Genomic DNA, 140,897 nt, shown 5'->3' with positions numbered 1-140,897 from the left:
AATCGTTTCCCACAGGTTTCCGGTCTCGCAAAGATCGCTAGAAAGGAAGCAGTTTTTTCTGTGCTTTGCCCCGCCCCTGGCCGTCAATCAAATGAATAGCCAATGGGCAGCTATTATCATGCTCCCGAAAAGCCCCTTTCCCTTTAAGAACAGGGTTTTTTAAAAATAAGAAAAACACACGTTGCAACGAATATGCCTTGATTCCTCCTAATGTAGAGACCCATCTAGCTGGCGTGTGAGCTGGCGAATCCTCGTTACCACGCTCCCCCAAGTGAAAAAAAAATCCCCCCCCCTGCACGGGCGTGATTTTCGGCCAAAAATAAAGGGAACTTGTTGTGCTTGGGGACTTGAGGCGAGCTTTAAAGCAGGTCTGTGGAGGGACTGTAGCCGGAGAAGCCTCGCTGGGTGAATGAAGCCTCGCTGATTCATTGCTTTCTGCTCGCTCCGAGAAAAAAAAATGGCGATCGCTTCGCCAGAAGTTCGGAGGAGAGAGCCAGGGGGAGGGACTTGGCTGGAACCGCAACAATGGGAACACACAGGTCTTTTTCGCTAGTGTTGCAGATTGTTTGCAAGAGTGTAGCGCTTTTCGGAGGGTGAATCCACTTTTCTGGATTTCCCTTTAAGCGCTACAACATATCGCTTTTTGCGGGACTGTTTCAGAAGTGTGGCAGATTGTGTGCGACGTCTTGCGGAACTGCAAATTAGTAGCATTTACAATTTGCAATCCTTTGGCAACATTGAAGTCGTGCGGAATAGAGACACAGTCAGAGCAGTTCAGCAGTGGAATGGGCTGCCTCAGGAGGTAGGGAGCTCCCCTCACTGGCCATCTGGATAGATCCTTATCCTGGATGCTTATCATTATTCTGGATGCTTGAGGCTGATCCTGCTCTGAGTAGGGGGTGGGACTGGATGGCCTGCATAGCCCCTTCCCACTCTAGGATTCTAGGAGTCTAGTTCAGCAGTGGAAGGGGCTGCCTAAGGAGGTGGGGAGCTCCCCCTCACTGGCCGTCTTCAAGCAGCGTCTGGACAGATCCTTCTCCTGGATGCTGGAGGCTGATCCTGCACTGAGCAGGGGGTGGAACTAGATGGCCTGCATGGCCCCTTCCCACTCTAGGATTCTAGGAGTCTAGTTCAGCAGTGGAAGGGGCTGCCTAAGGAGTTGGGGAGCTCCCCCTCACTGGCTGTCTTCAAGCAGCGGCTGGAGAGATCCTTCTCCTGGATGCTGGAGGCTGATCCTGCACTGAGCAGGGGGTGGAACTAGATGGCCTGCATGGCCCCTTCCCACTCTAGGATTCTAGGAGTCTAGTTCAGCAGTGGAAGGGGCTGCCTAAGGAGGTGGGGAGCTCCCCCTCACTGGCCGTCTTCAAGCACCTGCTTTGCCTCCCAAAGGCCCAGCCACACGGAGGCCATGCTCCCCAGGGGGCTTTTTCCATCTCCCTGAAAATCTGTCTCTGTTCTCTGGGGAGTTTCAGCAGATGTTCCCATTTGCCTAGAATTTCCCTGGCAACAAAACTTGTTGGCACTTCAGAGATATGTCTCAGACTGTCCACTCTGCTCTTCTCTTCCATTTTGCCAGAGTAATGAGGATGATTTTCCTTTCCGCGGTGTTCCCAGGGGAGGCCCAAATGGGTGTCTCTGTCTCCTTCCATGGTGGGCAGTTCTATGGGCTCCCTCCCTGGGGCCAAAAGAAGAAGAAGAAAAAGAGTTGGTTCTTATATGCCGCTTTTCTCTACCTGAAGGAATCTCAAAGTGGCTTCCAATTGTCTTCCCTTTCCTCTCCCCACAGCAGACACCCTGTGGGGTGGGTGAGGCTGAGAGAGCTCTGATATCACTCCTCGGTCAGAACAGTTTTATCAGTGCCGTGGCAAGCCCAAGGTCACCCAGCTGGCTGCATGTGGGGGAGAGGGGAATCATACCTGGCTTGCTTGATTAGAGGCCACCCCTCTTAACCATGACAACACACTCTGACACTCCTCTGTAGCTGCCTGTTTTCCATCTGGGTGTTGCTGAATTCCTGGCCCAGAATTCCACCCCGGGCGCCACCAAAATTCTGCAGGAACCAGCAGACGATAGCAATCTGTGAGATGGTGTGAAGGAGCCAGTGTGCCTTCACTGCTATGCTCAGAGGCAACTGGATGAAGCCAGAGCGGGACACAGAGAGTCTCTCCTGGGTTTGATCTCCAGCATCTCCAGCAAGAAGGACCAGGCAGCAAGTGGTGGGAAAGACCTGGAGGATGCCTGAGAACCTGGGGAGCTGCTGCTGCCGGACTGAGCAGACAATAGCGACCTGGATGGACGGATGGACGGACGGACGGACGGATGGACGGATGGATGGATGGGTGTGTGGGTGTGTGGGTGGGTGGATGGATGGATGGATTGGGTGGGTGTGTGGACGGATGGACAGATGGACAGATGGACAGATGGACGGATGGTGTGGTTCAGTAGAATATGCCTTCGTGGATGTTGCTGTGTGCCCTTCCCAGGTGGGTGGGGGAGGACGTGCCACGCCCACTGTGGGAGTCCAGCAGGGAAGCCGCATGGGCCAGGCGGAGGAGAGAAGACCTTACACGCCCCGTTCCACCAAACCTCTTAAACTGATGTTGTTGTTGTTTTCAAATAAGAGGAGGGGGCACGCGTGCTCCAAGGGGCGTGTGTTCCTGCTTCCGATGGGTGTGCCTCCACTGGGCGTGTCTCCGGGGCTCAAGAATCCTGCCCCCGGTTTGAGGCCCAAGCTGCCCCCCGGAGAGCAGGAAGAGGCTGAACAAACAGCCCCCGTTTCAATGCTCGCCATGTTTCCTTTTAGAGGAGGAAGGTTTCTCTTCTTGGGCTTTGTTTCTGTCCAAAGCTTTGAAAATAATTGGGTGGCGGGAGGAGACGAGGGAGAAATATTTCACCCGGGGGCAGAGCCAGCCGTTGCTAAGTGAGTTATGGCACCTGGCAACAGGCAGCAGCGGGGACTCCGGAGGCTGGGCCAATAAATACTGGTGCCGGCGAGGCCCTGCCTGCCTGCCTGCGCTCTCCACACAAGGGCCGGCCTGGAGACAGATGTGGGCTGCTCCGCCAGGCCCGCTGCAACGTCCGCCTGGCAAAGCTGAGACACCCTTTGGGGGCGCTTTTGAGGGGGGCATTCCTGGGAGCTCCCCCAGGTCCTATTGCTCTTCTGACCTTTCTGCCGCGTCCAGCCCAGGCTGCTGGCAAGTCCCACAGAAATGGAGGACGGGGCTGAGTGGCCTTCCTCCCCCTCCCCTGTTTTACTTCTGCCCACAGGTGGAGAATGCGCAACAGAGAGGGATCAGGCCCGGCGTGGCAGGCAGACCGGTCGGGTGACCGATGGAGCACTGATGCCCACTCACAAGATGATCTCGGCCCCTCTTGGCCAAAGACATTCCGACCGCTGACCCCTTGTTCTCAGCCCCAGCTGCAGGGTGGGGGGGGGTCCTGTCCTGGTGCCTCTGGAGGGGGGCTGTGTGTGTGTGTTGGGGGGGGGGGTCTGCACCTGTTTCCCTGTGCCGTGGAAGCGCTGCTGCCTGCACCGCCCCTCGTGGTTCCCTGCCGCAAAAGAGCCCTCTGAGGGTTTTTATAAAGCCACTGGAGGAGCATCAACAATGTTTACTGGACTATGAAACATTCCTTGGCAAAGAGAGGAAGAGTCAGGCCGGGCAGCCACCCCGACGCCTTTTCTTTATGGCCGGCATTCTTTGAAACAACACCCATAAAACCAGCAGCAGAATGGCCGATAAATCCAAGCGGCTGCAGCAGAAGAACACACCCGAGCTGGGCTCATTTTCAGAGGAAGGAAGGAAGGAAGGAAGGAAGGAAGGAAGGAAGGAAGGAAGGAAGGAAGGGAGGGAGGGAGGGAGGGAGGGAGGGAGGGAGGAGAATTTGAATTCTGGAAGGAAGGAAGGAAGGAAGGAAGGAAGGGAGGGAGGGAGGAAGGAAGGAAGGAAGGAAGGAAGGAAGGAAGGAAGGAAGGAAGGAAGGAAGGAAGGAAGGAAGGAAGGAAGGAAGGAGGAAGGAAGGAAGGAAGGAAGGAAGGAAGGAGAATTTGAATTCTGGAAGGAAGGAAGGAAGGAAGGAAGGAAGGAAGGAGGGAGGGAGGGAGGGAGGGAGGGAGGGAGGGAGGGAGGGAAGGAAGGAAGGAAGGAAAACCAGACGGACTTGAAAAGCCCAGTAGTCCTGGAGGATGCTGCATCAGGCTCAGGGGGAGGAGAAGGGCTGTTTGTGGCAGAAGGTCCCCATTTTGTTGCCTGGGATGCTGGAGAGCTGCTTCAAGGCTGGCAGGACCCACCCCTGGCTCTGTCTGGGGCACCTTCGTAGGAGCCCTCTCGTGGGTTGTAGCACTGGAGGGCAGGCCCAAGGCCTCTCCAGCAGACCCTCCCAGTGCTGGTGGGGACCAAGCCAGCGTTACCGGGAAGCTTGCAATGAAGGGTGATGAGAGGATGAGCGTAAACAGTATTTTTGTGGTCCAGTTCAGTCCATGGTTTGAGGCTGAACAAAGAACGTACACAAACAGAGAGCTGGGGCGGGGGGAGCATCACTCAGCTGATTGCTTTAAGTGGCTCCGAGCCATTGAAACCCTCCAGCTTTGATCCCTGCCCCTTTGATGCCCTTGCTTTCTGCTTTTCTTGAATCATCATGAGCCACCATGAATTGCAACAAAAATCACAGTCATTCATCCCAGTTCTTTGGTTCATGAAAAGGCCAAAATTTGTGGTGACCTTTAGTTTGCCTGCAGTTCTGACCTGAGCATTTGTTCTTCAGATGCAGCCCCTAAACCTTAAGGATTCTTAGCTGGCTGAATGGGCAGGGGGGGAGGAGGTGGGGGGGAGATTACTGATATTGTGGGTGCTGGTTTGACTGTGTATAATACCCGCCCAGTTAAAGGTGCCACCTGCTATTGCGCATATGCGCACACATGCACACTCGCATGAGCCCGAGGAGGGCCGGGAGTGCCTCCAGGATGAGAGCTGGGCTCCAGAGGAGGCGGGCCCCGTAGGGTCTCCTTCCCACTCAGCTCCCCCTCCAGCCCCCCCCTCCAAATGCTGAGAGATTTCCCAAGCTTGATGGACAGCCCTCAGTTGCTTGTGAGCCCCTGCCCTGAGCAAGGGGTTGGTCTAGGTGGCCTGCATGGCCCTATAATTTCAAGATTCTATGAAATTAAAAATGTAAAAAGGATTAAAGTGCTTTTAATAAATCAAGTGCATCTGCAGTCTGGGCCCCCCGTATCTGAGGGTCTACCTATGAAGGCCTTGCAAGGGTCTGCCAGACAGGTCTCTTCCGCCAGGTCTTTGGGGGGGGGGGTTGGTGCCCCTCCTCATCCGGTCCACTTAGATCTAAATATCCCTGAGGCTCAAGATGGGGGACTGCAGAGCGGGGGAGGGGGGAGGTTTTAATGTTCACCGCCATGAGGGTTAATGGGTTTTTAAGGTGGAAACTGTTCTATATTTTATTGCGGGTTTTTTATTGTTGTAACCTGCCCCAAGCCAGCTTGCTGGGAGCAGAGGGTAAGAAATCAGTCAGTCAATCAATTATCCCATATAACGGTCTCCATCCATGGTGGGTGGAGGGTTTTCAGATGGAGCCTGGAGCTACTTGGACAAGCTGATTCCCTGTCCTTCACACAAGCAGGGCCACCGGGATGGGCCTTCTTCTCACCATCTTTTTCCTCTTCCAGCAAATGTTTCACTCCCAGAAGCCCTTGTGGGCAGGACAGAGGAGCCAAAACAACCCCACAGAAAAGGCAGGAAACTGGACAGGGTTTGAACAGCGCTTCATAAGCAGGAAAAGGGGGAAATTAGCAAAAACCAAGCATTTTTAATAAAAACAAGTTCATGTTTATAGTAATATACCACAGAAGGAGGAGGAGGAGGAGTTTCTTATATGCTGCTTTTCTCTTCCCGAAGGAGTCTCAATAGAGCTTACAGTCGCCTTCCTTTCCTCTCCCCACAACAGACACCCTGTGAGGGAGGGGAGGCTGAGAGAGCGCTGATGTGACTTCTGCATGAGAACACCTCTATCAGGGCTGTTATGAGCCCAAGGTCACCAAGTTGGCCACCTGGGAGGAGTGGGGAATAAAATCCAGCTTGCCACATTTGAAGCCCCCACTATTAACCATGACACCCCACTGGTCAATGCACTGCTCACACACCCACACAGGAAGCACCACATCACACACAATGATTTAAAAGAGTGACCAGGAGCTTAGAGACTAAAAAAGGAGAAGTGGAGCCTTTTCGCTGTTGTTGTTGTTAGGTGCGAAGTCATGTCCAACCCATTGCGACCCCATGGACAATGATCCTCCAGGCCTTCCTGTCCTCTACCATTCCCCGGAGTCCATTCAAGTTTGCACCGACTGCTTCAGGGACTCCATCCAGCCACCTCATTCTCTGTCGTCCCCTTCTTCTTTTGCCCTCGATCGCTCCCAGCATTAGGCTCTTCTCCAGGGAGTCCTTCCTTCTGAAGAGGTGGCCAAAGTATTTCACTGTAGTATGTGTGAAATGGATCTAGGAGTCTTAGAAAACCGTACATTGAACGTGAGTCAGCAGTGTTCTCTCTTGCCCCAGAGGGACGGACCAGAACAAATGGGATGAAATTAATTAAAAGAAATTCCATCTAAACATCCAAAAGAAGTTCCTGACAATTAGAGCATTTTCTTAGTGGAACAGGCTTCCTTGGGAGGTGGTGGGCTCTCCATCTTTGGAAATGTTTAAGCAGATGCTGGAGAGCCATCTGATGGAAGGCTGATTCTGTGAAGGGGGTGGCAGGAGACAGTGAGTGAGCAAGAGGGTTGTGAGTGTCCTTCATAGTGCAGGGGGTTGGACTAGATGACCCAGGATGTCCCTTCCAACTCTGTTATTCTATGATTCTACAGAATATACTCCAGAATGTGGACTGTGGCTTGGAATTCTGGAACTGGAATGCAAAATATACCCTGGAACCAAGAAGCAAAGGTTCTAGTGAGTGGGAAACCAACAGAAGCACTTTCAGATGAAGAAGGAAGAGGCCCGTGTTGTCCCCTGGCCACCTGTGCTATTTATCTTGGCAACAGAAACTTCAGTACAAAGATTAGACAAGACACAAGGATTAAAGAAATAAAAGCAGATGACACAGAATTTAAAATCAAAAGTTATGCAAATGACGTAGTTCAACATTTTGGGAGGCACAGAGATCATGGCTGTGCGTAAGGGAACATATGGAAGAATCTGGATCCCGTTCGGGATATGAAATTAACAGGAAGAAGACAAACATGATAATGAAATTCTTAACGCAACAAGAAGGAGATGTTATAAGGAGGACAGAATGCACAGTTGCTACCGATCCTATTAAGTAGGACTGGACAAAATTGTAATCTTTCCAGAAATAATTATCAGAAGACCTTGAAACTGATGCAAGCAGACTTACTGAGGAAGAAGAAAAATACAAATCTTGTGCCTGTGTAGAATTTCAGCTATCAAAATGAATTTATTGCCTCCACATATATAGACATATATTCTAAATACTATCTATACAGATAGAAGAATGTTGAAAGAATGGTAGAGACAGAAAAATAAATGTATTTGGAATGGCAAGAATCCAAGAAAAAGTTTTAAATTAGTTCAAGATGAGGAAAAGAGAGGAGGGTTAGCAGTTCCAAAGATAAAGTTATATTATCAAGTGTCAGGTCTACTCTGGATGGCAGATAGAATTAAACTTGAATCAGCAGGCTAAGAGGGAGGTTTACAGAATTATTTATGGGTAAAGCAATCAACCAAAATGATCATTAAAAAAGGAGTCAAATAATTTGAGATGGACTTTTAAAACTATGGTTCACACACCAGAATATTTTAAGTCCTTCAGATTTTCTACTTATGTCCCCAATAGGAGTTTGTTAAGATAGGAAATTGGGGTCACTGTGGGTGGGCAGGTAGTTGTGAGTCCCTACATTGTGCAGGGGGTTGGACTAGATGACCCTGGAGGTCACTTACAGCTCTATGATTCTATGTTTCAAAGAATCTGAAAGTGGTTTCTTACATACAGCAGTACAGTAAATACTCAGGGGGAAATCATAGAATCATAGAATCATAGAGTTGGAAGGGGCCACACAGGCCATCTAGTCCAACCCCCTGCTCAACGCAGGATTAGCCCTAAGCATCCTAAAGCATCCAAGAAAAGTGTGTATCCAACCTTTGCTTGAAGACTGCCAGTGAGGGGGAGCTCACCACCTCCTTAGGCAGCCTATTCCACTGCTGAACTACTCTGACTGTGAAAAAAATCAAGTCCTGTCACCATATTGGAGATGAAGGAGTCAACATCCTGTATCACCAATCAGTTTTAAGATTAAAGAAGATTATCAACATGGAGGGTGGGCCTCCTAGAAAGATGGCTGATGTAAAACAGCTGACTGGAAAACAAAAAATTCACTGAGTGGGATGAAAATGCAAGTGATGACTTCAGTTTGAAACAGAAGAACAAGTGAAAAAAAGGCAGAATGTCAGAGAGCAGATACCTATGCACCAGTAGTAACAATTATGGTGGAAAGAAATTAAGTTCACAGCCAGTCAGATGGTAAGAGAAAATGGATATGAAATGTTGTTTCAGATGGTATATGATGCCAAAAGTTATTGAGAAAATAGATAAGAACCATGAAAGAAAATGCTGGAAATGTCAAGCTATAGATGGAACCTTTTACCATATGTAAAAAAAAGCAAAAAATCTTGGAAGGAAATACGTGGGCAAATGCAGAATATATTAAAATTTAAATTCCCTATGGAAGCAAAGGACATGCTATTAGAGATGTTGCCTAAATATCGGAAAAGAGCATTGGAATCCACGAGGGCAGCGGCTAGAATAATTTCTGCAGCAAAATGAAAATCCAGGCATAGAAGAATGGGATGACAAACTTGCCAGTTATGCAGTAATGGTGAAATTAGCCACCAATTTGAGAAATCTGAAGAGAGATGGAGCCTTTATTATGCAAGAAGGAGACAAACTTAGACTGTGAAAAAGTTTAAAAACTGTAGACAAATATATTGCAACACGTATTGCTCCCCCCCCCTTGTGTGTGTGTGTGTGGGGGGGCTGGCTCATGTTCATGGGGCAGGATTGGAGCAAGGTGGGGCCAGGTCTGCCACGCAAGCCTCCCCCTTCCTGCCCCTGCCTTCCCTGCCATCCCAGTCTGACAGCCGTGACTCCGGCGACCAGCAAAATGAAGCCAGCGTCCAGGGGAGCACCTGAAAGACTAGCGGCATTTCTTTGTGTGTGAATTTCCAGGCGTCACTGCCCGCTTTGTCAGCTTGACGTGAAGAAGTGGGCTGTGAGTCACAAAACCTCCCATGGAAATGAACCTTGCCAGTCTTCCAGGTGCTTCATTTTGTGGCAGCCCCCTAATGCAGCTACCCCTTGGCGATGGCCCCGCTAGGCCACCACGTCCGGCCGTGGAGGAGAGGTGTGGCTTCGCTTTCAGCCGCGGCCAGTTGGCCTCCATGCTTGCCTCTCTGCAGCCTCTTTCCGTCGTCCCCCTTTCTGACCTCCCTCCGGCTTATTCATAAAAGGCGAGAAAACCGTGTGGCTTTGTTCATTTTCAGCACAATTGAGCCATTCCGGGCTTTGTCAGGAAGGCTTTTGATAGCAGCCAACTCAGGTCACCTTTCAAGAATTACTCCCAAAACGAGTGAGAAGACCCCTCCCTCCATTCCCAAGGCGAGTGAGGCGGATCTGATGGGGGCCTGTCAGACTGGCCAGGGGATCTCGGGGTTCCCTGGGGGATCCCTCATGATCTAGGGCCCCCATAGAATCATAGAGTGGGAAGTGGCCATACAGGCCATTTAGTCCAACCGCCTGCTCAACGCAGGATCAGCCCTAAGCATCCTGCCCTCCTCCAAGTGACAACCTTTCAAATACTTAAAGAGGGCTATCATGTCCCCTCTCAGCCTCCTTTTCTCCAGGCTGAACATTCCCAAGTCCCTCAACCTATCTTCATAGGGCTTGGTCCCTTGGCTCCAGATCATCTTCGTCGCTCTCCTCTGTATCCTTTCAATTTTATCGACGTCCTTCTTGAAGTGAGGCCTCCAGAACTGCACACAGTACTCCAAGTGTGCCGTATACAATGGGACTATGACATCTTGTGACTGTGTTACCTAGAAGCATATCCCCCATCCAGTAGGCATGCTTTTCATTTTTCTGACCCAGATGCAGAACTTTACACTTATCTTTATTAAATTGCATCTTGTTCTCATTTGCCCATTTTCCCATTGTGTTCAGATCTCGTTGAACTCTGTCTCTATCTTCCGGAGTATTTGCCAGTCCTCCCAATTTGGTGTCATCTGCAAACTTGATGAGTAGTCCCTCCACCCCCTCATCTAGATCATTAATAAATATGTTAAAAAGTACCGGGCCAAGCACCGAGCCCTGAGGTACCCCGCTACTCACCTCTCTCCAGTCTGATGAAACACCATTGACAACAACTCTTTGAGTGCGGTTCTCTCTAGCCAAATATAGGGTTTGGGCTCCACTCAGAAAGAGGAGAGAAGAAGAGCTGGGGCCTTGGGACCCTTCTTTTCACTACCCAAAGGCGTCTCAGAGTGACTCAAAGTGCCTGCCTTCCTCTCCCCACAGCAGACCTCCTGGGAGGCAGGCGGGGGGGGGGGGGCTGAGGGGGCTCTGAGAGAACTGCTCCTGGCCCAAGGTCACCCGGCTGGCTGCATGTGGAGGAGCAGTGGGGAATCGAACCCATCTCTCTGCATTAGAGGCCCCCCTCTTACCCAGAGCACCACGCTGGCCCTCAAGAAAGAGCTTGGCCTGAGTTCTTGAAGCTCCTCCGGTCCTCCGTTGTGGGCAGAGGCCCCAGAGGGGGTCTCCTTAATGCTGCTGATGTGGGGGGAGCAGCTGACCCATACAGGCCCATACAGCAGCCCCATACAGCAGGCCCATACTGCCGGGCCAAGGTCAGGCATCGCAGATTAGAGCTGACGCGATTCCAGGGTTTGAATTGGCTCCATATTTCAAGATGGCAAAACTGGGATGGGGCTTATTAAAGCAATCATTTGTGTATTAATCATGTCTTCTAGGCAAGCACAAGCAGGGAGAGCCCGGGCAGCCCATCAGCTCTCCTGCCCAAGGAGGGAGACGGGCAGCTCAAAGAGGCTGGTGGACGCATTTCTGGATGCTGCAGTCAGAGACTGAAAGCAGGTGGCCCGTAAGGATTCAGGATGGGGAACGTCTCCCTGCTGTGACTCTGAAGGGACGTTGTTTCTTTCAGTGTACGGCACACTCTGACCCCTGGGACCTGCCACGTCCAAGGCCACCCTCCGCTCTCCCACTCCACGTGCCGATATCCAGGATGCACCATCTCCCATCAACTGTCCCCAGCTTTCCCCTCATGCCCTCCCTGAGAACAGCCGCTCTCTTTCTGCTGTCCCCTCTGATCCTTTCTGGATGAGTGGGGTTGATCCCGAGGGCCTTCATGACCCCCCCACCCCCGGCCTTTAGGCATGAGCACTTCAACTCTCTAGGAACCTCTTTCTGTGGGCCTCATTTCCCCCCTGGGGTGCTTCAGAAGGCTCCCCGGGTGCCTCCTCATCACCCTGTGTAAGGCGACAGAAGAGGGGTCCTGTAGAGCTGGATGCCCCTCCATGTTTTCTGCCATCCCTCAGAGGGAGAGGGAAAACGAGGGGTCTCAGGGGGAGTTAGGCCCTTTCGGGGTGAGTAGCGAGGAGGTTGGCCGGAAGCCAAATATGTTTGTTTGCAGGGCAAGGAAGCGGCGAGATTGGTTGCTTTGGGGCCAGACTGGGGCCCACCAGTTGCTTTCCGTGGTTTCCACAACTACAGTCACTGCCACAACAAGCGGACACCTCCTTGACAGACGCCTCCTTGTCAGACATGAGCTTGTGTTGGGAGGCTAAGCCAAGTTTGCTATCCAGAGTAAACCCAACAAAGATATCCATCAACATCCCCTGTACAAATGAAACATCCAAGATAATCTCTGATGTAATGCAAACATGGCCAATGACAAGCATTTAATTACTTTTTCATTCATTTTCTTGTCTCAATTAGCTTGACTACATGTATCGCCTTCCGTCGGGATGTTCTTTATGAAAGAGTCTTGAGCAGTAAATGTAAAAGAGAGGAGGGAGATACAGGTGGCTTCATCAGATGAGAAAAGCAGAAGGGAGATCTTGAATCAAAAGTTCCTCAAGATCCCAAAAACTGTTAAATGATGGCTATTAAAGGCCATGCAGGCCATTCAGTCCCACCCCCTGAGCAATGCAGGATCCACCTCGAGCACCCAGGAGAAGGATCTGTCCAGCCACTGCTTGAAGACGGCCAGTGAGGGGGAGCTCCCCACCTCCTTAGGCAGCCCCTTCCACTGCTGAACTAAACTCCTAGAATCCTAGAGTGGGAAGGGGCCATGCAGGCCATCTAGTCCCACCCCCTGCTCAGTGCAGGTTAAGCCTCCAGCATCCAGGAGAAGGATCTGTCCAGACACTGCTTGAAGACGGCCAGTGAGGGGGAGCTCCCCACCTCCTTAGGCAGCCCCTTCCACTGCTGAACTAGACTCCTAGAATCCTAGAGTGGGAAGGGGCCATGCAGGCCATCTAGTCCCACCCCCTTCTCAATGCAGGATCAGCCTCAAGCATCCAGGAGAAGGATCTGTCCAGCCGCTGCTTGAAGACGGCCAGTGGGGGGGAGCTCCCCACCTCCTTAGGCAGCCCCTTCCACTGCTGAACTAGACTCCTAGAATCCTAGAGTGGGAAGGGGCCATGCAGGCCATCTAGTCCCACCCCCTGCTCAATGCAGGATCAGCCTCAAGCATCCAGGAGAAGGATCTGTCCAGACACTGCTTGAAGACGGCCAGTGAGGGGGAGCTCCCCACCTCCTTAGGCAGCCCCTTCCCCTGCTGAACTAGACTCCTAGAATCCTAGAGTGGGAAGGGGCCATGCAGGCCATCTAGTCCCACCCCCTGCTCAGTGCAGGATCAGCCTCAAGCATCCAGGAGAAGGATCTGTCCAGCCCCTGCTTGAAGACGGACATTGAGGGGGAGCTCCCCACCTCCTTAGGCAGCCCCTTCCACGGCTGAACTAGACTCCTAGAATCCTAGAGTGGGAAGGGACCACAAAGGCCATCTAGTTGGTCAGGCAGTCAGTAGCAGAGACCAACCACCACACTGTTTGTTTTCCCCTCGCTTATTTTCACCCGGATGCTTTCCACTGTAGATATGCTCTCCTTCACTAGAATTTCCTGACAGGTAAGCCCTTTCCTCACATACAGTGCCACTCCTCCACCTCTTCGATCTATTCTGTTTTTTCTGAACAGTTCATATCCATCCACCATTACATTCCAGTCATGAGAATCATTCCACCAAGTTTCTGTGATGCCTACTAGATCATACCTTTCCATCAGCATGAGAAGTTCCAGCTCTTCCTTTTTATTGCCCATGCTTCGGGCATTAGTATAAAGACATCTGAATCCTTTTACTTTTGGTTCCCTATGAGCTGGCCTTGCCGGTTGGGCTGTCTCCGATCGTTTTCCTTCCATACACTCCCTATGTTGATCGTCTCCTTCCCCTAGTGGCTTCAGTTTAAAGCTCTCCTGATGAATCTCCCCAGGTTCCTGCCAAACACATTCTTCCCCAGTTTCGATAAGTGCAGTCCATCAGGTGCTAGTAGGCCTTCCTCAAGAAAGCCTATCCCATGGTCCCAGAAACCAAATCTCTCCTGCCGGCACCAACTACGCAGCCAGTGATTCACCTCCATTATCTTCCTCTCCCGACGCATTCCTCTTCCCTTGATAGGCAAGATTGAAGAGAATACCACTTGTGCCCCCATTTGCTTGAGCTTTCTTCCTAGATCTTGATAGTCTTTTTTAATAGGAGCGATGGTATTCAGGGACATGTCATTCGTTCCCACATGGGCCATCACAAATGGGTAGCGATCCGTAGATTTGAGGAGTTTGGGCAGCTGTTCTGAAGCGTCTTTAATTTTCGCCCCCTGGCAAGCAACACACCTCTCGGGTTAGGGGGTCAGGCCCAGCCACATGGTGATCCATTCCTCTTAGCAGGGAGTCTCCAATTACCAGTACTCTCCTTTTTTTTTCTTCTCAACTCCATTTCCTTCTGTCCCCGTGGCCTCTTCCCTTTGTCTTAGAGTTTGTTTTGGGACGTCTTCCCTTGTTGACCCTTGCACCTCCTCTGCAAGGGCCTGAAATCTATTCTGGAGCTCCAAAGGCCCCGAGAACCGTCTCGCTCTATGCCATTGAGTCTTTTTCCAAACTGTCTGCAGAGGCTCCATAGTGAGGTCAATCTCCTTATCCTCTTCAGGACTGGTTGTAGCCTCTTTATTCTGAGTTGCAGGGCTCTGGCCTATGAACTCCTCCCCTTTCTTACCTTGGGTCAGAGTAATAATGCTGTCTTCTAATCCCCTAATCCTTTCCTCCAAAAGTCTTACCAGACTCATAGAATCCTAGAGTGGGAAGGGGCCATGCAGGCCATCTATCCACCCCCTGCTCAGGGCAGGATCATCCAGGAGAAGGATCTGTCCAGCCACTGCTTGAAGACGGCCATTGAGGGGGAGCTCCCCACCTCCTTAGGCAGCCCCTTCCACTGCTGAACTAGACTCCTAGAATCCTAGAGTGGGAAGGGGCTATGCAGGCCATCCAGTCCCACCCCCTGCTCAGTGCAGGATCAGCTTCAAGCATCCAGGAGAAGGATCTGTCCAGCCGCTGCTTGAAGACCCCCCAGTGAGGGGGAGCTCCCCACCTCCTTAGGCAGCCCCTTCCACTGCTGAACTAGACTCCTAGAATCCTAGAGTGGGAAGGGGCCATGCAGGCCATCCAGTCCCACCCCCTGCTCAGTGCAGGATCAGCCTCAAGCATCCAGGAGAAGGATCTGTCCAGCCGCTGCTTGAAGATGGCCAGTGAGGGGGAGCTCCCCACCTCCTCAGGCAGCCCCTTCCACTGCTGAACTAGACTCCTAGAGTGGGAAGGGGCCATACAGGCCATCTAGTCCCACCCCCTGCTCTACGCAGGATCAGCCCAAAGCATCCTAAAGCATTCTTTCCTGCTCAGTAAATGAAACCTTTTGCTTCATGTCAAGACTTTGCTTTTCTGGGCAGTTGAAGATCCTCACTGTGGTGAAACCAAGTTACAGGGATGGCTGCTTGGGAAACAACATGTCAAAAGAAGTTCTCCGTGGCTAAATGATGTATCCTGGAATAAAAGAACCCACCACTATATGGAATCATAGAGTTGGAAGGGACCTCCAGGGTCCCCTAGTTTAATTCCCTGCACAATGCAGGAAATTCACAACTACCTGCTGGTGCCTCCTCTCTCACCAAAATTTGCCACAAATTTGGATGGTCTTTGAGGTGCTCCTGGACTCTGTCTCTTTCCTCCTGCTGTAGACAGGCTAATGCAGACGCCCATCCTGGTTAGACGGCCCTCACATCTGCTTTCTCTGTGGTGGCCTCCAGCTGGTGAGATGGCTGCCTGAGGAGGACACTTTGCACTCTTGTGCACAGTGGAGTTGTTCAGGAGGGCTTTCTTTCAGGGCAATACAGCTATACTGCCACAGAGTAGTTCAAGGAGGGGCTTCAGGAAGGGAAACAGCCTGTGGGTCGCATCGCCATGTCTCAGGTGCATTATGGAGATGCTGTGTGTGTTTTTTGCCTCTCAATGAGAATGGTGGACCACAAATATGGTAAATAAAGCGGAGGATCCAGCACAAGAGCAGCTGCATAATAATTGAAACAGGAAAACCAGCAACAGTGAAGCAAATGCAACATCAACAGCACAATCTGCTGAGCACAAAAACCTTCTGCAAACAGGCATCATGTTAGTGCTGCAAACCCAGGAAATGGAAATCAAAACTACTTGTTAGTCAATAGAGCACGTCTGCAAGATGGTCGGAACCCTCACAGAACTCTGAGTAATTTACCTCCACCTGAATTCGATATATCAACACCAAAACCCGGCCGTTCTGCAGCGCTTGCAAGACAGAGGAGTTTGTTCTGCCAGGCCTGCAGCTGAGGCCAGGTGTTTGGCACCAGAGCCCCCAGGCCTCTCCGCCTGCACCTGCCCAACTAGGCGCCCTGGAGAAATCAGACCACACCCCTCGCCCCAATCCCAGGACAGGGCCCTTAAGGGCAATATTGGGGCTGGGGGGTTAATGTTGGGAATTTTAATCTAAACCAGATTTTATTTGTATTTAGGAATTGTATTTATGTGATTTGAAATAGATGGTGATCCACCCTGAGTCTTCTGACCAAGTTAAATAACAAGTAAAGCTAGAAGGCCAGCTGAGGAGATAACGAGGTCTTTCTCCATGTCCCAGAGGGGTAATGGCCTGGGAGGAGGATGGGCCATGAAGAAAGCCCCCCCCCTTGCCCCTCCAGTCCTTGGCAAACTGGGATTTTCAAAGTGAGAACCAGCAGTTCTAATAAAACCCAGAAACACATCGGCCGCCCATGTAGTGTTTTTAAAAACTGGTGTGTTATGATCTCTGCAACTCAGAATGGCCGATAAACCTGACCGTTTTGAACTCTCTTCGAATCTTGCCCCGTAGGCCGAGAGTTACAGGAATCCAACCTGGATGCAGCCAGAAAGGGAACCGAGGACAAGACTCGGCCCCCTGGAAAGGCAGGGTGGACACATCCATTCCCAAGGGGGTCTCTGCCGCTCCATCCGGAGACAAGAGCTTCTCCCCAATTCAGAGCTGCTCCATCAAAGAAGGCCGCTTTATTATTAATCTTGGCAAGCAGAATTCAAAGGGTCAGTGTCAGGCCTGGGGTCAGGGTCTCTAGAGGGGGGTCTTCTTGCCGTTGTCCACCCCCTTCCCTGAGACCCTATTCAGGGATCCTCTCCCAAGTGGGGGCCACCCTGGCTGGCAATTAATGCTGGACAGAGACGTTGTGTTGGACGGAGCTGATTGGCTGGGTCATGCTGCTGGGGCCCCAGATCTCCATTCATCCAGATGCCACTCCCTGGTCTTGCTCTGTTTGGTTCTTTTCTTCTGCCATTTGATATTACGTTTGACTGAGTCGCTGTTCTCCAGACTGCTTTTGACTGAGGCCAGCCTTGAACTATAAGGAAATGTCAAAATGCAAAACACTTTAATAAAACGGAAGGCAAATGGTGATAGCTCTTCTTGCAGAGCTGAAGGCAGTGTGTGATTTGGAGGCTGGGGGGGGGGGGGTGGCCTGCAGAGGAGCACAAAGGCAGGGCTTTCCTGTCTCAGGGCTGGGCCGAGTGCTGGATGGATCCGGAGGTTGTTGCCAAACCTATGAAGCCAGAGATCAGAAAAGCAGGCAAATGAGAACAAGGTGCCGTCCAAGAAGGAGGAGTGCAGATTTCTACATCTGGGCCACACAAATGAGCAGTGTGCATACTGGGTGGGAGAGACACTTCTGGGTAGCAGTGTGTGTGTGAACATGATCTTGGGGTACTTGAGGATTGTAAGCTAATTATGTGCAGGCAGAGTGATGCGGCGGTAAAGGCAAATGCAGTCTTGGGCCGCATCCACAGAGGCATCAGATCAAGATGACAAGATGTCAGAGTCCCAATGTGGGCCACACTGGTCAGACACCAGGACTGGCATGGCTGCCCCTCTGGCCCGGCTGGCAGGCCGTCGCTTCCTCGCTGAACGGAGGAGCCAAGAGCAGTGAGGAGCCAGCCAACTGCCGGTGGACAAAAAGTGAAAAATGCACATGGTAAATGAGATGCCGCTTGTTAACGGTGAGAATAATTAACCGCTGGAACAGCTTGCCCCAGGGAAGCGGCGGATTTTTCTGCTTTCAAGGAAGCCGAGGAGATGCCACTTGGAGGAGGGAGTCTCGCTTGAGGACTAGCGCTGCTGGGGCTTCCCTGGCCAGGCAGAATTATGCAGAGTGGCTGGGGGGGGGGAAGGGGGGTCAGCTACTCAGAGGAGAGGGCAACATGGGGGAGGGGCAGGCACCGTTCAGTGGGAAGAGCACCTGCCCTGGGTGCAGAAGGCCCTGGGGGGGCATCCCTAGCGCTTCCCCTTCCAAGAAGGGGTCTGAGGGAATCTCTGCTGCAAAGATCTTCCTCTCTCTGCCTGCCCAGGGCCCTGGAGAGCCCCTGTTAGCTCACGCGGGGCCACCACGCAGCCAGGCAGACTCCGCAAGCAGAGAGACCGAGGCTGGAAACACAACAGCCATGCCCAGTTTCTGCTCTGCTGCGGCCATCGCGTGGCATTTCGTAGCCTCTGACACCAGGGTCACAAAGAGATTTGCTCTCAATAGGAACCCAGCCAAGAAGTCCAAACAAAGGGAAGAGGAACCCCAAGTGACCCCCAGCACGTGCCTCGGGGGGGGGCTGCCCCCATCCCCTGCACCGGCCGGCAAGGGCAGCAGCTGCCACACTTCTTGCTGGCACCCCCACATGCTCCTAAGTCCCGTCCCACCCCCTGGCTGCGCACTGCAGTGCTGGCCACAGGTTGCTTGGGAATCCTGGGAGAGGGGGAGGGGTGCATTGAGCAGGGAGGGGCCAGGAGAGATCAATCCCAGCGCAGGCGAAAAATCACTTGGTGCATCATGGCAAGAGAGCTTTCACGGACATGGAAGTGCATAAGGAACCTCACGCTCAGCAGTTCTGCACTCTGTGGTCTTTGCGCACACACACACATACACACACACACACAAGCGATAGATCTTGGGCAGCTCCACTCCCGCCTTCCCCTCTTCCTGCAGGTAGCTGGCTTGGGAGCTTTATTAGGAGCTACTTTGAGGTAAGTGCCTTGACTGCTTTGCACATTTGCTGCTGGTAATGAATCGGCACCTCCTATATTTCACTCATTTGCTGGTAGCACATCGATGCTCACAGCCCATTCAAGGCAGACTCCGTAGCAGTCCTGCAGCCCCTGCTGGCAGATTTCATTGCCATCCATCCCCTGATCAGGGCACCACGAAGCTGCCAGTGGAAGCCCCTGGGGGGGACGGATTCCCTTTCCCAGAACCACGGCCTCTGCATTCAGGGCTTCCTGTTCAGCCACCAGCAGTCTGAATGCCTGTCGGCAGGAACAGCCGGAGAAGGTTCTTCACGGACTGAGGCCGACTTTCTCAACCGGGGCTGCAGGAAAGCCTGGCCTTTCTTGATGCCCCTGGAAGGGTTTCCCAAATGGGTGGGGGGGGAGCTAATTTGTACATATATTTATGACCAGCTTGGGGTCGTGGTTAGGAGTCCGGACATCTAACCAGGCGAGCCGGGTTCGATTCTGCACTCCCCCACAGGAAGCCAGCTGGGTGACCTTGGGCTCGCCACGGCACTGATAAAACTGTTCAGACCGAGCAGGAATATTGGGTCTCTCTCAGCCCCCCTCCCTCCCTCACAAGGTGCCCATTGGGGGGCGAGGAAAGGGAAGGCAATGGGAAGCCCATGATGCCCTGGAGGGGGTGGGAAGGGGAGGGTCCCTGGGCAGGCGTGTCCACAGCTGTGCTTCCCAGCCTCAGTCTGCATGGTCCTGCCACTTCTAGGGTTTCTCAAAGCCTGAAGGATGTTTCAGGGGTTTCTCAACAGTGAAATAACTGAGAAGGGCTGTCCTCAGGCCTGAATGCACAAACCTATGCGCACTCCGTGCTGCCCCTTTTGTATCGAAGAAAGGGTTCATTTTAGTGCAGGCAGCATTAACCTTCAGTCATTAATCATCTTCCCAAACCTCTCCAGCCAGACTGTCTTCCCCGGCAGCCCAAGGGACCCCCTTCAGTCCCTGCACTAAAGTCCTGGCGGATTTCCCTGCCTCTGCCTCCTCTGCTCCTGCTGGACGTTTGGCTCCTCAAATGAGGCCCTGACCAAACACAGGCAGACACTGAACGGACTTCTGCATTCGTATTTTCTTGCAACATGTGTCGAAAGACTTCCTCCAGAGAACAGGGTGCTTTTTTAAAAGAGGAAACTATAGGAAAAGTCAGAAGCACAATGCTAATAAATGTTTTAAAAGTACAAAAGATCTACATAAAATACAGGGAGCCTCCTCTGATCCTTAGAGGCCTGGAGGTGTTTTGCCCATGAAAGGACTCCATTTCCCCATTTCAGAGCCACCAAAGTGAAGGTCTGGCCCCAAGGAGAGAGAGAGAGATGACTGAAACCTCAACAGGCAGACAGACAGACTGATAGGCAGGCAGGCAGACAGATGGTTGCAGGGATGAATGAATAGAAGGAAGGAAGGAAGGAAGGAAGGAAGGAAGGAAGGAAGGAAGGAAGGAAGGAAGGAAGGAAGGAAGGAAGGAAGGAAGGAACCCCATGGACAATGAGCCTCCAGGTTTTCCTGTCCTCTACCATTCCCCGGAGAGCCTCTTGTGGCGCAGAGTGGTAAGGCAGCCGTCTGAAAGCTTTGCCCATGAGGCTGGGAGTTCAATCCCAGCAGTTGGCTCAAGGTTGACTCAGCCTTCCATCCTTCCGAGGTTGGTAAAATGAGTACCCAGCTTGCTGGGGGGTAAACGGTCATGACTGGGGAAGGCACTGGCAAACCACCCCGTATTGAGTCTGCCATGAAAACGCTAGAGGGCGTCACCCCAAGGGTCAGACATGACTCGGTGCTTGCACAGGGGATACCTTTACCTTTACCTTACCATTCCCCGGAGTCCATTTAAGTGAGGAAAGGCTCTAGCAGCTACACGGCAAATTTGGTGCCTCTATCTCAAACCTTCCCCCACTAGACCACTGAACACATTTAGGCTACTTGTTAGGTGTGAAGTCGTGTCCTTCCCATCGCGACCCCATGGACAATGATCCTCCAGGCCTTCCTGTCCTCTACCATTCCCCGGAGCCCATTTAAGCCCTCAATCGCTCCCAGCATTAGGCTCTTCTCCAGGGAGTCCTTCCTTCTCATGAGGTGGCCAAAGTATTTGAGTTTCATCTTCAGGATCTAGCCTTCTAAGGAGCAGTCAGGGCTGATCTCCTCTAGGACTGACCGGTTTGTTCGCCTTGCAGTCCAAGGGACTCGCAAGAGTCTTCTCCAGCACCAGAGTTCAAAAGCCTGAATTCTTTGACGCTCGGCCTTCCTTATGGTCCAACTTTCGCAGCCATACATTGCAACTGGGTAGACCATAGCCTTGACTAAAAGCACTTTTGTTGGCAGGGTGATGTCTCTGCTTTATAGGATGCTGTCTAGATTTGCCTTAGCTTTCCTCCCCAGGAGAAACGTCTTTTAATTTCCTCAAGGCATGTTTTGTTGTTGTTAGGTGCAAAGTCGTGTCCGACCCATCGCGACCCCATGGACAATGATCCTCCAGGCCTTCCTGTCCTCTACCATTCCCCGGAGTCCATTTAAGTTTGCACCGACTGCTTCAGGGACTCCATCCAGCCACCTCATTCTCTGTCGTCCCCTTCTTCTTTTGCCCTCAATCGCTCCCAAAGGACTCGCAAGAGTCTTCTCCAGCACCAGAGTTCAAAAGCCTCAATTCTTTGAGGCTCGGCCTTCCTTATGGTCCAGCGTTCACAGCCATACATATGCATCACATTATTATTACCCAACTGCAATATTTGACTCTCCTCCCTATGAATATCTCTTTTGTTGGTTATGGCCCAACTTCTGAATCTTGTCCTTTCCTCCGGAGGATCAGCTTCCCCCTCCCCCCGTTTAGTGTCACTGCAAACGTGATCAATGTCCTCTCTATTGCCCCGTCCACATCCTTAATGAAAATGTGAAGCAGTAGCAGCCTCTGCACAGAGCCCTGCCGGACCCCACTGACCGCCTCCCTCCAAGGTGAAGCAGAACGTGGGAAGATGGACAGAGCAGCTGCCTGTGCTGCTGGATCACCAGGAGAAGAGACACCCTCAGAGAGTTAAAGGTCTTTAAAGTTCACAGGCAGCACTTTAAATGGAACAAACCGAAAGCCAGGGCAGAGGCACCCCATAAGCTTCTGCACCAGCCTCCAAGGGCAGCTCCAGGCAGACGAGGTGGCCATCTCTGAACCCATCCCTCTTTGAACTGCTGCCAAGATCCAGGGATATTCTGCAGCTGCCCGGTTGGTGGTTCCCGGCCCCCGGGAGATGCATCTGGCCTCAACCAGGGCCAGGGCCCTTTCGGCTCTGGCCCCGACCTGGTGGAATGAGATCCCAGAAGAGCTGCGGGCCCTGCGGGATTTACCAGCTTTCCACAGGGCCTGCAAATGGAGCTCTTCCACCAGGCTCATGGCTGAGGCCGGCGCCACCTGGTGAGATCGGGTCCCCCTCTTTTGCAGTCCGTCAAGCCATCCCTGGTCTCCTCCTTGGATAATGTTGCCGTGTTGGGTTGGTTGATGTGTTTATGTATTAGCATGGTTTTTATGTGTTAGGGGGGGGTTATATGCTCTTACCCACCACGAGCCTTAGGGGAGTGGCAGGCTATAAATCCAAATTATTGTAGTAGTTGTTGTTGTTGTTATTGTTATTGTTGTTGTTGTTGTTGTTATTGTTATTGTTTCTGCACCTGAAGCCTCTATTGAAGGGGCAGGACTTTTTCTCCTCCTGGCAAGTTGGCACCTTTATTCCTTGAGCTATTTGCCCAACAATTTCTCCGGCAAAGATTGTTCAAGACGGAAGAGGCAGCCTCAACAATGAAGCACTGCCCTGTGCTGTTGTCAGGCCCCTGTGGGCTGTGCATCAGTGGGGAACTCCACCATGCTGCAGACGTGGCTGGGGTCAGGAAATGGTCAATGTTAACTGAAAGGGTGCGGAGTGGGAACCGCATTTCCAGAAAGGACCGAACAGGGCGGGCGAGGAATTTGGCCTGCGGAATTCCCCTGAGCAGCTACAGGATGGTGGAGGGAGGATGTCTGCAGGGTGAAACGGGAGACATTTACTGGGTGAAGTGGGGTTTTCAAACTCCCTTTCCCGGGTTATGTCCTCCTGCCCCCTGAGCCTGTAGAAATGGCAATGCAAGGGCGGCCTCTCACAAGCAGATGGGATGCTGGGACCGAGGAGGGCTGCATGTCGTTCTTGGAGAGCTTGAAGTGCACACCATTTATAATTCAGGCTGCTCTCGCAGTTTGTTCTTCCTCTCCTGCAGGAGAAAGAGGCCTTTCCATTCCCCGAGAGCTGCCCGCGGGTCCGTGTTTCCGTCAGCCGCTAATGGGCAGGCGCAGGCCCCTCTCCGGGCCAGACCTGAGGCTGCAAGACTGAGGGAGAGTAAATCACAGGTGAATGGGGCCTCCATAATTGATGACTGTTTCTTGCTGGCTCAGGCTCCCAGTTCCTCTCTTGCCTTGATTGTCAGGCAGAATGGAGGGAAGCACCATTAATCCCGAAAACTGCCCGCCTTCCTGGAAAATACGGCAAAGGTATGTGCGGGTGAAGGAGGAGGACAATTAACAAATGCAATTAATTTGGAAGGACTTGTCAGGCGAAGAGTGGCGTTGATTTATGCAGCAACCGCTCATTAGAATATAAAATGGGCACAGCACAAATAAATACGGTGGGGCACTGAAAGATGCATAAAGATGATGCCTGTAAAACTGCTTATGTCAGCCACATCCGACCCTGCCAGGAAAAATCCACTGAGGTTGGAGAATATTGGTCAATTATTGGTTCATTTTATCAGAGAGTGGATTAGTCGTCAAAAGGGGTTTGTGATTCCACCAGCTTTCACCTTTATTACAATATACGTGAGTATAATTCAAATCATTGTCCTTTACTGCTTTTCTTGTATTGATGGACACATACGTTTATCAGACTCTGGCAAAAACTCGAGCAAACTCTCTCTCAAAGCAAAAAACTCTGTAGGCCGTCTGCCCGCTCTCCATGGGCTTGAAGGAGGCTTGTAGGAGTCTTCTGTGACACCACTGGCGAGAAATGCAGGTTGACTATTTAAATTGTACACCAGGGTCTGTCAGAATTCTTGTGAGGTCTTTTCCACTGAAGAAAACACTTTGAAAGCGGCTGTTACCGGACAGAGCTTTGGTGAAGACGACAAATGAAGTAGAACTAAGAAAAAAACAGACAAACAGCATCCATCTTCACTCGTCCGGTGATTGCTTTACTTTTACTGAACTCTGTTCAGCCCCTCTTCAGGATTATTTGGGATTTCTCTATCTTTATTGAACAATCTGCTTGAGTGTTTTTTGCAGTGGCCGGGGGGGGGGGCAGGGGGCATGTTTCCTGGGTTCTCACCGTCTGCCTCAGTTCTGGCAAGGAATTGTGTAGGTTAACTTGATTGCTTTCAATAAACTCAACCTTTTGCACCAAGTCAGAGATTCGTGTATTGGGCAATCTGCAAAAACCGCACATCAGGACCCAGAGCGTGTAAAGCCTTAAAGGTTAAGGACGCTCCCGTAAACCTGATCCAGAACTCAGCCAGGAGCCAGTGCAGCTGCTGGAGAAGAGGTCTAATGAACACTCTCCATTGGATCCTTGTAAGGACCAGGTTGCAACTTAGAGGAGGGCAGGGAAAGGTTCCTGTGGGCAGCAGAGGAGAGAATCCACAGGAATGGCCTTAAACTCTTTGGAGAACTGTACCAGCTAGATATCAGTGTGGGAAGGGGCTGCCTGAGGAGATGGGGAGCTCCCCCTCACTGGTGGTCTTCAAGCAGCAGCTGGACAGAGACTTCTCCTGGATGCTGGAGGCTGATCCTGCACTGAGCAGGGGGTGGGACTAGATGGCCCGCATGGCCCCTTCCCACTCTAGGATTCTAGGAGTCTAGTTCAGCAGTGGAATAGGCTGCCTAAGGAGGTGGGGAGCTCCCCCTCACTGGCCGTCTTCAAGCAGCGGCTGGACAGATCCTTCTCCTGGATGCTGGAGGCTGGTCCTGTCTTGATCATGGGGAAGGGCTAGATGGCCTCTCTGGCCCCTTCCCACTCTAGGATGCTAGGAGTCTAGTTCAGCCGTGGAATGAACCTATAAGGCCCCTCCCTCCCTGTCCTTTTCTCCCTCACCCAGCCTGTATTTGCAGGAAGTGTTGCCCAGACCTCCCCCCAAGTGGGAGCTCTCAGGGCTTCCTTTCTGCCCCAGGGGACCTGCTGCTGGTGGAGGAGGCAGCAAGATGCCCTTTCTTAGTCAACTGAGGTCAGTAGCCTGTTGGGGAAGAGATGTTCTGAGTCCCTATGTCGGCAGAGATCTTGGAGAAGAGGCATTTTGGAAAGTCACTCAGCTTGGCAGTTCTGAATCAGTGCAGGAGATGCTTGTTTGATATTCAGGAGCATGCCTACAATTAATGTAATACAGGGAATCGATTCATCTCTTTGTAATCTTTCCGAGATGTGAATGTTAATTACTTTTGAAAACAAATAAGAAGAGCTTTCTAGCAGAAACAAGTTTCCTTCTGGAGTAAAGCTCTGGCATAAATCTTCATTTTTCCTGTCATTTTACCTTTGGAATTTTTATAAGATCTCACCAGCTGATTCAAAGTGAAAGGCATCTACCCCCCACCCCCTGCACAGAGACACCCATTCAAAGTCTGAAGCTTAAATTGAAAGATGTTCTCGCCATGAATATTTAAACGTGTCTTAAGTACAACACCATCAACAAAAGAAAAACACTATTTTCTCCCTGATGTTACTGGGGAATTTGCACCACATGGGGCTAATCCGCCTGTTTCAAAGTTAACCGAAAGAGTGGCACAACTGGCAGATGGATGAAGGCCTACTCCCGAGGAGACTAACTGCCTGGTAATGGCAAAGCAAGCAAGAAGGCCGGGCATCTGGTGTGCCCCAGTTTTACACAGAGATCAGAAACCACAACGCAAACAGCCCCCTCTCTGAGCCTTGGCTCTCGGCTGCTACACTGAGAGGGCCTTAGCTGGGAGGGGGGGGGGGACTTCCAGAAGACCCAATCAAAGCGGCAGCTGGGGGGGGGGCACCTCAGCAGAACATACCTGACACACCGCCACTGATATACGTGGGCAGGGGAGGGGGGGTCACTGTCATTCAAGGTGGGAGGAGGAAACCGCTGATGCCTCAATCTCAGAAAAGGAAAGTGAGCCTCTACAGAGATGGAGAAATCCACCAACAACCAAGTGGAGATGCCAGGTTAGAGAATTCCAGAAGATTTGGGGAGTGGAGCCCAGCGATGTTGGGGTTTGTGGAGGGGAGAGATCTCCCCAGGACCTCTCTGTCCACAAGACCTGCCACCCTGTCACCTGCCACCCCCTTGAGCCTTCACAGAATCAGCCTCTCTGTCATATGGCTCTCCAGCCTCTGCTTAAAAATCCCCAAAGATGGAGAACCCACCACCTCCCGAGGAAGCCTGTTCCACTGAGAAACCGCTCTGACTGTCAGGAACTTCTTCCAGAGGTTGAGATGGAATCTAGAATCCTAGAGTTGGAAGGGACCTCCTGGGTCATCTAGTCCAACCCCCTGCACTGTGCAGGACACTCACATCCCTATCACTCACCGACTGTCACCTGCCAACCCACCACTCCCGAGGAAGCCTGTTCCACTGAGGAACTGCTCTGTCTGTCAGGAATGTCTTCCGGAGGTTTGACTGAAAATTCTTTGGTGTTAATTAACTCCTGCAAGCCCCTCCCCTGTCTCAAATGTTGTCAGTCCTGACTGTGCTCCTGGACTCTGGCTCTCTTCTACCGCTATACATGAGTCTGAGCAGTTCTTTTGGGATGAACTCCAGTTGCCACAGACATTTCTGGGCACATCCTGTATCCCCAAACTGACCATGCCTGGCATGGCCTCCATTCTCCTGGGAGAGAGGGAAATGGGGGGGCTGATTCTCCCCGGCCAGCCCCAAGAGCCTCCCCTCTGGCTGCGGGTGCTGAGTGAGCCTTCCCAGCTGGCCAAGTGAGGCCCACCACCTGCTCTGTTCAAGCTGAACCAGAGGCCGAGAGCCAGACGGTGGCCACGCTAGTCAGTCTGCAGCAGCAGGAAAGAGTCGAGCAGGCCCCTCCTTGAAGGCTCACACGATCTGTGTCAGGGTGTGAAAGACAGGCTGTTTCCTTGGCAGGTCTGGCTTCCCGCCCAGCGCCTCTTGCAGGGTCAAGTTCAAGGTCCTGCAGGCCTCCAGGAGTCTCTCCTCTTCAGCTGGCTGATGTTATCGACCCAAAGGAGCTCAGGCCGGCCATGAAGTTGTGGTGGATGCAGAGGCAGCTGCTCTCTCCTGCCCCTTTTCAGCTCCTCCACAGACTCTGATGCAGAGGAAAGTTTCTCCGGAGGCTGCATCATGTGCTGCTTATGGAGACAGACTCTGGCTGCCCTGCAGTTGAGCCCGGCTCCAGACCTGGACTTGTCCTGCCCTGTTTCCCCCTCTTAACTCAGCCCCTGGGATGCATCAGGGCTGGGTGTCCCGTCCTCCTGGTGGGACCGAGAGATTTGACGGGGGGGGGGGCTAAAGATACGGATGTCAAGATTGCAGGGGAGTGGTTGTTGCCTGTCCTTTAAATAACTGCCAAATCCCAAGCCATTTGAACCAGCAGATCCAATTCTATGGTTCCCTGAACAAGGTGCCCCCAGCCATCTATCAGAGTTTCCTAGGGAGGGAAAACACCCTCCCGAACGAGGAGAAATCTCACAGTCTGCCCCCAAAGGAAGGTCCTTGTGAGTGGTTGCCACGTCCAACCAATATGAAACCCACAAATCACACCAGACAGGACGGGATGCAAATTTAAGGAATAAATAAATGAATCTGAACCTATGTAAAACCCAAGAATCTGAAGCAAAGTAAAATGCAAGAATCTTGACTTATGTTAAACACAAGGATCTCAACATGAAACACAAGAATCCACCCAAAACCTGTGACCTGAACACAAAACAATTCCTGCCCAGAAGGAACTTTTAAAACACAACAAAAAATGCTTGAAATGGGTGGAATTTGGCCTGACAGAAACATGGCGGGGACAGAGGCCTTTGTGGGAGCCCGAAAGAATTCCTGACGTTCCCTGGGTGTATTTGGCTTGTCCTAGCACACCTTCCCTCCTTGATCCACGAGTAGAAAGAGAGTCTCTCCTTCTGCCCCCCACCTGCCCTGGGCGATGGGGCCAAGCAGCCTGGCCAGTCCCCGGGTGCTGGGACTCAAAGGAGCAGCCGCTGTCTGGGTAAGAGTTCAGAAGATGCCCTGTCCAGGGGGGATGCCTTCCTGGAGGACTTCCTCAGTTGACCTACACGTCCCAGCACTCCTTCCTTGTCCAAGCAGCCCCCCTCCCAGCCCTGCTCACTAACAGCCTCCCCTCGTTCGGCGGCCTCTTCCTCAGTGAGCTTTGACTGCCAAATGAGGAGGCTCGCGGACAGGATGCTTGTGCCTCAGGGACAGAGAGAACCATGTCGGCTCAGCCCCGCAGGCCCAAGGAAAGGATAACTGGGGAGGGGAGCCAGCAGCCCCGAATCCCGGAGAGGCCCTGAGGAGGTGGCTTCTGCTGCTGCTGCTGCTGCTGCTGCTGCCTGGATCCCAGAGCGCCTGGATCCCACAGCCTTGTTTCTCTCTATAGTTATTGCATTTCTATGCCACCACTCTTGGCCTGGCCGACTTGGAGTGGGTCACAACAGCTTTGGACTAGAGGGGGGCTGTAGGAGGAGGGCCCCCACTGCAGAGTCCCGTGGGCTCTGCCCTGTAGTGCCGCCTTCCTTGTTTCCTGCTCTTCTGAGTGCTCCTCCACCTCCTCCCTACAGGGAGCCCCAAGGGAAAGCCTGGGAGAGGGCAGAGTAGGGCTGGGGCCTGAGGAAGGGGGTCCCCACAGGACTGGCAAGACCAAACTTAATCTCCATCCCCAACGTCAGCCGCAGGCTCTGGACTGCCTGCCGTGACTCGCTTTAAGGCCAGCCATGCTGGGAACTCGTCAGAAGACGGGCCTTTCCCTGCTGCTCTGCTCGATCACCTCCCCTTCCTGCCTCCAGATGGTCCCCGAGAAGGGAGCGGGGACCCAGGTGCAGGCGGAGGAGCCCCCATCCTGCCCAGCTGGGTCCCTGTTCAGCAGCTCCCTTTGCTGTGGCTGAAGCCCCCTTCCTCCAGAAGCCCCACAAGGCCTGCTCAGGGCCAGAGCTCTGACTTGGCAGCTGGGGACGGGAAGGCAAGGCCCAGCTGGAAGAAGTGGGCTCACCCTTTAGACGCTGCTCTTTTCACACAGGCATGCCCCAAGGCGAAGGGATGGAGTCAGTACCCAACCACAAGGGAGGTCTTGGAGAGGCCCTCGGGCGCCCTTCTCACTGAGGGTGCAGGACAGGAGAGTCCTAGAAGAACTGGACCCATCGGGAAGATCTCCTGCTTAAAGGCTTCTGGGGAGAGGGAGAGAGAGGGAGGGAAATGTCGGGGAAGGGGGCATCCTCGCCACATCCCCCATCAGACGCTTGAGGCTGGAAGGCCGAGGGAAGCCTGCTTATTTCCTTGATTGAATCCATAGAGTCCTCGACCGCTCGCGGCAATCAGAAGAAGTGCTCTCCAGGCAGCGTCCAGCAAGGCAACCTGTGTGGCAGGCACTCCCGCCACAGAGGCGCAAGGGCAGAGGAGACCCCTGGGAGGGGCGCGTTCTCTGCATGGGTCCAAGGAAGCCCGGGCCCCTTCGTTCCCATCAGCTCCTTATTGTGATGACCGCATATAAAACCTCCCGATAAAAACCCCTAATACATAAAAACCATCCTAATACATAAACACATCAAACAACCCAACACGACGACATTACCCAAGGAGGAGACCAGAGATCTCACTGACCCCAGCCCCAGCCTCGGCCCTAAGCCTGGTGGGAGAGCTCCATTGGCAGGCCCTGCGGAAAGGTGGCAAATCCCGCAGGGCCCGCAGCTCTTCCGGGAGCTCATTCCACCAGGTAGGGGCCAGGATTGAGAAGGCCCTGGCCCTGGTCGAGGCCAGGCATGCTTCCCTAGGGCCAGGAACGACCAGGAAATTCTCACCTGCAGAGTGCAGAGCACTGCGGGGGGCATAGGGCACCAGGCGGTCGCTCAAGTATGTGGGACTCAGACCGCGGAGGGCCTTAAAGGTTAAAACCAAAACCTTGAACCTGATCCGGCTAGCAACTGGCAACCAAGGCAGCTGCCTCAGCACCGGCTGGATGTGGGCCCCCCAAGATGTTCCTGTGAGGACCCTGGCAGCTGCATTTTGCACCAGCTGCAATTTCCGGATCCAGCAGGAAGCATCGAGCTGCGCTTTGGTCAGTCGCACTGCCCACTTCGATTCTGCCTCAGCCCTCAAGTTTGGCCCTCGGGAGGTCCCCAAAACTTGGGAGACTGGGGCATTCGAGAAGGAGGCTTTGCAGAGCAAGGCCAGGGCCTGGGATGGGACCGGCGGCAGCTGCCTGGGAATAGGGGTGGAGAGTGCTCCCTTCCATCCCAGCTGCAGCTCTGGAGAGTCTTTGAGCTTTCGGCCTCATTCATTTCTGGGCTACCCGGTGCCGCCCTCCCCGGAGGCTCAGAGAAAAGCTGCATATAAGTACCTCCTCCTCCTCCTCCTCCTCCTCCTTCAACGCATCAGTTCCCCTTGCAGTGAGGCACAGACATGTGGGCAGACACGGCTTCTCCCTCCCTGGCTGAATCCAGCAGGTCATGCTGAGGACACGGATTCTCACAAGGTAGGAAGGCTGCTCTTCTGCACAGCAGCGTGAGTCCTGCATCCCCGATGGGGGGAGTGGGCCGATGGGGTGGGCACAGCTCCTCCCCACACACCCGGCCCTCCACTTCATCTCCAGCGCTGGCTTCTCAGAGGAAGCGTCTGGCCCCGAGTGGCGTCGGCCGGCCGTGCCCTTCTGCCCTCTGGGGCTCTCCCCGGGCATCCTTTCTCACTTGCTTCCTGTCCTCTTGGATGTCTGCCGTGACCAGTGAGGGCTGTTAGCATAACAGAGGGATGAGATTTCTATTCTTCAGAGGCTGCTGCCCCCGTCTACCTGAAAGCGGGAGAAACTGAGCACAACCGGCCACTCTGCAATCACTCCCGGTCAGGCACTTTGCTTGCCCCTGTGAAAGAAGGTGTGCCTCCGAGCATGGGCAGAGTGCCTTCTAGCAAATGGCCTCTATCAACGCCCCGTCCCTCACTGGCAGAAAGGCTCTTTCGTTGGTGACAAATGACCGCTGGATGCCACGCATGATCACTGCGTATTTGTGATCATTATTTTTTAAATTAGTGATCAATCACGTTTGCTTCAAAGGAAGACAAAGCTAATTAAAGAGTCCGTTCAGGAATACTGGGGTGCCAGGAAGTAATTAATGAACTCATCCAAGCAGCGTTAGCTGTGGAGTTCTTTTAAAGGGGCAATGGGGGGGGGGAGAAGGAGGTCTTGCGCTTCCCCAAGAACAGTGGCATGGGGGTCTTCACAGGCTGCCTTTGGGAGCTTTCCAGAGTCCCTGCTCACTCCTGCAGAGAGATCCATAGTTTTCAGGGGAGGAAACTGGGACTCCCAGCATGCAGTGCGAGATGCCCATGTGGGACATTTGAGTGATTCTGCCACACTGCATTGTGCTGTCTTGCCTGAGTGAGTGGGAAGGCCCCTGACAAACAGGCCCAAGCTGCTCAAGAACAGTCAAACTGCTCTGCAAAAACTGGCTCCCCTCTTGCCCAACAAACGGGATGTGACTCCAACCAGCAGGTCTTGGGGAGAGTGCGTGTGTGTGTGTGGAGGGGAGGGGGAGCGAGCGTGAGCCATTAATTGCCTGCTAGGCCCATTAGCCACTGAATGCAGGTACCTCTGAAGAGCCTTGGATTGATTCCCCACCTCCCTCCAGAGGGAGAGAAACTGTTGAAATCCTCGTTTTAAACCGCAGGGAAGATGCATTTCTGCAGACCCTGTCAGATCTCTGGCTGCAAGCCCAGGCCAAGGCGAGAGGGAGACTGAGCGGAGAGCTTCCGTACCGAAGCCCCACCGCCTCGCCCATAAATTGCATCTCATCAGCGGTGTGTCCCAGGATCGCACATGTTTATTTCGGAGCATCAAAGGGTGCCAATCCATAAAACACGGACATTAGTGTGTGATATCATAAATTAGGTGTCCACAGAGCCCTGCCTTGGAGCGCTGAATAAATTACTGGAGCACGGCTGCATCTCTGGCACTTTGACTAGGGTTTTACTCTCATAAAATGTGGTTTATGCTTGTGATCAGAATATTTGGGATCGTTTTACTTTTGCTGAGTCCTGGTTTATGTCAAAATCCATATTGAGCCTTTATTGGGACTTATTCCAGGGCATTTGTTCATCTCCTGACAGGGACGGCAGCCTCGGGATCAGAAAACCCGGGTGATAAAGTGGGAACCTGAATGAGGAGTGAAGACGGCAGCCACCCTGAGAGAGGATCTCTCCTTCCCTTTCCCCCCCCAGGGGTGGCTCCAGTTTGCATCTGTAGCTCCGGTAGGACTAAGCATGCTGCACAGCCCCTTCCAAGCGGGCGTCTTGTGCATGGGGGGCAGAGAGGGCAGGGGGGAGTGATTCTGGGGCATGGAGGTTAAACACGTGAAGAGAGAGAGAGAGAGGGGGGGGTGCCCCCCCAGGGGGGTTTCCCCCTCCCCCTTTGAAGGAATCTGTGCTGCCGCCTTCAGCCTTACAAACCAGCTCAGAAAAGCAAGGCCCTGCATGGGGGAGTGGGTGAGGGGGTGCCATCCCCTCCCACCTCGACAGGCTTCCTGCCAGGAGACTGGGGATGGGGGGGGGGAATCTCATCTCCAGAGTGGGGCTCCCCCCACCCCGCTTCTGTGGTCTGGCAGGCACACAGGTGGTCAGGACAGCGGGGGGGGGGTGAGAGGTTTGCGCTCCAGTTTCCTTGGAAATGGTGTGCGTCTAATTTGTAGCTAAGCAGTGAGGAAGGAGGGGGACGCTGCTAAAATATGGCCCCAGGAGACTCATTGCTGAGAGGACAAGCCGGCCTGGCTTCATTACCCCATAAGTCAGACTTAGCGCAGTTAGGCTGCATCTCAGCCAGGCCCTGGGAAAAGGCTGACTAATCTTAATTAGAGCTATGCAAACAGCACTGCAGCAAATATATAAATATTTAAATTTAAGCCTATCCATATGCCGGAGTGTATTAATCTGCTTTCCTGCTCCAGCCAAGCTGCATTCCTAGGAGCGGCCGTGCCAGCCAGGGCTCTCTGAATCCATGGACGGCCACCGCTCTGCCTGCTGGGGTCCGGTTCTTGAGAGAGCTCGGCCAGCTGCTGTCCCAGTCCTGCCAGGCTGATGGAGGGTGGCCTGATCTGGGCTCTGCCCCGGGGAGTCCATTTCTCTGGGAAGATGCTGGCACCCCAAGGCCACACACCATGAGCAAGTCGCACTGGGTCCTGCTACTGTTGGATGGCCTCCACCTGCGATCTGTCTGTGTGTTCAGTTTTGGGTGCCAGGACTGAAGAAAGATGTAGAGAAACTGGAGCGTGTCCAGAGGAGGGCAACAAAGATGGTGAAGGGTTTGGAGACCAAGATGTAGGAGGAAAGGTTGGGGGAGCTTGGCCTGTTTAGCCTGGAGAGGAGACAAGAAGAGGTGAGATGATCACCATCTTCAAGTACTTGAGGGCCTGTCATAGAGAAGGTGGAGCAGAGTTGTATTCTGTTGCCCCAGAGGGTTGGACCAACAGGTTTAAATTAATTCTAAAGAAATTTTGGCTAAACATCCGGAAGAAGTTCCTGACAGTCAGAGCGGTTCCTCAGTGGAACAGGCTTCCTTGGGAAGTGGTTTGTTCTCCTTCTTTGGAAGCTTTTAAGCAGAGGCTAGATAACCATCTCACAGAAATGCTGATTACAGGAACTTAGGAATATTGTGAATGGGTGGGCAGGAAGGGATGTGCCAGTGTTGGCTTCTTGTGGCCCTTCCTTGCATACCCAAGGAATTGCTGATTGCTACTGTGGGATGAGTACCCAGCTTGCTGGGGGGTAAACGGTAATGACTGGGGAAGGCACTGGCAAACCACCCCTTATTGAGTCTGCCATGAAAACGCTGGAGGGCGTCACCCCAAGGGGAAGACATGACCCGGTGCTTGCACAGGGGATACCTTTACCTTTACTGTGGGATGGTAGGTGAATTTCCTCCAGACCAGCCTGGGTTCTGGAGATTTTGGGTGGGGGGTCACCTGGGCATGAAATTGGGGTCCCTGTGGGTGGGCAGGTAGTTGTGAGTTCCTGCCTTGTGCAGGGGGTTGGACTAGATGACCCAGGAGTTCCCTGCCCACTCTAGGCTTCTATGACTCTATGATCCTGTTGCCGCTTATGCAAAGAGCTTTTCTCTACCTATGTGGCACACAAGTTGTGTTGCCAACCTCCATGCAAGGTCTGGAGATCTTCTGTAGACCTCAGAGATCAGCAGAGATGGGCATAAGCCACATTTTTGTTGGTTAAGTTTCTGGTTCATGCCTGAACCATTAGTCGAACCAGGAAGTGATAGACAAATCTGCAAATCATACCAGTTTGTATTGGTTTATGGCCCATTTGAAGTTTAAACCCCTGCTTTCTGTTCCCTGCCATAACAGTAGAAAGCAGAGGTTTAAATAACTTGGAGCCATTTCACTCACTGTTTTCTGCTCACCACGAAACGCTCTTCATGGCGGAGAAGAAAGCAGGGGCTTAAATGACTCAGAGCTATTTAAACAAAACACCTGTTCTTTATGAAGTGCAGAGAGAAGGGGCTTAAATGGCATGAAGAATTTTACAACCCTGCTTCTTGCTCTTCATGAACTTCCAAATTTAGTGGAACTTCATGGCAGCTCTTCAGTTCACAAACTTCTCTTTGTGAACCACAAACTGGTCAAAATTGATGATAAACTGGTTTGTGAGCTGGTTTGGGCCCATCTCTAAAGGTCAGTCCCCCTGGAGAAAATGGCTGCTTCAGAGTGCGGACTCTATGGCATGGCACTCTGCTGTCAGATCCTCCCTTCCCCAAACCAACCCTCCCCAGGCCCCACCCCCCAAAATCTCCAGGGATTTGCCCACCCAGAGCAGCCAGCTGGGTGACCTTGGGCTCATCACAGCACTGAGAAAGCTCTTCTGACCAAGCAGGAATCTCAGGGCTCTCTCAGCCTCCCCTCCCTCACAGGGTGAAGCCGAATGTAAATCGCTTTGAGACTCCTTTGGGTAGAGAAAAGTGGCACCTAAGAACTAACCCTTCTTCTTCTGGTGTTCTCATGCAGAAGTAACATCAGAGCTCTCTCAGCCTCCTCTCCTTCACAGGGTGTCTGTTGTGGGGAGAGGAAAGGGAAGGCAAAGGGAAGCCACTTTGAGCCTCCTTTGGGTGGAGATAAGCGGCATATAATCATAGAATCATAGAGTTGGAAGGGGCCATACAGGCCATCTAGTTCAACCCCCTGCTCAACGCAGGATCAGCCCTAAGCATCCTAAAGCATCCAAGAAAAGTGTGTATCCAACCTTTGCTTGAAGACTGCCAGTGAGGGGGAGCTCCCAACCTCCTTAGGCAGCCTATTCCACTGCTGAACTAGACTCATAGAATGATAGAATCATAGAGTGGGAAGGGGCCATACAGGCCATCTAGTGTGTATCCAACCTTTGCTTGAAGACTTCCAGTGAGGGGGAGCTCACCACCTCCTTAGGCAGCCTATTCCACTGCTGAACTACTCTGACTGTGAAAAAATTTTTTCTGATATCTAGCCTATATCGTTGTACTTGAAGTTTAAACCCATTCCTGCGTGTCCTCTCCTCTGCAGCCAACTAAGAACCAACTCCTCATCTAAGAACCAACTCCTCCTCCTCTTCTTCTTCTTCTTCTTCTTCAGTGATATCAGGGCTCCCTCAGCCTCCCCTCCGTCGCCAGGAGCCCTTCCTGGCTCACGTTGCTTCCTGTTGTCGCTCTGACCTGCTCGTGCGAGGGCTGTGAATGCTGACCCAGCCTCCTCGTGACACAGATCTGTAGCTTCTGTTCTCTCTCTGGCACATTTTCATTCCGCTGCTGAGGCTGGATGGTGTAGCGGCCTTGTTGGGTCACTGAATAATGCATCGCCCCGTAATCTCTGTGATAAACCGTTAATGCTGGTATTTTGCATACGGACAGCGGCGGCTGCTTCAGAAGAACTGAGCGGAAGAGAACTGCCTCATGAATAAAGACAGGTCTGGCTGGGTGGAATCTCCGGCCCGCACGGTCCTTATGGTGCAGCATTTCAATCCCGACACACTCCCCACCGATGGAGCCAGTTTTGCTCCCGTTAACTCCTAAGAATCGTTTGGACAAGAGGAACAAACAGATATCCCCAGGCCCAGGGAAATTCAGCAGCAGGGTCTCTTCGGCAGGGGAAGGGAAGGGAAGGGAGGGAGGGAGGCAGTGGGGCCCTGGAGGACCCTGCAGATCAGACCCTTCAGCTGCCCCCCAGCAGGGAGTGGACATTTCTGGAGGGAGGCTGGGTCCAGGGCAGAGGCCCAGTTCATCAAGGGAAGGAGCCAGGGACATCGTGGGGAGGGGCCTGTGGGCAGGGGAGATTTAGGGGGGGCGGAAATGATCAGGGTTGAGAGTACTGGTATCATCTATCACCTCACTTTAAACTCATACCCCTACAGGTGACCTTTTGAGGCCATTCCAAGCAGGGCCCATACTCAAGGCTCCAGATAAAACCCATCTAGGATGTGAAAGACCTTCCTTCCCTCAGCACACTGCTTGAAAAGTCCACCTTAAATGCACAGACATTCAGAACAAATTATTATAAACAAAGAGCTCTGTTTTGCAGGCCCTACGGAGGAGCCCTAGTTGGGGGCCCTGATCTCGTTGGGGAGCTCATTCCACCAGGTTGTGGCTATGGTTGAAAAGGCCCTGGATCTTGTTGAGGCCAGGCTGGCTTCTTTGGGGCCAGGGATCACCAAGCTGTAAGAGTGGATGGACCATGCCCCACTTCGGAGGATGTGCACAAGCAGATGGTCATAGAATCATAGAACCATAGAGTTGGAAGGGGCCATACAGGCCATCTATCCCAACTCCCTGCTCAACGCAGGATCAGCCCTAAGCATCCTAAAGCATCCAAGAAAAGTGTGTATCCAACCTTTGCTTGAAGACTTCCAGTGAGGGGGCGCTCACCACCTCCTTAGGCAGCCTATTTCACTGCTGAACTACTCTGACTGTGAAAATTCTTTTCCTGATATCTAGCCTATATCGTTGTATGATATAGGTCCTTGAAGTATGCAGAACCTGGACCACGTATGGCCTTGAGAGTGAATACCATTAACTGAAATCTGACCTGGGACTCAACTGGTAGCGAGTGCAGCTGCAGAAGTATTGGAGTAATGTGGATTCTCCATGGTGTTCCGGCAAAGATGTCAGCACCTGCCTTTTGGACCAGTTGTTGTTTCCAGAGCAGGGATAAGGAAAGGGCAATCCCAAGGAAGGGCAATGCCAAAGAATGTTCAAACTACCGCACCATTGCACTCATTTCTCATGCTAGCAAAGTTATGCTCAAAATCCTACAAGGAAGGCTCCAGCAATATGTGGACCAAGAACTTCCAGAAGTACAGGCAGGATTTTGAAGAGGCAGAGGAACTAGAGATCAAATCGCCAACATACGGTGGATCATGGAAAAAGCTAGGGAATTCCAGAAGAACATCTACTTCTGCTGCTAAAGCCTTTGATTGTGTGGAACACAACAAATTGTGGCAAGTTCTTACCAGAGCATCTTATTTGTCTCTTGAGAAACTTATATGCTGGTCAAGAAGCAACAGTGAGAACTGAACATGGAATCACTGATTGGTTCAAAATTGAGAAAGGAGTTCGGCAAGGCTGTATACTGTTGCCTTGCCTATTTAACTTGTATGCGAAGCACATCATGAGAAAGGTGGGGTTAGATGAGTCACAAATTGGGAGAATATCAACAACCTCAGATATGCAGATGATACCACTCTAATGGCAGAAAGTGAAGAGGAACTAAAGAGCCTCCTGATGTGGGTGAAGGAGGAGAGTGCAAAAGTTGGCTTGAAACTCAACATCAAGAAAACGAAGATCATGGCATCCGGCCCTCTCAATTCCTGGCAAATAGATGGGGAAGAAATGGAGATAGTGACAGATTTTATTTTCCTGGGCTTCAAGATCACTGCAGATGGGGACTGCAGCAAATAAATTAAAAGACGCTTGCTCCTGGGGAGGAAAGCTATGGCAAATCTAAAAAGCAGAGACATCACCCTGCCAACAAAAGTGCGTTTAGTCAAGGCTATGGTCTTCCCAGTTGCAATGTATGGCTGCGAAAGTTGGACCATAAGGAAGGCCGAGCGACAAAGAATTGAGGCTTTTGAATGGTGCTGGAGAAGACTCTTGTGAGTCCCTTGGACTGCAAGGTGAACAAACCGGTCAGTCCTAGAGGAGATCAGCCCTGACTGCTCCTTAGAAGGCCAGATCCTGAAGATGAAACTCAAATACTTTGGCCCCCTCATGAGAAGGAAGGACTCCCTGGAGAAGAGCCTAATGCTGGGAGCGATCGAGGGCAAAAGAAGAAGGGGACGACAGAGAATGAGGTGGCTGGATGGAGTCACTGAAGCAGTCGGTGTGAGCTTAAATGCACTCTGGGGAATGGTGAAGGACAGGAAGGCCTGGAGGATCATTGTCCATGGGTCGCAATGGGTCGGACATGACTTCACACCTAACAACAACATCCAGCAAGAAGAAAAGGAGCCTGGAAGCAACAGCCTGCCAGAAAGCTGAGCTTTGCATTAGGGGGAGCCAAAAATGATAATGCCGATGACCTGAGTCTGCTATCTTCTTACAGTGAATTTTGCACCTGGGGATGGAGGGGCAAGGCATGGAAGTCCTAAGACAAAACTCTGATGTTATAAATGGGAAAATGTCAGAGGAGCAGAGGGTTTGTCAGCGGGCAAAACAGACTTTGATAATGACACCCTAGAGGGCTATTAGAGAGCCTCCAGAGCTGGTGAAAGACTCCAGGTGGGTTGCAGGCTGTTGGCCACATCTGCAATTTGGCTGGAAGGGGAGTCCAGGTGTGGCAGACCCTCAGCTAATGGGATTTTGATGTGTCAGCAATTAACAACAGGAGGAATCTGCCAGAAGGATAACTCACCAGGAAAACAATGCAAGGTCATTGATAAGATCAGCCACTGGCCAGATGTTGCCCTATTCCTTTGCCTCTGTTGTGCTGGGTGGGAAAGAGTAGGCTGCCCAGCATCACTCCTGTGACAGCCAAGAAACCTCTTGCAGGAGGCAGACTTCACAGAGAGCCAGCATTTGGCTTCTTTCTGACATGCCAAGCTTTGTCATAGAATCCTAGAATCATAGAATCACAGATTCATAGAATCATAGAGTTGGAAGGGGCCATAGAGGCCATCTAGTCCAACCCCCTTCTCAACGCAGGATCAGCCCTAAGCATCCTAAAGCATCCAAGAAAAGTGTGTATCCAACCTTTGCTTGAAGACGGCCAGTGAGGGGGAGCGCACCACCTCCTTAGGCAGCCTATTCCACTGCTGACCTTGTCGGGAGGCTTCTCTTGGCCTGACTGTCTTGCTTATGGTGAAGCGGAAACAAAATGGCGGACGGCAGGTGCTTCCCCCTTTGCAGAGGGAAGGGCATACCTGGGGGGTATTACTCGTGCAGCCAGAAACCTGGCTTTGGGGCGCCACCCACCACAGAGGGCTGTGCGAACAAAGCCCGGTCTGGGACTCCCCAGCGAGGCAGGCGCCCCCCCCCCCCCCCAGTCCTGCTGCAGAGCTAGGCAGGCCAAGATCAGGCCTGCTGTCGTCTATGGAGAAAATGGCTCATTGGGGGAATAAATTGGACACTTTCCACGGCAATTGAAGCGGCAGCATGTTGCTTTTCTCTGCTGCTGAAGGAGCTGTCCAAAGGAGATTGCTGCAGACCTCTCTCCGCTCGCTCGGAGAGCCACAAGGGAAAAAGGTGAACACCACCTTGAGGGGGCAGGAGGAAGAGAGAAGGAAAGATTTCTTGCACGTGTTGATGCTTTGGGAGAATTAGTAAGAGGGTCTCTCCCCCCTCCCCCTTTAATTCAGTCCATTCCACGGGTCCCCAGCCACATGCCCCCGAGGGGCCGGGGAGCTGCGGCTCTTATTCACAACTGCATCCCTCCAGCAAGCCCCCAAGCGGGACAGGAGGGGCGTGGCTCCTCGGGGGTCCCAGGCCCAGCCGCTGGCACCTCCCCTTGCAAGGGCCGGGTAGGAGAGGCTGAGGAGGCAGGAGAAGAGGAAGACCCCGCAGGAGGTGGAGGGGCCCCGTCACGGGAGCCATGAGGGCCCTCCGCTGGCCAGACCGGAGCCAGGCTATTAACCAGGCGATGGTTTGGAGAATGTGAACCGGCTTAAGGGCACTGAACACAGGGTGGTGGGTGTGAGACCCCTTTTCTGGAGACCTTTTCTGGAGCCAGTGTGAGGAGATGGACCAATGGCCAGATTCCCTACCAGACAGTTGTGTGTGTCCAAACCATGCGGCTGGTGCTTCATGGAAGATTTTGCCCTCTGCACGGTCCTTCCTGCATTGCCGGAACTCTGCAAGGAGTGGGCCAAGGAAGCACACTTGGGCACTCCTCTTCTGTGCCGTCTTGTGCCTGCGGTCATGGGCAAGCTTCCATCCCATGCGTTTTGGGAAACCTTAAACTAACCCACTCCATCTGCCCTGGCGGGGGGGGGGCTGGGGAACCCCCTGGTGTCTCAGCCCTGCAACGTCTCCCAGGCCCTGAGGGTCCTCCCTCCTCCCTCTTGAACTCGCAACTCTGTTCAGCCCGCCATTGAGGAGAACTCTTTGGCCTCTTTGCCTTTCACTGGCCTCCAAGGCCGCCAGAGAGACGGTGGGCAGAAGTCATGGCCTCTGGGCATGGGGGGGGGTCAGGTTTGCCAGAGTCAGGTGCCAGAAGCCTCCGTGACAGCTGGCAGCCTCCAGCCGTGCCAGGAAAGGCTCTGAAAGGAGAGTCACAGAAACATCCATCTGACAGACGCCGGGCCCTCTCCGCCTGCCTCTCCACGGTTCTGCTTGGCCATGCCAGGCCAGCACTTGGGCTCACAGCAACATAACCCCGTCCATTGGTCAAGAGCAGCAGGAGCCCCTCCGCTCCCCCCCCCCAATTCTGCCAACAGACGGGGCACCTGCTGTGCCGACAGGCGGGCCAGAGGGCAGGGACAGTTCCTGAGGCTCCAGCTGCACTTTTAACAGACTCCAAACGTCCGGCTTTCCTCCAAGAGCAGAGTTATGTTTTTGGAGCAGAACAGCCCCGGACAATTTGTCACTTTTCTTGTTGCCGTTGAGGCACAGGACTGGGAGTCTCTCTTCCTCACCATTGAGGCATGGAACGTGATGCCCCCCCCCACTGCCCGTGGCCTCCAGGAAGGGGAGGTGGGGTCAAATTCATGCTTGGCCATCTCCCGAGGGTCCGCAGAGCCAGGCAGGGGCTGGGAAGGCTGGCTCACGCACAGGGCTTCTGCATCTGCCATGGGCAGGAGCAGGTGAGAAGAAGCAGCAGGAGCAGAAGCAGAAGAACAAGAAGGAGAAGAAAGAGAAGCAGAACAAGTGGAAGTGGAAGAAGAAGAAGCCGAAGGAGGAGAAGAAACAGAAGAAGAAGAGTTGGTTCTTATATGCCGCTTCTCCCTACCCGGAGGAGGCTCAAAGGGGCTTCCAGTCATCTTCCCTTTCCTCTCCCCACAACAGACACCCTTTGGGGTGGGTGAGGCTGAGAGAGCCCTGATATCACTGCTCGGTCAGAACAGTTTTATCAGTGCCGTGGCAAGCCCAAGGTCACCCAGCTGGCATGCCAGATTAGAAGTCCGCACTCCTAACCACTACACCAAACTGAAGAAGGAGAAGCAGCAAAAAAAGAAGAGCTGGTTCTTATATGCCGCTTTTCTCTACCCAAAGGACAAAGCAGCTTCCATTTGCCTTCCCTTTCCTCTCCCCACAACAGACACCCTGTGGGGTGGGTGAGGCTGAGGGAGCCCTGATATTCCTGCTCGGTCAGAACAGCTTTCTCAGTGCTGTGGCGAGCCCAAGGCCACCCAGCTGGCTGCATGTGGGGGAGGAGCAAGGAATCCAGCCTGGCTCACCAGATTAGAAGTTGCCCCCTTAACCATTACAGCATGCTGGGCATGAGGGCCAAGCTGTTTGTGGTTCCAGTGCAGAAAACCCTCCAGGAAGTTAAGCCCCTGCTCAAGGCCTTGCGTGTATCCAGGGAGGGGTGTCAACAGCACCCAGAGCTCCATTGCACTCACTCAGAGGTTGAGGAAATTGGCAGACCTCCTGATTTACTCGCAAGCCGCCTGTTCTCAAAGCTCAGCAGGGGTCCTTGGGGTAACACTTGGCAGGACCCAGAGATGGAGATGGGGCATCATGAAGGCAGCAGCCCCAAGAACATCAACATGGAAGCTGCAGCTGGTGGCAGTTGTGGGCTTTCCAGTGATTGTTCCTCTGCACATGCCCAGAAAGCTCTTCTGAGTGGTGCTTCCCTTTGACCCAAGAGCCAGTTTTGCTGTGAGGGCAATTTGCTGAGGCCCCTCCATCTAAGTGGGAGCTGCCAGCTCTCGTGCTCTCGTTGACGTTTCTGGCAGCCATTAATCTGGTGCCTGGGGAAGGTGACTGGCGGGGGGCTCCAGGATCCCAGCTCAGGTGTCTACGGACAAGCCAGAGAGGGGCTGCGAGGACACACACACACACCCCCGGCCCCCCAGAGCATCCCCATTCTCTCTCTCTCTTAATATCTCCTGACCTGGCTCTTGAGAGAGCAATTCAGACACAATCTCATTTTGACTTGGAACTTTTTGGGGACGCCGAGTGACAATCATGGCACATTTTGCTGAGCTGGGAGAGACTTTAAGGAGGCGTTTAGGGGGGGGGGAAGAGAGAGATCTTGAAAGCGCTGAGGCCAGCATATTCCCTTCCCCGCGATGGGGAGAAGGCAGAGGTGAGAGTCCAGCCGTCTCGCTGGCAGGGAGCCCGTCTCATCAAGAAAAGCTTTCATGGGACCCGCTGGGCAAAGGTGGCCAATTGTGAGGAGGGTTATTTTGAGCTGGCATTCTGGTGAGAAAGCAAACTATCGGACATAAATAACATTTAAGGAGCTGCAAGCAGAGCTGCTGCATTTGGCTCTTTCCTGAGAAAACTTTTATGCAGCTCTGGGACGGGCACCTCCCTGCAGTGCTCAGAGGAGCTGCTGCCTCCGCAGGTCCCTTGACTTTTCCTCCTCGTTTTCCCTGCCCCCAAAGGCCCTTTGCCTTCGACGCCCTCGCTGGACCCCGAGAACAGGATGGCCTCCTTAAAGGTTTGCAGGACTGAAGGGTCAGTGCTTGTGGGGGAGTGTGTGTGTGGGGGCTCTGAGCTGCAAAAGGGTCCCCGGACCCTAAACAGGACAGCTGGTTTCACTGAGACCTAAATAGAGCTTAGTCAGCAGTATAGCAGTGCTAGAATCCTGGAATCCTAGAGTTTGAAGGGACCTCCTGGGTCATCTAGTCCAACCCCCTGCACTAGGCAGGGCACTCCCATCCATGGCCAGGAATGGGGCCTCTGCGAGAAGCACTGTGGCGCCACCAGACCCAAGAGCCGCTGCCGGGGCTCGCTGCCAGTCTCTCCCTCCCCCCTCCCCCCTCCCCTCCCCTCCCCACCCCAACCCCTTCCACCCCGTGGGCCCCCCTGGCTCAGCAGCCTCCAGACGGCCCCAGGCTCAGACGGTGCGGGGAAGCCACCTGCGTGGGAGCCGGAGACCCACAGGCTGCAAGGGCAGACCAGGAGGCCGACCGGCCTTGTGGGGCCATTCAGGATCCAGTCGGGATCCGACCTCTTGCTGTGTCCAGGAGACCTCCCGGGGGGGGGGGGGCTGGGGGCCTTTCTTCTCCTTGACTGACAAGTCTGCCCTCTCTCAGCCCCTGCCCGGGCAGCGCAAGGACGGAGACTGGGGGGTGGGGGCCGGCATTAGAGAGGCTCTTCAAGCCAGCTGTTTCCATCCTTCCCGCAATTAAATGGATTACAGTGGGAAATTAGATGCGATATTTGTTTGAGGCAAAATAACCCCAAAATTGGCAGGCTGGGTGCAATGGCAGAGCCAAGGCTGGCAGGGCAGGAGGACGGGGAAGGGGGGTAGGAAGGAGCACTTTCTGGGAAAGCAGGAGCAAGTCCCCCACAAAGTGGCTGGCTTGGCCCCATGGCCTCCTGCTTGTGGCAGGAGGGAGCCCTCCGCTGAGTTCTCCGCCGACCCCTCTCCCCACAGACATCCTTGCCCCAGGGCCACTAAGGGGTCCCCCCCCCATTTTGCCTAGGCATTTCCTCCGGCTGCCCAGCCTGCAACAGCAAGAGCAGAGCGAGCAGGAAGGGTCTCCCCGGTCTGTGCAGCGTAACCTGCAGCAGGACGGAGCATCTTGTCTGTGGCTTCCCCCCTGTTCCGGTTGATGGACCTGCTGGGGGGGGGGGGGGCCTCAAGGGTGCCAGAAATGGTTTGGGAAAAGGTCCTTGTGCCTCAGTCCTGGGGGCCCCTTGCCATCTGCTGCCTCCTGCCTGTCCAGAGAGGAAAGGGAGACGTCCCACCAACCCCCGGGGAGGATGGATGTCCTCCTTTCTCCACTCCAACCACTGAGACTCAGAGAGGACCAAACCCATTTTCAACCCATAAGCAGCACCACCAGCCAACCCCCCCCCAACCTCCCATCCCCCCCCCACCCCCACCGCCCACGCCCAAGCAGGTTGGGGCCAGATCTGCCCTCAGCCACAAGGGTCACATCCTGCCATCACAGCAGGCTCCATGAGACTCTGCCGCACACCGGGAGGGGGGTCGAGAGGGCTGGGGAGGAGGCAGAGAAGGGAAGCCCCCCCCCCCGTGGATCCTGCCTCAGAAAGGGCCCAGTGTGGGGTTGGGGGACCAGGCACAAGAGCCCACTCAGGGTCAACCCCAGGCGGTTCTGTGAGAGGGCAGACTTTGTGGCCTCCTCCTGAGACATCTCGGACCGAGCTTTGTTAAGGAAAAAAAACGAAGGAACTTTGGCCATTCCCTCATGAAAGAGATGGACATTTGTGAGGGGAGGCAAAAACATCCAGCAACATTTCTCAAAGAGTGTTGAGAGGGGGGCCCTTCGCTGTCCTTTGCAGGCCCGACCCCAGGAGAGACCGTGAAACACTTGAAGGGAAGGCTGCTCAGCCTTTCCAGTAGGACTTTGTCCCTCCGCTCTCCTGTCTGGGAGGGAGATCCAAACCTCTCTGCAGTTGCAGGGATCAGTCCGTTGACTTATTAGACGGTCCGCTTTTCACAGAACTCAGGAGAAATTTTCTAGACAAAATAACTCCGAGGGAACCGTCTTCAGCAAATGACAAACTAACGCATTGGCTCTCTGACATGGCCCTTCTGTGTCACAAGCGGTTGCCATTTTCCCGTCGGCTGCAAGAAACCGAGCGCATGACATGTAAACTGAGCGCATGACAAATATGGTGGCTGCTTCAAAAAGTTGAACTCCAGGGTCTATCGCAGCGGTTCTCAACCTTTTCTTCGCTGCGACCCCAACTTCGGTGCCGGTCCAGCGGGGACCCTGACGGAGGAGCTGCCAGCTAGCGCTGCAGAAGCACTTCCCCCCCACCCTCAGCTGTGGCCATGGGCGACCCCCTGCAGCAGCAGGCGACCGTAGGGAGGCCAGGGCCCTGCCCAAGGAAGGGGGCCGCTGCTGCCGCTGCCACCCTGTCCACATTGCTCCCTGTCCTGCTCCAGGCCGGGCTTCTCTCCTTTCTCCCTTCTTTTAAGCGCGGGGGTGTTGGAGTATGCAGGGGGGGAGGTTCCATGGTGGCCCTGTGGCAGAGCACACGGGGCTTGCTCCACGGAGTCGGGTGGGAACTGCGCGGGGGGGGGGGGGGAGGTGGTCGCTCTCTTGCCAGCTCTGAAAGAGCAGAGCAAAGCGTTTTGGCGAATTCCTCAGCAGGCGCAACCCTCCGGGCAGGCTGGGCACCTGCGGAAGGAGCCAGTGGGGCTCTGGGAATGCGTGTATGTGGGTGGCATGCACATTCATGCACACAACAATCAAGGTGGCGCGGAGGCAGCCCTTGCCATGGCGCTGCCTCCACCCACGTCCACCACCACCGACCCCCCCCACCCACTTCCACACACCTGACACCGCTGCAGCCAAGGAAGACCCCAAATGGCGACCCCAAGGAAGGGGCCAGGCGACCCCAAATGGGGTCCCGACCCCAAGGTTGAGAACCACTGATCTCTAGTTAGCATTAATCAGGAGAATCCCAGAGTGGGAAGGGGCCATCCAGGCCATCTAGTCCCACCCCCCACTCAGGGCAGGATCAGCCCAGGATTAACGCAGGATTAGCTTTCTTCTGTCTTGAACCCTGATGTAAAGCAAGGAATAGGGCTGCTACTCCTTCCTTAAGGCGTTCCAGATGCTAAGAGTAGCAGTTGTTATAACAGCCTTACTCTCTGTTAAGAGATTTTTCTCTAAATTGAATTTTCCTGTTGAAAACATTGAAATTGAAGTCCCTTGAAAAATCCACACAGTGAAACACACTGAGATCTGTTTAATATTCTGGACATTAAAGAACCAACTGAAGTCTGAAGTCTCCTTAGCAGTCTGTTTTTATTGTACTGTGAAATTTGCTACCCCCTCCTGGTATCCCAGGGCCCCATGACATGCTTTGTGTCCGGTCCTGCACTGGCTCCTCCCCCTCCTCTTTCATTTTTGCTTGAACCCTGATGTGGCACCTGAAACAATGCCGTGCTTTTGGATTGGGATGTTCCATGGCCTAGACTAGCATCTAGTAAGACTTTGCTCCTGGGCGCATGGTCCTCTTTGCCACAGAAGGCTCTGAAGGGCCTGGTCCCAACCCGGTCCCATCCTCGTCCTTCTCCCTTTTCCGGACCACTGGCCACTTTACTGGGAACCAAAAGACGGTCCGCTGTGGCCAGGACATGTCCTTAATAAGAAAAAGAAAACAACCATCTTCAAATGCATGAGAGGCTGTCAGAGAGAAGATGGAGCAGAGTTGTTCTCTTTTGCCCCAGAGGGACGGACCAGAACCAAGGGGTTGACGTTAATTCAAAATAAATTCTGTCTAAACCTCCGGAAGAAGTTCCCGACAGTCAGAGCAGTTTCTCAGTGGAACAGGCTTCCTCGGGAGATGGTGGGTTCTCCATCTTCGGAAGTCTTTAAGCAGAGGCTAGATCGTCATTCTGTGAATTTAGGCAGACTTTGAGTGGTTGGGCAGGAAGGGATGGGCCAGGGTTTGTCTCCTGTGGCCCCTCCTGGCATGCCCAGGGAATTGCTGATTACTGCTGTGGGATGGGAGGCGAATTCCCTCCAGGCCAGGCTGGATTCTGGAGATTTGTGGGGGTGGTGGGGGTGGGGGTGGGGATTCACTGGAGCATGAAATGGGGGTCACTGTGGGTGGGCAGGTAGTTGTGCGTTCCTGCATTTTGTAGGGAGTTGGACTAATTGACTCTGGAGATCCCTTCCAGCTCTATGATTCTATGATTCTATGATTCTAAAAGGAACTGTGATCTATAAAGTGATATTAATTTATCTATTTATTTATTTTTTCGATTTGTTACCTGCCACTCTCTGCAGGCCGGCTCGTGGCGGGTTACATGATATATATATTCCCTGTCATATAAGAAGATCATAGTCTGACGAAGGGTGCTTGCCCTCAAAAGCTCACGCCCTGAATAAATCTTTCTTGGTCTTAATGGTGCCACTAGACTCTGGTTTTATTAACAATTTGATTGGTAAATTTACACTCCCTCCAACACATCACATGAAATCAGCCCCGGCACTTATGCACACTCCAGGCAAGAGCTTAAAGGGATGGCAAAGCAGACCCCGCTTTCTGAAGAGCGGGGAGAGGTTCCCATGGACACTTGCCACACAATCTCACCATCCACCTCCTTGGTGGCTGCTCCTCTGGCCACCCACTATGTCCATTGGGTCTAGGCCGAGCCCTGCCCCTTTGCCTAGGGCAACCAGGGCCTTCTCTGGAGGGGGAATAAATTGGGCACAGAATCCTCAGGCCCGGGTGCTAATTTGTGGGCCTGAAAGGGAGCAGTTAATGCTGCATTAAGCCCCCCAAGGGCCTTTGAGGAAGCTTGTTCAGGAGTCTGTAACTGTTTTGCATGCTGGCCTCTATCTTTTCCCCACCTGCTTACTTGTGGACTCAGAGCAGGAAGGAACCTCAAGGCTCATCTAGTCCAACCCCTGCACAATGCAGGAGACTCACAACTACCCCTTAGAGGCACTTGGTAGAGTCCTGCTAGGGACAGGAAGCCGGACCGGATGGGCCCCTGTCTGCAGCCTGATGCCTTCGTTCAGTCCTCCTGTTCTGCTCCGGAATCTCCCAAAGCGTTTTGGGCACACACGATGTGGGGAGTGGCCGTAAGGGCCCCACCTGGGAGCATTGCCCCACCCGCTGCTGCCTGATGCCAGGGAGTTAGATGTTCCCCCAACCCTTCTGGGGGAAGGCAGCACAGCTCCTGCTCGGCCTGATTAATGAGGCAGGCGCACAGGGAACAATGGGCCAGGTGGACGATGCGTAAACAGGCAAACAACAACACAGCAAGCGGGTGCCGCATCTGACACTTCCTCCTCCTCTTCAGCAGCCGTTTCAATCAGCTCTTAATCGGTGGGTAATTAACATCTTCTGGGCTGGAGAACTTTTTCCATGCAATAAAGGAAGCAATGTTCTCTTGGCAGCTATCCCTTTTGCCCAGACTCTGCTTGGGCAGAGCAAATGTGCCAGGTGGGAGGGGGCTCCTGCTGCAAGATGCTTTGGGATGATGCTGCGTTGAGCAGGGGGTTGGACTAGATGGCCTGTGTGGCCATATGGCTGGGTCATCACACCAGGAACCAGAGAGCTTTTGCCCAAATACCAGAACACTGCCTGGCATGATGACGTCACTTCCTGTGCAAAACCTGGGATGTTGCCTGGGCCTTTGTTTTTCTCCTGGTAAGTCCCCCAGTAAGAGCGACCTGGCGGCCCCTGGCTCAGACTCTCCCTGGCCCTCCTTGCAAAGCACTAGCTCTCATGGATCAGACCGAGCCCAGCCTCCTGTCTCACACAGCAGCCGAGCAGTTCCTCTGGAGGGCCAGCCACAGGGCAGAGAGGCCGAGGCCTTCCTAAGGACATCAGGAGAGCCCTGCTGGGTCAGACCAGGGGTCCCTCCAGTCCAGCCTCCTGTCTCACACAGGGGCCAGCCAGTTCCTCTGGAGGGCCAGCAACAGGGCAGAGAGGCCGAGGCCTTCCTAAGGACATCAGGAGAGCCCTGCTGGGTCAGACCAGGGGTCCCTCCAGTCCAGCCTCCTGTCTCACTCAGGGGCCAGCCAGTTCCTCTGGAGGGCCAGCAACAGGGCAGAGAGGCCAAGGCCTTCCTAAGGACATCAGGAGAGCCCTGCTGGGTCAGACCAGGGGTCCATCCAGTCCAGATTCCTATCTCACACAGGGGCCAGCCAGTTCCTCTGGAGGGCCAGCAACAGGGCAGAGAGGCCGAGGCCTTCCTAAGGACATCAGAAGAGCCCTGTTGGGTCAGACCAGGGGTCCATCCAGTCCAGCCTCCTGTCTCACTCAGGGGCCAGCCAGTTCCTCTGGAGGGCCAGCAACAGGGCAGAGAGGCTGAGGCCTTCCTAAGGACATCAGGAGATCCCTGCTGGGTCAGACCAGGGGTCCATCCAGTCCAGCCTCCTGTCTCACACAGGGGCCAGCCAGTTCCTCTGGAGGGCCAGCAACAGGGCAGAGAGGCCGAGGCCTTCCTAAGGACATCAGAAGAGCCCTGTTGGGTCAGACCAGGGGTCCATCCAGTCCAGCCTCCTGTCTCACTCAGGGGCCAGCCAGTTCCTCTGGAGGGCCAGCAACAGGGCAGAGAGGCTGAGGCCTTCCTAAGGACATCAGGAGAGCCCTGCTGGGTCAGACCAGGGGTCCATCCAGTCCAGCCTCCCGTCTCACACAGGGGCCAGCCAGTTCCTCTGGAGGGCCAGCAACAGGGCAGAGAGGCCAAGGCCTTCCTAAGGACATCAGGAGAGCCCTGCTGGGTCAGACCAGTGTCCATCCAGTCCAGCCTCCCGTCTCACACAGGGGCCAGCCAGTTCCTCTGGAGGGCCAGCAACAGGGCAGAGAGGCCGAGGCCTTCCTAAGGACATCAGGAGAGCCCTGCTGGGTCAGACCAGGGGTCCATCCAGTCCAGCCTCCTGCCTCACCCAGGGGCCAGCCAGTTCCTCTGGAGGGCCAGCAACAGGGCAGAGAGGCCGAGGCCTTCCTAAGGACATCAGGAGAGCCCTGCTGGGTCAGACCAGGGGTCCATCCAGTCCAGCCTCCCGTCTCACACAGGGGCCAGCCAGTTCCTCTGGAGGGCCAGCAACAGGGCAGAGAGGCCAAGGCCTTCCTAAGGACATCAGGAGAGCCCTGCTGGGTCAGACCAGTGTCCATCCAGTCCAGCCTCCTGTCTCACACAGGGGCCAGCCAGTTCCTCTGGAGGGCCAGCAACAGGGCAGAGAGGCCGAGGCCTTCCTAAGGACATCAGGAGAGCCCTGCTGGGTCAGACCAGGGGTCCCTCCAGTCCAGCCTCCTGCCTCACCCAGGGGCCAGCCAGTTCCTCTGGAGGGCCAGCAACAGGGCAGAGAGGCCGAGGCCTTCCTAAGGACATCAGGAGAGCCCTGCTGGGTCAGACCAGGGGTCCATCCAGTCCAGCCTCCTGCCTCACCCAGGGGCCAGCCAGTTCCTCTGGAGGGCCAGCAACAGGACAGAGAGGCCGAGGCCTTCCTAAGGACATCAGGAGAGCCCTGCTGGGTCAGACCAGGGGTCCCTCCAGTCCAGCCTCCTGCCTCACCCAGGGGCCAGCCAGTTCCTCTGGAGGGCCAGCAACAGGGCAGAGAGGCCGAGGCCTTCCTAAGGACATCAGGAGAGCCCTGCTGGGTCAGACCAGGGGTCCATCCAGTCCAGCCTCCTGTCTCACACAGGGGCCAGCCAGTTCCTCTGGAGGGCCAACAACAGGGCAGAGAGGCCGAGGCCTTCCTAAGGACATCAGGAGAGCCCTGCTGGGTCAGACCAGGGGTCCATCCAGTCCAGCCTCCTGTCTCACACAGGGGTCAGCCAGTTCCTCTGGAGGGCCAGCAACAGGGCAGAGAGGCCGAGGCCTTCCTAAGGACATCAGGAGAGCCCTGCTGGGTCAGACCAGGGGTCCATCCAGTCCAGCCTCCTGTCTCACACAGGGGCCAGCCAGTTCCTCTGGAGGGCCAACAACAGGGCAGAGAGGCCCAGGCTTTCCTAAGGACATCAGGAGAGCCCTGCTGGGTCAGACCAGGGGTCCATCCAGTCCAGCCTCCTTGTCTCACACAGGGGCCAGCCAGTTCCTCTGGAGGGCCAGCAACAGGGCAGAGAGGCCGAGGCCTTCCTAAGGACATCAGGAGAGCCCTGCTGGGTCAGACCAGGGGTCCATCCAGTCCAGCCTCCTGTCTCACACAGGGGCCAGCCAGTTCCTCTGGAGGGCCAGCAACAGGGCAGAGAGGCCGAGGCCTTCCTAAGGACATCAGGAGAGCCCTGCTGGGTCAGACCAGGGGTCCATCCAGTCCAGCCTCCTGTCACACAAAGGGGCCAGCCAGTTCCTCTGGAGGGCCAGCAACAGGGCAGAGAGGCCGAGGCCTTCCTAAGGACAACAGGAGAGCCCTGCTGGGTCAGACCAGGGGTCCCTCCAGTCCAGCCTCCTGCCTTACACAGGGGCCAGCCAGTTCCTCTGGAGGGCCAGCAACAGGGCAGAGAGGCCGAGGCCTTCCTAAGGACATCAGGAGAGCCCTGCTGGGTCAGACCAGGGGTCCATCCAGTCCAGCCTCCTTAGCCTTGAGGGGGGGGGTGGCTCTGTGGGGTGGAGAAGAGCAACCGTGTCCAGAGGGGCTTTTAGAAGAAAATCTCTTGCACGGGCCATGAGAAATGGCATCAGAAATGCAGGAGCCCCCTCAGCCATTCCCTGGGCAGAGGCTACTGTGAGTGGGGCCCCTGCAGAAGCAGAAGGGGCCCCTTCCCGGCAGCAAGCGTGTCAGACAAGAAGGCCTTTTCTCTCCCTCCTCGGCATGCAGCAAAGATTGCAAGGGAAGCTGGATGAGATTGAGAGGAAGGTGAAATAAAAATTGGCAGGAGAATCATTAACCATCTGAGATAAGCAGGCGGCACCATATTACTGGCAGAAAATAGTGATGACTAGAGAAGGCTGCTGTGGAAGGTTAACGGATGGAACGCCGAGGCTGGATTGTCACTGAATGACTGAAGAATCACGTGGGTTCAAGGCTGCTGGTGCCAGAATCACAATTGCTCAGGGCTTCCTGTTCCTTGGCTCCCCCAACCACGGAAGGCAGCCAGAGGTGGAGATGGGGACAGGCAGCCAGGAAGACGCTCTAACAGACTCAGAAGTGTCAGGAGACATCAAGTGAAGTCAGAGAGTCCTGGAGTGGGAAGGGACCTCCAGGGTCATCTAGTCCAACCCCCTGCACAAGGCAGGAACTCACAACTACCTGCCCACCCACAATGACCCCAAGTTCATGCCCAAGTGATCCCCCCACCAAAAACCTCTGCAATCCAGCCTGGCCTGGAGGGAATTCACTTTCCATCCCACAGTGGCATTCAGAAATTCCCTGGGGATGCCAGGAAGGACCACAAGAGACCAACGCTGACACATCCCTTCTGGCCTACCTATTCACACTCTCCCTAAGTTCACAAAATCAACATTTCTGTCACATGATTATCTAGACTCCTTCTATTCCCTAAATGTGTCTTTTTAATTATTCAGTTCTTTTGAAAGCTGTTTATGGAGCCACCCTAGTTTATTTAGGCTCCTCCCAGTTTTCCTTCTGACGTCACACTGTAGCCTTCCCCATCCCTACGTGTGGATGTGAACATTGGACCAAGAGCTGCTCCCTTTAAAATATGGTGTGGGAGGAGATTTTACGAATATTAAAGGTAAAGGTAAAGGTAAAGGTATCCCCTGTGCAAGCACCAAGTCATGTCTGACCCTTACGAATATTACAGACCACCAAAAAGACTAGTCAGTGGGTTCTTGGTCAAATCAAGCCTGAACTCTCCATAGGAGCTAAAATGACTAAACTAAATGGTACCTTAGTCCCAATCGGGGAAGGTGAAATCACTGGAGAGGACAATCGTGCTGGGAAAAGCTGAAGGTGGCAAGAAAAGGGGGAGACCTAGTGAGAGGGGGAGGGACTCTATCAAGGGGGCCGCAAGAAAGGGCCCTCTCCTGGCAAGACCTGACAGGAGGACGTCAGGGGGGGGGGGTCACTAACTCATGGTGTTTTTGATGGACCTGCAGAAGTGAGCAGTTACTCATGTGAGCTCCTCCCCTGCCACAAATGTAGTTACTTAGTCTTTAAGGTGACACCAAATTGGGAGGACTGGCAAATACTCCGGAAGATAGAGACAGAGTTCAATGAGATCTGAACACAATGGGAAAATGGGCAAATGAGAACAAGATGCAATTTAATAAAGATAAGTGTAAAGTTCTGCATCTGGGTCAGAAAAATGAAAAGCATGCCTACTGGATGGGGGATACGCTTCTAGGTAGCACTGTGTGTGAACGAGACCTTGGGGTACTTGTGGATTGTAAACTAAACATGAGCAGGCAGTGTGATGCAGAGGTAAAAAAGGCAAATGCCATTTTGGGCTGTATCAACAGGGGTATCACATCAAAATCACAAGATGTCATAGTCCCATTGTATACTGCACTGGTCAGACCACACCTGGAGTACTGTGTGCAGTTCTGGAGGCCTCACTTCAAGAAGGACGTCGATAAAATTGTAAGGGTACAGAGGAGAGCGACGAAGATGATCTGGGGCCAAGGGACCAAGCCCTATGAAGATAGGTTGAGGGACTTGGAAATGTTCAGCCTGGAGAAAAGGAGGTTGAGAGGGGACATGATAGCCCTCTTTAAGTATTTGAAAGGTTGTCACTTGGAGGAGGGCAGGGTGCTGTTTCTGTTGGCTGCAGAAGAGAGGACATGCAGTAAGGGTTTAAACAACAACGATATAGGCTAGATATCAGGAAAAAAATTTTCACAGTCAGAGTAGTTCAGCAGTGGAATAGGCTGCCTAAGGAGGTGGTGAGCTCCCCCTCACTGGAAGTCTTCAAGCAAAGGTTGGATACACACTTTTCTTGGATGCTCTAGGATGCTTAGGGCTGATCCTGCGTTGAGCAGGGGGTTGGACTAGATGGCCTGTATGGCCCCTTCCAACTCTAGGATTCTGTGATTCTATGATTCTAATTTGTTCTCAGGTGACTTGGAATTAGGGTGAGCGGAAGAGTGGCCAAGTTCCAAGATGACGCAAGCAGTTGGTTGCCTCCAACTCAGTAGGAAAGAGCCAGAGTCCAGGAGCTCCTTCATAGAATCATGGAATCAAGACTGGGCAAACCAAGGCTGGCTGGGAAGAGCTCTAAGAGGATCTCCACGGACGGGCTGGGTGGGCCCAGCGGGGCCATGGAAGTGCAGCGTTGCCAAGGCTAAGGGGGTGGACACTGGGACAACCAGCTCCCAACTAGAGGGGTCGAAATGTGTTTAGATTCAGAAAGGAAGACAGGAAAAGTCCCAGGAGAGGCCAACCCAGCATGGTGGGGGTTATTAGGAGAGGGACTGAAAATGAAGTAGCCAATATCGTCCTGGGAACGGACTGATTTGGAATACCGTAATCCGTTCTGGTCTCCGTGTTTCAGAAAGGACACGGCATAACTGGGAGAAGGACAAGCCAACCAAGAGGAGGAGGAGGAGGAGGCTGGAGCCCGTCCCTGGGAGAAAAGACTTGGAAGAGCCTGCTGGGATGTTTCAGTTCAGAAAAGAGGTGACTAAGAGGGGGACATGATGGACATTTCTTAAATTATGCAAAGGGTTTGAAAAACTTGACAGAGATCATTTTTCCTTCTCCCCAAATACTTGAGGGCATCCAATGAAGCTGACGGGCAGGGATTAAAAGTGGAATTCGCTGCCAGAAGATGTAGTGATGGCCACAGGCATAGACAGCTTTGAAAGGGGATCAGACTGATGGAAGGAGGAGAGGCCTGTCAGTGGCACTAGCCATCGGTGACTAAAGGGAACCTCCACAGTCAGAGGGAGTCAACCTCTGGATCCCAATGGTGGGAGGCAGCACTAGGGGAAGGCCTGGGCCTCTGTGCCCTGTTCTTGGTCCTCCAGAGGAACTGGCCATGTGAGACAGGATGCTGGGCAAGGTGGACCTTCACTGGTCTAATCCAGCAGGACTTTCTTTTATTGGATGCTTCAGGATGCTCTGGGCTGATCCTGCGTTGAGCAGGGGGTTGGACTAGATGGCCTGCAAGGCCCCTTCCAACTCTACGATTCTATGATTCTATGACTCTTCTGCATGCAAGAATACAAGGCGAGCAGACCAAGGACCAGTCCTTGAGCCCCTCATCGCTGCCTGGCAGGGGCTGCTGTCCCTTCCCAGGGGTTGTGGGCACCACAACTGAAGAAAGATGGAGAGAAACTGGAGCGTGTCCAGAGGAGGGCAACAAAGATGGTGAGTTTGGAGACCAAGACGTAGGAGGAAAGGTTGGGGGAGCTTGGTCTGTTTAGCCTGGAGAGAAGGCGACTGAGAGGGGATTTGATAACCATCTGCAGATACTTGAAGGGCTGTCATGTAGAAGATGGAGCAGAATTGTTTTCTGTTGCCCCAGAAGGTCGGGCCAGAACCAAAGTGTTGAAATTATTTCAAAAGAATTTTTGGCTAAACATACAAAAGAAGTTCCTGACAGTTAGAGCGGTTTCTCAGTGGAAAAGGCTTCCTCGGGAGGTGGCGAATTCTCCTTTGGAAATTTTTAAACAGAGGCTAGAGAGCCATCTGACAGATTTTATGAACCTGGGCAGATGGTGAGTGGGTGGGCAGGTAGTTGTGTGTTCCTACCTTCTGCAGGGGGTTGGTCTAGATGACCCTGGAGGTCCCTTCCCACTCCATGATTCGACGGTGTGACGCAGAGAGAGAAACGGGGACCTGCACCAGATGGTGGCAGCCGCAGCAGGCAGCCGGAGGCTGTGGCACGAAGCAGGTCTCTGGAATCAGACCTGCTGAGGAGGAGGAGGAGGAGGAGGAGGAGGAGGGCTGAGAGAGTCTGCCTCCTGTTCCCTATCAGCAGCACCCTGATGCCCACCTGGCGGGTAGAGGCCCGATGCTCATTTTGCTGTCCTTCCACGGCCCAGGTGTTCCCCACAGACAGGACTTTTGGGGATTTTGGGGGGGAGGGAAGCTAATTGGCTATTCTGGCTTGAGGGTCAGGCAATTGTTTCGGGATGAGTTCTTCAGAATGACGAGGGCGGGGGTCTTCTCGTGCCCATCAGTGGGGAGCTGCCTCCAATTAAGCCAGGCCAGGCTAATTGCTGTCAAGCAGGGCCCAGGATCCAGGCAGGCTGTTCTTCTCTGCCTCCTCCTTGAGATGGCGGTGGGGCTCTTCTGGCGGAGCAGCCTATAGCCCTCCCACACTCCTGCCCCACTCGGCAAGCAGAGGAGGAGCGGGGAGGGGGAATGCCGCCCCATCCACCCCGCCCCTTAGGGCATGGCCGCACGTGACCCCTAAGGGCCCGACCGGGCTCCCGGCACCTTCCCAGGGCAGCAAGAGGCAAGGAGCCCCATCTTCCCTCACCAGAGCAGCCTTCGTGGGCTCCCTCCTCACACTCAGCCGGCCAGGCGGAAGGGACGGCTGAGAGGGAGACCAGGCCCTCTGAAAGCCCGGCTTCCCTGCCCCCCACACTTCCTCCAGGCAGGGACGGAAGCAAGGCTCTTTCCCCGGCTCCTGCTGCCTCATTAATATGCACCACGCTAATCGTTAATAATGCAGGGCTGCTGAAGATGACAGAAGTTCCCATCAAAGCAATCTACAGGATGCACCTCTGGGCCAACTTCCAGAGTTTGCTTGGCACGGCCTGGGGCAACTTGGACCGATCCGGTCCATCGGGAGAAGACACGCAGGGCAGATTCCGAGGGCCCCCTGTGGCCAGGTGGGCCCAGGGACCCCATGGAGGGCCAATTTACTTGGAGATGGAGGCTCCAATGTGGAGGCTTTCGTGGGGAGAAAGGCCCCCAGAGAAAGCCATCTTTGTTTCACGCAGTAATGGGACTCGCACTAATGGGTTTAAACTTCAAGTACAACGATATAGGTTAGAGATCAGGAAAAAAATGTTTCACAGTCAGAGTAGTTCAGCAGTGGAATAGGCTGCCTAAGGAGGTGGGGAGCTCCCCCTCACTGGAAGTCTTCAAGCAAAGGTTGGATACACACTTTTCTTGGATGCCTTAGGATGCTTAGGGCTGATCCTGCACTGAGCAGGGGGTGGGACTAGATGGCCTGCATGGCCCCTTCCCACTCTGGGATTCTAGGAGTCTAGTTCAGCCGTGGAAGGGGCTGCCTATGGAGGTGGTGAGCTCCCCCTCACTGGCCGTCTTCAAGCAACGGCTGGACAGATCCTTCTCCTGGATGCTGACCCTGCACTGAGCAGGGGGTGGGCCTAGATGGCCTGCATGGCCCCTTCCCACTCTAGGATTCTAGGAGTCTAGTTCAGCAGTGGAATAGGCTGCCTATGGAGGTGGTGAGCTCCCCCTCACTGGCCGTCTTCAAGCAACGGCTGGACAGATCCTTCTCCTGGATGCTGACCCTGCACTGAGCAGGGGGTGGGCCTAGATGGCCTGCATGGCCCCTTCCCACTCTAGGATTCTAGGAGTCTAGTTCAGTAGTGGAAGGGGCTGCCTCAGGAGGTGGGGAGCTCCCCCTCACTGGCCGTCTTCAAGCAACGGCTGGACAGATCCTTCTCCTGGATGCTGGAGGCTGACCCTGCACTGAGCAGGGGGTGGGCCTAGATGGCCTGCATGGCCACTTCCCACTCTAGGATTCTAGGAGTCTAGTTCAGCAGTGGAAGGGGCTGCTTAAGGAGGTGGGGAGCTCCCCCTCACTGGCCGTCTTCAAGCAAAGGTTGGATACACACTTTTCTTGGATGCTTTAGGATGCTTAGGGCTGATCCTGCGTTGAGCAGGGGGTTGGACTAGATGGCCTGTATGGCCCCTTCCCACTCTATGATTCTAGGATTCTGTGATCTGCATCCTCACAAAGGACAAGTGGAGAGGGCAGCTGTGACGGATGGTGCCAGGCAATGGCCATCCTGAGGGATCCTGTGCCTGGAGCCTTGGCAGGTGACTGGAAAGGAGTGGGAGGAACCTCCTTGACTCCCTTGTTGCTGGGCCCCCATCGGAAGTTCCTGCACACAGAGAGAAGCAGGGAGACAAAGTGTGAGTCCAGACCAACTCAGGGCCAATCTGGGGATCAGCTTTCAGGGGCACGACCACACTTGCCCAGAATTAAACTTGGCTTTGTGCTCTTGCATCAGACCAACCTGGCTGCTCACCTGAGGCCATTATGAATCACAGAACCATGGAGCTGGAAGGGGCAGAAAGGCCACCTGGTCCACCCCCCTGCTCAATGGAGGAACAGTCTGAAGCCTCCAGAATAAGGACCTGTCCAAATGCCCAACCAGGAAAAGGCAGCAGGTGGCCTACGAGATCTCACTTCTGGGCACAAGGGGTGGCGGGACTGTGCTGAGCCCACTCATGGTCCCGCCTGCACATGGCTGCCTCCAAGCTTACATCGTCTTTTCTGTACAAAATAACAAATGACGGACAGAAATATCTGACCCTGGAGGTCAAGCCTAGTAACATTGACAAATATTTATAGTGGGCAATCCAGCACACTTATTGAGCATGACTCGTGGACGGAATTTTTAAGAGGTTTGTTTTCAGCCTGGCCAAAGGCGGCTACACACCCCCTGGCACCATGTCTCTAGACTGCTGCTTGAGGGGAGGCAGGGAGAATGCCTTCCTCTGGGCTGGAAAGCCCCCTGCAGTGACTCAGCGTGTCCCGTTCTCCCCCGGATCAAGGTGCACCGCATGCCAGGCGATAGGCACAAACTTCAAATCACAGTTCAAAAAGGCAGCAAACTTCGTATAAATTATTTAATGCGCGACGGAAGCCACTGAACAGGATCGAGATCAGGGCGAAAGGTTGGAAGGTCTCCTGGGGGGTGGGGGGGCGTTCCGGACCCCCGGGGTCAGGCTGTTCACGGCAGTTGCTTCCGGGTCACCCACGGGGATCTTCCGTCTGCTGTCCTGCGAGTTCCTCTGGAGTCGGCTGTGGCTTGGGACCGCTGGGGAGGCGGGACCCCTTCGCTCCCAGCCCCGTTTCCATGATCAACATTGTCTGCACGTAATCAAGGGGGCGGGGAGGGGTGAGGGACGAGAACAGGGGGAGAGGCAAGGAGTCTGTCCCTGGCTTTGGGCGGCCTCCATCACACCAGATGCAGAGACAGGGTCAGCCTCAGCTTACGGGGGCCACGGACACCCATTCCTGCATAGCTGAGGTGTACAGGGTGGATCACTGGGTGTGGACACAGCGTTCTGTTTTGACTCTTATTTGGGGAGGGGGATTTAAATCTACTTGGGTGACGTTTCTGTTTGCACGGCCGCCAGCCACCTCCAGCCGCCCCCACGGGCCCCTCCGGCACCCACGGTTGCAAGCAAGTCTGGAGCTCAGATGGCCCCAAGTCCAGCCTGGAGGACCTCGGTGGTCCACGGGGGGGGGGGGGCAAAGGGCGAGTCATCCAGATCCCACAAAACAGAAGAGGAGTTTGGATGGGGAGAATGTTACACCCACCCAGGATGTCCTCCTGTAGGCAGCTTTGTTTCTGGATTGTTTAGCACTCTTTTGCTGGACTGATGTGGGGGGGGGGTGCATTTGGAAAGGTGACTCGCAGCTTCTAAAAGAAGGGCAAGAAGAGAAGTACAGCCACAGCAGCTCCTGGTTCCACCCGGAGGACTCCCCCATAGGAGCTGCCCCCCCCAGCCCCTCCCCTGCCTTTCCCAGCTGCCACCTCCCCCCTCCGCTGTGCAGCAGATGGGACCAAGCCTAGCTTCTCCCCCCCTGCCCCCCCCCGAGCCCTCCCAACAGCCTTAACAAGGATGCTGCCAGGGTGGGGGTGGGGGCACACCAGGGGATTGTGTTTATGGAATATTTTATTTTACACAACATAACAACACAGAGTTGTTGGGTCTGTACACAGCAGGTGCCTGAAAAGGAAGTCATGACCATCCTCGCTGGAAAAGAAACCGGGGGCGGGTGGGGGGGGGCGGGGAGGGGAGGGGGGAGGGAGAGAGCGAAAGAGAGGGGGGGGAGGGAGCGCACCGGGTCACTTAGAAAACTGTCTAATGCGGGTTGATGCCTTAAGTGGCCGTTGGTTGGTGCGGAGGGCAGAACCGTCCCCTTCCTACAAAAAGGCTCTTTTCGCACTCTCCTCCGTGTTCTGCTACTGTGGGATCAGGAGGCCAATCCTAGAGGAGGAGGAGGAGAAGGAGGAGAAGGCACGGGTGTTATTTCATGCGGTTCCCCTTGAGACACACACAGATTCATTTCGTTTTGCTTTCTGTTAAAAAAAAAGAGCTTTCCAAGCGATTCGCCTTCAGTTGCTGCCTTACGTGACACAACCCCCACCAAGGGGGACTCAGGAGGGGCTCAGGGGCCCTCGTGCAGCCCCGCCCGGACGCGCCAGGGGCCGGAAGAGCCCCCCGCCCAGGAGGCTACGCGGGTTCCCGGACAGCGTCGGGCAGGTGGGCTTTGCCGTCCTTTTAAAAAACCAAGCCAACAACCAGGCCGCCACCGCGGCTCACACGGTGCTCTCCAATATCCACTCTGCGCTGGGGAAGGGAGCTTGGCCGCGCCCCCCCCGGGAGCCGTCCGTCTGCGCGAGCATCCCGCTCATGGACCAGCTCCGCTTAGACCAGAAGGCCCCCGGGGCCGGGGAGCTGAGGTCCCAGGGGTCTCCCACGAGCGCTCCGTTCAGGGAGTAGCGCCGCTTGGCCCGCGAGGGGTCAGCCGGCAAGGTGAGGAACTTACTGGGCTGGACTTGTGCTCTTTTGTACAGGGGGGGCCCCGGGGCCCAGTCCGAGGGCCGGCCGGCCAGCTGCAGGGCCGTGGAGTTGTTGCGGTTAGTGTTCTGGGCCTCCAGGCTGGGGGCGGCGCCATCGCTGGGGGGCGGCGGCTCACTGCCCACTTTGGGCATGGGCTTCCGCTTCAGCTTCTGGGAAGCGGAAGGGCCTGGAGTCCACGCGTGAGGCGGCAAAGTGGAGGTAGCGGCGGAAGAGTCTTGGCTGCAGCAAGCGTCCGACGACGGCGCCACTCCGTCGCTGCTGCCCTTGCAGCACTGCAGGCTGTCCTCGTGGCCCACCGCCTGCTTGGAGCCCGACGGGGGCACGGGGCCGCCTCCGCAGCCCTGGCCCTGGGCCCCGTTGGTCTGGGAGTAGACGTTGCTGACCTTGGCGGCCTTGTGGTGCCCGCCGTTGTTGCAGACCTTGTAGCGGATCATGAGGATGATGATGAAGACCAGGACGGAGGCCACGATGATGCCCCCGATGATGATGATCATGGTCCCCCCCAGGAACTGGGACTGCATGAAGTGGCAGCGCACGTAGTCCTGTTCCGTCGTGAACTGGAGGCAGCCCACCACGCGCGTGGCCGTCAGCGAGGTGATGCCGTCGTCGTAGATCGCCAAGACGCACAAGTCGTACGTGGTCCCCGCGGCCAGGTTGTTCACCAGGAAGGTCTTGCTCGTGGGAGGGATCATTCTGGCAGAGAGTGGAGAGAAGGGTCAGCCACCAGGGGGGAGGGGCCCTGCCTGTCTGTCCCCGTCCCCACCCGCCACAGGGGACTTCGGATCCAGGCCCAAGGCTTGTAGCGGCCAGAGTGGCCGGGGAGGCGGGACCCTGGTCGGCTGAGCTGAACCTCCCCGGACTTTCCTCTGGGGGCCACGACTCACAACCCCCTCTCCTGGCTCGCATCGGCTGCCCCCCATTGCAGGCAGGGCAGGGGGGAGAGGCCATTTCTGCTGAGGGAGCTGAAAGAGGGGGACAGGCTGACATGGGAGGCGGCACACAGCGAGAGAGAGAGAGAGAGAGAGAGAGAGAGAGAGGATGTCCCCCCCCCGGTTCTTCCTCGCAGGGCAGCATTGTGGGAGGTGGGGTGATATTGCAGAGCTCCATCTCATCAGATCTCAGAAGTCAAGTGGGGTCAGCACTTGGGTGGGGGACCCCCAAGGAAAACTTCGCAGAGGAAGCCGCCTGCCCGCTACAAGCCCCAGGGGCCAAAGGCTTGGCCAGGAGTCTCTCCGTGGTCAGGGGAGCAAGAAGGGCCCATCGGAGAACCACTGAGCAAGCCAAAGAGTGGCCCCACTCCTGCCACTGCCCAGCCGGCCTCTCAAAGAACAGAGGCAACCCCTTGCAGCTTCCTGTGACAAACTGGGAAGAAAAACTGCTGGCTGCAGCGAACTCAACCAACGGCGTAGCCCACGAAGAGGCTGCACAAGCATCCGGCAAGCAAATACAAGCGCCAAGATGAAAACGTGGGAGAGTGTTAAAGATGGTGTCAGCAGAGTCATGTGGCAGGATGTGACCTCACCAAAAGGGTGAATCTCAGGCACGTTTCTGCCCTAGCAACTGCCCCAAGCCCCCCCCCCCCAATCTACCCAGTCATCTGCATAACATTGGAACAAGTCTTCCCCCTAGGTCTTCTCCTCAGGTGCATGCCAGGAGGCCAACCACTCTGATGCTCCCGGGGCCACTCTGGCCTGGCAACCAGAAAGAGGTGAGTGGCACAGCAGGGCATCAGGGAGTGGCTGTCCATGAAGGCATCATGCCAGGGCTTTCCCTGAAGTCACGTCATGCCTCTCAAAGAAGAAGAAGAAGGAGAAGGAGAAGGAGAAGGAGAAGGAGAAGAAGAAGGAGAAGAAGAGGAAGAGGAAGAAGAAGAAGAAGAAGAAGAAGAAGAAGAAGAAGAAGAAGAAGAAGAAGAAGAAGAAGAAGAGGAGGAGGAGGAGTTGGTTCTTATATGCTGCTTTTCTCTACCCGAAGGAGTCTCAAAGTGGCTTCCAATCGTCTTCACTTTCCTCTCCCCACAACAAACACCCTGTGTGGGAGGCTGAGAGAGCCCTGAGATTTCTGAAGAAGATGAAGAGTTGGTTCTTATATGCCACTTTTCTCTCCCCGAAGAATTCTCAAAGAGGTTTACATTCACCTTGCCTTTCCTCTCCCCACATTGCTCGGTCAGAACAGCACTATCAGTGCCATGGCGAGCCCAAGGTTACCCATTTGGCTGCATGTGGGGGAGTGCAAATTCGAACCTGGCTCGCCAGATTAGAAGTCCGCACTCCTAACTACTACTCCAAACTGGCTCTCTTTGGTGGGAACTCTATAGTTTTCCCACAGTTTCCATCTATTCCTAGAGAGGTGTGAGGCTCCTTCTTGGGAAAACACTGGCAGGACGTCATGTCACAGTCCTGATGACCAGTTTTCCTTATCTTGGTGCCCTCTGAGGGAAGCAGGAAGCCAGAGCTACGGGCAGGCAGGGGATGCCCCAGCAAGGAGAGGCCATGCTTCCTGATGGGTGAGGGGAGGCAATCCACCCGGGCCCCCACATCCAGTTCTGGAGGCAGTGGGATCCCGGTTTTTGTCTGCCATCTGCCTTGTTTGTTTATTGATGGGTTTTGATTAAAGGTAAAGGTAAAGGTATCCCCTCCTGTACAAGCACCAGGTCATGCCTGACCCTTGGGGTGATGCCCTCTAGCGTTTTCATGGCAGACTCAATACGGGGTGTTTGCCAGTGCCTTCCCCAGTCATGACCGTTTGCCCCCCCAGCAAGCAAGCTGGGTACTCATTTTACCCACCTCGGAAGGATGGAAGGCTGAGTCGACCTTGAGCCGGCTGCTGGGATTGAACTCCCAGCCTCATGGTCAGTGCTTCAGACAGCATGTCGGCTGCCTTACCACTCTGCGCCACAAGAGGCTCATGGGGTTTGATTAATCACAGAACCACAGAGTTGGAAGGGGCCACACAGGCCATCCAGTCCAACCCCCTGCCCAACGCAGGATCAGCCCAAAGCATCCTAAAGATTACAATGTTTTAATGGGGGGGAGGGTGTTTTAGTGTTTTTATTGCATTTATTATTGTAAAGGCTGTTTGCCTTCTTTGTAAGCTGCCCCGAGCCGACTTGTCAAGAGGGGCAGGGTATAAGTTTAATAATGAATTTAAAAAAATAAAAAGAAACAGCTTTCAAAAGAACTGAGTAATAAAAAAGACTCATATAAGAAATGTGGCTGGGTGGCTCGAGCAGAGTCGCCTGAAACTCCCCCCCTCCGAGACGGAGGTCCTGTGGCTGGGCCGTCGGGGAGCAGACCAGGAAGCGCGCTTGCCCTCTCTGGCCAGGACTCAACTCAAGATCGCGTCTCAGGCCTGACACCTGGGGGTGACCATGGATGCCTCACTAACACTCGAGGCACAGGTCCAACAGGTAGCTGGCCAGGCCTTTTCCCATCTCCGCCAGGCTCGGCTACTAGCACCCTATCTGTCCTATCTGACCACCTGGCCACAGTGATCCATGCGACCGTCACCTCCAGATTAGATGTCTGCTGCTGGGGTCCTCACGGCTACACCTTGGAGGACACTTATCCAGCCAGTGCTGAGGCAGCTGCATTGGCTGCTGGTTATCTTCCGGATCAGGTTCAAGGTTTTGGTTTTGACCTTCAAGGACATCCGTGGTCTGGGCCCAGCATATATGAGGGACCGCCTATCGCCCTATACCCCCTGCAGGGCCTTACACTCTGCGGAAGCTAACCTATTGGCCATTCCCGGTTCCAAGGAAGCTCGCCTGGCCTTGACCAGGGCCAGGGCCTTTTTGGTCCTGGCCCCAACCTGGTGGAATGAGCTCCCGGAAGAGCTGAGGGCCCTGCAGGAATTGTCATCATTCCACAGGGCCTGCAAGACGGAGCTCTTCCACCAGGCTTATAGTTGAGGCCGGGCAGCAAGAAGATCTAGCCCCCCTCACAAATGTGACGGTTGCGTCTGTCATCTGCCCCCTCCCTTTCCCTTCTTAGTGGGTGTGGAATTGGGTTAGCTATATTGAATTTTGCCGCCATTCTTGCCTTAACTTTTGTATTAACTGTATCATGTTTTATTGTGCTTTTATTGTTTTAGGGGATTGGTTTTTATGTGACCCGCCTCGAGCCTCCGGGGGGGAGGCGGGATATGAATTAAATAATAACAACAACAACAACAACAACAACAACAACAAATGGAAGGAGGACCTTCTATCCAAGGAGGAATATAAACAAATAACCCATGCTTGTAGGGACAGTGTTAGAAAAGCTAGAGCTCAGGGCCATTCCGCACGAGTTTAATGTAGCAGAAGGATTTCATATTGTAAACACTACTAATTTGCAGTTCCGCAAGACGTCGCACACAATCTGCAACACTCCTGAAACAGTTCCGCGAAAAGTAATTCATTGTAGCGTTTCTAGGGAAATCGGAAAAAGTGGATTCACCCTTCGAAAAGCGCTACACTCTTGCGAACAATCTGCAACACTAGCGAAAAAGACCTGTGCGTTCTCATTGTTGCGGTTCCAACAAAGTCCCGCACTCTGGCTCTCTCCTCTGAACTTCCGGCGAAGCGATCGCCATTTTTTTCCCCTCAGAATGAGCGGGGAAAGCAACGAACCAGCGAGGCTTCATTCATCCAGCGAGGCTTCTCCGGCTACAGTCCCTCCACAGAAGTGCTTTAAAGCTCCCCTAAGTCCCCAAGCACAACACAGCCCCATTTGCAAGTTCCCTTTATTTTCGGCCGAAAATCGCGCCCGTGCGGGGGGGGGGATTTTTTTTCACTCGGGGGAGCGTGGTAACGATGACTCACCAGCTCGCATGCCAGCTAGATGGGTCTCTACGTTAGGAAGAATCAAGGTATATTCGTTGCAACGTGTGTGTGTGTTGTTTTTTAAACCTGTGCTTAAAGGGAAAGGGGCTTCTCCGGAGCATGATAACAACCGCCCATTGGCTGTTCGTTTGATTGATGGCTAGGGGCGGGACAAAGAACAGAAAAAATCGCTTCCTTTCTAGCAATTCCTGTGAGACCGGAAACCTGTGGGGAACGAATGAAACACTACTGGATTCCACTACAAAGGCAGGTATGCGTAATGCCGAGATTCCACTTTTAAAAATAGCATTTCCGCTTTGTAGAACCAATTGGCAACATTGGTCCTTGTGCGGAAACACCCTCAGTATAAGCTTAGGCTAGCAATCAATACTAAACACAACAAAAAGGGGTTCTTTAGTTATATTCAAAGTAAGAAAAAGAACAGGGACTTGGCAGGACCATTGCAGGGACCAGAAAGGGACCTTGTGACAGGAGATGAAGAGAGGGCTGGACTGCTCAGTTCCTGCTTCTCCTCAGTCTTCTCTTGCGAGGGGAATCGTCCTCAACAGGTCCCACCTGGGGAATCAGCTCCCAGAGGAGCAGTGGGCCCTTGGAGAACTTACTGCTTTCCGTAGGGCCTGGAAAACGGAGCCCTTCCGCCAGGCTGATGGTTGGAGCGAGTGCTGGAGCAGGTGATGTGGATCCCCCTTGGCATTGGTGCCTAAACATCTTGCAGCCGAACGTCTCCCCACCCCACCCCCTGCCACCCCCATGCTGCCCTCGCAAGGGCCTTCCTGTTTAAGGAGGGACACGGGACTTTGCCATCTGTTAAGACTGTTGTGTATTGTGAATAGGGGCTAATGGGGGCTTTATTGAACTTTATTGTATGGATTTTCTTTTATCTGAACTGACACGAGCCGATTTTCGAGAGAGCAGCGGGCTATAAATCCAATAAACAAACAAACTAACTAACTAACATGGAAAAATCATTTCATGTGATGAAGGATGGGAATTGTGGCCCAGATCCATAAACACCTTGTTTCTTCAAATGGAACTAAGTCCTCTGGGCCAGATGAACTGCATCCAAGGGTGCTAAAAGAACTCGCAGATGTAATTTCTGAGCCTCTGTCCACTATTTTTGACCATTCTTGGAGAACAGGTGAGGGGCCAGATTGGAGGCAGAAGGTTCTGCAGTCAAAGGTTGGAGAACTGACCCATAGAGACCCTTGCCTAGGGGGGAGAGAGATGATTCTCCAGCCCACCTCAGTCAGAAGGCCAGGCCAAGAAGCCACCTCGCAGGTTCTGGCAGCACCCCTGAGCCCTCCAACGGGGGCAGGACTTGCAGCTCCCCAGGCTAAGCCAAGGCCCCTTCCTCAGCTGCCCAGCCCTTCCCTCCCTTGAGTAGTCCTTCCTTGGCCCCCTGCAGGGCACCTGGGCACAAGTCCTAGATCCCTTCCCACGACATGGGCCCAGACGGAAGCCCTGGACATGCGAGAGGGGTCGGGAAGCCCAGCCTGTAGAAGCAGAGCACCGAGAGCCCTCCTAGCCCAGCCACTTGCCAAGAGGCCCAGGAGGCCTTCCTGTGGCCCTGCCTCCGCCCAGCCTGGGCTCTCAGGGCCCTGCTCCCCTGGCTCAGCAGAACCCGGCGCCTCCACAGGAAAGACTCCACGGCCTCCTGCAAGAGTGCGTCCACGGCTCCACACCCACTGCGCAATGCAAAGGCAAGGCATGTTCAACATCCTCACGGGATAAACTGCTGGTGGCCACCGTGCTCGCCCCCCTGAGCCCCCCAACAAAGCCACGTCCCCTCTCTGAGGCCTCTGCAGCCCTTGCCAAGGCCCCTCCCCTCCCAGGCTCTGCCCCCAGGAGTCCCCCAGTCCAGAGGTGGCAACCTGACCCACGCAGGTGCTGACAGCCCCCTTTCCCATCAAGAGGCTTTCAGAGCAGGGGAGCAGTGGGGGGGGGGAGGGGCTCTCACCTGTACACCAGCGAGTCGTCGTAGGTCCCATTGTACTGGATCTGGAACATCCGGATCCCGGGAATATTCCTTTGGAAGTGAAACTTGAGCAGGGCGGTGGAGGACGTGGCCTCCGCCACCACCACCTTCTTGTCCGGACTGACTTTGACCTCCCCGTTGCTGCCGCTGCTGCTGCTGCCGCCGCCGCTGCTGCTGCCGTTGGAGCCGGCCTTGGTGGAGGTGGAGATGTCCGAGGAGCCGGGGTCCGGCTCGTGGATGTGGTTCGTGCTGTTCAGGATGTGAGGCAGCTTGATGATGTGCAGATCCACGGACTGCGTGGCCTCCCCCGCCGGGTTGGAGGCGATGCAGGTGAACGCCCCGGTGTCCTTCATGGTGGTGATGTGGATGTCCAGCGTCCCGTTGTCGTACACCAGGGAGCGGGTGGCGTTGGAGATGAGCTTGCCTTCGGGGGAGATCCAGTGGATGGCGGGCTCCGGGTCCCCCCGGGCCTTGCAGCGCAGGATGGCCCTCTGGCCCTCCAGCACCCGCAGCTCGTGGGTGTGCCGCGTGATGAGGGGGGGCTCGCACAGGAACTCCTCCTCCGGGACCGACCAGAAGTAGCGGCCGGACAGGAGCGGGGGAGAGGCGCACGTCTCCAGGTCGTCCTCCCTGGAGAGGCGCCGGAGCCACAGGAGCTCGCAGTTGCAGTGCAGGGGGTTCCCGCCGAAGCTCAGGGCAAAGGTGGACGGGCTGATGATGCCCGAGGTGGCCAGGACCTGGGCTCGCTGGAAGAGGGGGTCCGGGGGCAGCTTCTGCAGCTTGTTGGACGTGACGTCCAGCCGGGTCATCTTGTGGAGGTGGGAGAAGGTCCCCTTGGGGATGTTGTCCATCATGTTGTGGTCCAGGCTCAGGGTGTGCAGGCTGACCATCTTCTCCACCGCGTCCCAGGGGATCGTTTCCAGGTTGTTGTACGACAGGTCCAGCTCCTCCAGGGCCAAGAGGTCGTCGAAGGCCGTGGAGGAGATCAGCGTGAGCTGATTGTTGTTCAGGATCAGGTGGTGCAGGTTGGAGAGCCCGCTGAGCATGTCGTGGGTGATCTTGGACAGCCGGTTGCTGTTCAGGTGCAGAGCCCGGAGGTTGCGCAGGTCCGCAAAGGCGTGGGGGGTGATGAAGCTGATGGTGTTCCGCGAGAGCGTCAGGTCCACCAGGCTGGTCATGTTGGCAAAATCCTTCCGCTTGATGCTGGTCACAAAGTTGTCCGCCAGCCGCAGCTCCACCGTCCGCCGGTCAATGTTGGGCGGGACAAAGAGCAGCCCTTTCTTGGCACAAAGGGTCGCGAGGTTCGGGGAGAGGATCTGGCACACGCAGCGCTTGGGACAGATCTGGGCCTTCACCACGAAGCCAATGAGCAGCAGGCACAGGAGCAGTTTTTCCATTGTAGAGCGGGGTCAGGAGCCTGCGAGGGGGGCAAGCAGAGGAGAGCATTAGGGGGGCAGGGGCAGACCTCAGGGGAAAACCCCCCACGAGAGACGGTGGGCTCACAAGCACGGGGGCAGGGGCAGGGGGAGGGGGAGGGGAGCCTCCAATGCTGCCCAATTTCACACATCTCCATTCATGCGCAGCATGAAAGGAGGACGCATGGAGGACCAAGAATGGCCGTCAGTGAACTATGAAATATACATAGTATATGTATGAGCATACATATGAGCATACTTCAGGGGGCTTCGTAACTAGAAATCGATGGCTTGTTTCCACACCCAGGGCTTCTGACCACAAATCCACCTTTGCGGGGGTTATTTTGAAAACCAGACCTCTGTCCCCAATCTCCATCTCCCTGAGCACCAGGGAAAGGTTGCACCAAACACGGTGGGCGGCCAGCTTTGCTTGGGGAGGAGGCTGGAATTGGTGGGGTTTGCTCCTCAGTCCACTGGCCGGCAGGCGGCTGGACATTGTGGACCTCTCCAAGGACACCCCCCCTTCCTTTGGCCTTACGGCCTGGCTCCCGACCCCACCCCACCCTCTTTCTCTGATCCACGCACGCTCCCCCTCAGGCCTCCCTCAGATCTTGCTCCCCCCCTGCCCCCCCTTCGCTCCTGTGGCCCGGCTGAGAGACGTTTCATCTCTGTGGTGCCTCCTGCTCAGCCTCCAACGGCCTCACCAAATCCCTCTGGGAGCGCATGGCCCTGTGGTGCTCGTGCGCAGTGAGGTGCCGTCAGATTCCGTGAGAGCCTTGGCCACAGAGGAACTCAGATGGGCCCCCCCCCAAGAGGCCCCTCCCCGGGCAAGGAGCAACCTGGAGAAGCACAACCCACCTCAGGACCCCCCAGGCCCAAGCGAAAAGACCCGCCGACCCACTCCTTGCCTCTTGCTCCAGGCCCACCTTTTGCCCCCCCCCGGGTGCCTGCCTTCTGCCCGCCAGCCAAATGTCCAGCCCTGCTGTGGGCTGTCCGGCCAAGAGGCCCCTTGCCTGCTCGCTCTCCTCCCTCTCCTCCTCCTGCTTCAAAGCCAGGGCCCTCCATGGCCACTCTGGCCCGTCTTGACCGGCGGCAGCTTCTGCGGGGACCGGAGGACTGGGAGGACTCTCGGCGGGCAACACATAACCTCCCCTGCTGAGCCCCATGTGCCCCTGGCGCTTTCACACTGGGAAGCCTTGCTCGTCTCTGCCTCGCGGCCCTCCAGCCAGCCAATCGCCTCTCCCGCCCCAGATTGTGGGAGGGTTGAAAAAGCCAGCCCCACCACACCCCCCCCATCTGCCCCCGCCAGCCTCAGCTGGGCAAGAGAGCCATGCAGGAGGGGAGCCTTCCTGCCTGTGGGAGAGGGCCCCGCCAGGGACCTGAACAGCTCCCCCCCCCACACACACACACACTGGACAGTGCTGGGGACACCACAGTTCTCCCCCCCCAGGCCCCCATGGACAGAATGGAGCCCAGATGCAAGGCAACCCCCCCCCCCCCCGCTGACTCTGGAGGCCTCCAGTCATGGCAGAGACACGAGCCGCTGTCCCTGAGGGGTCTCCAGCCGGAAGGCAGAGGGTGGGCCAGAGAGGCTAATCCCTAAGGGCACAGTGCCCGCTGAAGGGGTCTCTGGGGCTGCATGCCACGTCCCACCCCCACCCCCTCCCACCACCACCCCAGCCCAGTTCCGGCCTGCCGAAAGAGACTTTCTCGTTCTCTATCCTAGTGCTCGATTGCCAACCCCCCCCCCAACCGGTTGGCTGACAGACTCACAGCCCTGTGCTGGGGGAGGAGAGCGCACTGCCCTCTGTGCCACAGGCCGGGCTTTGGCCCTCGTGCCAGAGACCAAAGGGGGGGGCCACGCAGCGGATCGGCAGCCCCTTCACGCATGCGCAGGAACACCGGCCATTGCTGGATGGAGGGGGGGGGGGAGGAAGCTCCTCGAAGGCAATCCATTTCCCCAGGCAGCTGCAAGGGCAATCTCTTCTCCGCAGAAGCCAATCTCACTCCAATTTATATGCTCCCTCCGAAAGAAAGCCACGGGTCTCCTTTGCAGCCAGCCAGCCAGCCAGACAGCCCCGGACTATAAATGTCCCAATTAAATGTGCTCCTTCTTCTGCTAGCCCTGAACCCCGGGGAGGCCGAGATTGTTCCTGGATGAAATTGTCAAAATTTAGAATAAAGCCGCTGGGACGGCTCCCCCGAGAATAATTCGGGCATTAATTCTGGCAGTAAGCAAACTTCAAGGGTGATCTTTAAGTGCCTTCTGGAGGGTCTGCTGCCGCCCCTCGGAGACCGCAATGCATCCCACGGGGCTCCTCCACAGCAGGCCCCAGTCCTGCGAGCGGCAGGAAGCCTCCCCGACCGGTCAGCGGTGGAGCAAGGGGAGAGCGGCTGCTAGGGCCCTGTGTGACCCCTCCATACCACCCCCCCAGGGAAGGGGCTGTGGCTCAGTGGCGGAGGAGCATCTGCCTGGCATGCAGAAGGTCCCAGGTTCAATCCCCAGCGACCAGGCAGGAGGCGATGGGGAAGACCCCTTTCTCTGCCCAGACGCTTCTCAGAACAGACTGTGCTGACCCCACCTCATTCTGCACAAGGCAGCCAGACCTGTCGACCTGTGCCCAAATGGAATCACTGGATCTGCCCATTCCCCTTGGCCCGGCCGGCACCCTCCATTCCCTTCCCTGAGCCGCACCCCGTCCCCTTCCTCACCGCCAGGCTAGGCTCAAAGGCAGCAGGTGTGGAGGACAAGAAAGCGTGGCCATTTGGCATGCTCCAGGCCGTGTGGGAACTGCACCATTTCAACGGTTCAGAGGTCCCGACAGACCTTCAGAGTCTGATTCCAGCAGGGAGTGGAGCTCAACGGGGGGCGGGGGGGGGGTCCAGATCACGTGCCGGGATACAGCCTGCCTGTTCTTTTTCTCAGCAGACGAGCCCCAGTTCCCCGCTGGGAAGATTTCAGATTTCTCTTGGCAGAACTTGTGTTGGGTTTCTCTGGGGCCCACCACACAGACAATTAGTGCTGAAATAGTGTGCATGTACACACACACACACACACACACACTTGCACTTCTATTTGAAAATGCCTGGCATGTTGTTAGTGCTCTAGAAGTGAGGGGAGTTGCAGCTGCCTGCAGAGCCCGCCCCTCCTCATGGTGGGAGGAGCCACCAAATGCTCACGGTGCAGTGTCCCTGCTCCACAGCCCAGGGGGCGCCATTTGGCCTTTTCTGAGCCAGGCTGGGGGCACCCACACCCTTGGAGAGTCCCCACGGCTCCTGCCACCAGCCCCACTTCTCCTTCCTGTCCTTCTCCCTCCCTTCTCAACAGTCTCCAGCTGGGTCGCCCCTCAGCCCTTTGAGCATGTTCCCCCAAAAGCCAGAGCAGTCAACGCGGAGAGCGGCATCCCAGAGAATGGGCTGGCTGTGATCCAGCGACCCCAAAATTCACACCCCTGTCCTGCCAGGGCCTGCGGCAAGTCCCCTCCTGCCTCAGCCTCAGCCTCTCTGGGCCACAGTCAGTCTCTGGGCTACGGCCACCCCCACTGCAGGCTCCCAAGGAGGCCAGAAGCACAACTGGGTCCTCCGTTGGCTCCAACTCAGAACTGGGGCTAGATTTGTCGAGGTACTTTGTTGAGAATATTGTTAGATAAATATGCACGACTGTGATAAGCCATTCAGGTTTCTCGGGATGGAAGTCTCAGAAGAGGACGAGGTGAGATTTCTGGGATTTTTAATGATCCCTAAAAGCAGGGAGACCAAACCCTGGAACCTGTTTTGTTTTTTAAATTATTGTTCACTATAATATGATTAAGCCCTGCTAGGGAACTTGCATACTCTGAGCCATTTTTCCCACAGGAATTGTAGGGTTAATTTTCACATGTCTGCCTTTCCTACTGCCTTGCATAACACAGATTTCTTTTGTCAATAAAAAACAGACAGGTTTACAGGTATTCAGTCTGGTTTGCGCGAACCCAACTCACCCCTTACCTATTTGCATTATGAGATCCAAGGCCGGCCAGCCTCCTTCAGTCGAGAATTGCTGGAGAATTCTGCTGCTAAATGGTTGGCCTTGGAGAAGCCTTTGAAATTTAGTCCAGATTCTCTAACTGGGTGTGGGACGCATCTTCTGGTCCCCTGTTGTTACCTCTCAGCACCGGCGTCCAGATCTTTACAGGTGCCAGAAGACGAGAAGGGAAGACGGGCGGGGCTTGGTCCTTTAATGCAGCGATCCCCAACCTGTGGGCCGCAGACCACATGTGGTCCTTCAACTAATTGGAGGTGGGCCCCGAAGGACATCTTTCCCCCCCCCCCCGGCCCTTTACAACACACTTTGGGTGTCCTTGTCTCCCATCACTCCCAGATGGGACTATCTCGTTGCAGAGAAACAAGCTCAGGGTTCCCATTGATTTGTCATTGTCATGAGTTGAAATTTCCATGAAAATAAAATGTTCCTTATGTTCATTGTTGTGGTGTGTCTGTATCTTATTTTGAAGGGAAGTTTAAACATTACCATAGCAATCAGAGAGCGTCAGGGCAGTGGTTGAGAGTAGAGGAGTAAACTACCCCCCCCCCACCGGGCCTCAGTAAAAGGCGTTGAGTGGTCCCCGGTGATAAAAAGGTTGGGGACCATTGCTATAATGGAGACCGCCGGTGCTTCACCTCGCAGGTGGGGAAGCCACGCCCACCAGCCGGGGAACAGTTTCTTTCATGCAAACAGTGACAGAGGTGAGGTTTGCCCATTTGAACTCCTGGGGGGGGGGCTGCAGGGCACTCCATCTCCAGAGCTGCAGGGAGGCTCTCTCAGGCCCCCCTGCCTCTTGCTGGACATTTCCTCAAGGTCTGTCTGCTGCTGGAAGGCCAACAGATGGATAACGTTAGGCAGAACTTTTTGCAATTCCTTTGTCTATAAACCTTTGGGAGAACCACTCTGCATCTGTGGGGCTGGACTACTTTCCCATAATGCTATCAGGCTACAGGCTGAAATGCCAGGAGAAGCAGCATGACGGCTGCAGCTATAAGTCTGGAGGACAGGAAGGGCAGGCCCAGATCTCCAGAGCAGGCCGGGAAGTGCAGCACGGAGCTTAAACAAGGACAGCCCTCATTTATGGGAGGTCAAAGGCCACTCGCTAGAGAGGTGTGAAGCAATGATCGATCAGCTCAAGCAGAAGGGGACCCGGAAAACAGACGGACCGTCCATCCTAAGCCCTCAACTGGCAGAGGATCTGCCGATCTGCCTAAAGAAAGAAGACCAAAACTTCCATCTCACACTTCTCCCTTACTGGCTGCTTCTCTGGTTTGCCCCCACTCTTGCCTTACCTCTCTGCCTGCAAGCGATTGTGTCCTCAGGTGTCTTTGCCATGGGGAGGGCTGCAGTCAGCGAACATCCTTTGCCAATTGTGTTGCTACAGTGAACTTCAACGGCAGTAGCTCTGCATGGGCACCAAAGGTGCGGACAGTTGCATGGTCCTCTCTAGAAGGCCAGGGGCCATGCTCAGCTTCTCTCCCCCCCTTCCCCCCCACTCCTGCCCAGAGGGGATGAAGGTCATCACCAGACCCTTCTACAGAGCAGGGACGGGACAAAACCTAGCCCCTCCCATGCAGGAAAGGTCCATTCCACCACTGTGTCCCACCACACGAGCAAAGACATCTCGGAGGACGGCCGATGTCCCTTCCAGTTTGGTGTAGTGGTTAGGAGTGCGGACTTCTAATCTGGCATGCCAGGTTCGATTCTGCACTCTCCCACGTGCAGCCAGCTGGGTGACCTTGGGCTCGCCACGGCACTGATAAAACTGTTCTGACCGGGCAGTGATATCAGGGCTCTCTCAGCCTCCCCTCCCTCACAGGGTGTCTGTTGTGGGGAGAGGAATGGGAAGGCAACTGTAAGCCGCTTTGAGCCTCCTTAGGGTAGGGAAAAGCGGCATATAAGAACCAACTCTTCTTCTTCTTCAGTAATCTCAGGGCTCTCTCAGCCTCCCCTCCCTCACAGGGTGTCTGTTGTGGGGAGAGAAAAGGGAAGGCAATTGGAAGCCGCTTTCAAGCCTCCTTTGGGTAGAGAAAAGCGGCATATAAGAACCAACTCTTCTTCTTCTTGAGTAATCTCAGGGCTCTCTCAGCCTCCCCCCCCTCACAGGGTGTCTGTTGTGGGGAGAAGAAAGGGAAGGTGACTGTAAGCCGCTTTGAGCCTCCTTCGGGTACAGAAAAGCGGCATCTAAGAACCAACTCTTCTTCTTCTTCTTCCCCCCCTGCGGCATCCGATGTGTGTTTGGATGAGTAAGATCAGCAGCTCCACAGTCAGGGCCGAAATCCCCCTCCCGCCACCAGAACACGGCAAATGGCATCATTTCTTGGCCACCAAATGGGGGCAGAGCTCTTCATCTCCCTCCGTCTCTCCGATGGGATTGCTATAGTAACCACAGACAGCGAGGGCTCACTTCCAGGTGGCTCCAGGAACCGCCGAAGCAGAAAGGGCATCCGCCTGGGGGTGCTAAGGGAGCCGCCGTCTGCCACAGACCCCAAGGGCAGGCTGGCTCCCCACAGCGAGGGGGCTCCCATCTGGAAGCAGAGGCTTTCTCTGCCCAAGCCACCCCGGGGCTGCTTCTGAGTCACGAGCCACTCGGAGGAGGAGGAGGAGGAGGAAAGCGGGGCCAGTGTGCAGAACGCCCTTCCTCCTGGGGAAGGAATCCTCCCAGCGGGGCTTGCAGGGGAAGGGCCTCCCTCCAGGTTGTTGAGGTATTTATCTTGAGATTTCAGAGCCACACACATGGGCGAGCTGCGGGCCCTGAGGGATCTCTCAGCCTTCTGCCGGGCCTGCAAAACAGAGCTCTTCCGCCGGGTCTACGGTTGAGGCCGGGGCGGTGAGGAGGATCGATCCCTGCCAGTGCCAGTCATCTCCGCAATTTCTGTAACTCGCTCTACGCAGGCCTACCCTTGTCCCTGACCCGGAAACGTCAGCTGGGGCAAAACGCAGCTGCCAGGGTCCTCAGTGGCACACCTTGGAGGGCCCACATCCAGCCGGTGCTGAGGCAGCTGCCTTGGCTACCAGTTGCTGCCCGGATCCAGTTCAAGGTTTTGGTTTTGACCTTTAAGGCCCCTTGTGGTCTGGGTCCCACATACCTGAGGGACTGCCTGTTGCCCTATGCCCCCCGGAGGGCCTTACGCTCTGCGGGTGAGAACCTGTTTGTCGTTCCCGGCCCCAAGGAAGCACGCCTAGCCTCGACTAGGGCCAGGGCCTTTTCGGTCCTGGCCCCAACCTGGTGGAATGAGCTCCCGGAGGAGCTGCGGGCCCTGCGGGATTTGCCAGCTTTCCACAGGGCCTGCAAAACGGAGCTCTTCCGCCAGGTCTATGGTTGAGGCCGGGGTCAGCGAATCAGGGACATCACCCCCCCCCTCCGGGAGTCAGGAAGTGTACATCGCTCTCTTCCATTATCTCCACTATTAGGAAGGGGAGGGGTGGGGATTTTATGCCACCATGTTGGTGTTTTTAAAGTCTTAATGGAGGTTTTAATGGGTTTTAATGGGTTTTAATGGGGTTGAGACTGTGACCGGCCTCGAGCCTATAGGGAGAGGTGGAAAATAAACCGAATAGTAGTAGTAGTAGTAGTAGTAGTAGTAGTAGTAGTAACAGGTGGAAAAATGCCTGGCCTGCTACTCTCTTGACCTGCGCCTCCGTAGTCAGGGAGGCATCAATGGTCACACCCTGATTCCTGGCCTGGGGCGCGATGGTAACTTGCACCCCTGCTAGGGTGGGTAGACGCGCTTCCGGCTCCTGCCCCCTTCCCCCCAGCCACAGGACCTCCGTCTTGGAGGGGTTGAGTTTCTGGCGACTCTGCTCAAACCATTCAGACACTGCTTCCAAACATCTGGCAAATGGTTCCGGGGGGGGGGTTGGGTGGTCGTCCATTAGGACAGTGGTCCCCAACCTTTCTGAGGCTGGGGACCGGCACGGTATCGAGCCGCGCCCGCGGGCTGCACCTGCGCGGGCCATGGCCGTGCATCGGGCCGCGCCCACGGGCCGCGCCCGCGCATTGCGCATGCGCAAATGCGCCATTCTCAGCTGAATCGTGGCCCAAATCGCGGCCCTGTTTCCCTCTCCCCCCCTTCCCACAGTAAGAAGCTTCCCGGGCCGCAAGCTTGCGGCCTGGGAAGTTTTTTACTGCGGGGGGGGGGCAGGGAAATGGAGCCGTGGCCTGGTGCCATGGGCCGCGGCCCACAGGTTGGGGACCACTGCATTAGGAGATAGAGCTGGTGATGGCAACCCAGCCCAAAGAGCTGCTGATGGCAACCCAGCCCAAAGCTCTGTACCAGCTGGGCCAGAGGGCGCAAAAAGATGTTAAACAATGTGGGGGAGAGAACCGAACCCTGAGGGACCCCAGATTACTGAAGAAGAAGAAGAAAAAGAAGTGTTGGTTCTTAGATGCCGCTTTTCCCTGCTTTGCTCCATTGCCCCGAATCCAGACCCCAGTTCAATGCAGTTCAATCCTTACACACACACACACACACACACACACACCCGAGAGCTGCCTTTCTGCCGGAGGCCTCTGGCCAGCAGCGAGTCCTTTGGCCTGACCCATCGGAGGGCAGCAAGAGGGAACGGGGCGCAAAGGTGGGGGAAATAAGGGAATACTAACGACCCGACCGCTGTCTTCGGCCTCCTTTCCATCTCTTTAGGAGCCTCCTCGTCGGCCCATGTGGGTCTAAACCAGGGGGGGGGGCAAAGTGTGGCTCCCCAGATGTTCATGGACTACAATTCCCAGTGGATGCTGGCAGGGGCTCATGGGAATTGTAGTCCACGGACATCTAGAGAGCCACACTCTGGCCACCCCTCTGTCACGCCGCTTCCCAACGAGAATCTCCTAAGACGGACGCAGTAAGAGACGCTGGAAAACCCCGTCCAACAGGACTTGCAGCCCTCCCCATGCGGCAGAATTCTTTAGAAATGAAAAGCAAGCGCAGGACTGACTTCGGCGAGCTCTTTCCGCTATGTGGCCATTCCCCCCCTCCTCCCTCCACCTTCCAGGCCAAAGGGATACTGGGGTGTATTGCCCGGCCCTCCCTTCCTCGCTGCCCCCCTGGCCCCTGGAAGCCAGTGCAGATGCAAGAAGGGAGGGGGGTGGGCGGGCGGGCGGGTGCTGCTCAGTTCCGTCCAGGTCCCGGCCCCGGAATCCGTGTCCCCGTGAGGACCTCCCAGAGCCTTCTGCCGTCGCGTCCTCGGCCTTCCCTCTCTGCCTCCTCCTGACCTCCCCTGGCCGGGATATGCAGGCGCAGGGGTCTCCGTCCCTCCTGGCCTCGGTCAAGGGGGCTTTTCCCCCACCCCCAATGTCCTTTCAGCGGCTCCATCCTGCCGCCGGCTGCCTGGCTGAGGGGGGGTCAGAGCCCAGCCCGGGGGGCCGTTGTTAGCCGTGGGGCAGCTTTTGACCCGGAGGCAGCAGCAGCCGCCTTGCTCTACAGCTGCTCAAGTGGTGTGGAGCCAGGCAAACATCTCCCTGATCGGCTTACCGCCTGCTTGTGAATGCGGAAGGGGGTGAAGTCCGACAGCCGGACAGATTGGCTGAGGAATTCCCAGCGTCCCTGGCTCGCCTGCCACAAAGCCCCTTAGCAGGCGGCGGCCGGGACTGAACCCGCAGCCTTCGGCCTGCCAAGCAGATGCTCCGCCACGGAGCCTGGGGCCCCTCCTCCCCCCCCTGCCCCCAGCTGCAAGGGAGGCTAGCAGCCTGGCTTCTTCCGGCCTTCCCTCCAGCCCTCCCCAGCCCTCCCCAGCAGAGAGCCACAGGGGTGCAGCAGGAGAGGAAAGCAGCCAGGGGAAGCAGCGGTGAGTGCTGGCTGGGAGGGAGTTGCTCGCAGGCCTAGCCCCGCCACGTGCCCCACGGCACGCTGGCCCAGAGGACGCCACAGCCAGTGGCAGGGCTGGCGTGCAGGGCGGCTGGCTGCTGGGGCCAGCATCGGCACCTTCTGCCACGTGAAAGTCCCCCGCACAGAAGCAGGCCAGGCAGGTGAGACCAATGACCCCGGAGGAGCCTGCTTCGGCCGTAAGCCTCTGCTAAGCCTCGGCCTGATCACACTTAAAGCTCTGCTAAGGCGTCAGCGTGCGGCCCGCAGCCATCCCCAGCACAAGGGACATCACACTCTGAGGCCCTGGGGAGGGGGGAGGCAAAAGGCCTCAGCGGAAAGGGCCCAAATCTCCCTCCCAGCTGAGTCCAAGGCAACCCCTGCCGGAGCACACCAGCTCCGCTTCCTTCACCAAGAGGCCACCATTCACGGTCTCCAGCCCCAGTCCAGGTCCTCCCTCCCATCCCCACCCCCCATGCGAGGAGGAGGAGGAGGAGGAGGAAATGCCCCAGTGGTTGGGGACAGAGAGGGAGGCCCTGGGACTGGCTCCGACTCCTCCCGTAAAAGGCTCGTGGCACTTTGCCCGCCTCACAGGGCTGTCGCCTGCACGACTAGGCAAAAGGAACAAGGCAGAGCTCTCCCAGAAGACATCAAGGGAGTCGGGTCATGGGGGACGACTCCCAAAAGGGAGCCCCTCCCTGGCCCCCGGCCCCGCAGAATAATGATCTAAGAGAACAAATAAATAAACCTAGTTTGGCAGCCTATTATGCTTGTGCTGGCCGGCTGGGCCCTTCCCTCCCTGCTCCCGGCCCCAGCACTGGGACTCAGGAAGTGGCTGCCAGAACTAAAGGGGTGGGGGGAGGGGGGAGCCAGCCTGCCAAAGCAGAGGGGTGAAGCCCCCTCCCAACCCCTAAAAACCAGGAGGGCAGCAGCTTTTATGCCCCCAAATACTTCCCCATGGAAACGTTAGACATGTTGAGGGTGAGGGCAGTGGGAGGGGGTTTGCTTTTTGTACGAGTGAACTGCTTTTTAAGGCACTGTTCTGCAAGGCCAGTTCTCTGCGACTCCCTCACGGGGCTTTCTAGTAACTATCCATGGTGCTGAAGAGCGGCAGTTCCTTCCAGTCCCCCGCAGACACACACAGGCTTCAGAGCGCTGGCTAGCTTCCGGCTCCAGTCTGTGATCAGAAGTATCTCCACCCGTCTATCCGTCTAGGATGTTGTATATATGCAAGCCAAATTGCAAAACCAGTGCACAGATCTGACCCTGGAGGCCCCTTCCAGCTCTTCTATGATTCCAGGACAGAGGAGCACCAGCCCCGCCTGCTTCAGCGCATCCCAACGCGAGAGCCCTTTCTCTCTGCCGTTGACGAGGAGAAGCCTCTGTGGGCGTCCCGTGGCTGACGTTGCCGTGCTCTGAGGGCGGGGAGGGCGGCAGGATTCTCAGGGTCAGGCCAAGGGAGGGATCCCCCTTCACCCTGCCATCGGTTTGGCTGCAGAGCTGGAAGAGGTTCTTGCTTCCCCAATAGTTCAGTGGTCAGCAGATACTTCAATGCATTAGTCTGAAGGGAGGGCAAAAGTCCTCCCTCAAAGCAAAAATCACCCCAAACCAGGCTTGGATTAAAGAAAGAAGATCCTCGACCGCCCAAACTCCGACTGCTCCACTAACTACCCGAGATCCCCCCCCCCTGCAGTGAGACAAGGTAGCCAATCACAGAAGCCAAGGGAAGCACTGGCAGGCAGCATTGTGCCCATGCTGAGGAACATGTCCTTAGTTAAGGGTATACAAAACACTGATCTAAAGCCACAATCCCAAGTTTCTTTATCATGGTTGGTCTCAGCTATGGCTTCATGTGGGCTATGAATGGGGACATCTGGACGCATAGAATCATAGAATAAGGGTTGGAAGGGACCTCCTGGGTCATCTAGCCCAACCCCCTGCACTATGCAGGACACTCACAACCCCATCACTCACCCACTGTCACCTGCCACCTCTTTGCCTTCACAGAATCAGCCTCTCCATCAGATGGCTATCTAGCCTCTGTTTAAAAATTTCCAAAGACGGAGAACCCACCAACTCCCGAGGAAGCCTGTTCAACCAAGGAACTGCTCTAACTGTCAGGAATTTCTTCCAGATGTTTAGACGTAATTTCTTTTGAATTAATTTCATCCCATTTGTTCTGGCCCATACCTCCGGGGCAAGAGAGAACAACTATGCTCCATTCTCTACACGGCAGCCTTTCAAATATATGAAGATGGTTATCAGATCCCCTCTCAGTCGTCTCCTCTCCGGGCTAAACAGAATGAACTCCCCCAACCTTTCCTCATACATCTTGGTCTCCAAACCCTTCACCATCTTTGTTGCCCTCCTCTGGGCACACTCCACTTTGACTACATCCCTCTTCAACTGCAGTGCCCAAAACTGAACACAGGACTCCAAGTGAGGCTGAGTCACACTCTTGACTCATAGAATCATAGAATCATAGAGTTGGAAGGGGCCATACAGGCCATCTAGTCCAACCCCCTGCTCAACGCAGGATTAGCCCTAAGCATCCTAAAGCATTCAAGAAAAGTGTGTATCCAACCTTTGCTTGAAGACTGCCAGTGAGGGGGAGCTCACCACCTCCTTAGGCAGCCTATTCCACTGCTGAACTCATGTTCAATGTAAACCACCAAACAGGGAGAGAACAAAGTCACCTGTCAATTCCACCTGCAGTGAGACAAGCCATCTGATCACTTATCACTTTTGGGGACTCTTTTTCAAATCTGTGTTCCTGCAACCCTTCAGGCCAACCTCAACATGGCATTCTACACAGGATCCTGACCACAAAGCCTTAGGATCAGGACCTGAGAGTCTCCCTCCCCTTCTTATGTTTTTTAACACCCCTCCTGATAAAGACCTAGGAAGAGCTCAACAGCCTGCCCATGATACTATTAAGTTTTTTTGAGTTTCTTCCATGCATCCCCTGAAATCCAAACTTCCTAAAATTTGGCCACAAGCAAGCTGGACTCCAAAAACCCATGAAAAGGAGACCAATGATCAGGAAAGAATTGCATGAGGATGAAGAAGAGTTGGTTTTTATACCGCACTTTTCTCTACCTGAAGGAGTCTAAAAGTAGGTTACAATCACCTTCCCTTCCTCTTCCCACAACAGACATCCTGTAAGGTAGGTGGGATTGAGAACAGATGTGGTTAAAGTCTCTCTAAATACAGGCCTAAGGGGAAATACCTTAAAAATCATGTAGGGATGGAACCTTGCACCTGAAAGGTCTGAAAAAATGTTGGCAGGTGCTTTTAAATTATGCTGGAGAAGAACTAAGGAGGCAGGTGCTTTAGGGGTGGGCTGGCCCAGGCGGATTGGGCCAGCATCTTCAAGGAGAAAAACAGCATCTTAAATTGTAACAGAACATGCCAGCCTCCAGCAGCCCTGCTGAGTATTTTGCCCAGGGAGCTCTTGCAGGAGTGGCGAAATGACCCCCTGGGCTGGTCTCACCGCCCAGGCCTCCAAGCCCCAAGTTCATATAGATTGTCAGCAGCCTGTTTTACGCACTCTGCAAGGACTCACAGACTTCTGCAGCCAGAAACTGCCCTGTCAATTCCCTTCTGCCTGTTGAATATCTGGCTGGACTAAGCTCTCATCCAGCTGAGGCTCAGGTGAAACTGGGAGCGCCTGGCAAGGCTCTTCCTCCCTAGCAGGGCCTGAGCTCACAGCATCCCCTCTCAGAGAATCATGGGAGTTGGAAGGGACCTCCAGGGTCATCTAGTCCAGCCCCCAGCCCAACGCAGGAAACCCACAACTACCAGACCACCCCCAGTGAACCGAATTCCATGCCCAAATGATCTCTCGCCCCCAAGAAATCCACCAGAATCTTTGGCCAGTCTGGCCTCGAGGAAATGTGCCTCCTGACCCCAAAGCAGTGATCAGCATTTCCCTGGGCCTGCAGGAAAGGGCCACAGGAACCAAGCCCCAGCACATCCCTTCCTGCCCACCCACTCACAAACTACCTAAGGTCACTGAATCAGCCTTTCTGCCAGGTGTGTCCATCCAGCCTCTGCCGAAAAACTTCCGAAGAAGGAGAACCCACCACCTCCAGTGGAAAGGGCTCCTGGCAGCTAGAGTGGTTCCTCAGTGGAACAGGAAAAGCAAGGACATAAGCCTCTGTACAAAACATAGATCAGTACAATCTATCATATTTCCAATAGCTGCTTGTGGATGTGAAAGCTGGACGATGAAAAAACCGGACAGGAGGAGAGGCCATTGATTTGAACTCAGGTGTTGAAGGAGGCTTTTGTGGGTTCCAGGGACAGCAAAATTCACAAACAAGGAAATACTAGATCAGGCATAAATCCTGATACATCGCTGGTAGGCAAAATCACGAAACTCCGGCTCACTTACTTTGGCCACATCACGCGATCCACCTCAATGGAGGAAGCGATGTGTAAGGATTGACCAGTGGGAAAAGGAAGCCAGGCCGGCAAAGAATGAGAAGGTTAGACACGATCAAAATTGACACTGGCCAGAATATTACACCACTGAAAGAAGCAGTGCAAGGTTGAGCCACGGGATCGCCAACATCATCATCACGTCATCTTTTGAATTAATTTTATCCCTTTAGTTCTGGTCCGACACTCTGGGGCAACAGAAAACAGCTTTTAAATACTTGAAGATGGTTATCAGATCCCATCTCGGTCATCTCTTCTCAAGACAGACCAAGCTCCCTCAACCTCCCTAAACAGACCAAGCCCCCCCAACCTGTCTTCATATGTCTTGGTCTCCAACCCCCTCACCATCTTCGTTGCCCTCCTCTAGACACGCTCTAGACATTGCTCCTCCTCTAGACACGCTCGCTCTACGCTGGCCTGCCCTTATCCTTGATCTGGAAACTGCAATTAGTCCAGAATGCAGCAGCCAAGGTCCTCACATCAACACCTGGGAGGTCCCACATCCAGCCCAACCTCCAGCAGCTGCGCTGGCTCCGGCTTAAGGTTTTGGTTATCACCTTCAAGGCCATATGTGGTCCGGATCCAGTATACCCGAGGGATCGCATCTCTGCCTACACCCCTCAGAGCCTTGCGCTCTACCTCCTCCAAATTCTCGGTGGTCCCTGGCCACAAGGAAGCCCGCTTGACCTCAACCAGGGCCAGAGCCTTTTCCATTCTGGCCCCCACCTGGTGGAACGAGCTCCCAGAGGAGACCAGGGTCCTGACAGAACTAAAGCAATTCCACAGGGCCTGCAAAAGGGAGATTCTCCACCAGGCATTTGGTTGAGGTCGACCTGTCCATCGCTTCCAATTGGCCCCCAAGCCCTCACCTCCTACCATGATGGTGAACAAATCCACCTGACCTCTGGGTCTCAGAATAAACTGAGCTAAGGCTCTGGCAGTTTCACCTTCCTTTAATCACAGACTCACAGAAACATAGAGTTGGAAGGGTCCATACAGGCCATCTAGTCCAACCCCCTGCTCAACGCAGGATTAGCCCTAAGCATCCTAAAGCATCCAAGAAAAGTGTGTATCCAGCCTTTGCTTGAAGACTGCCAGTGAGAGGGAGCTCACCACCTCCTTAGGCAGCCCATTCCACTGCTGAACTAGACTCCTAGAATCCTAGAGTGGGAAGGGGCCATGCAGGCCATCTAGTCCAACCCCCTGCTCAACGCAGGATCAGCCCTAAGCATCCTAAAGCATCCAAGAAAAGTGTGTATCCAGCCTTTTCTTGAAGACTGCCAGTGAGGGGGAGCTCACCACCTCCTTAGGCAGCCTATTCCACTGCTGAACTACTCTGACTGTGAAAAACTTTTTCCTGATATCTAGCCTATATCGTTGTACTTGAAGTTTAAACCCATTACTGCATGTCCTCTCCTCTGCAGCCAACAGAAACAGCATCCTGCCCTCCAGAATGTTATTGTTGCTATTGGTATTATGTAAATGTTATTGTTGTTGTTACCACCTTACTGTTACTTGAATGATGTTACCTGATGATATTTTGTTGTTTCATGTAAACTGCCCTGAGCCTTCAGGGAGGGTGGTAAGTAAGTAAGTAAGTAAATAAATAAATGAAACTTTGTCTACATTCTTCTTCACTGGTGGTGCCTCTCCTTGCTATTTCACACGGGACACCTGGTTTTTTTCTCTGTGCTGTGGAGAGAAGGGAGAGGCAGCTAATCACTTGCTTGCCCCCTTTCAGTTGCTAATTGGCCTAGCCAGGAAACAAGCAGAGGGGCACATTTACCCAAAATTTCCTAGGAGAAAGGACCTTCTTGTGGGAAGGGACAAAGAGATATATCTGCTGATCACAGGAAGGTGAGGTTCTTTTGCCTGCTCATCAAAATAGGAGTTTGGGCTTAGGAGAGTGAGTCATCTGCCATCTTGGACCACCTGGCTGCCAGGTGAACTGACCATGCCATGAGAACTTGGAACCTCTTAAGCAAAAGCACTGTTATGCCCTCACCCACCAGTCTGGCACCAAGGGGCACTCTGGAGGCTGTGGGTCTGGGAGATGCTGGGAGACCCATCAGTCACCGAACTGGACCTGCCTGTTTTCCCTGAGGACAAGCAGCCTGGGCCCAGTTAGCCTGAGACTCAGACTTATTATGTTAAGCCATTAGACAAGGCAGCTACCAGCCCAGAAGACTCACCAGAGGAGCTGCTCTTAACCACTACACCAAACTGGCTCACTTCAGGGACCATTGGTAAAGGCCCCACCAAGCCCTGAACAGCAGCGTTGGAGGTGATCTACCCTGACAGATGTCAGAAGATCAGCATGCTTGGGAGCTCACTGGCAGGGTAGATGGGGTCTTGAGAGAGAGAACTGCAGCTCCTTCCTCTGATGAGGATTAGCTCCAGCTGCAGGCTCTCTGGCTGAGGACTGCCCCACCCAGCTTCTGGCTATTTCCGCAGAGCCTTGAGGCAAGGCTCCGTGGGGTCAACATGTGCATCATCCTGCCTGTCTCCTCAGACTCCTGCTCTGGCTAGCCACCACAAGGCTCTGTTCCTGCAACTCTCGGCTCGGCTCTTCAATCTCTAGCTTGTCTAAGGTTCCTACACCGGCTCTTCGATCTCTGGCTTATCTGACATTCCTGCTCTGGCTCTTCGACCCTTGTGGCTTTCAACTTTGTTCCTGATTCCAGTTCATGTTTTGCCTTTGTCCCACTCTCTCTGGTTTTGACTCCAACTTGGCTTGACTTCACTACCCACCCCACTTTCCTGTGAACTCTGTCTCTGGACAGGACTCTGGATTTGGGGCAAGCTCTCTGCTCTGGCACAGCTACCTGGCCATGAAGCTGCAGCCTGCCAGAGTAGCACAAGCACCTACCCTGTATTTAACATCAGATAGCAAAGGGACAGAAGAAGAGTTGGTTCTTATATGCTGCTTTTCTCTACCCGAAGGATTCTCAAAGTGACTTCCAATTGCCTTCCCTTCTTCACACAACAGACACCCTATGAGGGAGGGGAGGCTGAGAGAGCCCTGATATTACTGAAGAAGAGTTGGTTCTTATATGCTGATTTTTTCTACCTGAAGGAGTCTCAAAGTGGCTTATTCACCTTCCCTTTCCTCTCCCCAAAACCCTGTGAGGGAGGTGGGGCTGCTCAGTCAGAACAGTTTTATCAGTGCTGTGATGAGCCCAAGGTCACCCAGCTGGCTGCATGTGGAGAGGTGAGGAATCAAACCTGGCTCGCCAGATTAGAAGTTGGTACTCTTAACCATTATTATTATTGTTGTTGTTGTTGTTGTTATTATTATTATTATTATTATTATTTAATTTTTAAACCGCCCTTCTCCAAATAGGCCTCAGGGCGGTTTACAACATAAACAGTTAAAACACAATAAAATCACAATAAATACCCCAATTAACATCAACAACAAATCACATATAACATATAAGTGGCGGTGGTCACAATTCTGATCGTAGTTCTCCGACTTCCCCCCAAGTTCAGCCTGGTGGGGAGCATAATATTCAGAAGAGGGTGGCACCAATGCAATAGATCTAACAATGATCTCGATGTTAGAGATCTCAATATTGGAGGGGATCCTCTGATGGATTAGTGGGAGAGCTGCCCTGGCCTCAACGATATGCCTGGCGGAAGAGCTCCGTCTTACAGGCCCTGCGGAAAGCTGGTAGATCCTGCAGGGCCCTTAGCTCTTCCGGGAGCTCCTTCCACCAGGTCGGGGCCAGGACCAAGAAGGCTCTGGCCCGGGTCGAGGCCAGGCGAACATCCCGTGGACCCAGGACAATCAGTCAATTCATACCCACAGAGCGGAGTGCCCTGCGGGGGGCATAAGCAACCAAGCGGTCCCGCACGTAGACGGGACCCAGGCCGCGTATAGCCTTAAAGGTCAATGCCAATGCCTTGAATCTGATTCAGAAACAGACTGGTGACCAGTGCAGATGACGAAGCACCGACTGGATGTGGGCCCTCAGAGGTGTTCTGGTGAGGGCCCTGGCAGACGCATTTTGGACCAGCTGTAACTTCCGAGTCAAAGACAAGGGAAGGCTACACCAAAGACTACACTAAGCTGGCTCTTGCATTTCATCCATTTTCTTTTTATTCTTTTGCTCAACTCTGTGCTGTGCTAAAGATATAGAATCCTAGAACACTATAGTGGGAAGAGACCCTACAGGTAATCCAGTCCAGCCCACTCCTCAATGCAGGATCAGCCTCAGGCATCCAGGAGAAGGATCTGTCCAGCCGCTGCTTGAAGACCACCAGTGAGGGGGAGCTCCCCACCTCCTTAGGCAGCCCCTTCCATTGCTGAACTAGACTCCTAGAATCCCAGAGTGGGAAGGGGCCATGCAGGCCATCTAGTCCCACCCCCTGCTCAGTGCAGGATCAGCCTCCAGCATCCAGGAGAAGGATCTGTCCAGCCGCTGCTTGGAGACGGCCAGTGAGGGGGAGCTCCCCACCTCCTTAGGCAGCCCCTTCCACTGCTGAACTAGACTCCCAGAATCCTAGAGTGGGAAGGGGCCATGCAGGCCATCTAGACCCACCCCCTGCTCAGTGCAGGATCAGCCTCCAGCATCCAGGAGAAGGATCTGTCCAGCCGCTGCTTGAAGACGGCCAGTGAGGGGGAGCTCCCCACCTCCTTAGGCAGCCCCTTCCACTGCTGAACTACTCTGTGAAAAATTCCTCCCCCCTCCCCCTCCCACAATATCTAGCCAACATCATTCCCAGCCACAGAGAAGCTCGCCTGGCCTCAATCAGGGCCTGGCCCTCACATAGTGGAATGAGCTCCCAGGAGAGCTACAGGTCCGTCCTCTCTGCATTCCACAGGGCCTCCAAGATGGAGCTCTTCTGCCAGATTTATGGCTGACGCCACGGTCCGAGAGGAAGATCTGGTGTGGCGACCACCCCCACCCCCCATTAAAGACTGCAGTACAAGAGGGTCACCTATAGGCATCAGGTTATGGCTCCCCCTCGTCACTCCCCTTATTGGATGTTTATGGGAGGGGAGGGATAGTTGAAGCAGAAAGGTGCAAAAAAAGTACACAATCCGCCAGGAGATATTTTTCATGAAAGCTGGTTTCTTAGGTTAGGACCCTTAAGTGCTGCCTGTGACTGGCTAGACTAGCCTGATCCCCCCAGATCTCATAAGCAGGGTCAGCCGTGGTGAATCCTTGGATGTGAGACCCCCGAGGAACTCTCAGCGGCCCCCCAGACGCAAGCCAAGGCAGGGCTCCTCAGGACACTCATGGCCTTGAAAACCCCACAAAGGGAGCCAGCAGCAATGTGATGGCAAAGGTGTGTGTGTGTGGGGGGGGGGTGAGGACAGGCTGACATTTGTTTTCCCACACAAGCTGCATGGGTCGAGAAAGGTGACCCAGCCTGCCCTAGATGCTCCCTGCCACAAGTTGTCAAGCCGTCACCGGAGTGCTGTTGGGCCAGCTGGCCAGAGCTGCCTCCACAGATCTTCCCTTTTGCTCAGGCCCACCAAAGACACTTTGCTCGTGACCAGTGAGGAGGGTTTCTGGGGCCAGGGGCCACAGGGCAGATCTCAGACTCCCATCCTCAAGGACTCCTCAGAGCAACAAGCCAGCCAGGACCTCGCTGGTCTCCCAGCTACAGGGGGAGACGGGGCCAATTCGGGTCTGCTTTCCTTGACTCTCTCTCACACAAGGTAGCATCTGGATTGCCACTCCAGCTGGCTGCAGTTTAGAATTGCTTCGGTGTGTTTATTGGCTAAAGAGCATTTGGAGGGACCCCTGGGGTGGAGAGAGACCCCCAAATCTCCCTTACAGGGGGGTGGGGTGGGGGGGTCTTTACAGTTCATTCCTGTGCAGAGTTGCTACAGTCAACATCTGCTCTGGTCCTTCATTTGCAACACTTCTTAGCGACCTTTCTCCCTTCCAGAAACCAAAGTGGCTCACAGTATAAACAAACAGATTATTAAAAACACACAAAAGAGCACATTTTCATATTTGATTTAATACTGTATTTCGATCCTTCTCCCCCCTCCCGCTTGGCCAAAGGGCTCAGGGTAGTACACAGCATGCTGAGACGCAGACATTTTTGAACTCTACAAAAAAATTTAAATACAAAAATATTAGCACTTAAATCACGAACACGGTTTCTCTGAGATCTGTGTTTCAAAAGCCCCCCCCACCACCACCACCTCCTGTGCTGGAGGGGACCCCCTTTCCTTCCGGTCAGCACAGGAGAGGAGACCGCCGAGGTGGGAGGACTCGTTGCTCGGGTGGGAGCCTGCCGGCTGGACCTGAGCCCCGCTCTCCCCGTGCACCCCGGGCCTCCGCCCACTGTCCACTCAGGACGGCTGATAAACACGGCCCTGGCCAGAGCTGGCTTCAGTGTGAACACACTCGGCCTCCCGTCTGTCGTCCTGCTTGGGAGTCCCTAAGCCCCAAGCTTTTCTTCTCAAGCAAGCGTGCCGAGAAGGGCAGGCTGCAGCTGACTACTAGCCCACTTTATTCCGATTAGGTACAGGAATGCCGTTCAGTGGGAAATTGAGTAGGTGGTTCGGCCTAATGATTGGAGGGTCACAAACCCGGCTCCTTCGGGGGGAGGGGAAGGAACAGCTCCCGCCCCCACCCCCACCCCCACCCCCCCACCCCCTTCGCAGGGTCCCCAGCTCTGCTTTTCAACCCCTGGTCCAGGGGGGCTCCAAGGATGTTCCAGGGAGGGGCCTGGTGACATTTGGGGGTGGATGAAAAATGAGTCACCCTTTTTGGGGCTGGCCTCCAGAGCCACAGGAAATTTAGAAAACAGAAATTCCACCTCTCCAGAGCAACTGCATGGGGCCTTTCCCAAACTATCATCACCATATAGAACACCAGAAAATAATGACATCTACAAACGATTAAAGGCCTATTATTTGCCCCTTTATTTAGACTTCTTTTGGAGACGGTAGTTCTGGAATTGGGGTTGGGGAGTGAAGACTGCAGCTGTCCCTCTGTGTTGCCAACCTCCAGGCAAGGCCTGGCAATCCCCTGGCATGACCACTGGCCTCCAGAAGGCAGAGATCCGTTTCCCTGGAGAAAAATGGCTGCTCTGGGGGGTAGACTCTGTGGCACTGTACCCCGCTGAAGTCCTTCTCCCCATCTTTACCCCCAAATCTCCCCATATCGCCCCGCACCCAGAGCAGGCATAGACCAAGCCCTATGAAGATAGGTTGAGGGACTTGGGAATGTTCAGCCTGGAGAAAAGGAGGTTGAGAGGGGACATGATAGCCCTCTTTAAGTATTTGAAAGGTTGTCACTTGGAGGAGGGCACGATGCTGTTTCTGCTGGCTGCAGAGGAGAGGACACGCAGTAATGGGTTTAAACTTCAAGTACAACGATATAGGCTAGATATCAGGAAAGAAATTTTCAGCAGTGGAATAGGCTGCCTAAGGAGGTGGTGAGCTCCCCCTCACTGGAAGTCTTCAAGCAAAGGCTGGATACACACTTTTCTTGGATGCTTAGGGCTAATCCTGCATTGAGCAGGGGGTTGGACTAGATGGCCTGTATGGCCCCTTCCAACTCTATGATTCTATGATTCTATGATTCTATCTCCCCACCCACCCACCCACCCCGCTGGCACTTCTGACTGCTCAGTTCCTGAAGACAAGCGGTTGAGTCTCCATCTGGGACCCTCCCGACCCGCTCTTTTCCAGAAATAACACAGCTCCTCCCTCCCTCCCTCCCTCCTTCCTGGCTGGGCACCTGCAGGCTAACGGCCTCCCCACAGCAGGAATGGGGGGGGCAGCAGACCCCCTAAGCCCAGAGGAGCGGAAGGCCACCGAAGGTCCCAGAGGAAGGGGGAGGGTCTGCCAGCCCCACTGGCAGTAGCAAGCCCCTCCCTCCCCATGCAGCCAGATTCGGGAGCAGGGGCCAGCACAAAGCCCCCCTGGGTGTCGGGCAAGCCATCCCCCTGCCCCCCTGAAGGGGAGGGGAGACGAGCAATCCATCGCCAGCACGGTCCATCCCTGACGCACTGGCTGACGTGCCACTAACAGCCCTGCCTGCCAAGAAGCAGCCCCCACCGCTTCCTGGAGGAGATGAGAGGCCAGCTCTGCAGCACGTCCATGCAGAGAGGAGGCAGCTGGCTCGGGCCACCCCGACACAGGCGCTCCCAAGCACGCACACACACACACACACACACCTCCACACCCGACACTGTCGAGCTGACAGAAGCTCTACCCCCACACGACTTCAGCATTGGCCTTTTGTTGGAAGCAGCTCTTGGGCAGAAACCACTCCCAGCCCCCACCGAAGCGATTGGGCGGGGGGGGGGCAGGGATTGGACCTGGATGGCCTCACACACAGCACAGGGGCCCCAGCCCTTCCTCACAGAAGCAAACCTCCCTGGGTCCTTGTCAAGCTCCTGCTGTCTTCTGTTCTTGCCATGTTGTTTCCCTGCCCCACCTAGTACCATTTGATACCTGCACTTTATTCATATTGTGCATCTTTGTGTCCTGACAGTGCTGCTATTTAGCTGTGCTTGACCAAAGAAGAGGGGTGGCCGGGAAATGTGTACCCCCCTTGTCCTCTCATGGCCTTGGGCAGCAGAGATGGCGCTCTGAGAATGTCTCTCTTTCCTCAGCTTTGGTAGACTGGGACCCTCCTGGGCTCTCCATCTCTGGAGATTTTTAAGCAGAGGCTTGGTAGCCCTCTGACAGAGAGGCTGATTCTGTGAAGGCTCAAGGGGGTGGCAGGTGACAGTGGAGGAGCAAGAGGGTTGGGAGTGTCCTGCATTGTGGACTAGATGACCCAGGAGGTCCCTTCCAATTCTATGATCCTAGATGACCCAGGAGGTCTCCTCCCACTCTTTGATTCTAGGCTGGTGGCATTATTGCACCTGGAATTTTGGCACCGAAGATTAGATGTCTATGGTTCTAATCTGGCGAGCCGGGTTTGATTCCATGCTCCCCCATGTGCAGCCAGCTGGGTGACCATGGCCCTACCACAGCACTGATAAAGCTGTTCAGACTGAGCAGGAATATCAGGGCTCTCTCAGCCTCCCCTCCCTCACAGGGTGTCTGTGGTGGGGAGAGGAAGGGAAGACAAATGTAAGCTGCTCTGAGACTCCTTCGGGTAGAGAAAAGCAGCATCTAAGAACCAACTCTTCTTCTTCTTCAGTAATATCATTGCTCTTTCAGCCTTATCTCCCTCACAGGGTGTTTGCTGTGGGGAGAGGAAAGGGAAGTCGTCGTCGTCGTCGTCGTCGTCGCCGTCGCCGTCGCCTTCGCCGTCGCCGTCGCCTTCGCCTTCGCCTTCGCCTTCGCCTTCACCTTCGCCTTCTTCTTCGCCTTCGCCTTCTTCTTCTTCGCCTTCGCCTTCTTCTTCTTTGCCTTCTTCTTCTTCTTCTTCTTACCTTTCCCTGCCAGAGCAGCTTATCACTTTCAGATGCTCAAAGAGAGCCATCCTTTCCCCTCTCAGCCTCCTCTTCTCCAGGCTGAACATTCCCAAGTCCCTCAGCCTTCCATCTTAGAGGTTGGTCCCCAGCCCCCTCTCCATTTTGTCCATGTCCGTTCTTGAACTGAGGCCTCCAGAACTGCAGCCTGACCCATACAGCGGGTACCTGGGGAGTGGGCTGGAAGTAGCCTTATAGCTAGGCAGTGCTAACCTTAATTTTGGCAAAGTTTCATGTACCTTCTTCATTAACCCTTCAATAAAGAGATTTCTTCAACCAAGAGTCTGCTTATTAGGTAGCTTGACTGGAACATGACAATCTAGGGGTGGACCAGGTTTACTTTTACTTATTTTTATTTAAAACATTTATTAGCCACCTTTCTCCCTTGTGGAACTGAAGGTGGCTTACAAGATAAATAAAATGGTAAGATCATAATAAAAACAATATGATTCAAACAATAATTAGAAAGGCACATGGAAGTAAGCAGTGGACAACTCCCGTTAGGAGTGCCAATAAATGCAAGCAAAATCATTCAAAAGGCAGGCCTAAATCAAGCCATCTTCAACTACCTCCAGACGGTAGACAGTGAGGGGACCAGACACACCTCTCTGAGGCGACAGATCATGAGGCTCTGTCTCTCTTGTTCCCACCAAATGAGCGTCCTTGACTGGTGTCATTGAGGAGGGCCTCTCCCTGGGATCTGAATCATTATGCAGGAACAAATGGGAGAAGACAGTCCTTCAGATCCTGACCTTCAGGGGGCTTCAATATGGGTTTTGTTTGGGTTTTTTTGCCCTTAAATCAGTCTGAATGAGAAAAGCAAGGCAGCAGCAGCAAGTGTGGGGCTGCAGCTAAGAGGGTCAGACCCAAGTTCACATCCGCATCTGGCATGGAAGCTTACTGGGTGGACTTGGGCCAGTCACAAACGCCCAGCCTAATCTACCTAGCAGGGGTGTTGAGAGGAAAAACAGTGAAGGAGAGGAGTTTTCTCCATTGGGGAGAACAGCAAGGTATAAATGAAGAAACAAACCAAAGAAATAAAAACAAAGAGTGGGCAGCGAATTCTGCTAGTGGTGAGCAGGGTCCATCTATTCAAGTCTCCCAACCCCCAATACTGCTTGGAGGGGGGGGGGGTGCTCTGGTTTGCAGGCCCTGTTCCACCCACCCTCTGAAGAGGCTTTTCTTCTTTCTTGGGGAACCCACTGTCAGGAATTGCCCCCTGCGACGGTCAGGCTTCCCCGCTTCCTCTCCCAGATCTGAGGCCTTGCTTCTGTGTCTCCTGCCCGGACACCACAGGGACACTCTGCTGCTTTGTACACCTTGGGAGGAATAGCCCCTTGCCAACTGCCAGCCTTCCCCCTGGCACTCCTTTTACAATCCGTAGTCTGTGTGGTGCAGAGAGCCACTACCAGCATCATCATCAAAAGTTATAAAGCATTTATTACTAGTGTATTTTAACCAGCATCAGACTGAGCAAGGAGTTCAAAACATGCTTTAGGATGCTTTAGGAAGCTTTGGGCTGATCCTGCCTTGAGCAGGGGGTTGGACTAGATGGCCTGTGTGGCCCCTTCCAACGATTCTATGAGGCATCCTGGCCTCCATCTTCCCATGCAATTAACATCTGGATCATACGGCACTGGTCAGACCACACTTGGAGTCCTGTGTGCAGTTCTGGAGGCCTCACGTCGATAAAATTGAAAGGGTACAGAGGAGAGTAATGAGGATGATCTGGCGCCAAGGAACCAAGCCCTATGAAGATAGGTTGAGGGACTTGGGAATGTTCAGCCTGGAGAAAAGGAGGTTGAGAGGGGACGTGATAGCCCTCTTTAAGTATTTGAAAGGTTGTCACTTGGAGGAGGGCAGGATGCTGTTTCTGCTGGCTGCAGAGGAGAGGACACCCAGTAATGGGTTTAAACTTCAAGTACAACGATATAGGCTAGATATCAGGAAAAAGTTTTTCACAGTCAGAGTAGTTCAGCAGTGGAATAGGCTGCCTAAGGAGGTGGTGAGCTCCCCCTCACTGGCAGTCTTCAAGCAAAGATTGGATACACACTTTTCTTGGATGCTTTAGGATGCTTAGGGCTGATCCTGCGTTGAGCAGGGGGTTGGACTAGATGGCCTGTATGGCCCCTTCCAACTCTGATTCTATGATTCTATGATCATCACATGTCTAATTCCAAACTGCACCATACAGTGTATGATCAATAAATTCACGCAATGGAATTAGGGACGGGGGGGAGGGGTTGCCCTGCTAACCTGAAGGAAGTTCCAAGATGGCAGAAAGATATTAACTCTTAAAAGAGGGGGGGGGGGGGAGTAGAATTTCCCCAAATAACAAACAGATGCTTGTAGCTTTAAGAAACACTCTCTGTTGCCATTTTTAAGGTTGCCAGGCAGCTACAGCAGGAGTGCTGATCCTTCAAAGACTCCTTTCCATGCAGCCAAGCCATGGGTGGTAGGAGCATGGGGGTCATGGGGAGGTCCTAGCCCCTTTCTGTCACGACCCCAAAAGAGGGCTTACTGGGGCAAGCGCAGCATGGGCCACCAGAGACTCCCTCCACACAGCTTGGCCCGGCCCTGAGGCCACCGCACAGCCCAGCCTGGCCCTGAGGCCACCCTCCAAGCCAGCCCACTTTTCCTGGCAGCCAGGGGTGGTGAAAGGTGAGGAGCCTGGAGAGAGGGGGGCTGATACAGGCTGGTGGGAAGGAAGCTGGAAAAAAGAGGACGTCCCGTCCTCAGAAGAGAAAGACTCCCTCCCCATTTTGGGTCCCCTGCTGGGTCACATTCGCCTGGGCTTCAACCGGTCATGGAACCTGGAGATGTGGAGGTGGGTTGGGGGATGCAGCCAGTGAGGGATGAGTGGGGAGTCTGATGCCCTAGAGTCCACACACACACACACACACCGGCAGCCATTTCCTCCAGGGGAACAGAACCCCCAGGCCCCACCTGGAGACCCCACCTGGAGGCCCCACCTGGAGGCCCCGCCTGGAGGCCAACTGCAGCCTCTGCCTTGCACACATCTCTTGTTCGGCAAAACGGGAACCCTCCTCTTTCCCCTCTCCTCTCCCACTGGAGATCCACAGCAACTGTCATCAGTTCCCTGTTCCTCACTTTATCCTCCTAACACCCCTGCAAGGCAGGTTAGGCTGTGGGACTGTGACTGGCTCAAGGTCACCCAGCAGTTTCAACACCAGGAACGAGTCCCAGAGAGTGAGACAGGCTCAGAGAGAGGTGGGGCCCGGAGGGGCTCAGGGGACCCCTCACCAGAAACTGCCCCAGCAACAAAAGAGTAGGGGCAGGCATGGGGCCTCTGGAATGGGGGGGGGTCAGTTTAAGCCACAGCAGGACCTACCTGTTCCCACACTATGTGAGGGAAGCCCGTCTCTCCTGGCTCATGTGGCGCTGGGCCCCGGGACAGCCAGGCCTTGGCCAGAAGAACCAGAGGCTCCCCAAACAGGCCCTTCTCCTCCACAGACCCAGGGCAATGCTGCTGCACCCTGACCCTGGTTGCCAGAAGGACCCACACGTGACCCTGCTTGGGGTCCACCACGATGAATGAGGACTGGCAAACCCCACCTCCAATTTGGTGGGATGAACCCCTGGCCTCCTTTGGGCTTCCCTTGACTTCATCCCCTGCAGTGGCAGGGAGGGGGGTGTGGTGGGAAGACGACTGATCCCCCCCCCTCCCTTTCATGCCCCTGCTGGGACTTGGTCAATGAGCAAGGCCAAGTTGAGATCCTGAGCCCTTGGGGAAGGGTGGGCTAAAAACTTAAATCGCATGCATGCTCTGAGACCGTTTGTGGAGAGAGAGGGTGAAGCACAGTGGCGGACCCCTCCTCACACAAGGCCCCTCCCCTCCCCAGCCCCTCCAGGCCCACCAGGGGTCATTCTGGGAGTGGTTGAGGGAGTTGACATGACCATAGTCCCAATGAGTGTTTAAAAAATTTAGAAAATATATTCAGCAATGAATTAGCTCCTACCCTCTGGGGAAGCCCGTCCGGGGGCATCACAGGAGCCCAGGGCTTCAAAGGACCCTGGCTGAGGAAGTGACGAAGAAACAAATACATTTGGCACTAATGAACAGCCTCTATTTGGCTCTGCAAAGGGAAAGCCGGCGTGCTGAATTGTATTGTGTCTCTACCCCGCCCCCTGCCCCTTGCCCAGGTGCTTTGCCGCCCGACGTGCCCGCTGCAGAACAGGCGGGCAAGGCCCCCATGGCCTCTTAGCACTGGCAGAGGGCAGAAGCATGGCTGCCCCCCCCCTCACTGCAAGGAGGCTGAGTGCCCCCAGGCTCTGAGCAAGCGAAACACTCTGCAGAACGGCCATCCCCAGGGGAGCCGGAACAGCAGAGACACGACAGGGCGCTCCCCAGGGACGCTTGGCGAGGAGGGATGGGGGGGGGGAGCCAGATGCAAAGGCTGCTGAAGCCTCAATTCCTGAAATCTCCATGGAGCTCCAGCCGCACCCCCGCCTCCCACCAGCATCCCACCAGCATCCTCCGTGCCTTCTGTGTGTGCCTCTTGGGCGAGGCTGGCCCCCTCTGGCCACGCTTGCTGCACACTCCTTCCCCAAACGTAGCTATTTGCCAGCAGAATGAAGACTGTGGAAGCTGTGTTCAAGGTCTACGCTTTCCCGGGCACGCACGCGCAAGCTTCTGCCTTGACTAAAATAGCCCTGGCCTTCAAGGGGCCCCTGGACCCAGACCGTGTTCCCCTCCCTCAGACCCACCTGAGTCTACTTATCATCAAGAGACTGTGGGAGACCACAGCCCAGGATGGGCGAGAGAAGTCTGAGGCCTCGGGCAGAGATAGCCCACCCCCTGCTCCCAAGACCCCTGACCTAGGAGGGGCATGCAAGGGAGGGGCTTCTTCACTCAGTTTCCGGAGAGGGGCTACACTCTTCTTCCTGCCCCCCTCTGCTGCCAGCTGACATCCAGCACAGAAGCAAACAAAGCAGAAAACATCGGGTGGGTGGGGACACCAAGCCCTCACGGCTCCTTAGAACTGAATGTGCGCTCTCCCCCCCCCCCGACCCCGCCCATGAAAACTAGGGTACGATCTCAAGATGGAGAGGGGGACTAAGCCCAAGAGCAAAGGGGGGAACGCTGCGATTCCGGGAGACGTCAGCGACCCTTCTGTTGGCTGGCAACAGATTCAGGGGGACGGCCATCTTGGTCTGAGGCGACGTTACAAAGTTTGAGTCCAGGAGCACCTTGAAGACCAACCAAGTTCAATTCTGGCTATAAGAAGAAGAGCGGGGGCTTCTTGGATCCCACTGCTTGCTACCTGAAGGAGTCTCAGAGTGGGATTACAATCGCCTTCCCTTCCTCTCTCCCTGTGTGCTGCCCTACCCAGGTGCACCAGGCAGAGGACGAGTGCCAGCACCCTGGACCGGTAGTCAAGCCCCAAAACGGGTTCCCAGTGCTGGCTCAGTCCAGCAGAGTTCCCATTCCCAGCCGAGGATGTCTGGGTCCAGGGCTGCAGCGAAAGCACAGATGGGGGTGAGCCGAGGTTGGGAGCCGAGCCAGGAGTCCAACTACAGAAGCCAAAGGCCAGGAGCCGAAAGAGGGGTCAGGCAGAGCTTCACTGGGAGCAGGGGCACCGGGTGGGGGGAGATGCTGGGACTTCACCCACAGGGTCAGAGTAGTTCAGCAGTGGAATAGGCTGCCTAAGGAGGTGGTGAGCTCCCCCTCACTGGCAGTCTTCAAGCAAAGGTTGGAGACACACTTTTCTTGGATGCTTTAGGATGCTCTGGGCTGATCCTGCGTTGAGCAGGGGGTTGGACTAGATGGCCTGTATGGCCCTTCCAACTATGATTTTGATTCTATGATTCTAGTTCAGCAGTGGAATAGGCTGCCTAAGGAGGTGGGGAGCTCCCCCTCACTGGAAGTCTTCAAGCAAAGGCTGGATACACACTTTTCTTGGATGCTTTAGGATGCTTAGGGCTGATCCTGTGTTGAGCAGGGTGTTGGACTAGATGCCTGTCTGCCATTCCCACTCTATGGCTCTATGATTCTATGATTCTATGTAATGGATTTAAAGTACAAGTAAAACGATATAGGCTAGATATTAGGGGGGAAATTTCACAGTCAGAGTAGTTCAGCAGTGGAATAGATGCCTAAGGAGGTGGGGAGCTCCCCTCACTGGCAGTCTTCAAGCAAAGGTTGGATACACACTTTTCTGGATGCTTTAGGATGCTTAGGGCTGATCCTGCGTTGAGCAGGGGGTTGGACTAGATGGCCTGTATGGCCCCTTCCCACTCTGTGATTCTGTGATTGTTCCCAGCTCCTCACCACTCAGGGCCACTGCAATCCCAAACGAGTACTCCAGAGGCAGAGGCGGATCTGCAGGCGTGACACCCAGTGAGGTAGGTGGGGCTGAGAGAGCTGTAAGAGAACTGTGACCCTTAGCCACTACCTTAGCCACTACACCAAGCTTGCTCTCATGTGCCTCAGATCTGATGACGTTTCCCTGCCCCCAAAAGCTAATCCCCAGGGTTAAGCCTTGTCTGTCTTAAAGGTGCCTGACCGGACTCAAACGGACTGGGCAGAAACAACGTTAAGGCCCCTCGGCAGCACCCGTGAGGTTCTCGGAGCCAACGAGAGGTGTCACCACACCTGGCTTGGTTCTGAGCAGGGCTGGAGGCCTGGCCCAAGCTGTCCATGCTGCAGCGCAGAGCAGGAGCCATGACCACAGCAGTCTCAAGTCCATCCCTATCCATGGAAGGCTGCTCCCCAAAGTCATAGAAATCATAGAATAACAAAGTTGGAAGGGACACCCTGGGTCATCTAGTCCAACTCCCCCCCCCCCCCCCCCCCGCCACACAAGGCAGGACACTCACAACCCTCTCACACACACCCTGGAGCCTACATCCAAGACAATCACTTTTGATTTCAAAATAAGGGACTTTTCTGACATGAAGGCAGTTGATGGGCAGAACAGAGAGACTCCTGGATGCTGGAAAGGAAGGCGATGTGAATTGAAGCCCAGACAGAAAGTTCCTACCCCCCCCAACCCCCATGGGAGGGAGGAAAGATGCACTTTCCTGGGCCCAGAGGCCCAGAAGGGCCCACCCCGGCTGCAAGCCCCAGGCCCCTGAGGAGAAACTGGAGATCAGGCCTGAGAACATTTCTGTGGGCTCCTTGTCTCTATTATGCAGACCCTGTAAGGTTTGCTGGGACTGATCAGAAGTGCTGTTGAAGCAACAAGAAGCACTTCCAGACAGGGAGGGGCTCCTGCTGCTGCTGCTGCTGCTGCTGGGATGCTCTGCAGGCCCGGAAACCAGCAATGCGAGTGCCTCTTTCCTTTGCAGGCATGCACAGGATCACCCCCTGCTGCAGGGCTGTTGGCAGCCAAAAATCAGACCACCCGGAAGGGAAGGAAGCACAAAGACGCGCTCAAGGACCAGCTTGCCAGGCCAGGCAGCCCTTCCGCAGGCGACCCGACACCTGGGCAGGTGCCAGGGAAGCAGAGGGACAGAACTGAGGAGGAAGATGATGGCGAGGCAGAGGCTGAGCCTTGGCACTCGGCCCGGGCAGACGGGCAGAGGGAAAAGCCTCCACAGAGTGTTCCACTTGACCCCAGTGGGGTACCTGAAGTCGGCCAGGGGCCACGTGGGAGCCAGAGCCAGGAGCCCAACGCTGCCTGAGGCCTGGCCTTTCCAACGTGTGGGAGGAAGGGTTTGGATGAGCCAGATTGCCCCAGGTCCAACCCTTGGCCGCAGGGTGGCGCCACAAGGACAGCGGGCAGGAAGAGACCCTCTTGGGGGCTTGACCCTGAGGCTGACTGGAGAAACATGCAAGGAGCCCCCCCCCCCACACACACACACCCCGAGAATCCTGTCAGTGCCCGGGTGGGGTGGGGGGGCTCCCTGAGGGCACCGCAGGCCCCGGAAGCTGAAGCTCTCTGCAGCTCCTCTGTGCAGCGATCTGGCTTGGCCAGGCCCACAGGCCTTCCAAGGGCTGCCGCCCGCCCCGAGCGCCCTGCTGCCCGTCTTCCCCAATCCCAGCTCTCACAGGTGTCACACGACTCATCACAAGCAGGAGGACAAATCTGAAATAAATTGGTTTGCAAATATAGCCATTTTTAAAGGCCATGTAATCACCATTTTTCAAGGAATGACACAGATTTTCACATTTGGGTGTGAAGAATCTCGGAATGAGAGCACTGCAAAGTAAGTGCAAAACATTCACCATTAGCGACCCCGGTTTGCACCTGCCTGGCTGAGGAAAACATTATGCAAATGGGAGTCGTTGCACCCCTCCCTCCTGCCCGATGCATGGCAGAAGGAGAGGCCTGCACTCCCGCATGCGCCTCCAGGATGGATGGCTGCAGTTGCAGAGAGGGAGGGGGGGGGGAGAGGGAGGGAGGTTTCCCTGAATCCCTGACGGAACGCTAGCTTGGAGCTCAGCTACGGAAACCATGGCTTTGGGCCAAAATCCATATTCCAGTTGCACCAACCCACACCACTCGACTATAGCCACTCTTCTCTGGAGCAAGCATGCATGCACCTCTGAAATTCAATCAAGATGCTCAAGGGCAGGTGCATAAAACTAAAATCAGGAAACATTTAAAACAAAACAAAAAGAACAACGTGCCCAGTTCCAACTTATTTCAATGCAAGAAGCTGCACCGACTCCATGCAAATGCACATGGCCATCCTAAGCAGAGCTACTTTGCAGTAAGCTGCACAGGGCTGGAGAGCAACAAAGACTGAATGTGCCTCCCAGCCCCGCCCTTCAGAAGGCAGCTGTTGCGACCTCCAGGGCTCCAGGGCCAGGATGCCAGAAGCATCGCGCCGTTTTGAGCCAGGGCTGCCACCTAACAGAGACCTGTCGACAGCAGAAGAAAGGAACAGGTGCACCAATCGGCTCTCCGCCATTCGGGTTGAACGGCAAAGTGGATCTGCAGAACTTGGCTGGCTCCTGGAAGCCTCTGTGGGAGATGGTGGCTGGGTGCCCACAGCCAGGCCGTCATGGAGAGCTGCCACCCCCCTCCAGGCCACCGTCCTTGCAGGACACATGGCTCAAGCACATCTGCACATCTTTAGGGTGATGCCCGACAGCAGAAACCATGTGCCTGCCTGCATGAGATTTGATCATGCCAGGCAAAGGCCAACGTGCAGCAGAGCGGTTCCCGCAGGCCTCCAGCAGGCAGCCCAAGCATTCCCGAGAGAGAGCTCTCCAAGGACTACTTGAAACCACAGGAGTCGGAGGATCGCTCCACAGCCGACTGGTGCAGCTGGGTGGACCTTAAGGAGTAGGCCCCTGGAGAACTCTGGGTCAGAACCATCATCCAGCACCCCCTTTCAGCTGAACAGGATCAGTGGAGCAGCTGCTCTCGTGCAAGAGGCAAGGAGGCGGCCAGTGCATGTGGGTGAGCTTGCGGGGGTTTGAATGGGAAGTCTGAAGCCTGCTTCCAGCCTCTAGCTCCCTCCAGCAAAGGTCCGGGACTTCTGCGGATGGACAAGGGTCAGCTGGCAGGCCAATCGGACCACCTGGATCGATGCCATCAAGACTAGACTAGTGGAGGGCCTTCTACATGGCAGCCCCCCAAGGGCAGCTCAAGGATGCCAGTTGCTGCAAAATGTCACAGCTGCTGGAACAGGCACATCAACCCGATTCCACCGTCACTCCACTTGCTTCCCACCAGTTACTGCTCGCTTCTATTCAAGCTCTGCCCATCCCATCCAAAGCCTGCTATGGCCTTGGTTCCTCTCCCCCACTTCATAGACCTCTGTCCCCCCCCTCCCCACAGTCCCTTTTCTAAAGGGAAACATCCCAGACTCTCCAGCCTTTTCTCAAAAGGGAAGGTGCCCCCAAACCCTCACCCTAGCCGAGTGGTCCTGCCCAGGGGCTGCCTGATTGTGCAGGGCTGCATCATGTTCTATTCGGTCGTCTGCCTTAAGGCTCAGAGAAAAATACATCAATTTAAATCTACCAATATTTATGGTGCAAATGAAGTTGAGACGGACGTTCTTCCTTCCTCTCGTGCCCCATGGAAAGGCCTGTCCAAGGAGGCCAGGGAGGTTCCCACATTACCTCCGTTCCCTGCACAGAACTAGACGTTGTCAGGAGGATGCCGCTGCAAAACTGTAGCAGGCCCAAACAGCCCTTTGCAATGGACTGGGAGAGAGTTTGCTGCAAAGATTATCCTTGGCACGGTCCTGCTTTCACTGCACAAGTCTGTGCTCCTGCTGTCTTCTAATGGGATCGCAAGACATTCTGTCCCATCTTTCATCTCAAGAGTGTTCACAGCAGAAAACGGAGCACAGCGACCATGGAGGGAAAGGAGTTTAGTCACAGCCGGAGCCATTTTGGCAGAGCCAAGCTTGGTACGTATTGAATGTGAGTTTCTTATAATTTACTGGACGAGTGGGGGAGGGGCTGTGTTTAGTTCATCCCAAAGAAGTGAGACTCCGTCAAGCCAATCCTTTTAGGAAATTCATCTCATTCCCACCACCTATGTCAAGATGGCTCTGCCCCACCCCCATCTACAGAACTCCAGCAGTTCCAGAGATCCCATGCTGCCCAGGTAGGCAGGTGGGAAGCAGCAAGAAGAGAGAGTTGGCAGTTGTGTCCCATGAGAGTACCAATTACATTGGAAAATGCAGCCTTGTGGTCCTGGAGGAGAAATGTGGGTGGGAAGTTAACAGCCAGGAGAGCCTCCAAGGTAGCTCTTATGGAGTAGACTCCAAGGAGAAGGAGAAGAGTTGGTTCTTATATGCCGCTTTTCTCTACCCTAAGGAGGCTCAAAGTGGCTTCCAATTGCCTTCCCTTTCCTCTCCCCACAACAGACACCCTGTGAGGTGGGTAAGGCTGAGAGAGCCCTGATATCCCTGCTCAGTCAAACAGTTTTATCAGTGCCATGACTAGCCCAAGGTCACCCAGCTGCCTGCCTGTGGGAGAGTGGAGAATCAAACCTGCCATGCCAGATTAGAAGTCCGCACTCCTGGAACGACTGAAGATGGCGCCGTGCTAGCTCTGTCCGTGACGAGCTCTTGAGCCAAGCAGAGGGTCAGGAGCAAATGTACCTGGCAGACCTGAGCAGATGTGCAAATCTTGCTCGTTGGTCGCCCCAAGAACCGGGAACAGCACCCTGAGGGTCCTACAGATCCGCGGAGACTGAGTTCTCCGGATTGTCGCTACCTGTGCTCAAGGTCACGATGGCGTCCTTGTAAACAACTTTCTAAGCTTGAAATGACCAGCTGACCCTGCAATCTTCCCAGATTCTCTCTTACCAGACTGACAGGAGCCAAAGTCTGGGAAGGTCAGCGGCATAGAGACTGTGAGTTTTCTGTTTGTTTTCTTATTCTTTGGAGCCAGGCATCAGACCCCCTCCTTCCCTCCTAACCAATTTACAAGGGAATCTTTTCTCCGGATGGGAGGCAAGCCAGATAAACACACTCGTTAAACAAACAAAGAAAGAGCTTAAAGAAAAGAGAGAGTTTAAAGATTTGTTGGAGAGAGTTCAATGGGGGACGCAGACTTGACACGGAGATTGACAAACTGATAATTTTTGATCGCCCGAACTCCCGCGAGACCTCGCGAGACTTTCTGCTTATAATCTGTGACTGCTTAGAACTATGGAAAAATTAACTAAGGCACAGTTCCTTCATTTGTTATGCGAAGGGTACTCAGAGATACTGAAAGCAGTCAAAAAGGTTGAAAAGGAAATCCAAGACACCAAGAAAGAGCTCTCAGACAGAATCCACGGTTTGAAAAAAACAGCTGATGAAAACACAACTCAGCCAGCAATACACCAAACAACAATTCAATGTCTGGAAGTTAATAAACAGGAGTGGGAGAGAGCTAGCAACGTGAAAATCAAAAGCATCTTGGGAGAATTTGGGAAAACAGATTTAAGGAAGGAAAGCACCGAAAGCCTGGAAGACTATTTAGAGGAGGAAGAGATTCAGAATGACAAAATATACAGAGTCTACTCAAAGGCGACCGCCCGCAGAAGCAATCAAGAGATATCTCTGTGCGACCTGACAACAAGGAAGAAGCACAAATACTTCAAGACCTGCCAGCAGATACATCACGGAAAAGAGCACAATTCCACCTTTTGCGACCACCTGAAGAACGTGATGAACAGTGGAGCAATTACTTGGTCTCTCTTAGGAAAGGCAGCAGTAATCTTTAGATTAGGGCCAATATACGATGGGAACTGACTATATATTATTTGGGATAATAATAGATTGTATCCTTATAAGTATTAACAATTACTTGGCTAAGAAAGACAACAGTAACTTTTAGATTACGACTAACAATGGGAACTGAATATGTTTTTTTCTTCTTCTTTAAGATAATAACAGACTATACTTTTACATGTATCAACAATTACTTTCTCAGCTGGTTGTTTCTTTTTCTCTTTCTTTCTATCTTTTGTAAGCGCTTTATATACAATAAAAAAAAAGAAGTCCGCACTCCTAACCACTACACCAAACTGGCTTTCTAATTCACTTTTGAGTGCCTGGAGAACACGAGGAGTTACGTCATCTGGACTCAGACTTATTCGGGTTTCCTCACAATTTGTCTTTGTTCTTCAGACACTCTTCCCAAAAACTGCAGCCCCTGTGTGGGTGTGCCGCTTACATTTCCACCCTGAAAACAGATGCAGAGAATTCATCCCGTTTCCTTGCCATTTCTGTTTCCCTGATGGAATGCCTCCGTCCCTTTGTCATCCAACAGGCCAAGAGCCCCCCCCCCGGTTCATTTTATGTTCCCCTCCCAGGAGAAATGCCTCTTGTCTTCAGCCATCTGCTCCTCAGGTTCCCTTTTTGCTCTCCTTATTGTCAACTGACATTTGTTTTTTCAGCCCCTGTGGCTCCTTTCTCTTCTGCCCATTTGGCAGAACCTTCCTCTTTGCCAGTGAGGTCTGCACAGTCAGGAAGACCCGAGAACCGAACACAAACCCTCCATCCCCAGGAAGGCATTTCAAGCCCCCCCCCCCCGCTGCCCCAGAGGAGAGCTTCTGTAACAGGCCGCTGGATGCCTCTAGCACCCCCCCCCCACCGCCACCTGGACTACAAGAAACATCCGTCAGGAGAGGAGGATGCGCACTGAGCCCTGGGACACGCGAGTAAGAAAAAGGGAACCCAAGAGAGGGGAGGGGGCCACAGACATGGCAATGCTTCTCCCACACCACAAGGCGGGGGGGGGGCTCACGGAGGCACTCGGAGCATGAGGAATAGCTTGAAACAACTTTCTTATCAAAGCCAAGTCCACCAGTTAGAATATAAGGGAAAGGAAGGTGTGCATTCTTTTTGTTGTGGAGAGGCTGATTCTGTGAAGGCTCAAGGGGGTGGCAGGTGACAGGGGATGAGCGAGAGGGCTGGGAGTGTCCTGCACTGAGCAGGGGGTTGGACTAGATGACCCAGGAGGTCCCTTCCCACTCTAGGATTCTATGAGTAGCAATGCGAATGTGGTGCAGAACCCGGGGTGGGGAGGGCGTTTCCGATCCTCACTCCAAGCTGCCGCTCACCGAGTGACCGTGGTCTAGATGTTCTCCCCTCTCCAGCTCAGCTGTCACAGACGGTTTCTGGAAGGAGAACATGAGCAAGGGAGAACCACCGACCCTGCCAGGGGCACCCTGCAGAGGCAGCAGGCGCAAGACTGGAGGCCCTCTAGGAGGAAGACCACGGGGGCGGAAAGGGGGGCTCAACACAGACTGAACCATGCTCAAGAAATCCACCACAGCGCTGTGGCAGCAGAACTCAAGCCCCACATTCGGTTCCTGCTTTAAGACATTTTCATTCTCTCCAAGCGTTAAGTTCACTGCAACCCTGAAAACATTTCAGGAAAGCAGTTTAGGACAGAAAACCTGTTTTCGACCTGCACATCCCAGTCCAAGAAGACTTGCTGAACACAATGGAAAAATGGATCTGAACACAATGGAAAAATGGGCAATTGAGAACAAGATGCAATTTAATAAAGATAAGTGTAAAGTTCTGCATCTGGGTCAGAAAAATGAAAAGCATGCCTACTGGATGGGGGATACGCTTCTAGGTAGCACTGTGTGTGAACGAGACCTTGGGGTACTTGTGGATTGTAAACTAAACATGAGCAGGCAGTGTGATGCAGTGGTAAAAAAGGCAAATGCCATTTTGGGCTGTATCAACAGGAGCATCACATCAAAATCACAAGATGTCATAGTCCCATTGTATACGGCACTGGTCAGACCACACCTGGAATCATAGAATCATAGAGTTGGAAGGGGCCAAACAGGCCATCTAGTCCAACCCCCTGTTCAACGCAGGATTAGCCCTAAGCATCCTAAAGCAGTCCTGTGCGCCTAAACTGCTTTCCTGAAATGTTTTCAGGGTTGCAGTGAACTCTGCTTGGAGAGAATGAAAATGTCTTAAAGCAGGAGTCCTGTGTGCAGTTCTGGAGGCCTCACTTCAAGAAGGATGCAGATAAAATTGAAAAGGTACAGAGGAGAGCGACGAAGATGATCTGGGGCCAAGGGACCAAGCCCTATGAAGATAGGCTGAGGGACTTGGGAATGTTCAGCCTGGAGAAAAGGAGGTTGAGAGGGGACATGATAGCCCTCTTTAAGTATTTGAAAGGTTGTCACTTGGAGGAGGGCAGGATGCTGTTTCCGTTGGCTGCAGAGGAGAGGACACGCAGTAATGGGTTTAAACTACAAATACAACGATATAGGCTAGATATTAGGGGGGGAAATTTCACAGTCAGAGTAGTTCAGCAGTGGAATAGGCTGCCTAAGGAGGTGGTGAGCTCCCCCTCACTGGCAGTCTTCAAGCAAAGGTTGGATACACACTTTTCTTGGATGCTTTAGGATGCTTAGGGCTGATCCAGCATTGAGCTGGGGGTTGGACTAGATGGCCTGTATGGCCCCTTCCAACTCTATGATTCTGTGATTCTGGATGTGAGCAATGTGAGCAGCTTGGCCGGGGGGGGGCACCACCACTGTTGCTGCTCCTCCTGAAGGTGCCCCCCAATCTATATACAATCATGAACAAGGGATCTTCCTGCCATTGGTCAGTTTTGGTTTAATTTCTGAGAAAGAAAACTTCCATAATTTTATGGTAGGGAACATGAGAAACTGTTTTAAAGGGTTGCGGCATTAGGAAGGTTGAGAACCACTGCTCTAGACTTTTCTTTAGGAGAAATCCCTGAGCCGTATGGGAGGGCGGTATAAAAATCTAATACATAAATATATAGATAAATAAATAATAGGGTATAAGTTTCCATGCTAATTTTATATCTCTTCCAGACTCTGATTAAGTTTCTTCTTACACAATGGTCCTTAAACTCTTTGTCTATAGCATCTTTATCATGCCAGATATATTAGTGCCAACTGAAACATTTATTAAAACCTTCTAATTCCAACTATCTAGTATCTTTCAGAATATGGGAAAGGTTTCTGTGAAGGCTTGTAATGATCAGCAGCAGTTACTACTACTACAGAGTACCTGTGGGTTACTAGGCACTACAAGGTAGGTCATCCATCAGAGAGCCCAAAGCAGGAAGGATTTGTCCAGCCGCTGCTTGAAGAAGGCCAGTGAGAGGGAGCCCCCCATCTCCTCAGGCAGCCCCTTCCACTGCTGAACTAGACTCCTAGAATTTTTTTTCTATAAAAAAATCCTAGAGGGGGAAAGGGCCATGCAGGCCATCTAGTCCCACCCCCTGCTCAGTGCAGGATCAGACTCAAGCATCCAGGAGAAGGATCTGTCCAGCTGCTGCTTGAAGACGGCCAGTGAGGGGGAGCTCCCCACCTCCTTAGGTAGCCCCTTCCCCTGCTGAACTAGACTCCTAGAATCCCAGAGTGGGAAGGGGTCATGCAGGCCATCTAGTCCCACCCCCTGCTCAGTGCAGGATCAGCCTCAAGCATCCAGGAGAAGGATCTATCCAGCCGCTGCTTGGAGATGGCCAGTGAGGGGGAGCTCCCCACCTCCTTAGGCAGCCCCTTCCACTGCTGAACTAGACTCCTAGAATCCCAGAGTGGGAAGGGGCCATGCAGGCCATCTAGTCCCACCCCCTGCTCAGTGCAGGATCAGCCTCAAGCATCCAGGAGAAGGATCTATCCAGCCGCTGCTTGAAGACAGCCAGTGAGGGGGAGCTCCCCACCTCCTTAGGCAGCCCCTTCCACTGCTGAACTGGACTCACAGAATCCTAGAGTGGGAAGGGGCCATGCAGGCCATCTAGTCCCACCCCCTGCTCAGTGCAGGATCAGCCTCAAGCATCCAGGAGAAGGATCTATCCAGCCGCTGCTTGAAGACAGCCAGTGAGGGGGAGCTCCCCACCTCCTTAGGCAGCCCCTTCCACTGCTGAACTAGACTCCTAGAATCCTAGAGGGGGAAGGGGCCATGCAGGCCATCTAGTCCCACCCCCTGCTCAGTGCAGGATCAGCCTCCAGCATCCAGGAGAAGGATCTGTCCAGCCTCTGCTTGAAGACGGCCATTGAGGGGGAGCTCCCCACCCCCTTAGGCAGCCCCTTCCACTGCTGAACTACTCAGACTGTGAAATGTGTTCTACATGTAGTTTAAACCCATTACTGCAAGTCCTCTCCTCTGCTGCCAACACTCCCTGCTCTCTTCCAAGTGAAAACCTTTCAGTTCCCTAAAGACAGCAATCCTGTCCCCTCTCCGCCTCCTCTTCTCCAGACTGAACATTCCCAAGTCCCTTGGCCCTTCTTCAGAGGGCTTGTTCCCCGTAGCTCTCCTCTGCCCCCTCTCCATTTTGCCCGCCTCCTTTTTGGAAGTGAGGCCTCCAGCTGGGCTCTGAGCCATGCGGCTACAGGGGGGTGACGGGCCTCTGCTCCCCATTTGCACCTGGTCCCCTCCTGAAGCTGCCTATTTCTGTGGCTGCCACCAATCCCTGCAGCACTGAATGCTGCCTGTTAATTACTCTTGGGGTGAAGAAGCACTTCCCTTTATCTGCTCTAAACCTTCTGCTCATCCATTTCCTTGAGCGCCCTCGAGTTCTCATATTGGGAGAAAAGGACTTCTTTCTCTGCCTTCTCTACTTCAGGCATCATTTTGTATTCTTTGCCACGTCACCCCTGAGTCATCCCGTCTCCGAGCTAGAGAGGCCGCACCTCTTGACCCTTTCATCCCTAGGGAAGGGGTCACACCCCCTGCATCATTTTAGCTTCCCTTGTCTGCCCCTCTTGCCCTGCTAGAACCACTTTTTGAGGTGCAGGGGCCAGAGCTGCACACAGGACCCCAAAGGACGCTGCCCCATAGATTCACAGAGGGGTGTGGTGAGCGTGGCTGATTTGGTTTCCGTGTCCCTTCCCAATAGCCCCCGGCACAGCATTTCCCTTCCGTCGCTGACATTTTCAAGATCGCTCTCCCAGCCAGCCCCCGCCAATTTGAACGTGTCTTTATTGTTAGAGGTTTTGGCTCCACTGAGCAGGACTCCACACTTGCCCACGTTGGAACTCTTTTGCTGCAATGACGGCCATGCACACAGACTCAACAGATCCCTCTGGAGCGCCCCACAGTCCTCACCCCCCGGAACAACTTCGCCTCAGCTGCAAACGTAGCCCCTTTGCTGCCGACTCCCCACTCCACATTGTCACTGAAGAAGCTGACAGTGATCCTGGGCCACAGCTCCCTCCCCCCTCACCACATGAAATGATCTTGCCACGTTGAAGGCAATTCCCCTCGCAAGAGAAGACTGAGGAGAAGCAGGAATTGAGCAGTCCAGCCCTCTCTTCATCACCTGTTACAAGGTCCCTTTCTGGTCCCTGCAATGGTTGGATACACACTTTTCTTGGATGCTTTAGGATGCTTAGGGCTGATCCTGCGTTGAGCAGGGGGTTGGACTAGATGGCCTGTCTGGTCCCTTCCAACTCTATGGCTCTATGATTCTAGTTCAGCAGTGGAATAGGCTGCCTAAGGAGGTGGTGAGCTCCCCCTCACTGTCAGTCTTCAAGCAAAGGTTGGATACACACTTTTCTTGGATGCTTTAGGATCCTTAGGGCTGATCCTGCGTTGAGCAGGGGGTTGGACTAGATGGCCTGCATGGCCCCTCCCAACTCTATGATTCTATGATTCTAGTTCAGCAGTGGAATAGGCTGCCTAAGGAGGTGGTGAGCACCCCCTCATTGGCAGTCTTCAAGCAAAGGTTGGATACACACTTTTCTTGGATGCTTTAGGATGCTTAGGGCTGATCCTGCGTTGAGCAGGGGGTTGGACTAGATGGCCTGCATGGCCCCTTCCAACTCTAGGATTCTATGATTCTCGTTCAGCAGTGGAATAGGCTGCCTAAGGAGGTGGTGAGCTCCCCCTCACTGTCAGTCTTCAAGCAAAGGTTGGCTACACACTTTTCTTGGATGCTTTAGGATGCTTAGGGCTGATCCTGCGTTGAGCAGGGGGTTGGACTAGATGGCCTGCATGGCCCCTTCCAACTCTAGGATTCTATGATTCTCGTTCAGCAGTGGAATAGGCTGCCTAAGGAGGTGGTGAGCTCCCCCTCACTGTCAGTCTTCAAGCAAAGGTTGGATACACACTTTTCTTGGATGCTTTAGGATGCTTAGGGCTGATCCTGCGTTGAGCACGGGGTTGGACTAGATGGCCTGTCTGGCCCCTTCCAACTCTATGGCTCTATGATTCTAGTTCAGCAGTGGAATAGGCTGCCTAAGGAGGTGGTGAGCTCCCCCTCACTGTCAGTCTTCAAGCAAAGGTTGGATACACACTTTTCTTGGATGCTTTAGGATCCTTAGGGCTGATCCTGCGTTGAGCAGGGGGTTGGACTAGATGGCCTGCATGGCCCCTCCCAACTCTATGATTCTATGATTCTAGTTCAGCAGTGGAATAGGCTGCCTAAGGAGGTGGTGAGCTCCCCCTCACTGTCAGTCTTCAAGCAAAGGTTGGATACACACTTTTCTTGGATGCTTTAGGATGCTTAGGGCTGATCCTGCGTTGAGCAGGGGGTTGGACTAGATGGCCTGCATGGCCCCTCCCAACTCTATGATTCTATGATTCTAGTTCAGCAGTGGAATAGGCTGCCTAAGGAGGTGGTGAGCTCCCCCTCATTGGCAGTCTTCAAGCAAAGGTTGGATACACACTTTTCTTGGATGCTTTAGGATGCTTAGGGCTGATCCTGCGTTGAGCAGGGGGCTGGATTAGATGGCCTGCATGGCCCCTCCCAACTCTATGATTCTGTGATTCTAGTTCAGCAGTGGAATAGGCTGCCTAAGGAGGTGGTGAGCTCCCCCTCACTGTCAGTCTTCAAGCAAAGGTTGGATACACACTTTTCTTGGATGCTTTAGGATGCTTAGGGCTGATCCTGCGTTGAGCAGGGGGTTGGACTAGATGGCCTGTCTGGTCCCTTCCAACTCTATGGCTCTATGATTCTAGTTCAGCAGTGGAATAGGCTGTCTAAGGAGGTGGTGAGCTCCCCCTCACTGTCAGTCTTCAAGCAAAGGTTGGATACACACTTTTCTTGGATGCTTTAGGATCCTTAGGGCTGATCCTGCGTTGAGCAGGGGGTTGGACTAGATGGCCTGCATGGCCCCTCCCAACTCTATGATTCTATGATTCTAGTTCAGCAGTGGAATAGGCTGCCTAAGGAGGTGGTGAGCACCCCCTCATTGGCAGTCTTCAAGCAAAGGTTGGATACACACTTTTCTTGGATGCTTTAGGATGCTTAGGGCTGATCCTGCGTTGAGCAGGGGGTTGGACTAGATGGCCTGCATGGCCCCTTCCAACTCTAGGATTCTATGATTCTCGTTCAGCAGTGGAATAGGCTGCCTAAGGAGGTGGTGAGCTCCCCCTCACTGTCAGTCTTCAAGCAAAGGTTGGCTACACACTTTTCTTGGATGCTTTAGGATGCTTAGGGCTGATCCTGCGTTGAGCAGGGGGTTGGACTAGATGGCCTGCATGGCCCCTTCCAACTCTAGGATTCTATGATTCTCGTTCAGCAGTGGAATAGGCTGCCTAAGGAGGTGGTGAGCTCCCCCTCACTGTCAGTCTTCAAGCAAAGGTTGGATACACACTTTTCTTGGATGCTTTAGGATGCTTAGGGCTGATCCTGCGTTGAGCACGGGGTTGGACTAGATGGCCTGCATGGCCCCTCCCAACTCTATGATTCTATGATTCTAGTTCAGCAGTGGAATAGGCTGCCTAAGGAGGTGGTGAGCACCCCCTCATTGGCAGTCTTCAAGCAAAGGTTGGATACACACTTTTCTTGGATGCTTTAGGATGCTTAGGGCTGATCCTGCGTTGAGCAGGGGGTTGGACTAGATGGCCTGCATGGCCCCTTCCAACTCTAGGATTCTATGATTCTCGTTCAGCAGTGGAATAGGCTGCCTAAGGAGGTGGTGAGCTCCCCCTCACTGTCAGTCTTCAAGCAAAGGTTGGCTACACACTTTTCTTGGATGCTTTAGGATGCTTAGGGCTGATCCTGCGTTGAGCAGGGGGTTGGACTAGATGGCCTGCATGGCCCCTTCCAACTCTATGGCTCTATGATTCTAGTTCAGCAGTGGAATAGGCTGCCTAAGGAGGTGGTGAGCTCCCCCTCACTGTCAGTCTTCAAGCAAAGGTTGGATACACACTTTTCTTGGATGCTTTAGGATCCTTAGGGCTGATCCTGCGTTGAGCAGGGGGTTGGACTAGATGGCCTGCATGGCCCCTCCCAACTCTACGATTCTATGATTCTAGTTCAGCAGTGGAATAGGCTGCCTGAGGAGGTGGTGAGCTCCCCCTCACTGTCAGTCTTCAAGCAAAGGTTGGATACACACTTTTCTTGGATGCTTTAGGATGCTTAGGGCTGATCCTGCGTTGAGCAGGGGGTTGGACTAGATGGCCTGCATGGCCCCTCCCAACTCTATGATTCTATGATTCTAGTTCAGCAGTGGAATAGGCTGCCTAAGGAGGTGGTGAGCTCCCCCTCATTGGCAGTCTTCAAGCAAAGGTTGGATACACACTTTTCTTGGATGCTTTAGGATGCTTAGGGCTGATCCTGCGTTGAGCAGGGGGCTGGATTCGATGGCCTGCATGGCCCCTCCCAACTCTATGATTCTATGATTCTAGTTCAGCAGTGGAATAGGCTGCCTAAGGAGGTGGTGAGCTCCCCCTCATTGGCAGTCTTCAAGCAAAGGTTGGATACACACTTTTCTTGGATGCTTTAGGATGCTTTGGGCTGATCCTGCATTGAGCAGGGGGCTGGATTAGATGGCCTCTATGGCCCCTTCCAACTCTATGATTCTATGATTCTAATGGTCCTGCCATGTCCCTGTTCTTTTTCTTACTTTGAATATAATTACGGAAACCTTTTTTGTTGCGTTTAGCATTTCTTGCTAGCCTGAGCTTCTGCTTTTCTAGCACTCTTCCTACATCCATTGGTTATTCGTTTTTATTCCTCCTTGGTTCTAAGGTCCTCCTCCCATTTCCTAAATGAGTCTTTTTTTATTACTCAATTCTTTTAAAAGCTGCTTATGGAGCCACCCTGGTTTCTTTAGGTTCCTCCCAATACTTCTTCTCAAAGGAATTGTCTGCAATTCTGTCTTCAGTTTTTCAGTTTTGAGAAACTCCCAACCTTCTTGGATTTCTATCTCCTAAGGTTTTTCTGACCACAGGATTCTACCCAACATAACTTTAAGTTTGTTGCAATTTGCTCTCCTGACGTGCAGCCTGTACGTGTGACTACGGACAGCTTTCCTCTTCCCCAAGATCATAAAGTCCAAAATCACATGGTCAGGACTACTAAGCGTGCCCATAACATTTACATCGTTAACCAGTTCTTACCATTTAAATAAACTGTACCCTGAATCGTATTATTCCAGTTGTGAGAGTTATGCCACCAGGTTTCTGCAATGCCTATTACATCATAGTCCCTTTATTAGGATTTCTAGTTATTCCTGCTTGTTTCCCAAACTCTGTGCATTAGAATCATAGAATCATAGAGATAGAAGGGGCCATACAGGCCATCTAGTCCAACCCCCTGCTCAATGCAGGATCAGCTCAAAGCATCCTAAAGCATCCAAGAAAAGTGTGCATCCAACCATTGCTTGAAGACTGCCAGTGAGGGGGAGCACACCACCTCCTTAGGCAGCCTATTTGGTTTCTGGGACCATGGGATAGGCTTTCTTGAGGAAGGCCTACTAGCACCTGATGGACTACACTTATCGAAACTGGGGAAGAATGTGTTTGGCAGGAACCTGGGGAGATTCATCAGGAGAGCTTTAAACTAAAGCCACTAGGGGAAGGAGACGATCAACATAGGGAGTGTATGGAAGGAAAACGATCGGAGGCAGCCCAACCAGCAAGGCCAGCTCATAGGGAACCAAAAGTAAAAGGATTCAATTGTCTTTATACTAACGCCCGAAGCATGGGCAATAAAAAGGAAGAGCTGGAACTTCTCATGCTGATGGAAAGGTATGATCTAGTAGGCATCACAGAAACTTGGTGGAATGATTCTCATAACTGGAATGTAATGGTGGATGGATATGAACTGTTCAGAAAAAACAGAATAGATCGAAGAGGTGGAGGAGTGGCACTGTATGTGAGGAAAGGGCTTACCTGTCAGGAAATGCTAGTGAAGAAGAGCATATCTGCAGAGGAAAGCATCTGGGTGAAAATAAGCGAGGGGAAGACAAACAGTGTGGTGGTTGGTGTCTGCTACCGACCACCTGACCAACGAGAGGATGTGGATGCTGCACTTTGTGAGCAGCTTGAGAAAATATCCAAACGGCAGGACCTTGTCATCACGGGTGACTTCAATTTCCCAGATGTGTGCTGGGAAACTAACTCTGCGAAGCGTCCTCAGTCATGCAAGTTTCTGACCTGCTTGGCTGACAATTTCATTTATCAAATGGTAGATGAACCCACAAGAGGTTCAGCCATACTGGACTTAATACTGACCAACAGGCAAGAGTTGGTGGATGAGGTGAAGGAGGTGGGGACCCTAGGGGGAAGTGACCATGTCCTCATAGAATTCCTTTTGAGATGGGGAGCCAAGGAAGCTTGTAGCCAGACGCGGATGTTGGATTTTCGTAGGGCAAACTTTAATAAACTCAGAGACATGATGAGTGTCATACCATGGACGAGAATGCTGGAAGGGAAGGGAGCATGTGAAGGGTGGGCGCTACTCAAACAAGAGCTATTGCATGCTCAGTAAATGACATCAACCTTGGTCAAAAAAGTAAACCAGGTTGGTCTGGCAGGACCTGTTGGAGACAAATCCATGCTGACTTCCTTGGATCACCAAATTGTCCTCCAGATGTTTGCAGATCGCTCCCTTTAATATCTGCTCCATTATCTTCCCCACAACAGAGGTCAGACTCACTGGTCTGTAGTTTCCCGGGTAGTAACCTGTAGGTACTCTTCTTTAGAGCTCTGTCCTTCCTTCCATTTCCTGAACATTTTCCTTTTCTTTCTTAGTTCCTCTTGAAGTTCTCTGTTCATCCAAATAGGCTTCTTAGAGCTCCTGCAGTGTTTTCGTATTTCTGGAATAGTCATTGATTGAGCATGCAATAGCTCTTGTTTGATCAGCTCAAAGCATCCTAAAGCATCCAAGAAAAGTGTGTATCCAACCTTTGCTTGAAGACTGCCAGTGAGGGGGAGCTCACCACCTCCTTAGGCAGCCTATTCCACTGCTGAACTACTCTGACTGTGAACTATACTTTGGAGTTACAATATGGGCTCAGGTCTCTTCAACAGCCGAATGAAACACAATAAAGGAAGATATAGTTTTATTGTGAATTAACCTTTGTATTTTCCTGGGCTCCAAGATCACTGCAGATGGGGACTGCAGCAAAGAAATTAAAAGACGCTTGCTCCTGGGGAGGAAAGCTATGGCAAATCTAGACAGCATCCTAAAAAGCAGAGACATCACCCTGCCAACAAAAATGCGTCTAGTCAAGGCTATGGTCTTCCCAGTTGCCATGTATGGCTGTGAAAGTTGGACCATAAGGAAGGCTGAGCATCAAAGAATTGAGGCTTTTGAACTCTGGTGCTGGAGTTGAAAGGGCTGCAGCAGACCAAATATCAGCATTCCTGGAGGAAACTTCAGCCCTTGACCCATTTCAGTGGGGTTTCCAGCCTGGCCATGGGGTGGAAACGGCGCTAGTTGCCCTGATGGATGACCTCCTTGCCAGCTAGACCGAGGCAGGTCAGCACTGCTTATACTATTACACCTTTCAGCAGCGTTTGACACTGCAGATCATGAGCTCCTAGCTCAATGCCTTCCCGATGCCAGGACAGCTCTCAAATGGCTGAGCTCCTTCCTCCGGGGTCATGGACAGAGGGTTGAAATAGGAGAGAGAGTATCCAACCGTCATCACCTTACATGTGGAGTCCCACAGGGAGCTGTCCCCTCTCCGATTTTATTTAACATCTTCACGTGCCCTCTTGCTCAACTGGTACGGAGGTTTGGGCTGGGTTGCCACCAATATGCAGATGACACCCAGCTCTTCCTCCTGAAGATGAAACTCAAATATTTTGGCCACCTCATGAGAAGGAAGGACTCCCTGGAGAAGAGCCTGATGCTGGGAGCGATTGAGGGCAAAAGAAGAAGGGGACGACAGAGAATGAGGTGGCTGGATGGAGTCACTGAAGCAGTAGGTGCAAACTTAAATGGACTCCGGGGAATGGTAGAGGACAGGAAGGCCTGGAGGATCATTGTCCATGGGGTCGCGATGGGAAGGACACGACTTCGCACCTAACAACAACAAACCTTTGTACAAGACTGTGTGTTATGTAGCGTTGAAGAATGACCGTTCTCTTGTGGACATTGCTACCTGTAGGCGGGTGTTCCAGCACCCTTACCCTCTTGGCTGCCCTCTGCTGAATCTAGCTCCGCAGTGTCCTTTTTGTGATACGGCAGTCAAAAGGGCACCACAGAGTCCAGGCCAGGCTCCACCATAGCTTTATTTTGGTGCTGGCCAGCCCAGGCTTGCATCTGCACAGACTGCTGTCTCTTGCAAGGGTCAAAGGACATCCGGAAGAAGTTCTGACAGTGAGAGCGGTTCCTCAGTGGAACAGGCTTCCTCGGGAGGTGGTGGGTTCTCTTTCTGCAGAGGTTTTTAAGCAGAGGCTAGATGGCCATGTGACAGAAATGCTGATTCTGTGAACTTCAGTAGATTATGAGTGAGTGGCAGGAAGGGATGTGCCAGTGCTTGGCTCTTGTGGCTTTTCCTTGGGTGCCCAAGGAAATGCCGGTCACAGTGGGATGGTAGGTGAATCCCCTCCTGGACAGGCTGAATCCTGGAGTTTTTTTTGTGTGGGGGGTGGGGATCATCTGGGCATGGAGTTGGGGTCACTGTGGGTAGGCAGGTAGTTGTGAGTTCCTGTATTGTGCAGAGGGTTGGACTAGATGACCCTGGGTGTACCTTCCAACTGTATAGGACATTGTGCAGTTACAGATTCAAAAACCATCCCAGAACTTTGTTGTCAAAGTCCTCCACGCAGCCTGCAAGCAGTGAGCCAGCAAACACACACACCACAGTCACCAGGGCCTCAGCCCTACGCAGCTTCCACAGCAGCCCCCAGTGGGTGTCAAGGCATGAGACACATCCCAGGAGAATCAGCAGAACTCTTATGGCACTGGAAGGTACCTCCCCCTTCGGCCCCAGAACAGTAGGGCAGCCATCATGGAATCCTAGAGCTGGAAGGGATCTCCTGGGTCATCTAGGGATCTCATGGACATCTGGAGGACCACAGGTTGACTGCCCCTGATTTAGGATGCTTAGGGCTGATCCTGCGTTGAGCAGGGGGCTGGACTAGATGGCCTGTATGGCCCCTTCCAACTCTTCTATGATTCCATCTAGCCCGACCCCCTGCAGAAGGCAGGAAATTCACAACTCCCTGCCCACCGGATTGGGCCCCTGCTGCACCAGCCTAGATTCTAAGCACTTTCCTCCATTCAAAAAAGCCCATCCCCCAACTGCTCATGGTCCAAATCCCACCCAGGTGCAGCCCCCTCTCCTCCTCCTGCCACAGCCCCACCATTCACGGCCCTCGGGCATAAGGACACTGCGCCTTCCTCCTCCCCAGGAAGCTGCCAGAGCCACTCAGTGCGCCTCGCCTGGCCTCGGGCCTTTGGAGTGGGGCAGTCGGAAGAGACCCAGAGCCCCGTGCCTAAGAGAGGCCGGCTCCTGCCCCTCGGCTGACAGGATGGGTGAAATCACAACGGAGGAGGAGGCGGATCTCCAAGCAGAAGGAAGAAGCAGAAGGGTGGATTTCAAGGGCAAAAGGAGAGGAGAATGAAAGGAGACACTCGGCCGGCACCAATGTCCACCTGATTCCAGAGCCGCCTGCGTCCCCCTTCCTGTGAACATGAGATGCGGCCACGGGGGCTCCCTGCTTGCCCCCTGCAGCCAAAGCAAAACGTTTTGCAGCAGCTGGCCTGTGGCCAGGGCCCCCCTCCACAGAGGCAAAGAGGAGGGGGTCCTATGCAGGGGGGCAGGGAATGGGATCGTGTGGCCGGGACAGCCCTCTTGCCTGCAGAGGCTACCTTGGCCGGGACAGCCCGGAAGAGAGTCGGACTTCAGAGCAGCCAGCATTGCACCCCCCCCCCCGAAGGGCAAGTGGAGGTGAGAACTGGGTTGCTTCCCATTTCCGCACATGTCTGGAATTGCACTGCACTCTTGTGCGGAGTGGGCAAGGTGGAGGGGCCCAGGAAGGGACGGTCCTGATGACGGCCAAGGCAACAGGCCTCCCAAAGACCCAACAGGGACCCCCCACCACCACCTTCAGCTCCGAACACCTGAACCTTTGGCCCTGCAGGGGGCTGTGAGCCAATGCTCAAGGAGGGGGGGGGGCACCAAAGCTTCACAACCTGCAGAGCAAGACATCCCCAAGGGCCCGTTGCTCTCCAGCCACTCGTGTGCCTTCACACATGCAGACCAGCTGGGCAGAACCCTGCAGGTGAGTTTCTCCTGGCTGCCCAGAGACTTCCCGCCTTTGCACCTCAGAGCCAATACTCTGGAGAATGTGGGAAAGGAGGGAGCTTCCCTTCCCTTGGAGGTCCTTCCAGCTTCATGACTCTAGGATTCTAAGCACACCACCCACCCTCCACCCAGCATTATTTCTTTATTAGACTGATTTTATACTGCCCTTGCAAAGGATCAGGGAAGCCTACAACCATAATACCCAACATGCAAAAAACCTGCACAAAACATTAGATATTCCTCAAGCAGGGTCCGGCACCTCCGCCTGTGAAACACGACATGCGGCTGGCTGAGCCCTCCGTCACCACTGCAGAGCCCCTCCCCCAGCAGCAGCCGCCCCCAGGCTCCTCAACAGTCGCAGGCAGAACCAGTCCCCGTGGCACACTGGAGGAGGCCAGCCACGGACTGGCCCACAGTAAAGCACCCTTCCTCACGGCTCCTGCCCACCGAGAAGCCACACTCCGTCCCCACTGGCCCCCTGCCTGCCTCCTTGTCCCCTTGTCACCCAAGTGCACAGGTCTGAGCACAGGTCCATGTGGGAGAGTCGACCCCAGGGAGAACCCGAGGGGGGCAGAGCCAGTCCCCCCCCCCAGCAGGGGCCCTCCTTCTCCCACCATGAGCGCTCTGTGCCCACTCACTGCCGGCCATCCAGAAGGCAGAAATGAAGGGCTGCCGAGGTGCCAATCAATACGGCAACCCTCTACAGCCATGGCGGCATGGATCAAGCCTGAGTCTGCAGCCGCCGGGCAGCCCAGGAAGGTCCTCAACATTACCGGGGCGGGGAGGGGGCCGGGTTGGCAAATCGTCTCCTGGGAACTGCAATTCACACACTTTGAAACCAGAACCGATGCAGCCCGAGCAGGCGATGACTGTGGCTCTGGGAGGGGACGGGGTCCCTGAACGCTTCCCTTCCCATAGATGTATTAGAGCAGCAGCAGCAGCAGTCAGGGACGTCCTAAAACGTGCCAGATCCGGGGTGGGGGTGCAGACCATGTTGGTCTGGAGCGACAGATCAGAGTCTGAGTCATTTGAAGACCAGCCAAGCTTAATCCTGGGTCCAGCATGCGGTGCCTGTGAAGGCTTAGGCCCAGAACTAAGCTTGGCTGGCCTTCAAGGTGCCTGGCTGGACTCAAGCTCTGCCAGGAGACTGGGCAGTTTTCACACGGAGGCTGCAGGAGGCTCCAGAGCACCCCGTGGCGTCTAGGCAGTCTGCAGGGTGGGACGCCCAATCAGGGGGCAGCAGGAGGGGAGGAGGTTGCTGTCCCTGGACCACAGGGCCCGGCCCCTGGCTCCCCCCGGCTGCGGTGCTGCTTGGGAGGAAGGAAACGAGGCAGGGATATCCCGACAGCAGCACCCCTCAGAGTGGCTTCATGGTCATCTCCAGCCCACCCTCCCTTTCAGCGTAGAAGTCAACCCCCAACCCTGGTGTGATTAATTCCTGGGGAACCTGACGCTGGAGAAAGTCGAGTACGGGAGACAGTTTATAGAATCATAGATAGAATCATGGAATAATAGAGTTGGAAGGGACCTCCTGGGTCATCTAGTCCTACCCCCTGCACTATGCAGGACACTCCCAACCCTCTCACTCACCGACTGTCCCCTGCCACCCCCTTGAACCTTCACAGAATCAGCCTCTCCGTCAGATGGCTTTCTAGCCTCAGCTTAAAAATTTCCAAAGATGGAGAACCCACCACCTCCCGAGGAAGCCTGTTCCACTGAGAAAATGCTCTAACTGTCAGAAACTTCTTCCAGATGTTTAGACGGAATTTCTTTTGCATTAATTTCATCCCACTGGTTCTGGTACGTCCCTCCAGGGTAAGAGAGAACAACTCTGCTCCTCTGTATGGCACATTTTTAAATATTTGAAGATGGTTATCCGATCCCCTCTCAGTTGTCTCCTCTCCGGGCTAAATAGACCGTTCTCCCAACCTTTCCTCATGTGTCTTGATCTCCAAACCCCTCACCATCTTTGTTGGCTTCCTCTGGACACCCTCCTGTTTGTCTACATCCCTCTTCAACTGGGGTGACCAAAACTGAACACAGGACTCCAAGTGAGGCTGAACCAGAGCAGAGTAAAACAGTACCATCACCTCTTGTGATCTGGACATGATACTCTGTTTGACATAGAATCATAGAGTTGGAAGGGGCCATACAGGCCATCTAGTCCAACCCCCTGCTCAACGCAGGATCAGCCCTAAGCATCCGAAAGCATCCAAGAAAAGTGTGCATCCAACCTTTGCTTGAAGACTGCCAGTGAGGGGGAGCTCACCACCTCCTTAGGCAGCCTATTCCAAAATACCCCAAAATCTCATGTGCCTTTTTAGCCGCTGAGTCACACTGCTGACTCATGTTCAATGTATGGTCTCCTAGATCCTTTTCGCACATGCTACTGCCAAGACAAGTCTCCCCCATCTTATATTGGTGTATTTGTGCCTATCAAGATCATCCTGTATTCTGATTCTGTCTTCGGTTGTGTTTGCTACCCCTCCCAGTTTAGTATCGTCTGCAAATTAAGTATCCCCTCTAATCCCTCATCCAAATCCAAATCATTTTTGAATATGTTGAACAACACAGGCCCCAGGACAGATCCTTGGGGTACTCCACTTGTCACTCTTCTCCAAGAAGATGCTGAACCATTAACAAGTACCCTCAGGGTACAATTTGTCAACCAGTTATTGATCCACCTGACAGAATTAGGATCCATACCACATTTTTCCAACAGGCGAGCAAGAATATCATGTGGAACCTTATCAAAAGCTTTACTGAAATGCAGATAAACTATGTCCACGGCATTCCCCTGATCCAGCAAGGTAGTCACTTCCTCGTAAAAAGAGATAAGGTTGGTCTGACATAACTTGTTCTTGCGAAACCCGTGCTGAGTCATAAAAATCACAGCTCTCAGTTCCAGCTACTCAAGGACCGACTGTTTGATTATTTGTTCCAGAATTTTGCCAGCTACAGATGTCAAGCTGACAGATCAATAGTTACCTGGATCCTCTTTTTTCCCTTTCTTGAACATGGGGACAACATTCATCCACCTCCAATCATCTGGCACCTCAAGTATGTCCCAATTTTAACCTGTTGCAAAAATATATAGAATCACAGAGTTGCAGAGGGCCATACAGGCCATGCAGTTGCCCCCCCCCCAGCCTAAAGTATCCAGGCGCTGTTTAAAGACTGCCAGTGAGGGGTCCCCCCCTCCCCATCTCCCCCAGATCATTCCCATTGCTCTCCTGTGCGCCTTCTAAATATTGTCCACATCCTTTTTGAAGTGAGGCCTCCAGAACTACATACTGGGCTCCAGGTGGGTCTGACCCATGAGGTATGCAGTGGGACTCTGACATCTAGCAATTTTGATGTGGGGCCTTGGGAACTGAGGAAATTCTCGAAGGGCTCACAGTTCTCCGGAAGCTCGTTCCACCAGCTTGGCGCCAGGACTGAAAGGGCCTTGGACCTGGCTGAGGCCAACACACTTCTCTACGTGGTGGGGATAACCAGCCAGTTCAAACTGCTTAAGTGAAGTCTGGTGTAGTGGTTAGGAGTACAAACTTCTAATTTGGCGAGCTGGGTTTGAATCTGTGTGCCTCCACAGGCAGCCAGCTGGGTGACCTTGGGCTCCCCACAGCACTGATAAAGCTGTTCTGACATAGCAGTGATATCAGGGCTCTCTCAGCCTCCCCTCCCTCACAGGGTGTCTGTTGTGGGGAGAGGAAAGGGAAGGCGACTGTAAGCTGCTTTGAGCCTCCTTTGGGTAGAGAAAAGCAGCATCTAAGAACAATTCTGCTCCATCCTCTATATGAGTGGTCCGCAACCTTTTTAAGGCTGTGGACCAGTGGTTGTAAGGAGGGCGAATTTGCGGCTGTGCATGCCTCACATGCGCAGCCGCGCATGCACGTTTGCACATTTGCGTGGCACTTCCACACATGCGCAAAACTGCCACGCATGCACATTGCACTTGCATGGCCCTGCTTCCCTCTCCCCCCCCCTCCCACAAAAAGAAGCTTGCCAGGCCGCAAGCTAATCATCCACTTTTGCCATGCCCGGTGGTTGGGGACCACCACTCTATATGACACCCTTTTAAATACTTGAAGATGGTTATCAGATCCCCTCTCAGTCGTCTCCTCTCCAGGCTAAACCGACCAAGCTCCCCCAACCTTTCCTCCTACGTCTTGATCTCCAAACCCCTCACCCTCTTTGTTGCCCTCCTCTGGACATGCTCCAGTGTCTGTACATCCTTTTCCCAAGTGTAGTACCCAAAATGAAGCCCAGTGCTCCAAGTCAGACGTGGGCTACACTTTCCACAACGCTCTCCCTCCTGGCCCCGTCAGGTCACAGCAACATTCTCTGAGCTTTGAGTCTTCACAACAACCCTGTGCTGTAGTTTAGACTGAGAAGATTCAACAGACTCCAAGCTCCCGAGGAGGTTCACAGCTGAGGGAGGATTCAAAACTAGACCTCTCAGCTCCAAGCCGAAAGCTCTAAGACCAGCACACCACGCAGAATGCAAGGAGACCTTGTTCCCCACTCCTGCTCTGGACACGGCCTTCTTGCATGCCCTTTCCCAATTGGTTGCCCCCCTAGCAGCTTCCTATCCCCGCTTTGCTTCCTTGGACCAAGGGGCCCTGCAACAGCATAACCGGCCAGCACACTGCTCTGAAGCGCCACCTTAACAAGCATTCCTGAAAGGGAAGGGTTGCCGAAAAGGTGCCTTGATTATTTCCACGGCTGAAGCCTGCTCTGAGACAGCAAAGCCCTCCATGGCCGGCACAAGCACCCCCCCTCCCTCCTGCAGCCCCAAAGCAGAGAGAAGCAGCAGGGCCTCGCGTGCACAGAAACAAGGCGGGCATGCACAGATATACCAGCATGCTGGGTGTGCATCACCAAGCACATGGGCAGGAGGGGCGGGGCGGGGCCCAGCCGGAGGCTGCCGACTTCTGCTCCCTCTGCTTCTGTGTCACGCAGACGGCCTTTCTAGGCACGGAGGCAGCACAGGTCTGGAGACCACGCCAAAACCACCAGCAAAACCTGAGAAGAGACAGCCCTTGGAGGCGGCTGCCTCCCTTGGCTCTGAATGCAGCAGGAAAGCCGACTGCCGAGGGAAGGGCGCCCAGCCGGAGCAGCCGGAAAGGCACCTGGCACGCCATTCGGGCCGCGGTAGAGGAGAGGACGGGAGCAAACCCCCACGTCCAGCAGGAGCAAGGGAATGTCTCCCCACAGGCCAAGTCTAGGTCGCCAAGCATCCCAGCAACTCCTCCGCTATGTGGCTTCAGGGGGGAGGACCAAGAGAGGGCAGGATCTGTGCTTCTGCCTGGCAGCCAGCCCCCTCCCAGCCAAATACACAGGCCTCAACCCCACAAACCAGCCACAGGTCTGGTAAAATGCCACCAAATGGGTGCAAATGGGTGGTCCCAGTCCCTCCTGCCACCAGCAGTGGATTGAGGGGGCTTACTGGGACCAGGAGGCCCGCCCAGCAGAAATCGCATCGATGGTCCTCTTTCCTTGCCTCAGGGCTATGGGGGAGGGGGGCTGTGTCACGCTGACATCACCCACACCATGTGGCCGCTTCCGGGTGATGTCAGAAGTCGGGGCAACACTGAGCGGGGCCCCCCCCTGTTCTGGCCGTGGGGCCTGGTGGCAGGGTACCCTGCCTCCATGGGGGGGGGGTCTGGTGACCCTATTTGAGAAGGGCCGTGGCTCATAGGCAGAGCCCCCCGCCTTGTATGCAGAGTCTCCCAAGTCCCATCCCCTGCCTCTCCGCCTCCGGGGTCCAGCAGCTGGGGGCCAGAGAGATCTACCCCAGAGACCAATCTGCACACCGAAGCAGAGAGCAACATCACCCCTCCTCCACCCCCACCCCCAGCACGGAAGGGGGCCTCTGCTAGGCACCAGCAGCAGAAATGGGTGCTCAGGAAGCCCTTTAGGGGCAACCCCAGCTCTGAGCCAGATGGAGCTGCAAGAGCCACAGCTGCAGGACTTGTGCCATCGTGGGCCTCCACAGACTCCGGGAGGGTCCCCCAAACCCGGCGAGGTGGGCCTCCTCCACCCTGACAAGCCAGGGCCTTAAGAGAGCTCCTGCCAAGACGGGCGTCACGCAAGTCAGCAGCAGCAGCAGCAGGATGAGAGCGAGATGATCCAGGAGAACCGCCAAGCCCCCCACATCCCCCCTGCCAGAAGCCTCCACCAGCCAGAGCCACCCCCCTGGGACGGGAAAGAGGCCGGCTCAACCTCCCCACGACCACCCTCCTGTGGTGGGCATAAAGCGTCAACTGGATGGACGGACGCATCACCGTGCAGCTCCACCCACCCCGCTGGCCATCCCCTTCCCCGCCCCCTCCCCCCCCATGCTGACGGGCCTGGGCCCAGGGAGGCAAGGAGGCTCTGGCGCCAAGCAGGCCCCCCCCTCCAAGGCCTGCCACCACCAGCCTGTCCTCCGGCAGCATCTATTTCGGGCTCAAGGGCACTGGAGAGCGGGGGGGGGGGGGAGAGAGACGGAGGAGCCGGTGGCAGAAGCAAATGTGGCTCTCCTGGGCCTGGGCAGGGGGTGGGGTGGGGTGGCTGGAGGCTGAGCTGCTCAGGAAGCCAAGGGGCAGGTCCCTCCTCCTGTCTGCCTGGAGAGGCCGGGGGCAAACAGGGCAGCTCCCGAAGGAGGCCCCGGCAGGCCTGCCCAGAACCCCACAGCCGTCCTCTGTTCCTTCCTTAGCCCAGCCTTGGAAGGTCCTTAGCCCAGCCTTGGCTTGGCTGGCCTGCTCATGCCAAGGACCCCTCACACAACGGCCCTGTCATGCAGCCCTGGAGCAGGAGGGAGGGGCCAATCCCTGGAGACAGCCCCTCCCCCCGCCTCCCTCTTTCGGGATTGATCAGCCACCACCTCCGGTCACCCTCGGGCAGCCGGGGACCCCCAGCGGTCAGGAGCTGGACTAGATGGTCTCTGGGTTGCTCCAGGCCCTAGACTGCCCGGGTGCTTCTGCAACACTCTGGATGTTGTCTGGGGAGCTGGCATAAGAGTCTGGAGACGGGCAGGGAGGCCACTGGGTGGGGCTCACCCAAGCCTCCTCGGAAGCACCGACGCCCACGCTCACAGACAGGCCAGTGGCCAGGGCCCGGGGCCCGGACCAGCGGCTTCCCACAGTCCGAGCTGATGGGCCGGCATGTCCTAAGGAACCAGGGAGCACCCTAGGGAACCGCCCCCTTCCCGAACAAACAGAAGCTCCACCCCCGAGCCGCGACCCTCCCCCAAAAGCCTGGGGCGACTTTGTGGCCCACACTGTGCTGTCGCCAAGGCCGTAGAGCGGCTCCCCCGGGCACAGCTAACCCTGCTCGGACGGAAGCAGAAGCTGGGTGCGCTCCCCCCCCCCGCCTCTTGTGTGCCGCCCCTGGGCCCCCCACCCCCATGTCCGGCAAGCCAGCCAAGCCCCGCCCCATCGCCCCAAAGACAACCGCGCCCGCAGCCGCTGGGAGGGCCGAGAGGGGGCCCCAGGCCTGGGAGCCCAAGCGCCCCCCCACACACACGCACAAATGCCCCCGGCAAGCCCACCCCGGCGAGAGCCTCCCTCCGACCGCCAGGCTCCGCTCTCGCCCGGCACCGCTTTTGTGGGGGGGAGCCCCCTTCCAGCCCCCCCCCCGGCGACAGCACAGCGCCTGCCCTCCCCACGAAGGCCCCGGCCATCTCGCCCGCCCCCCCCCCAGCCCCCGCCCCCGCCCCTCTCCTGCGGCGCCAGAGGGGGAGAGACGCGGGCGGCAGGGCAGGGCCGGGCAGGGCAGGGGGTGCCCAGTGCCCCTGTCGGCCCTGGAGCGCAGCCCGGCACCCCCGCCCGCCCGTTCGAAACCTGGCCCTGCAGCTCCCCCAACCCGCCGGTGCCGCAGCAGCAGGCGGGCGTGCGGGCGGGCGGACGAGCCCGGAAAACACGGAGGGCGGGGAGGGGGGGTCGGCGCCGGCCGGGGCGGGAGGGGGGGGGCTGGCCCAGTGCTCCCGGCCGTCGGCGGCTGGGTCCGTGGGCGTTTTCGGCCGCGCGCAGCGGCCACACCTGGCGGGTCCCGGCCAAGCTCCCGGCGGGGGCTGCAATGCAGAGGGGCGCGGCGGCGGCTTACCTGCTGCCTCCCGGGGAATCCGCAGGCCGGCCTGGCGGGGCGGCGCTCGCAGTGCCGGGGCGCCGGGGCTGGCGGCGGCCGTGGTCGTGGTGGTGGCGGGCGTGCGTGCTGCGGGGGCCCGGCTCAAGAGCGGCCGCATCCTAGAGGCGCCGGCTGGGGGGGGACGCGGACGGGGCTCCCGGCTCGGCGGGGTCGCTCCGGCCGCGCCGCTCGGCCCATGGAAAGCGCGGGGGCGGCGGCAGGCAGCCCGGCCGGCCTGCCGCCGATGACCTTGTCCGCCGCGCCCGCCGCTCCCGCGCCGCCGCCGCCGCTCGCTGATGCCGCCGCCGCCGCCGCTCACATCGCGGGCGCCAGTGGAGTCGTCGCCGCTGCCAGGCCGCGGAAGAGCGAGCCGCCCAGACCGAGCCTTGGCCGGAGGCCGCCGCTTCCACCGCCTCCTCCTCCTCCGCCGCCGCCGCCGCCTCTTCTTCCTCCGCCTCCTCCTCCTCCTCCTCAGCAGCAGCAGGAGCAGGAGCAGCAGCAGCCGCCTCCCCGCGGCGCCGCGCCGGCGCTCGGTGCCCATGGCCGGGCTCCTCCGGCCGCCTCCCGCCGCGCCCCGCCGCCTGCCGCCGCCGCCGCCGCCGCTCCCATGGCCCGCGCCATGCCCGGCGCCGCTCCGCGAAGCCCCGGCGGCGGCCGCCCGCCCGCCTGCCGCATGCAGAAGCCCGTCCGCGCCGGCGTCTCCTCCGCAGTCAGAAGCGCGCCCGAGTGGCGGAGCCTGGAAGCGGCCGACGCCGCCCGCGAGGGGAGGGGGAGGCGAAGGGCGGGGCGAGCGAGCGACGGATCCGAGCCCCGGTAGGCACTCCCTCGCCCCGGCTCGCTCACATAAAGGCGCCGCCGCCGCCGCCGCGCACACCGGCCTCCGCTCGGCGCCTCGCCTCGCCTCCTGCTTCATGGACGGGCCGACCGACGGCCGAGGAGAGCGAGGGCGCCAAGCAGAGGCGGCGACCCGCCGGGGAGGCAGCGGCCTTAGCGGGGCCGGGGGCTCCGGGGACGCGCCGTCGGAGCCCGAGCGAATGGGGCGCTTTCCCCGCGAGAGCCGCGGCGCCGTCTTCTTCGGGCCCTCGACAGCCGGGAACCCGCACAAGGAGCCCGGACGGGCCGCGGCCGCCCTTCCAGCGGGATTTTCTTCTCCTTCGGCTCCTTTTTCGGGGAGGGGGAGACCGGGAAGGAGGCAGCCCACCCGCCCGCCCGCCCGCAGAGGACTGCACGGCGGTCTTGCAAAAGGGGGGGGGGGGGTAGCCTCCGGGGAAAGGAAGGCGGGATTCGGGCTGGACGGCGGGCGGGATCTTTCCAGGGGCATTTTGGCGGGACCTGCCGCGAAGCGAGTAGAGCCACAGCCCTGGAGAGCCCTTCTGGCCACCGGCCTGCCTTACAGGGCCGCTGTGGATACAGCGTCGCCTCGGTTTCGAACTTTTTGCCGCGTGTCCCCTGCCGCGTGTTCCCTTTCCAAAACGCTCCGGTGGGGGCGCGGGGGAAGTTAGAAGACGCCGAAAAGAGGAGCTCCCTCAGGGGGCTCTTTCCCCCGAGAGGCGCCTGGAGAAGAAGGACGCGTGGACCCTCCATGCCTGAGACTTCGGCGTCCCCACGCCCGGAGGAGCGGCAGCCTCGGGAAGGGCTCTCCTTTGGCGCGTCCGGGGTCGAGGGAGGCCCGGGCGCTGCGCTCGGCAGGGAACTTTGGGGCAGGGCGTCCCCGGGCGACGGGGCCTGGACCGGGGCCGCCACAAGGCCGCAGGAGCCGTGAAGGGAGACTCCCTCTCCCCCCCCCCCTCCCGAGGTGGGCCTGGCAGGCTGGGAAGCGGGGGGCTGGCCGCGTGTCCCGACTAGGTGGAAGGAGCAGCCGGGGGCCCACGAGGGCAGTCTGCGGCGGTGGGCCAACGGTGGTGGCCGACGGCGAGGCCCTCCGAGGGACACCCCTGCCGTGGGCCTGGGTGCGCCCTGCGCGAGGGGCCTGCAGACCCTTGGCTCCTGGAGGGCGGCGGGCGGCCGTGCGCACGGGCGGGTGGGGGGTTGGGCTGCCATGCCCGGCTCCTTCCCGGCCGCCGCGGGAGCCTTTGGGCTGCAGGGCCCACTCGCTGGCTTCTTGGGGTCGCGACGGATCTGCGGGCGCCACTCGGGCCTTAGTCCCCGCGAAGGCTGCGCCTCCCCAAGCCGCCTTTGGTCCAGCACGTCTACAGGGGCTGCGAGCTGGCCGTCCAGGGGTCCTGCGGCACTTTGCGCCAGGAACTCCGCCTGCCGACGCCCATGGCGAGCGCCGTGCCCCCATCCCACCCCACCCTCCTCCGGCGCCGCGGGGGTCGCGCCCCCTCCTCTGGCCGTCGCGGCTAGCGGCTGTCTCCCAGCGCCAGTTCCTCCGCGCGGAAGCTGGGGGAGCTCTTGCACCGCTCGATGCGCCGGCCGGCCGGGAACCCGCCGCGCAGGGCGCCTCGTCCTCCTGTCGGTGGCCGGAGGGCCCCGGGGCGTCTCCTCGTCCGGCGGCGGCGGCGGCATCCCAGCAGTCGGAGGCGGCCCGAATGGACCCAGCGCTTCCCGGGAGCGGAGCGCCGTTGGGGGCTCGGCCCCAGGGCTCGGGGGTGGACCAGGCCTGCCGTTCAGTCCAGGCCTGCCCTTCTGCAAACAGGAGTCCGAGATCGGCGGGAGGCACCGTCCGGTCGCTTGGAAAGGGCCCGTAAGGAACGGCGGCAAGAGGGCTCAGCAGCCGGGGGAGGGGGGGGGGGTTCCCCTGCGTGGGCAGCCCTGCCGCGGGGAAGGGTGAGCCGCCGGGCAGGAGGGGCAGGGGGGTGGCAGAGCTTGGACGCGGCCTCCAAGGGCCATCCTGCACAGCTTCCCGGAGGATCAGGGCGGCTTGCAGCGCCCCAGCCGGCCGTGGAGCATTGGAGTCGGGCGGTTGTGCCATCTGTTGCCACTGACTGACTGTGCTGCAGGAGTGCCCCCCCCCCCCGCCCCCCAGCCCAGGTGGTGCTCCAAGGTTGGCTGCCTGGGAGATGGAGGAGATGGGCCACAGTCTTCTCTGCCCCAGCCCTGGCACAAACTGGCCTGGCTCCAGGAGGAAGCCCGGGCCAAAGAAGACCGGCTCTAAACGGCAGCCTGGAATGAAGTTCATGCCCTGAGCCTGAATACATCTTTTGATTGCAAGACTCCCAAGGTGGTCAGGAAAGGGTCCTTTGGGGGAACTACTCACAACATTACGTTGTTGGACCACACCGTTTCCCATCTTTATGCATTTGTCTGTTTTTGACCTTGTCGGGAGAAGATTTTGAGACAGAGACCCATTCTGGAAACGGTCTTTCGCAAGGCTTGTCAGAATAAAAGAAAGAAGACACTTTATTTGATGCCCACGGGTCTCTGCAGGGACTTTATTCCATGTTGAAGTTTAGACCCAGCACCGGTCCCTGTTTTGGTGGCTTTTCGCACTGTGTTCTTCAGGTTTATTTCCTCCGTGACCCGGACTGTGCTTGAGCCCCCCCCCCCCTCCTCTCCCTGGCAGGGTGCAGAAAAGGCTCTGTGCAGACGGGGCTGTGGGGAGCCTGTGGCTGTAGGACGGGCTGCCGGGGGGTGGGGGGAGGCTGGGGGAGGGGGTCCTGCTGCGGCTGGAAGGCCCTCTTGGGGGGCCTAAGGGCTGAGGCAAGTGGGGGGGGGGGCCAGAGACAAGAAGCCAGGCCTGGAGGGCTCAGAGGCTGCAGGCAGTGCCCCCACCCAGCTCATGCGGGCTCTTCCCTCCGTTCCCAAGAGAAGTTTTGGGATGCCGTTTCCTGGCAGAGAGGAGAGCAGGCGGGACCCTCCCTCTGACCTGCCTGGGCTAGAGGGGCCCCTGCCCCGGAGTCCAGCTGGCCCGGCACAAGCTCCTCCCCCTCCTCCTCCTCTTGCCCCCATCTTCTTTGGGTCTGCAGGCACCCCTCTCCCCCTCCCCCGGGCTCTTCTGCCGTTCCGGCCTGGATGCGGGATCTTGGCTGGGTTTCTTGGCGGGCGCTGCCCGGCCCTGTGCGCCTCTCGGAGCAGAGATCTCATCTACTGGATTAAGTTGCGCTGTTCGAGGAGTAACACTCATTAATTAGGGGAAACGGAGATATTTCGCAATTAATGGGACTGGTGACACATCTTTTGAGCTAATTTCATGTAAATGACTCTCATAATTATCTTCATTTTGAATAATTAAGGAGGGGTTAGTGTAACTATTTAACCTTCTGCTTCAGATGAGAGCCCTTGGAACGAGGCCAGCTGCAGAGGTGCCCGGTGCCTGAGGGGGCCGGGGGCCGCAACCTCGCTCCCTTGGCTGACCCAGTCAGTTTGGAAGGGCAGCCAGGCCCCTCCCCCGGAGTCCGTCAGGAGCTGCACCCGCCTGCCAGCCCACTCCAGGCTGCTTTGCTGGAAGAGAGACAAACTGCCCAGGAAGGAGGGCCTGTCGGGGTCGGCTTGGAGTTGTAGCCCCTTGCTTCCCGTCCCCTCTTGGGGTTGCATGTCCCTGGGGCGAGACTGGAGCATATCTCATTAGCCAGGGACTGGGCTGGAGCAGAACGCTGGTGCTTCTGGTCTGGTTCCCTGTTGCCTGTGGGGGCAGGTTCGGTAACCCAGAGAGACCCACATTAGGGCACCCGGCCAGCAGGCAGCCTTTGAACGCTACCAAGGTGCCTTGAGCTGGTTGGGACCCCTGGTCTATCCAAGCCAGGCATCTCTGCTCAGACGGGTCCCCAGCAGTGGCTGCCTGGCCCTGTCAGCAGGACTGACGCTGGGAGGGACCTTCTGCAGGCCAGGCCTGCCTTTCTCATGGAGAGCTGCCCTCTGCTCTACCTGGCTCGAGGGGGGGGGGGGAGAAGAGGCCTTTCTCCTCCTTGGATGACTGGGCTCATTTGAAGAAGCCCCACCAGGCTGCTGAAGCAGCTGTGCTTTCTGGTGGCCCCCAGACAGCAAGGGGGGTGTTGCTCCACCACCACCAGCAGCCGCCCTGCCCCTGCGCTCTGTCCTCCAGGACTCCAGTGGGCGAGAGGCACCAGACTGCCCTGATGACTGGGATCCCCTCCTGACCGGTAGGGAGCTTGTGTGCTCTGGGAGGCCGTGTGTCCTTTGGGCAGGCCAGTGCTGATCCCGACGACGGCAGGCATGCCCTGCGCCTTCCCTGCCAGGGAGGAGCCTGGTCTGCAAGGATAGGCTGGCCAGCTGCAGTGACGCAAGGGGCTCCCAGAGGGGGGCCACACAAGGGCCCAGACTCCCTCCGTGCACTCTGGGGCACCTGTGGTCTCTTTCTCCCCAGCCCACCCCTGCACAGGGATAAGGGTTTCTCGGTCTCCAAAATGAACGGATTTTGACATGGAGCCTAACTTTTGTTGTTCTCATTAATGGCATTTGAATACGGCAGCCAGGATGCTTAGCTGCTCATAATGCCCGGGATGGATTTGGAAGAACAAGGGATCATGGGCTCTGCAAGCAGAACACGGCCGGGTCCTTCATCTGAGTGGACCTGCTTAAAGACGACCGGGCAAGCCAAAAGGCCCCTGGAAAGATCCCGCCCGCTGGCCAGCCGGAATCCCACTGTTCGGCGAAGGACATCAAACCCCCAGCCACGAGGGGATCCCACCCAGCTGGCCACCTCTTGCAGCTTTGGCCTTTTCTTGGCTGCTGCAAAACTGTGCATGTTGACCAGAAAATGGTTCCCCAGAAAGACACGAGAAGGAGCCCAAACTGGGTTGATTCTGCACTTACTTTGTTTATTCCCTTGTGGATCCTGCTGAATTCAGATTGATTTGAACTCGGCTCTTCCTCTATGTATTCTGCACATGATGAGGGAAGCTCAGAAAGGGGGGGGGGGCCAAGCACAGCAGGAGCCTTTTTTCTTGAAGGGGGGAGGGAGAGGATTGGAGATAGCAAAAGAGAGGCAAATCTCTGCCAAGAGAAGTTAGGGCTTCTGGAGCTTCTCCCAAGAGGTTAGGGCTTCCCCCTTAAGGGAAGCTTTGCAACCTGGGAACGAGGAAGCCTTTGAACTGCCTCCCTGGCCAATCATGGCTTTTCTGCAGCATCGGAGGCTCAGGCAGCAAGTTATTCCAGGAAAAGCAGAGAACTGCACATTTACTCATCCTGATTTTTCAAATATCGAGGGTTATATCTACTCCAGGATATCATGGGGAAGGTAAGGTCACTCCAGATCAGTCCTGCTTGTTGCAGAAGGAAAATTTAAATCGGCCAAAATCGAAATGGAAATTGCATTCAGTGTAGATGGCAGGGACTGAATCGACCTGGGATTGGAATAAAAGCTTTGTGTTTTCTGCAAACGGGGGAGGAGGCAGTCATAGAATCATAGAGTTGGAAGGGGCCATACAGGCCATGTAGTCCAACCCCCTGCTCAACGCAGGATTAGCCCTAAGCATCCTAAAGCATCCAAGAAAAGTGTGTATCCAACCTTTGCTTGAAGACTGCCAGTGAGGGGGAGCTCACCATCTCCTTAGGCAGCCTTTTCCACTGCTGAACTAACTGTGGAAAAAATGTTCCTGATATCTAGCCTATATCGTTGTACTTGTAGTTTAAACCCATTACTGCGTTTCCTCTCCTCTGCAGCCAGCAGAAACAGCATCCTGCCCTCCTCCAAGTGACAACCTTTCAAATACTTAGAGGGCTATCATGTCCCCTCTCAACCTCCTTTTCTCCAGGCTGAACATTCCCAAGTCCCTCAACCTATCTTCATAGGGCTTGGTCCCTTGGCCCCAGATCATCCTCGTCACTCTCCTCTGTACCCTTTCAATTTTATCTATGTCCTTCTTGAAGTGAGGCCTCCAGAACTGCACACAGTGTTCCAGGTGTGGTCTGACCAGTGCCATATACAATGGGACTATGACAACTTGTGATTTTGATGTGATGCCCCTGTTCATACAGCCCAAAATGGCATTTGCCTTTTTTACCGCTGCATCACACTGCCTGCTCATGTTTAGTTTACAATCCACAAGTACCCCAAGGTCTCGTTCACACACAGTGTTACTGAGAAGCGTATCCCCCATCCAGTAGGCATGGTTTTCATTTTTCTGACCCAGATGCAGAACTTTACACTTATCTTTATTACATTGCATCTTGTTCTCATTTGCCCATTTTTCCATTGAGTTCAGATCTCGTTGAACTCTGTCTCTATCTTCCGGAGTATTTGCCAGTCCTCCCAATTTGGTGTCATCTGCAAACTTGATGAGTAGTCCCTCCACCCCCTCATCTAGATCATTAATAAATATGTTAAAAAGTACCGGGCTGAGCACCGAACCCTGAGGTACCCCGCTACTCACCTCTCTCCAGTCTGATGAAACACCATTGACAACAACTCTTTGTGTGCGGTTCCCTAACCAATTCCCTATCCACCTGACTATCTGAAAATCCAGATTGCAGTCCTTCAACTTATCCATCAGAACATCATGGGGAACCTTGTCAAAAGCTTTACTAAAATCCAAGTAAATGACATCAACCGAATTTCCCCGATCCAGCAAACCTGTTACTTGGTCAAAAAAGGAAACTAGGTTGGTCTGGCAGGACCTGTTGGAGACAAATCCATGCTGACTTCCTTGGATCACCAAATTGTCCTCCAGATGTGAAGTGGGTGAATAAAAGGGGACTTGCAACTGAGTAGACCAGCGGAGGGGTTGCTTGGAAGGCCAAAACAGCCCCGAAAAACCCTACTTCTAGAGTGCAGCCCTGAACGGCTTACTCAGAAATTGATTTCTGTGTGGCTGTGTGTTTTCCTGACTTTAAATATTACATACATAAAGGTTTTTAATATTTGAAATGTCTTATCGTTTTATGCTTTGGGTACCCGCAGTTGAGATAAAGGTGGCACAGAAACGTTTAAAAGAAAGATTAAAATCCAAAATACCCAAAAGGGCTTTCCCTTCGTGTGTCAAAATCCTCAGAGCTGAAGCATGGCCGTGGGGGGGGGGGGTCACGGATCCAGGCAGGCACATGGAACTTGGGAGTCCAGGGCTTTGGGGAGGCAGGTGAGCCCCAGGGGTGGGGGTGGCTTTTTCACCTGGTGTATTTCCTCCTGTAAAGAACCACCATCTCCAGAGGACAGGCCGCTGGGCAGCCCTTCTCCAAAAGCATGCTACGTGGAACTCCATTCCCAGCCTCTCCCCAGTGCAGAGGAGTCTGATTCTGGCAGCACGCTGTCCGAGTGGCTCCTCCCTACTGGTGCATACAATCCCTGAAAATGTCATGTCAAATATTAATTTCTCTTCCCATTTGCTGTGTGACGAAGTTTTAATTAATGAAATGCCATCAAAATGTGAACTGTAATCAGGCTTCATACCCCTTCAGCTCACAGCTAGATTGCATTTCCATTGTCTTGCTCATACCGATGCTGCAGGGCTTGTTCTGGGAGTTTGCTCGTCTTGCAGATGGCTTCAGAGACTCAGAGAGGTCTAAAGGGCCCTCCCAGGGCATCTAGTCCAGCCCCTTGAAGAATGCAGGAATGCCCGCCCACAGTGACCTCAATTCCATGTCCGATTATGTCCCCCAAAGGCCTGCATGAGCACATCTAGCAAGGAATGTTTTTTGGGGGGGGGGGGAGAGACTGGGATAACTCCCCTCTCCAGTGCCAGGAAAGGCCAGAGGAAGAAAAGAGGCTGGTGCCTCAGAAGAGCCCTGCTGGATCGGGGCCTGCTGCTTCTGGAACTCCCCTCTGCTGCCAGCCCTCTCCCAAAATACTGGAATTTGAGGGCATCCAATGAGGCAGGTTCAAGACAGACATAAGGAAATCCTACTTTTCTCAGAAAGTGGAACTGGCTTTCAGAAGATGTGAGCCAAACACATGAGCCTGCCTTATACGGAAGGGTGTTAAGTACTGGTAGGCTTGTGGTAAAGTCTTAATATCCAGAAAGAAAGCAGAGTGCCTTAAGAGCCGTGTGGGCAGAGTGTAGGGTCCGAAAAAAACAAAGCAGAGCACTTACATGAAGGTGGTACTTAACTAATACATTAACTATTAGAGAACTTAGAGGTAAAGAGGAAGTTCCTATTCTAATAGCTGGATGGGAAAAGATGCTTGAGCCGTCTCTGCCCCATGATTTTGCAGGCTTGAGGAAAGGAGGAGAAGAGAAAAAAGACTCAGGAAATAACCGTCTAGCGGCAGGCCAGTGAGATCAAGGGTGGGTGGTCAGTGTTCCTGCCTATCTATCTCACAAACTCTGTGGTAAGGAGAGTGCCTGTTAACAGTCTCACAAGTCAGGAGGCCTTGCACAGAGAGCTGTTCCAGCAATAATAATACCCTTGGTCCATCAAGGCTGGTATTGTCTACTCAGGCTGGCAGCAGCTCTCCAGCAGGTTTTTAGGTGAGGTCTCTCCCATCACCTAACAGGTCCTTTCAACTGGAAATGCCAGAGATTGAATTTAGGATCTTCTGCATGCAAAGTGGAGGCTCTGGCACTGAAACATGTCCCCCCCCCCTCCCTGTAGCGATGGCCACAGGATTAGCCTTAAAAGCATGTGAAGAAGCATGCATGTACCGAACACTTAGGCCCAGAATTAAACTTTGTTAGCTTGCAAAGGGGGGCAGTTCTAGCTATTAGCCATTGTAACCAAAGGGAACCTCCATATTCAAAGGCAATCAACCTCTGAATCCCAGAGCCAGAAGGCACCATCAGGGGAAGAACTTGGCCTGCCATTGGCCTGTCCAGAGGAACTGTCTGGCCCCTGTGTGAGACAGGAGGCTGGACTGGATGGACCCCTGGTCTGACCCAGCAGGGCTCTTCTGATGTTCTTAGGAAGGCCTCGGCCTCTCTGCCCTGTTGCTGGCCCTCCAGAGGGACTGGCTGGCCCCTGCATGAGACAGGAGGCTGGACTGGATGGACCCCTGGTCTGACCCAGCAGGGCTCTCCTGATGTCCTTAGGAAGGCCTCCGTCTCTCTGCCCTGTTGCTGGCCCTCCAGAGGAACTGGCTGGCCCCTGTGTGAGACAGGAGGCTGGACTGGATGGACCCCTGGTCTGACCCAGCAGGGCGCTCCTGATGTCCTTAGGAAGGCCTCGGCCTCTCTGCCCTGTTGCTGGCCCTCCAGAGAGACTGGCTGGCCCCTGAGTGAGACAGGAGGCTGGACTGGATGGACCCCTGGTCTGACCCAGCAGGGCTCTTCTGATGTTCTTAGGAAGGCCTCGGCCTCTCTGCCCTGTTGCTGGCCCTCCAGAGGGACTGGCTGGCCCCTGCATGAGACAGGAGGCTGGACTGGATGGACCCCTGGTCTGACCCAGCAGGGCTCTCCTGATGTCCTTAGGAAGGCCTCGGCCTCTCTGCCCTGTTGCTGGTCCTCCAGAGGAACTGGCTGGCCCCTGAGTGAGACAGGAGGCTGGACTGGATGGACCCCTGGTCTGACCCAGCAGGTCTCTCCTGGTGTCCTTAGGAAGGCCTCCGTCTCTCTGCCCTGTTGCTGGCCCTCCAGAGGAACTGGCTGGCCCCTGTGTGAGACAGGAGGCTGGACTGGAGGGACCCCTGGTCTGACCCAGCAGGGCTCTCCTGATGTCCTTAGGAAGGCCTCGGCCTCTCTGCCCTGGTGCTGGCCCTCCAGAGAGACTGGCTGGCCCCTGAGTGAGACAGGAGGCTGGACTGGATGGACCCCTGGTCTGACCCAGCAGGGCTCTCCTGATGTCCTTAGGAAGGCCTCGGCCTCTCTGCCCTGTTGCTGGTCCTCCAGAGGAACTGGCTGGCCCCTGCATGAGACAGGAGGCTGGACTGGATGGACCCCTGGTCTGACCCGGCAGGGCTCTCCTGATGTCCTTAGGAAGGCCTCGGCCTCTCTGCCCTGTTGCTGGTCGTCCAGAGGAACTGGCTGGCCCCTGAGTGAGACAGGAGGCTGGACTGGATGGACCCCTGGTCTGACCCAGCAGGTCTCTCCTGGTGTCCTTAGGAAGGCCTCCGTCTCTCTGCCCTGTTGCTGGCCCTCCAGAGGAACTGGCTGGCCCCTGTGTGAGACAGGAGGCTGGACTGGATGGACCCCTGGTCTGACCCAGCAGGGCTATCCTGATGTCCTTAGGAAGGCCTCGGCCTCTCTGCCCTGGTGCTGGCCCTCCAGAGAGACTGGCTGGCCCCTGAGTGAGACAGGAGGCTGGACTGGATGGACCCCTGGTCTGACCCAGCAGGGCTCTCCTGATGTCCTTAGGAAGGCCTCGGCCTCTCTGCCCTGTTGCTGGTCCTCCAGAGGAACTGGCTGGCCCCTGAGTGAGACAGGAGGCTGGACTGGATGGACCCCTGGTCTGACCCAGCAGGGCTCTCCTGATGTCCTTAGGAAGGCCTCGGCCTCTCTGCCCTGTTGCTGGTCCTCCAGAGGAACTGGCTGGCCCCTGTGTGAGACAGGAGGCTGGACTGGATGGACCCCTGGTCTGACCCAGCAGGGCTCTCCTGATGTCCTTAGGAAGGCCTCGGCCTCTCTGCCCTGTTGCTGGCCCTGCAGAGGAACTGGCTGGCCCCTGCGTGAGACAGGAGGCTGGACTGGATGGACCCCTGGTCTGACCCAGCAGGGCTCTCCTGATGTCCTTAGGAAGGCCTCGGCCTCTCTGCCCTGTTGTTGGCCCTGCAGAGGAACTGGCTGGCCCCTGTGTGAGACAGGAGGCTGGACTGGATGGACCCCTGGGCTGACCCAGCAGGGCTCCTCTGATGGCCTTATTTTCTTATGCATTCTCTCTCTCTAAAATGACCATGTTCTTGTAATTTAGATTGAATCGGTTTTGTCTGCCAAGTAACAAACATTTACTGTTTCCTATAAATTCCACTTGAATGACTGCATGGAAATTGTTGATTTCAGCGTCTGCAATTATGCCCTCACATGAGGAAAGGAGCAAATAATCAAAAGCAACATTAAAGTCAGCAGCAATTGATGAGTCCAGAATGTTAACTTGTAGCAGCAGGGGGAGGGGGGGAGGATGCAGAAACGTTGCCCTGGCTGGGGAAAGGGTGGGGTGGGGGGTGTTCACTCTCCCACTCCAAGGCGCCAGAGTCATGGGGCACATGCCCAGCCCTTCAGACCCTGCCCACCCACTGTCCCAGGACTCTTGTGCAGAAGAGAGAGAGCCTGTCTGTGTTCACCTCCATGTGCCGTCTCTCTTCCACTGAGGCCATTGACTATGAAACCTCTATGGGCCTCCTATAGATCAAGCAGACACCCCGCATAGAGATGCCCCCCCCCCCAGGAAGACCCATGCAGTGACCAGTTTTCTGCATGGAAAGACCATCAATGCTGTTAAAACAGATTCTGCTAAGTTGTTAATGGGTTTTGTATTGTTAGGCTGTATTAATATTTTATTGTGGTTTTAATGGTTGAAATTATTATAGTTTATGTACACCACCCTGAGTTGGTCGCAGGAGGGCAGCTTAGGAATTTAATAAATACAAACAAATAAAATAATCAACAGGGGCAGCCCCTCTGTGGGGAGAGGAATGGGAAGGTCTGTAAGCCGCTTTGAGCCTCCTTCGGGTAGAGAAAAACGGCATATAAGAACCAACTCTTCTTCTTCTTCTTCTCTTCAACAAGACCTGAATGCTGGAAGGAGGGTGCCAGCACACTCAGTGGGAGGGATAAGGAGGGTGGGTGTGGCTTCTTCTACCCATGGCCCTGGGGGCTGTGAGGAGGAGAATCATAGAATCCTAGAGTTGGAAGGGGCCATACAGGCCATCTAGTCCAACCCCCTGCTCTACGCAGGATCAGCCCTAACCATCCTAAAGCATGGAGAAGGATGCCCCTGACAGATTTGGATTTGTTAAAAACTGCAACTCCTCTTTTTTCTTACATTAGCATATGCCATAAAAAACCCCCCTAATTTTTTTATGATTTAGGATTTTTTCATGATTTCATTTAACATGAGTTTCTTGTAGACATAGAATATCTACTTGCATTTTTTTAAGTTGGTGCATTCAGACCATTGACATTAACTGAAAATATCTTCAGTTTCTCTGTGTTGTCTATTCGATGGGCCTGGTTGGGGTTGATACAGATGTGGAGGTTTATCTGGAAGTTGTTTTGGATCCTGTTCTGATGATTCCTAATTTTTGGGCTTGCTCAAGGGTTTTGATGATTTGTCTTTCTCCTGGTAACAGAACTTTGAGTGTGAAAGGGATTTTCCAATAATATTTGATCCCTTTTTATAGAAGCTTCTGTTGTAAGAAATGGAATTGTGCTCTCTTGTACAGAGTATCGCTCAGTAAATATTGAACTGTTTTAGTTTCTTGCCCCTTAAAAGGACAAGGGAGATCTCAAGCCACATTGCCTCAGAGCACGTGTGGCATTTTGCTGAAGAACACAGCTGGAGGACACCACCGCAGAATGCCCGCTTTGGCGTGAGGCCCATCAGAAAACAATGTCCACCCAGGAGGAGTTAATTGTGGCACCCCCCCCCCCTTACTGTCTACCGTGGGTGCCTA

At 54.9% G+C, this 140,897-nt stretch overlaps 1 protein-coding gene across 2 annotated transcripts; it reads right to left on the bottom strand.

Annotated features, from left to right (window-relative positions):
• Positions 1-58,688: 58,688 nt before the first annotated feature.
• Positions 58,689-127,642, bottom strand: LRFN5 (leucine rich repeat and fibronectin type III domain containing 5). 2 transcript variants are annotated; one of them, XM_077324175.1, is made up of 4 exons: positions 127,499-127,642; positions 67,447-68,881; positions 60,630-61,357; positions 58,689-60,067 (listed from the first exon to the last, which is right to left on the bottom strand). In XM_077324175.1, the coding sequence occupies exons 2-4, from the start codon at positions 68,859-68,861 to the stop codon at positions 60,054-60,056; spliced, it is 2,157 nt and encodes a 718-aa protein (XP_077180290.1). In that variant the 5' UTR covers positions 68,862-68,881; positions 127,499-127,642; the 3' UTR covers positions 58,689-60,053. The 2 variants fall into 2 exon arrangements, with proteins under 2 accessions (XP_077180290.1, XP_077180289.1); XM_077324174.1 differs by lacking the exon at positions 58,689-60,067 and having other exon boundaries at positions 60,167-61,357.
• Between the last annotated feature and the right edge of the window lie 13,255 nt (positions 127,643-140,897).

Source organism: Paroedura picta, chromosome 2 (assembly GCF_049243985.1).
Source record: "Paroedura picta isolate Pp20150507F chromosome 2, Ppicta_v3.0, whole genome shotgun sequence".
Lineage (NCBI taxonomy): Eukaryota > Metazoa > Chordata > Lepidosauria > Squamata > Gekkonidae > Paroedura > Paroedura picta.
Note: the sequence above shows the minus strand (reverse complement) of the source record. Positions and strands in the feature narration are given on the sequence as shown.

Coding starts and splice junctions, on each gene's coding strand:
- LRFN5 (XM_077324174.1), bottom strand. CDS start 68,861: ATGGAAAAACTGCTCCTGTGCCTGCTGCTCATTGGCTTCGTGGTGAAG. Junction 61,358..67,446: donor GACGACTCGCTGGTGTACAG/GTGAGAGCCCCT, acceptor ACTCTCTGCCAG/AATGATCCCTCCCACGAGCA.